The sequence below is a fragment of the Microcaecilia unicolor genome, chromosome 11 (assembly GCF_901765095.1).
Source record: "Microcaecilia unicolor chromosome 11, aMicUni1.1, whole genome shotgun sequence".
Lineage (NCBI taxonomy): Eukaryota > Metazoa > Chordata > Amphibia > Gymnophiona > Siphonopidae > Microcaecilia > Microcaecilia unicolor.
Genome location: NC_044041.1, coordinates 90,659,900 through 90,791,757, shown reverse-complemented (window position 1 = coordinate 90,791,757; position 131,858 = coordinate 90,659,900). Strand labels below are relative to the sequence as shown.

Here is a 131,858-nt window from a genome sequence, read left to right as displayed (position 1 = left end):
CTGTACATGAGGAATTATGATATTGCATAAATATGTGTTCCTAGTCATGCATCCAAAGGTTATGTAATCCGTTCAAGAAAGCCAGTTAACCGTTTAACTTATTAGTGGAATATAACCACAAAGGCAGGGTATGGTCGCATTTTCAATATGGTAATACTAGAGCCCTGCTGAGGAACAGGTTATTTTGTCTTCACTGGACCAAACTTGTTTTCATTGTGCCATCACCATCCAGTTGGATAGGCAGAACCTTAAAAGGTGGAGGATAAAGAATTTTTTTAAACATTTATATCCCGCATTATCCCAAGCAAACTTGGGTTCAATCTGGCTTACATTTGAAAATACAGTGATAAAGAATAATAGAGTTCAGTAACATCATGGGAGCAAGTAGATGGATATGTCTGAAACATTTAACAAAATTGCGATTAGCATATATACCCAACTAGGTATTTAAATGTCTGTCCTTTAATCATGCCGCATGTCCAGAAATCATAGCCGTAAGTATAGACAGTTATTCAAACATTATCACATGCACACACGAGAACAAGCATCTATACACACATTACAAAAATAAACAACAACTTCAGAGCATCCAAAGCTTAATTTGTATTTCCTCATTTCCATCTTCCGAAATTCTAGACAGCAGATGTACAGATCAGTAGGTCCCAAAGCAGTCCAAAACAAGTAAAGTCAGAAACAACACAGTTTATACCTAATTGTTCAATCACCCTTAGGTTTCACCTTTAGGTTTAAAAAGCAATACCATGTGCATCATGTAAGGTCTGGATAATGAAGTAAAACCGTCAAAGTTTTAAGCAAATACCCCAAATATATAATAACTAGCCGTTGAGCCCGTAAAAACGGGCTAGTATAGGACGGGGGGGAGTTGAAAGGCCCCTTCTCGCCGCTGCAAGGCCCCCCCCCCCCCGCCGAGCTCGCCACTGGCCCTCCGAGGTCACCGCTACGCCCCCCTCCGGAGTTGCCGCCATCCCTCCACCCGGGCCGGGCCCTCGCCTCGCTATTGAAACAGCGCGGGAACGCAGCACAGCTCAGATGAGCTGCCGTCTTTCTCTGCCTGTGTCCCGCCCTCGTGGGTGAGGGCGGGACACAGGCAGCGAAGGAAGGCCGACGGCAGCTCAGCTGAGCTCTGTGCTGCGTTGACGCTGTTTCTATAGCGGAGCGAGGGCCCGGGTGGAGGGTGGGTGGTGGCGGCGGTGACTCCGGGTGGGGGGAGTGGTGGCGGCGACCTTGGGGGGGGGGAAGCGGGTAGCGACCGGTTTCGTCCCTCCCCTTGCGCAGTAGAGACCCTCTCTGTCCCGCCCCCGTCATCACGTATTGACGCGGGGGTGGGACAGAGAGGGTCTTTACTGCGCATTTGCGAGTGAGTTCGGTCACTCGCCGTTTATATGTTTGATTGGTAGCAATAATGAAACAGTAATGGAATATTCACATAGCAGGCTGCCAATAGATTTATTTTCCACTGAAAATAATTAACTCTGGTTCAATGTGGCTTACAATATAAACATTAAAAAAAATTAAAATTACATTTAAAGAATACATCATAAAAATAATATATAGGAAGTAATGGGGCAAATTCAGGGGTGTCAGGAAGAATTGAAATATAAGGAACCGAGATCTAACATTGTTGAAGACTGAGCTAAAAAAAAGTAAGTTTTCAATAAATTACAAAATAACCAATAATCCCTAGTATATCTAATTTGTTTAGGAAGAGAATTCCATATTTTGGCACATTGATAAGAAAAGTTAGCATTGTAGATTGTTTTGTAAGATACAAATTCTGCAGCTGGGGAAATATAAAATGAGATATTCTCTGGATGACCTGGAAGCATTGCATGAGATAAATCAATGAGTTCATTCATATAGGACGGTGACAAACCAAATAAAATTTGATGGACCAATGCATGTAGCTTGAATGAAATTCTGCTCTTTATAGATAACCAGTGTAGATTATGAAGGAGTGGGGTAGCTTTTAGCAAAGCGCAGTGATTTACAAATTAGCCTTGAAAATTATCCAGAAAATGTGTATGACCTCTGAAGAGGTCTCCAAGTTTAGCACTTTTTTCCAGTTTGGAAACAAAAAATACAACCCCCTCCTTCCCATGCATTCACTTTGTACATTTGTATTTGGGGCCCTTTTACTTAGCTGCGTTTGGCGCTAACATATACCTAACGCAGCTTAAAATGGCATACGGCGGGAAGTGCTCAGGTCTCCTGTGGTAACCCCAAAATGTGTGTGCCATAAAAAATATTTTTTGAGGGGGTGGATCAGGGCGGGGAGTGGGTGTTCCTGCGCTAAACAGCGTATCTACATTAGTGTGCGCTAACGTGAGCCCTTACCACCTACAAAATGGGTGGTGCTACTCACGCAGTAATTTTTTTTAATAGCCTTGACTAATGCCAACATTAGTGCATGGCCATTAGTACAAAAAGCAGAAAATCAGCCATTTTACAGCTTCAGTAAAAGTTGCCTTAGTGCGTGGGAATAACGTGCGTAAAGATGTGCTAAGGCCACATTTTACACAGCTTAGTAAAAGGACCTCTTTGTACACGATGAGGCTCATTTTCAAAGCACAGAGAAAAATGTCCAAAAAGTGGCATAAACTAGCAGATGGTTGTTTTTCTCGCAAAAATGTCCAAATCGTTATTTCCGAAATCCATTTTATAGACATTTTTTTATGCTGTTCATCTGCAGTGCATCCAAATCACAAGGTGTCAAGGGCATGTTAAGGTTGGGATTTGGGTGTTCCTAACACTTGGATGTTTTTCTGCCATAATGGAATGAAACAAAAAAATCGAGGGCTATAAGTTGGACATTTTGGTCTACACCTGTTTTATTAATAAATAACCAAGGTATACACAAGCTTCCAATTTTTATAGGAAAATCCAATTCTGCAGCTCACCGGCTGCAGGTATACTTCTTCTTATGCACCAGATGTAACTCAAACTCTCAAGCGTCACCCAGCCATTTACTCGTGGAGAAAAAAGGCCTCAGTAGTACCACCCAGCCACCCAATATATTCAGCTATAAGGCGTGGGTCCGGTATACCATCATCTTGCCTGAAAAAAACTCCACAGTTTATTTATGCTTGAGCGTTTGCTGAAAAGTCCAAGTAACAAACCGTGCACAGGAAAGGACACAGAATGCAGACAAATCTTACTGTGCACTGCAAATAAAAGACCCGTGCACCAGAAATGGCAAAAATCCTAATTGTGCACTACGCCTCGATAGTATATTCTGGTGGGGCAGCCCCCCAGCACTTATCTGGAGTGTCTCCAATTCCTCCAGCGCTGTGCTGCTCCTGTTCACCGCCGCATCAGATCCACATAATAAATAAGCCATAAAAAGTGCCCTGAATGACCAGATGATCACTGCAGGAATAAAGGAATGACACCCCCTTACTCCTTCAGTGGTCACTGACCCCCCTCCCACCCCGCAAAGATGTAAATGAAACAGTACATACCAGCCTCTATGATAGCTTCAGATGTTATAGCCAGTCCTATTAGAGCAGCAAGCAGGTCCCTGGAGTAGCCTAGTGGTCGGTGCAGTGCACTGTGGAGAAGGGGACCCAGGCCCTAATTGTTACAATTGTGATGGAAAGTGTCAGCCCCCCCAACCCCCCAAAAAACCTACTGTACCCACATTTAGGTGACACCTGCAACCATAAAGCTATTGTAGTGATGTATAGTTGGGTAGAGTAAGCTTTTGGTGGGTTTTGGAGGGCTCACCATACAATATAAGGGGGTAAGGGTGAGATGTGTACCTAAGACCTTTTATATGAAGTCCACTGCAGTGCCCCCTAGTGTGCCCCACTGCTCTGCTGGGATGTTTGTGTGGCCAGTCTAGTAAGAATGCTGGCTCCTCCCACATCCTAATGGCTTGATTTTGTGCATTTTTCACTTGGACTTTTTTTTTTTTTTTTTTTCCAAAAATGGGCCAAAAAGATAGGTACACTAAACACAAAACATCTAGAAAAACGTCTAGGAAATGGACATGTTTGAAACAAAAAGACGTTTTTTCAGGTTTGAAAATGGCCACGTTAGCCATTTGATTTTTGGACATTTTCAGCAAAATGTCCAAAACTGGATTTAGATATCACAGCAAAAATGCCCCTCCACTTAACTTTGTAAGTCTATGTGCTTTGAAAATGAGCACCATTATCTGTCGAACCACTAAACCTCCAGCAACCAAATTTTCAGGAAAGCATTCTGTATGAAAGCTAGAAACCAAAATAAAATTTCTCAATAAAACTTATAGCCCAAAGGTTGTTTTCCCTTGATGGCTGTATGTGCTGCAAATTCTGCTGCTGTGGCTACTGCAGAAAGAAATGAAACACCTCAATTCCCTATTCCTCCCTACATTCCTCCCCGTGACCTCCACTCGCTGGACAAATCTCTCTTGTTATCCCCCTTCTCCTCCACTGCTAACTCCAGGCTTCGTTCCTTTTCTCTCGCGGCACCTTATGCCTGGGATAAACTTCCTGAGCCTGTACGTCTAACTCCATCTCTACCTGTTTTCAAATCTATACTGAAAACCCACCTTTTCACTGCTGCTTTTGGCTCCTAGCCACTACTCATTTGCCTCCCCACTTGTTCCTTCTCACCCAGTACTTCCCTCGCCCTTAATTGTCTTGTCTGTCTGTATTATTTTAGATTGTAAGCTCTATTGAGCAGGGACTGTCTCTCTGTGTCAGGTGTTCAGTGCTGCGTGCGTCTGGTAGCACTATACAAATGCTAATAATAATAATAATTTTGTTGTGCTCATCAAAAATCTAAATTAAAATATACCTTCTTATTGGGGAATCAGAGCCAGGGGGCCTAGGTTTGCCAAATCTACAGTACAACCATGCCTGCCTACTGCGACACGTTAAAGACAGGCTGTGTGACACAGAACATTATACCCTGCTGACACTGGAGAGTGCTTCACTTTTGCAGGCCCCGATTTAGAAATGGCCACCTCATTTAGGGGCCCTTTTACTAAGTCACGTAAGCATCTACGCACGCCGAAATGGAGTTACCGCCCGGCTACCACGTGGCTCTTGCAGTAATTTCATTTTTGGCGCATCTGAAAAATATTTTTTCTTTTTGGGCGCGCATAATGGACGCATGCCAAGTAGCATTTGACGCACATGGGTCATTACTGCCCTGATTCTTTACTGCTAGGTCAATGGCTGGAGGTAAGGTCTCAGACCCAAAATGGACGCGTGGCAATTTAGATTTTGCAAATGTACAACCAGTGAATCCAAAACAAAGGGGGTCCTCGCACAAATGGTGTTTCCCAAACAAGGTCTTTATTAGAATAAATAAAACGACACGAATCGTATTTCGGCCACAAGGGCCTGCATCAGGGGTCTATAGATCTTTGGTGCAAACCAATGGTAAAACAAATAACTCACGGTCAATTTGTCAAACAGGTGTCACATCGAATGTGCCGCTGCAACAATCTCTCTGTCGAGAGTGTGTGACGTTCACAAAGAGAACCTTGTTTGGGAAACACCATTTGTGCGAGGACCCCCTTTGTTTTGGATCCACTGGTTGTACATTTGACTTTCGGTTTCTCCTGTGGAGAGATCACCCTCTGTTGGTGTTGGCTCCAATTTAGATTTTGCCACACGTTCATTTTCAGCAAAAAAAAGCCCTTTTTTACAGGCGCAATAAAAAATGGATCAGCGTGCGCCCAAACACCGCACCTACACTACCACAAGCCATTTTTCAGTGCGCCTTTGTAAAAGGACCCCTTAACTCCTAGTATACTGTTATGCCCCTTGCAGGAGGTATGGATACACTTAGTTTCCTGATTGGGAGACTCTCCCTCCATTATAGAATTACTCCCCATTAGAGGGAATGTGGAGTTTATACAGGGTCTAGACAAGCTATGCATTTATAGCTTGGGAAACTGCATATATTACCTTACTGGAACATGTTATTTTAGGAGATAACTCCATTATTTCCCTAGATGCTCTTCAACTGCACAAGGGGGAACAGATTTGCATATTGTCTATTGAAGCATTATATCCACTGCCTAGACTGGCCATCTTTGAACCTCCATGTTGGCAAGAAACTATGGGGTCCTTTTACTGAGGTACGCTGAAAAAATGGCCTGCGGTAGTGTGCATGCATGTTTTGGGCACATGCAGAATTATTTTTCAGCACACCTACAAAAAATGCTTTTTTTGCCAAAAACGGATATGCGGTAAAATCAAAATTGCCACACGTCCATTTTGGGTCTGAGACCTTACTGCCAGCTATTGACCTAGTGGTAAAGAATTCAGGTGGTAATGACCTACGCGTGCCAAATGCCACTTGGCGTGTGTCTGTTATGTGCGCCCAAAAATAAAAAATATTTTTCAGATGCACGTAACGGACAAGCGCTAAGTGGCATTTGGCACACGAAGGTCATTACTGCCCAGTTACCACATGAGTCTTTACTGCTAGGTCAATGGCTGGTGGTAAGGTCTCAGACCCAAAATGGATGCACAGCAATTTTCATTTTGCCGCACGTCCATTTTTGGCAAAAAATTTAAAAAGGCCTTTTTTACAGACGCGCTAAAAAATGGATTGTCGCTGTATATCACAGAGGCCATGAAAAGGCGCAAACCCTCCATATTTCTAGCTTTTTATTTCAGTATAGCCATCTTGCATTTCTTTTTTGAGCTGGGGACAGACTTAAAGGTTGCAAGACAGCTATAAATGTGTTTTTTTTTTTCTGAAAACTACCCTTCTAAGTCTATGGTTTGACATTTGGCCTATGCTAACTTGTGATAAGTTGTTTGGCAGCAACCAAGAGCCAGAGACTCCTATGACTAAGGACACCTGCAGTATCCTGAAAAACAATCAAAAGGAGAAGTGGGTGTGGGTAAAACTGTAGCTCCAGCAAGAGGGTGTGGACATTATAATGGTGACTCTAACCGTTATCTAATTAAATCTTATGCTTATATGACAGGCCTTAAAACTGTCTATGCAATTAGGGAATAAATTATAGAAGTTGGAAGATGGTAGAAAGTGCTGGAACAGGATTCACCTGGATGGACCATACTGGTCTTTCTCTGCCGTCATCTACTATGTTACTATGTAAAAGGAAATAGAATATTCTGGAAAGATTCACATTCATTAGGTAAGAAGGGTAATTATAATTGCGATAATGAAGAAAGGAAGAAAAAAAAGTATGTAAGAAGAAACAGAACTGAGGATGGTGAGCCTCAATGTGCCTACACTAGCAGGTGGACATATTGACAGCTCCCAGGGAAAACGCTGTTTATTATTTGCTACATATTATGCTCTATTGGGATTTTATTTGTTGATATTTTAATAATTACTGATTGGCTTCTTTGTCTATTTGAATAAACATTTTTTATGTCTAATACTTATTTAGTAGCCAGAGTTTTTCTTGCCTGGGGTCCTGTCTGGGGGGAAGATTTCTCTAGGGTCCACCCCCCCCCCCCCCCCCCCAGGAGACCTCCAGAAAGTTACTCCTGTCTCAGAGGCAAAGTCAGTAGTACATCGCGTGCCCAAAACCCACGCCTACACTACCACAAGCCATTTTTCAGGCGTGCCTTTGTAAGAGGACCCCTTAATGAACCACCTTCTTTTTGGAAGTGGAGAAATAAGATTCATCAGCTGCTTACTTGGCAGGTCTATGAAGCACATAGTTATTTTACACGAAAACAGCGTTTTCTGAAGATATGGGACAGTTGCATTCAGCATATGACATCACAAGGAAGAAGTCTTCTCTTAAACTCAATATAATGATAAACAGACACAGAGATATCTTTCTTTCATATATTTATTGGGAATTTTGTCTTTTTATGCTTTAATCCTTTTCAAGACATCGCTGGCAGTCATAAGAAACCAGGCTGCAGTGATTTTACTGTTTGGGGTTGGGGTTGGGAGGGGTGGAAGGGAGGGGAGGGGAGGGGAGAGGAGGGGAGAGGAGAGGAGGGTTTAAAAGAAAAAGGTATGACATGTTTGGCTTGTACTCGTTCAAGGCTTGTGGTGAACTAAGTCTCCCCCCCCCCCCTTTTTTTTGTTATTTGCTATATATTGAGCTGTTATATTTATCTGTACTGGATTCATGTTTGCCTGTTGTCTTACTAATAAAATTGTTTAAAAGTAAAACTTGTAGCCCAAAATTGAAAAAAAAAAAAAAAAGATTCCCAATAAACTTGTAAGTGCAGTAAAAAATGGGGAGGGGGGATGAAACTTTTAAATGAGATTTAGTCCTACTGACAATTTAGGGTTTTTCTCAGTCCAAACTTGGAATAAAATAAGGGCCCTGTTTATTAAACAGCGTTATAGGTGTGTTAATGTATTTAACGCGCGTTAACCATGTACGTGCCTACAAAATCCCTATAGGCGCCTACATGGTTAGCGCACGGCTAAGTGTAGGTACGCTAAAAACACTAACAGACCTTAGTAAACAGGACCCTTAAACTTTTAGGACCTTTAAATGAGACTCCGCTCTACTGACAATTGCCCATTGTAGTCTACACAGACAGATTATCAAGTCTGTCAGAGACGAGATGTTGTGTTTGATGGACCCTTGATCTGTCCCAGCATGTCATATCTGTAAACATGTAATTTGATCTGCATTAAAGTGAGTATCTTAAACCAAATTTGGCATTGGACAGGCAGTCAACGAAGAAGCAAAAAAGAGGAATAATATGATCAAACTTTTTGGCATTGCATAAAAGCCTAGCTGCAGTGTTCTGTAATGTCTGCAAATGTTTAATGGGAACATGGTAGACCAGCGTACCCAGAATTACAATAATCCAGATGTGTGATCAAAAAGGCATGGCAAGCAGGGGCGTAGCCAGACACCCAATTTTGGGTGGGCCTGGGCCTAAGATGGGTGGGCAGAAGAACCTCGCCCCATCCCACAGGTGATTTGGTCTCTCCTTCTCTCACCTGCATGCCATATGGTCTCTCAAACATCCCCCCTCTCCCGTATACCTTTTAAATAGCAGATTTTCACCAGCAGCGAGCAGCAACTAATACACACTGCTCATATTAGCCCCACACCCTTCCCTCTGATGCAACTTCCTGTTTCCGCCTAGGCAGAAATACCAGAGGGAAGGCTGTGGGGCCGGTGCAAGCAGTATGTATGTCACTGCTCACTGCAGGCGAAGATCTGCTACTTACAAGGTATGCAGGAGGGACACTTGTTGGGAGTTTTCGACTGGTGGGGCTTGGGGATCCCTGCCAGCCACATCATATGTATGCTGCTACTGGGTGGGCCTGAACCCAAAGTGGGTGGGCCTGGGCCCACCCAAGCCCACCCTTGGCTACGCCACTGATGGCAAGTGGTATAAAGTGCAGGAAAGTCTAGAAATGTACGTAAAAAAAAATGAAGAGCCTGTAAAGTGACAAAACCTGATTTTAAGACTTCAGAAATTGTTTCTTAAATGAAAGATGTTTATCAAACCAGATGCTGAGGTATTTAAACTCTGTGACCAGAGAGATGTGGATGCCATACAGAACTGGGGTAATATCAGGCTGAGACAGGGTACCGGTGATCCAACAACTGATTATTTTATCTAGATTTAGAACCAACTTATGAGCTGCAAGCCAGGTTGCAAGTGAAAACAAGCATACTTGAAGGGGGGGGGGGGGGGGGCGGGGAAGGTCCACATTGGAAGAGGAAGTTAGGAACAAAAGGGGAATATCATTTGACATAAATATGCTTTGATGTTGAAAGTCTGAAATCTTCCAGATGACTTAGATAGATATTGAAAAACAAAGTGGAAAGAATTGAACCTTGGGGTACACCACATGAGAGGGGACAACTTTCAGAAATACTGAAACCACTGTGAACATGATAGGAATGATAACACAATAAAGAAGTAAACCAACTTAATATAGCCCCTGAAATTCCAATATCTTTAAGACATGAAAGAAAGAAGCAAAGAATGATCTACTAAGTCAAAAGCAGCTAATATGTTTAGGAAAAGAACAAGTTTAATATTTCCCTTGTACAAGACAGCGTGAAGGTGTCATGGAACGCCTATCACCCACCTGGGATTATCCCATAGCCATTTACGGGGTCTGCCCTCAGCACTGCTCAGGTCCACCTACACCTGGGCATTTGCTCTAGACTAGCACCCTTCTCCCACCAACTGGGTCCAAACCGCCTCTGGGCAAGTCTCCGACACCCAAGTTAGCCCTGGTGATTTCCAGGTTACTGGGGCCACACTTCCACAGTTCCTAGAAAGCACTCACAGACCCAACACACAAACCACCAGGATTCTTAGTCAGTCCAGACAAGCAGAGTCAATAAACTAAAAAAGGTTTATTGTCATAAAAATGCTGAACAGTGAACCATAAGAATGGAACAAAAACAGCATACAATAACAGGCCACTGAATATGGATCAATATTAAAACTATTAAACATTTAGTCACTACCTGGATAGTACAGGAAATACAGCTGCTCACAGGTTGCAGAATATAATGCTTAAGGGGTCTCAGTGAAGACATCTTTCTCTCTCCTCTCCATGGCTGAGACTAGAGAAAAATCCAATATTTCCAGACTGAATTTGAGTTCCTGGGCCAATCAGAGCCCAGAACAACATTTTTTAAAAGTAGCTGGCCACATCACTGCAGGTTACTTCTTCTATGTGTTAAACTAAAGAAGGGACAGTCATTTCTCTATAACAGCTTTAAACCATTGGAGAATACCCGGCAGATCGGACCTGGTTAAACTTCAACCTCCTTACTGTCGAAACAGTTATCCAGGTGATTAGTAGGTTTTCCAACACTCAGTGCAAACTAGATACCTGTCCCAGCTACCTAATGAAATCCGCCCCTGACCGCTTCATAGCAGACCTCACATCCCACCTAAAATTACATGCTTCAGCAAGGCCTCTTCCCTAAGGAAAATGGCAATATCCTACTCACCCCAATACCAAAAGACACCAAGAAAAAAACAAACGAACTCACTAACTACCGTCCAGTAGCATCTATCCCATTGGTGGTCAAACTGATGGAAAGCATGGTAACCAAACAACTTACAGATTACATAAACAAATTCTCAATATTACACGAATCACAGTCAGGCTTTCGCCCCCTCCACAGCACGGAAACAGTATTACTCACTCTTCTAGCCAAATTCAAGCAGGAAATAGCAACAGGCAAAAACATCCTTCTCCTCCAATTTGACATGTCTAGTGCATTCGACATGGTAAACCATAATATATTAATAAGATTACTAGATAAGTTCGGGATTGGTGGAAACATACTTAACTGGATCAACGGCTTCCTAACCACAAGAACATATCAAGTAAAATCAAATTCAAACATATCATCACCGTGGAAAGCAGACTGCGGAGTACCGCAAGGATCACTGCTATCACCGATCCTATTCAACTTAATGATGAACCCACTTGCCAAGTCCTTATCCAACCATGGCCTTAACCCTTTCATATATGCAGACAATGTCACAATATACATTCCTTACAAAACCAAACTGACAGAAATCACCAATGAAATCAAGCTCGGCCTGAACATCTTGGATTCATGGGCAAATGCATTTCAACTAAAACTCAATAAAGAAAAAAACTAATTGTCTCATCCTCTCATCCCAACACAGCGCGAACATCCCCACAAGTATCAACACCCCAGATCACACCCTTCCTATCTCAGACAGCTTGAAAATCCTCGGCGTTACAATGGACCGTAACTTAACACTAGAAAGCCAAGCGGTATCCACAACAAAGAAAATGTTCCACTCAATGTGGAAACACAAACGCGTGAAGCAATTCTTCCCGAGGGAAACATTTCGCAACCTGATACAATCAATGGTACTAAGCCACTTAGATTACTGCAATGGAATTTATGCGGAATGTAAAGAACAAACTTTAAAGAAACTTCAGACCGCTCAAAACACAGCAGCTAGGCTTATATTTGGTAAAACGCGATTTGAAAGTGCAAAACCCCTCCACGAAAAACTACACTGGCTCCCAATCAAAGAACGCATCGCCTTCAAAATCTGCACCCTGGTTCACAAAATCATCTACAGAGAAGCCCCGAGTTACATGACAGACTTGATCGACTTACCAATTAGAAATACATCTGAATCAACACGATCTTATCTAAATCTGCACTACCCAAGCTGCAAAGGACTTAAATACAAAACAACTCACGCATCTAGTTTTTCCTACATAAGCACACAACTTTGGAATGCATTACCAAAAGCCTTGAAAACGACGTACGACCACCTAAACTTCCGGAAATCACTAAAAACCAACCTGTTTAAAAAGGCATACCCTACCGATCCAACTTAAATGCCTAATCTCTGCAACACAACCAAACTAAAGCACGTAATGGACATAACACAACTCTTCCGTTCTCCGATTCCCTAATGTGGCTGTGCCACATGAACTTGATCTTACCACAACATCACCCTGTATTTGTTCACACCAGAGCCTGCAAAAGCCTCTCCGGTACTATGTAAGCCACATTGGGCCTACAAATAGGTGGGAAAATGTGGGATACAAATGTAACAAATAAATAAAATAAACATAAAACATGCACCACCTGCTGGCCAAACTAGAGAAATACACTTCATAAATTAAATCACCTTACTTTGTAACTCTTCTTACTCTCTTACCTTTCTATATGTTCCATCTTTGCTTATACCCTACACTGTCAATTAAAATGTTCTATTATGTATTGTGTTGACATTGTAAGAAGTATACTATGCCATACTTTGTATTGTTATTTGAATATGTTTACTGCTGTAATTGTCTATTGCTCATTTTTTATTTATTCTTACTGTACAGCGCCTTGAGTGAATTCCTTCAAAAAGGCGGTAAATAAATCATAATAAATAAATAAATAAATAAAATTTTCTTATAATTCATATGCTGGAAAACTCACTATTTTACCACAGAAGGTCACTTGCAGGCTTATTTTCGAAAAAGAGAAGGACGCCCATCTTTTAACACAAATCGGAAGATGGGCGTCCTTTTCACAGGGTCACCCAAATCGGCATAATTGAAAGCCAATTTTGGGCGTTCTCAACTGCTTTCCGTCGCGGGGATGACCAAAGTTCACGGGGGCATGTTGGAAGCATAGCGAAGGCGGGACTGGGGGCCTGAGGCATGCCTAACACATGGGCGACCTCGACTGATAATGGAAAAAAGAAGGGCGTCCCTGACGAGCACTTGGGCAACTTTACTTGGTCCATTTTTTATTGCAACCTAGCCTCAAAAAAGTGCCCGAACTGACCAGATGACCACCGGAGGGAATCAGGGATGACCGCCTCTTACTCCCCCAGTGGTCACTAACCCCCTCCCACCCTAAAGAAAGCTTTTTAAATATTTTTTGCCAGCCTCTATGCCAGCTCCATGACAGCAGTATGCAGGTCCCTGGAGCAGTTTTAGTGGGTACTGCAGTGCACTTCAGGCAGGCGTACCCAGGCCCATCCCCCCTACCTGTAACACTTGTGGTGGTAAATGTGAGCCCTCCAAAACCCACCACAAACCCACTGTACCCACATCTAGTTGCCTCCCTTCATCCCTAAGGGCTATGGTAGTGGTGTACAGTTGTGGGGAGTGGGTTTTGGGGGGCTCAGCACACAAGGTAAGGAAGCTATGCACCTGGGAGCTTTTTCTAAAGTCCACTGCAGTGCCCCCTAGGGTGCCCAGGTGGTGTCCTGGCATGTGAGGAGGGCCAGTGCACTACGAATGCTGGCTCCTCCCACGACCAAATGGCTTGGCTTTGGTCGTTTCTGAGATGGGCGTCCTCAGTTTCCATTATCACCGAAAACCAGGGATGACCATCTCTAAGGACGACCATCTCTAAGGTCGACATAAATGTTGAGATTTGGGCGTCCCCGACCGTATTATCGAAATGAAAGATGGACATCCATCTTGTTTTTCGATAACCCCTTCGTGGGACATCCTGCGAGGACGTCCTCAGGAAAACTTGGGCGCCCCGTTCGATTATGCCTCTCTTGGGAATGATATTATAACTGTCTCAGTGCTATGATGGGTTCCTATTTCTCCTATTGTACCAAACTCATATGACATAAGGACACAAATCCCCATTTATGTCACTTATTTTTCAGTCATAAACTTAAGCTCCACCTTCTTTTCCATCCCCCTTTATGAAGAGAGCTAGCCCTACTGTGCATTCACGTTTGACAATCAACAGTATACACAGTGGACGCTTTCCCGGGGTACACTGAAAACCTGCTTATTTTTCACAGGCCTTGCACTCTGTTTTACAGAATATTCAGCTTTAATCCTTCACACTGGTCCAATATGCTGATGATTTGTTATTATGTTCAACCACATACTAAAGATATTTTACTGTTGAGGTGCAGTGAGTGAGAGACTTTTTGGCACTTCTAAGTCAAGTCCATATGGCTCCTGGAGCTGCATCAGACACTGCAGATGCACCAGCACAGAGAAGGTCCTCTACCTGCCTTTACATTGAGTGTCGATAGCTCTTGTCCAGGCCGAGCATGCTTGGACCCGACCTGAAGGGCACAGAATGATTCAACATTGTCCTCAGCACCGAGGGATCCTGATTTTGAGCATCGAGCAGAGGCAAAAAAGCATGAACATAAGACCTCCTTGAAACAAGGTGCCAGGAGCTCTGAAAAACGTTGGTGCCAAGAGGACAGCTCCCCCCTCCATGGAGTCAGTGATGATGCAACAGCATGCTCAGAGCTGGTGGTGGGAGGCAGGACTGGTAGTTGGGAGGCGAGGATAGTGCTGGGCAGACTTATGCAGTCTGTGCCAGAGCTGGTGGTGGGAGGCGGGGTTGGGGGGTTGGGAGGCGGGGATAGGGCTGGCCAGACTTATACGGTCTGTGCCCTGAAGAGGACAGTACAAATAAAAATGTAGCACATATGAATTTATCTTCTTGGGCAGACTGGATGGACCGTGCAGGTCTTTTTCTGCCGTCATTACTATGTTACTATGTTACTGTTGTTGAAATCTCTTGCAGGCCACAGCCTTAAGGTTAACAAAGAAAAATTGCAATTTGTATCTTCCCAGATTACCTTTTTGGGTGTATGTCTGTCCTGCTCAAGGTCGACCTATTACTTCTGAATGAATGCATTCTATTGTACAACTTCCTTTCTCCTCTACCTCAGAGGCTCTACACAAGTTTTTGGGTCTTACTTTTCTGCAGGCAATGGATCCCTTCTTTCACTGAGCTAGCTGCACCCTTGTATGCTTCAGGGCCGCCCAGCGACTGAACCGGAACCGGGGCAGGGCCGTTGCCTAAATTCAGTGGTGTGCTGGAGCAGGCTCTCACAGGCTCGCAAGAGCCGGTTGTTAAGTTTTTAAGAATTTTGGGAGCCGGTTGTTAAAGTAGGGCCCTCCATGGCTACTTTAACAACTGGCTCCCAAAATGTGGGCTTGGGCCCCCTGCTGAATTCTCTTTTACTTTGCTGGTGGGGATGCTGAGCCCTGCCAGCCAAGTAAATAGACTGCTGCTGCTCCTAGCTCCTTTCCAGCTCTGAGCAGAAGGCTGGGACTTCTCCAGCATGTGTGAGAAGTTTCAGCATGCTGCTCTGAGCAAGACGTTGGAGTGGTGGCAGTCCATTTATTGGTTGCCAGCAAAGATATGCCTAGTGTGCCCACACGAAGGGAGGGAGGCGAGAGAGAGGCAAGTGTTGCTCCCCCCCTCCACCCGGCCACCCTTGGCCCAACTGCAGAGCTGGCTACGTCCGGAGAAAGAGCCTGTTGTTAAAAATTTACCAGCACACCCCTGCCTAAATTTCTTGACTGGCGGGGATCCCAAGGCCCCACCAGCAGAAGACATCTTCCTCCAGCGCTGACTGCCTGCTCCTGCGGCTGCTTTTCCTCTCAGGGCATGCTTGGTTTCAAAACCGAGCATGCACGCCTGAGAGGAAAAGCAGCCGCTCAGCAATGGGCAGAAGAGCAGCGCTGGAGGAAGCTTCAGGTCCTCCTCAGCCTCCAAGGGGGGGGCCCAGTGCCAGTTTTCTCTCTCCTACTCCTGTTGCCCCCGCTGTCCCCCCTCTCAGCGGCCCTGGTATGCTCTCTTGCAAGCTGATGGTCCTGAGGTATTGATAATTCCTTTGGAGCGTGAATATCTTGCCTTCATCTCTTTGAAGGAAGCTCTTAATTCTGCACCATGTTTGTCTTTAACTGATTATTCCCTCCCTTTCCACTTCTATGTTGCAGATATAAAGGGCCCCTAGCTGTCTCCTAGCTCAACCATTTCCTACTGAGCTGAAACCCTTGTGCTATTTTTCCCAGTGTTTGGTTCCTGTGTTCAGAGATCTTTCTCTTTGCCTTCAAGCTATAGTTTATGTTGCTTTTGCTATCATGGTTACAGGCTTTATTGTTCGTCATTCTTTGTTTGTTTACACTTATTCTGTTTTGCAGCTCCTTTGCCTTATGCAACTCAACCTTTAACTTCTACACATCTTCTTTCTCTCCAGACTACTATCTATCGGCACTACGTCACTTTATACCATTCTAACAGTATTACTTCAGCTCATATTCTTCCTACTTTGCTTTCTGCACTGACCTCCTCACATGAATATGATGACTGTTCCACACATTTACAGACTGAGTCTTAGACCTGATTTGTCTCCAGATTGATTACTCTTTGTGGATGGGTCCTTATATCGAACACCAAATGGAACTTTGCTATGTGGCTATGCTGGTTGTACACTTGACTCTGTGCCTGAGGTAGGCTCTTTGCCTTTTGCCAGTGCTCAGTTGGCTGAAGTATTTGCATTTACCCATGCCCTGGAACTTTCCCAATACATGGCAGTGAACATCTATACTGACAGTGCCTATGCTCTGGGGGTTCTCTGTGATTTTGGCAAAATTTGGGCCTAGTGAGGATTTTTGACTTCTTTCAATAAACCAGTTAAGCACTTGGCATATATTGTTTGCTGCAGGCTACTTTATTACCTGCGGCTGTTGCTGTCCTCGAGGTGAAGGGACATTGCTCCTTGAACTCTATCGAAGCCCAAGGAAATGCCTATGTGAACACCATGGCTAAGGAGGCCACCCTGGGCCCACACATGGCCCCTGCCTTGTTATTATCAACTGCACCTGCCCAGTCTCCGCAGTCCCTCATTCTTCAGAACCTGACTTTTATTTACTACTACTTACTACTACTACTACTTATCATTTCTAAAGTGCTACTAGACGTACGCAGTGCTGTACACTTGAACATGAAGAGACAGTCCCTGCTCGACAGAGCTTACAATCTAATTAGGACAGACAGAACAAACAAGAGATAAGGGAATATTAAAGTGAGGATGATAAAATAAGGGTTCTGAACAAAGTGAATAAGGGTTAGGAGTTAAAAGCAGCAACAAAAAGGTGGGCTTTTAGCTTAGATTTGAAGACGGCCAGAGATGGAGCTTGACGTACCGGCTCAGGTTTCTTGCAGGACTAGCTGCCCTGGGGTGCCGTCTGGTCTTCTGAGGGACTATGGAAAGTTGATGACAGCTACATTTGTCCTTCATCTCTACTTTACCCTATTGCTCTGTATTTGCACTAATTGACTCATGCCTCTGCAGCCACCATGTGTACTGTGTTTAATTCATTATGGTTTCATCCTGATTTTGAGAATTTGAGCAGAATGCTCAAAATGCTCAAACTGTTGCCCTCACTTGTCATCATTGTTGGACTCCCTGCCGTCAAGGCCAGCCCCTGCGGCCTTCCCCACATGCTCTGCCACATCCAAAAGTCCTTTTCGTTACTTACAGCGTGTTTATACTAAACTTCCAATTGCTAAAAGGGGGATGCAGTACTTATGGATTGTCACTTGTCCATTCTCTGGATGGGTGGAGGCATATCTGTCTGTTTCAATTACTTCTGTTGCTACTATCAAAATTCTGGTACCCAAATTTATTCCAGCATGGGGCATGCCACTGGTCCTTTCCTCAGACCAAGGACCAGCCTTTGTTTTACTTGTTTGGGAGAGCCTGAAATTGGCCTTAGGGCTTAAACGGCAGTTGCACACTCCGTATCACCGTCAAAGCTCTGTCCAAGTGGAGAGGATGAAGCAAACGCTTAAGAGCACATTGAGAGTCCTAACATTTGACTGGATCTCAGATTGGCTAACTGCATTGCCCTTTGCCCTTAAATACATTTGAAACTCAGCCCAAAGAACTAGGGAAGGTCTTACCTCATATGAAATTATTACTGGATGTCCCATGACAGGGCCCTTACATCATATGGTACCACTAGACCCTCAATTATTGTGCAGCAACTTTTTTAACTTACTATAAACATTTCACTCAGTATTGTCTTCTGCTCCTTTATTCCAGGTTCCTGAAAACATTATACAGACAGACACCTGCAACCAGGAGATTGGGTTTTTGTCAAGAACAATTGGCCTGTTACAGCGCTCTCCACAAAGTTCACAGGTCCTTACCAAGCACTGCTCATAGGATATTCTACATGAAAGTTTCAAGGCTTATCATTGTAGATTCATCTTACTCATTGTCAGAAAGCACTAACTCCATCGTCTACATTGGAGCAAGCACCTGTTGGCTAACTCTATTGAGTCACGAATAAGTGTTAAGGTTTAGGGTTAAGTACTATGCCCTCCTGTGGGAAGACAGAAGTGACTTCTTATACTATGATTACATCTGATCTTCTTAATGGACATTTTGGATTCTTGTTTACTTTTTGTGCAATCCTTGTAGTTATTGTGATTCTAGTTCTAGTTCTTGGACATTGACGCTCTTAACCACTTTAAATAATTCTGACCCTATGCCCATTTACTGACTGGCATATCCTTTTAGTGATAACCATTTGCTGAACTACATGTGTCCGTGGTACATAACTACTATAGTGGGTATATTAATTATAATACCGTGGTATTGGTGGTGTGCACATGATTTGTTGGAGGATATCCTCCAAGTAGAATGTTTGTTGTTTATGATACAGCAACTTAGGGGTTATAGGCTCAGATATGCCCTGCACTATGGGACTGGTACTCCAAATGATGGGACAGTACTGTTGTTTTCACTATCCATTCTTATACCCATTTCCAGTCCTACTGAAAACTCCTGGGCTTTATAGCTCAGGCTTCCTTGAATAACTCTGCTTCAACGTTAGCTTCAGAACTTTTAGTACAAGAGTGCTGGGCAGACTTCTACAGTCTGTGCCTTGAGAAGGGCAAGGACAAATCAAACTCAGGTATATATATAAAGTATCGCATACAATATAAAATGTTTGTCTTATTGGGCAGACTGGATGGACCGTACAGGTCTTTATCTGCTATCATTTACTATGTTACTATATTTGTGGTCTAAAGTCATCCATATTTCATTATAAAAAGCACCGAAGAGTGTCTCTGTGCTGTATGCTGACCTAATACTGGCCTATCTTGGATGTAACACAAATGTTTTATGTTTGTAAGAAGAAAGCTGACCAAAATACTAATTTCTCTAAAAGCTTGGAGAATATAGGTAATTTACGGTATCTACAGTATAATGCTGGCGCTGGGCTTCTAGGTGAGGGTGGGCTCTTCACTGCCTAGGGGAAAAAAGGTATATTTAATCATTACATATACCTTTTTTTTCCCTAGGCAGTGAAAAACCCACCCTCACCCAGAACCCACTAACAATAAATCTTAATGTTGGGTTTCTGGATGGGGGTGGGCTCAGTCCCCAGTTTAAAATTAAAAAAAAAAAATTCTATATTTGTTCATGTTGGTGGGTTTTAGGGTGGGGATGGTCTCTGTAGTGCTCAGGTTAAAATAATTTTTCAAAAATATTTAATGTAGGTGGGATGCTGGTGTGCTTCAGAGTGGGTGGAGGGGAATACTGGGAAGGGCAGAGGAGATGCCAGACTGTGGGGGGGGGGGGGGGGATGGGTAGGGAGTAGGACAGGGCTGATGCCTAGCTACAGAATGGATGGTGGGAAAGGGAAGGCTACGGGGATGGAAGGTGAGGAAGGGCTGATGCTGGGCTATGGGGGTGGATGTGGGGGGGGGGGGGGGGAGGGAAGGGCTGATGCCGAGCTATAGGACAACTTCTTTTTGGTCTTTTATTCTGTAATTGATGAGGGTTGATTTTTCTTTTGCATGTGACCAAGCAAGTGAGAGATTCTGCTGGCATGTGGTTTATGTGGGGATCTATGAGTCTGACCTGTTTGGCTTTTCCAATCGGATGCACATTGTTGTTGTGTATATTCACTGATGCAGTTTTAAGGTACTGTTATTGATATTCGTGTTCAGAATTGGTGTTAAGGTTTGCGATACAGGCTGTAAGAAACTTCTTTGCAGGATTTAGTGGTACTTCACAAAGTACCTGGCGATGATGTGATTTTGTGTTATTGTGCTACCAGAATTTGAATACATTTTTCCTATGAAACGCTGTAAGAAGAAACATTCTACCTATGTTCTGTTTACTACAGATTCCACAGTAGGTGGAAAAATATCTTGATGATGACAATAGGATTTTTCTTATTTAATCAGTGAGAAATCTTATTTCATCAGTGAGAATTCTGCAGCTGTGCTTCATGCAGTTTTTGACATGTTGAAGAACAGACAAAGATTAACATATTTGAAAAATGTAAGGTATTTACCTGTTTTGCTTAATCAGTCATTTAAATCTATATAATAATTGGTCACTCTGCTTCCCTGGCTGGCTGGGTTTGTAACAGCATGTTGACGTCAGTTCGCCTCCAGCATTCCCTTCCCTCTCGGTGTCCTGCCCTCGCGGAAAGATGAAATGACGTCAGAGGAGGGCGGGACACTGAGAGGAAAGGCAAGGGAAGGCTGGAGGCGACGTGAGTTGAGCCTGCCGCCACTGCGACCCGAGGTAAGATGAACGGCTAAAGGCAAGGACAGAGTCACTGGCCATGGAGGGGAGGGGAGGGGAGAATCACTGGACATGGATGGGATGGGAGGGCAGAGGAAAATCGCTAGATATGGATGGAATGGGAGGGCAGGGCAGAGGAGAATCGCTGGACATGGATGGGAGGGCCGGGCAGAGGAGAATCGCTGGACATGGATGGGATGGGAGGGCAGGGCAGAGGAGAATCGCTGGACATCGATGGGATGGGAGGTGAGGGGAGAATCGCAAGACATGGAAGGGAGGCCAGAATCGCGGGACACGGATGGGAGGGGAGAATTGCGGGACATGGACTGGATGGGAGGGCAGGGTAGAGGAAAATCACTGGACATGGATGAGAGGGAAGGGAAGAATCGCTGGACATGGAGGGGAGGGCAGGGGAGAGAGGAGAAATCGCTTAGTCGTACGAGAGCCTTCCTAGGGCCCGTTTCATTTTTCACAAAACGGGCTTTGTTGCTTGTTTGTTATAAAGCCATTGCTGTAATTATGTTGTAAGATCCTGTCACATGTGTTGAGATGTTTGCCATTATAGTAGACTTTCATCTGGTCAAGTTTAAGATATGGGATAATGTAAACTATATTTATCATTTTTTTCCTTTTACGTATGTATATAGTTTATGTTGATGCAGAGCAATCCATCATCAAGTGCATTCTATGGCATTATTTTGTAGTATAAACTAAAGATATCAATAGGGAACTGGTTCAATCCAATAACTTTTCATGTATAAATACAGAAAGTTATAAAAATGTAAGCAAAAGTCATTCAAAAAAAGGAGGAAAAACGCCTCAAGAGAAAGCTTCTCCCACAGCTGTAAATGGGACAAAAGCTACTATTTCAACATCATAGGCGCAAAAAAACCTCCTATTTTTTTGTTATTTTTTGAGAATATATTTCTTTTACTAAACAGAAAAGCGCTCTGCCAAATGGACTAAAAAGTTTTACTTAGCTTGGGCAGGCTCAAAGCTCTCTCCTCTCTGACTGTAATCAAACTGTGGTCAACGGGTCCCGTTTCACATTACGCTGCTTCAGGACCACAGCTATTCAACTGTATTTGTATTTATTTTGTAGTATCCCAAGAAACACTACTCATACCTATATACATAGTGCTAGTGCCCACCCATATTAGCTCTGGGCCCAGCCAAAAATTCAGGTCTGGCTATGTCACTGGAAGAGAGGGGTGCGAAAAATGAAGAAAGCTGAAGGCCAGTGGACAGGCCTCAGTCATGGCTACTGTATTGCCTGGACAAAGCCGAGTCTCCGTGACACATAGAATCACAAGTTTATGATAGGCTATTAGACTAGATAGATATCAGGGGGTCTTTATGTCTTAACAAATGGGCGTTTAATAAGCCAATGGTTGAAGAAATATAAAGTAGAGGATCCAAAACCAACATATGGAGACAAGCTGACAAGAGCATGAATTAAATTTAGACACAGTTGGAGTGCGGAGAGGGCAACAACTCCATCAATATCAATGTGTTACTGCATGAAGAAAAAAAAAGAAACAGAACAATAAATATTGTGAGAAAGAGTAAAACGAATTTGAATATAGGGTGAATCCCAGAGGCACCCCCAAGGAGTGCTCAAGGACTCTTCCTGTGTGTGTGTGTGTGTGTGTGTGTTGCAGGGGGGGGGGGGGGGGGTGGATGGGGGTAAGAAGGTAAAATGTTGGGACCATTTGTGGGTGTAGGCAGGACAAGAGAAGGTAAAATGCTGGACCATGTATTAGGGGGGAGTTAGAAGGTAAACTTCTGGACCATGTGTGGAAGTACTCATTGACAATTTTAGCCCTATTTACATGTGCTGTGAGACCCAAAAAAAAGTTGGCATAAACCTATGACTTTGGTCTGGAGGGACTCTAAGTAATAAAGATAGACATTACCTTGTGTTTTTTTTTTTTTTAATAGTAGAGATTACAACTATGGCACTGTCCCCTAGTAATATATGTCTGATATAGGCAGTTCTTTTTTCTAGCAAAAAAGGTGCTGGTACTCAAATGCCTGGCCACCCTTCCGGGGTGGAGTAATCACTGAGGGACCCACCCCACAATAGCCAGGCCCCCTGCAACCAGTCACAGAACCTATGACAAGGCAGAATTGGTGTGTAGAGACTAAGCTCTTTCATTAAAACTTGGAGACCATGGGTCAATTTTAGCAGACAATGGAAAAGGTGCCGATACTCAGTACCCCCTAAAAAAAAAAAGCACTGGATATAGGTGATTAGAAAACCCACGATCCTTATTGACCAGGACTCCAAAATCACTTTAGGGTCCATAGCTACAAGGTGTGCCCCTGCCCCTGTACTCCGGTCTTGGAAAACCGCGAAGAAAGAAAGCGAACAATCATCATCACTCACACCCACCGCCCCGAGTCACGTGAACCTGGCAGCTGAGCTGACGCGTTTCTTTCTGCATTTGGGGGGAGCGGCCTGGCATTTTGCGTGCCCTGGTGACGTTAGGTCGCTCTCTGCGCAGTTGCTGGGGGGAGGGGCGGGGACTGAACGCGCGCTCTCGCTCGCTCCTCCCGAGTCTCCCGGCTCGAGGAGGTTCGGCGGCAGACGGCGGTAGTGGCGGCTGGTTCTGGGGGCTTTTGTCGCGTGCCCCGCCCCCCAGGGACACTGCGCGGTAGAAGGCGGCGGCGGGGCCGGCAACGCGAGCGATGGAGCCGGAGAAGAAGGCGGTGGTAGTGACGGGTAAGGGAAAGGGTGAGGAGAGCGGCGGGGGTGACGATTCCCTCTGCTTCTCACACAACTTTCCGCCGGCAGTGGGGGAAGGGAGGTGGCTGAAGGGGGAGTATTTGTTAGACTCGGGACATTTTCAAATGAAAGAGAGGATAGGGAGTAGTTTGAGGACATGGTTGGGGAGGGGGGGTGGTAGGAGCATCTGGAGAAGAGGATAACGGGTACTTTCAGAACACTAACGAGAATGGAAGAAGAGGGAGGGAGGGGAGGTGGCGTATTTGAAGAGGGAGGGAGGGACAATTGTTGAAGATAGAGGTTCGGGGTATTTGAGGAACGGAGGGAGGGGCATTTGTTGAAGGATGAGGGAAGATTGGGGCACTTAGAAGACGGGAGGGAAGAAAAGTAGGTATGGGGGAGAATGAGCATATTTTGAGGAGGGAGGAAATGTAGGAGCATTTGTTGAAGGTAGAGGAGGACGGGGATATTTTGGAGGAGGGGAAATCAGAGGGTGAGTGGAGGAAAAAGAGACGGTTACTGGCCTTTGTTGAGGGTGGAGGTGAGGAGGCCCTTGTGGAGAAGGGTGGGTTGAGAAGTAACATGTAGCTCCCATGGAAACGCACTGTTAACCCTATAGCCAGCGAAAGCCTGCATAAACTTTTCGGGAGAGGCAAAGGAGTGCAGGATTGGCCGCCTCCCACACAGGAGGGACATCTGGTAGCTTCTCACAGGGCAAGAGCAGAATCAGTGTAGGGTAAGGATGAATCTGTTTGTACAGAGAAAACTGATCCGACAAAGTATGGCCTTACCCTTCTCAAAATCTAAACTTAGCCTCCGTTTATTACACAGACGACCTCGATTGTGGAGTAAGCAGAAACACATTCCTTTATTTGGAGATTTAAAAAAATAAAAATAAAACACAACTTTTGCTGCTCACGTTGACTGCCTCTAAGCAGTTCAAATATAAGCCATACCCCGCATAGTGTGATCTACTCTCTAAATTATTTTTTGTGTTTGGAAAAAAATCAGAAACATGGCCTGCAGTGCACATCGTATGTCCGAGGAAGGCAGGGATCATCGAGATAAGTGAACAAAATCTTGACATTTTAAGTGTGTTCTTTTGTCTTTGTAGGATGTGCAAATCCTGCTTGCAGATGCTTGTTTACAGAAATTAGGCAGAAGCAGAGAAAAGAGGGGGTGGAGAGGTCTGCAGTTGAGCATTTTCATGTGCTTGTGGAAGAATGTGTGACAGTGGTGCCCCACAGAAAAAACACAGCTTAACAGGATTCAGGAAGCACTGGCCACAGTTTAACAAAGCTTCTTAAGCTTGTGAGGTTGGAGAAGCGGTGAACAAATAAAAAGCATCTGCCTTTTTACCTCAGGATACAGCTCAAAGAAACTGGAAAATCTGAGCTTCTAGGAAGTGAAAGTGTTTTGCCTTTATAAAGACCATGGGAGCATGTCCAGAAGGCCTCTTAAAAATAAATACAAAAGAACAGACAATGAGTTTAGTTGTTGGGGAAGATATGCTATTGAGCACCAATGAGAAGTTTAGAGACCGTTTGTCTGCCTTATTTTAGGGATGGACATGGAATTAAAGGCAAATGTTGAAGCTTACATTTCTAGGTTCAAAGGTTATTTGGGTGGTGAGGCTGGAATGCAGTTTGAACAGCAGACAGAGACTTTGGCTTTGGATTCATTAGGATTTAAAATCTGTTGTCTGAATCTACCTTGAGAGTACAGTAGATCTTGTATTTTATTTCTTCTTCCCCTAAAAAAGCTTAATATTATTGCTGTTCTATAAATACAAATAATCAAATCATGTGTAAATCTATGCTTGAGGCACCTTTGTATTTTATAAAATGCAAGGGTACAACTCGTCGCCATTCTAACCATACTACTCCCCTGGGAGTTACATGTGATCTGCTTAAAAGTGCACATAGTTTTTTGACAGCATACTTTTCTCTTGTGTACTTATGCAGAATTTATAAAGGTCCTTCTCCATGTGTAAAGTAAGCTTTAGAAAATTGCCCCTTAAAGCGTTCAATATGGACACTAGATACACCATTGCACTGAAGCAGGGTAAAGTCTCTCTCTAATCTTGCTTGCATTATTACTGATTATCTAAAGTTCAAAATGCATGTTTAACTTCAACAGGTTACCTGAGGATGCCTTATTTGATAGCAGCTGTCTTCATTAATAAATATGTTGGGGGGGGGGGGGTGAGTTGAATTTTTATAGCTTTTGGGGGTATTTCTTATAGAAGTGGTAGTGTTTAGAGGAGATCAAATGTTATTAATTAGTGTGGTTGGTAGGTGTCATGAAATAAAGCTTAGACACAATTTTCTGGTAGGTCTGTTGTTCAAGGTAGACTTGGCAAGGAGTGATTAGCAGGAAGGGATCTCTCTATTGGGATCTGCTGGGTATCTGCTAATGACCAGATTGGGCCTGTTATGGCATGTGTATATTTATGAGTTTGGTAACTAGTTTTGAAGTGCTGCAAAAACACCTGTGGCATTTTAAGTCTGTTCATATATAATATTGCCTCAGTAGGGTAAATATTTACATTTTACCATGGCACCCTATTATGTACAGGTGGTGATGGGCTTATGAGAAACTGGGAAAATCTTGTGCTAGTTTTTTCTTGTTGTGCGCTGTCCTTTTTACAGATACAGAATATAACTGTATCAAACAATACTAGAACTTGGGACCATTCCATAAATCATTCCATAAAACTAGCAGGTAATGGGTTTAAAACAAAAAGATTTTCGTCAGTCAAAAAAAAATGTGTGGACAGATTTGTAGAGGTAACCAGGATGATTCTGTGGAGGTCAAAGTGGGATAGGGCTTCTCTCTCATCTGTGCAGTCTGTGCTGGCTGCCAATAGGGTTCTATTCAGGATGTTTTGTAAATTGCAGAAGGGCTGTCAGGATGGGGTTGCCTTTTTGTGGATGATAAAATCTGCCACCCTAGAGTAGTGCTTGTCAACCCAATCCTTGAGGCACACCCAGCCGGTCAGATTTTCAGTGCATGCAATTAATATTGCATGCACTGCCTCCTTGAAATGCATATTCATAAGAATTGCTGTACTGGATCAGACTGAAGAGCCATCTAGTCTAGTATTCTGCTTCTAACAGTGGCCAAGCCAGGTCAGAGGTGTCATTCTACTCAACCTCAGGAATAAGCTTTCCTCATGTTAACCTTACCATTCACTGAGCAGCAGATTTCAATGTATTGTTCATGACACCCAGATCTTTTTCTTGGGTGGTTTCTTAATGTGGAACTTGATATCATTTAGCCATTTTTTGGGTTGTTCTTCCCAAGTGCATCACTTTGCACTTGTCCACATTAAATTTAATCTGTCATTTGGATGCCCAGTCTTTTCATCTCCTAAAGTCCTCCTTCAATTTCTGACAGATCACATGCGATTTAACAACTTCGAATAGTGTACCTGTATATAATATGTAAACCTCTTTGATTGTAACCACAGACAGGTGATTATCAAGTCCCATACCCTTTCCCCCACTCATCATTCCCATTTCCAGAGCACATACAAATATTAAGCACTGGTTCTAGTACAGATCCATAGGGCACTCTTCTGTTCACTTTCTTCTTTTGAGAGAATTGGCCATTTAACACTACTGTTTCTTATCTTTTAAGCCAGTTCTCAATCCACCACAGAACATTGCCTCCTATCATATGTTTTTTTTAAAATTTTCTTAGGAATCTGTTATGGGGGACTTTGTCAAAAGCTTTCTGAAAATCTAGGTACACTACATCAACTGGTTCACCTTTATCCACGTGTTTATTCGCACCTTGAAAGAAATGTAGCAAGTTGGTGAGGCTAAGTTTCCCCTGGTTGAATCCATGTTGACTCTGTCCCTTTAAGCGGTGTTCATCTATGTGTTCAGTAATTTTATTCTTTATAATAGTTTCTACAATTTTTCCAGCACTAAATACTGACCTTGAACAGGTTTTCTCAACTCATTCCTTAGGACACACCCAGCCAGTCATATTTTCAGGATTTCCACAATGATTAGGTATGAGATACACATGCTCTGCCTCTGTTATATATAAACCTATTCACTGTGGAGATCCTAAGAACTTACTGGTTGGGTGTCTGTCAAGGGCTGGGTTTAGAACCACTATCCTAGAGGGTATGGAAAACATGAGGGATCTAGTAAAGATTAAAGAATGGTCTAGAACAGTGCTCTGGGACCTCCTGGGCAATCAATTTTTCAGGTATCTACAGTGAAATATGCTTTAGAGATATTTGTATACAGTGGAGACAGTGCAAGTTAATCTCTCATGCATATTCACTGTGGATAGCTGAAAAACTGCTCAGATGGTCCCTGGGGCCCAAGTTGAAAACAACTGATTTCAAATTTGACAGTTAAGATCTAAGGTTGAAAAAAAAATGCAGGATCACACTTTGGCTGCAGTGCAGTATAGAGGGTAAAGTACTGTGCATGAAAGAATAATGGGGTCTGGAGGTGATAGATTCTGATGATCTTAAAGTAGCCAGACAAGTAGAAATGACCTTGACAAAGGATAATTGTGTGCTAGGGAGAGGATTGGTCAGCAGGAAAAAGGTGTTAATGCTTCTGTATGTCTCTGAGACCTCATTTGGAGTACTGTGAGCAAATCTGGAAATCACACCTTCAAAAAGATATAAGTAGGGTTCAGTTAGTCCAGAGGGTGACCACAAAAATGGTCTGTGCTGTCTTTTTGTCATAAAACATATAGAGACATGCTTACAGATCTAAATATGTATACTCTGGAGGAAAGGCAGAATAAGGGAGACATATTTACATATCTCCAAGACATACCTGTACAGGAGGCAGGCCTGTTGAACAAGTGGTCCTAGGATTTATTTATTTATTTATTTATTGCATTTGTATCCCACATTTTCCCACCTATTTGCAGGCTCAATGTGGCTTACAGAGTTTGGTTATGACATAGTTATTCCATAATAACAGATACAATTATTACTGTTCAGAGATTAGGTAAGGGAGAGAGAAGGTATTAGGCGGATAGAGGTGGACTGTAATAAACTGTGTGGATTGGTGAGGTAGTTTGTAAGGCTATGTGTTTTCTTTGTAGGCCTTGTGGACGAGATGTGTCTTCAGGGATTTGCGGAAGTTATTTATTTCGTCGATAGCTTTCAGGTCTGTAGGTAGTGCATTCCACACTACGTGCTTAGGAGAAGGTGGTGGTGTGTATCAGCTTGTATTTAGGTCCTTTACAGCTGGGGAAGTGCAGATTGAGAAATTGCTGGATGATCTTTTGGCATTTCTGGGAGGCAAGTCCACAAGGCTTAGCATGTAGATTGGGGTGTCTGCTTGAATGATTTTGTGTACAATCGTGCAGATCTTGAACGCAACACGTTCCTTGAGTGGGAGCCAGTGAAGTTTCTCTCTTAGTGGTTTTGCACTTTCATATTTCGTTTTTCCAAATATGAGTCTGGCGGCGGTATTCTGGGCTGTTTGGAGTTTTTTGATAGTCTGTTCTTTGCAGCCAGCGTACAGTGCATTACAGTAGTCTAGATGACTTATTACCATTGACTGTACCAGGGTACGGAAAATATATCTCGGGAAGAAAGGTTTTACTCTTTTGAGTTTCCACATGGAGTAGAACATCTTTTTCGTTGTGTTCTTCACGTGAGTATCAAGTGTAAGGTTTCGGTCGATGGTAACTCCAAGAATTTTTAGATTTTGTGCGATGGGGAGAGAACAGTATGGTGTGGTTATTGTGGAGGAGTAGTTTTTGTTGTGAGGTGAGTACAAGACATTGTGTTTTCTCTGCGTTTAGTTTCAGCTGGAATGCATCTGCCCAGGAGTGCATGATTTGTAGGCTTTGGTTGATTTCATTGGTAATTTCGTTTAGATCATGTTTGAGTGGGATGTAAATCGTGACGTCGTCTGCATATATGTAGGGATTAAGGTTTTGATTGGCTAGAAGTTTGGCTAAATGTATCATCATTAGATTGAAGAGAGATGGTGATAGGGGGGATCCTTGGGGAACTCCACATTCAGGTGTCTATGGGGGTGATATGTCTGCATTCTTTACTTGATATGATCTTGTGGTCAGGAATCCTTTGAACCATGTGGGAGGGAGTAAGAGTACTCTAAGGAAATATATTTAAGGAACGGATCTTGGATGCATGGAGCCACCCCCCACTGGAGATGGTGGTGATAAGCTCAGGTTGTGAATTTAAGAGCATGAGAGAGGCACAGAGGATCTTTGCCCATCCACAGGTCTTCTCTCTGCCTGAATTGGACAGGCTGTAAGATCTTTTCTTTTCTGTTGTATTCTGTTAATGATTTAGATGCTAACAGTTTGAATGAAAAACGTGTGAAGAATAAAACTCTGTTGCACTTGGGTCAAGCATTGGATTTGTACTTGTTGGCAGCAAAAGCATTTTGGTGGTAAGAGTCTTACAAGGACCTCCTCTGGAGTACCATTCCGTGGGGGGGGGGGGGGGATTCATGAAGCAGCATTAGAGCCTTCGTGCCGGCGTTAAATGCTAATAAGCCCATTTTATACCAGTGGGCTTCTTGGCATTTAGCACATGCTAAGGCCCTAACGCTGCTTGATGAATACCCCCCCCCCCCCCCGTCTTGAAACAGTCATCATCTGGCCTTAAATTGGCAAGAATATTATGAATTTTGACATGTTAAAAAAACATGACTGTTTTGCTGCCAGTTATTCTCAGTAGGAAGGGATGATATTGATCAGACAGTGATTGACTATTTACTGTTGCCTATTGCTCTAGAAGATCGTTGGAAAGGGATAGGGTGGTTTTTATATTTCAGTTTAATATTTTACAGGTTTTGGTTATTTTAAATTGTTTGAAATCCACTTTCTATATAATCTATTGATTTGAAAAGGTGGAGGAGTGGCCTAGTGATTAGGGTGGTGGACTTTGGTCCTGGGGAACTGAGGAACTTAGTTCAATTCCCACTTCAGGCACAGGCAGCCCCATGTAAGCCGCATTGAGCCTGCCATGAGTGGGAAAGCGTGGGGTACAAATGTAACAAAAAAATAAAAAAATTAAACCTACATTTTATAAAAAAAAATTTCTAGCCTTAACCATCTACTATTTAGATTTTTTTGCGTGGGAAAGAAGGCCAAATTAAGATTTCAGATTTTGCTTTGAGGTTGGGGTCAAGGAGGTTTTAGTTTGCCTAACATGAAATTGTATAATCAGTTGTGCTTGTTGCATCATGTTGGTGATTGGATGTTGCACCATCACTTTTACACCCCTTTGAAGATAGAACAGCAGGCATTTTATACTCCTTACAACTTTTTCTCCCTGCTTCATAGTCACTAATCTAATCTTCCTTGGCACCTTAGACAACATGTTCTGCTTCATGTGCTCCTTACACACTTAGGGAGCAACACATATCTTACAGATCAACTTCCTATTCAAGGCAATATGGCTTTTGAACCTGGGATGGATAACAGCACATTTGTCCATAGGCACGTAAGGGTATAGTTTTGTTGGAACATCTAGGTCAGGACGGACATCTACTTTCCTTTGAGGTCCTACAACAACGTATAGCTGTTGCTTGGGGAAAGAGGTTTGCATACTGCCAGGTGAAACACTGTGTTTCCTCCTTGGATAGTGTGAAATTGAGCCTACGTATGGAGATCTTAATTCAAAATTTCTTCCAGGATATTTCTGAATCTGTTAGGAATACATAAAGCCCTGCTTAAATGGGAGCCTGGGAAGGACCTTGAAGCAATTTGACAGAGGTGGGCAGGCACTTGCAAATCTCTTTGGCAAACTGGGAGCTTTTGACTAATAGTAAGTGTATACCCTCCCTTACCCCATGTGTGAGACTTTGGGAATGATATTTTTGAGTTTTGCACAGAACCTACTTTACCCAGCAGCAACTCAGTCATTTAGATGGCAATTCTTCCTCCCTTTGTCTTAAATATGAGCGGGATATTGGGATATTGAGTCCTTTTTTTTTTTTCCACTCTTTTGGTCTTGCCCAGTGATATAAGATTTTTGGGCCAGATTAACTCACTACGTGGGCAGGTTGTTGGGTGGTAGGGTGCTTGGAGCAGTGAAACAACTTTTACTAGATAAACCAGGGGTATTCTGGGGGTGTTTTGTAAAATGTGATTGGTGGGCCGTAAGTGTATTCTTCAGTATTGGACACTGTCAGATCCCCTGGCATATTGGCAATGTAAGAATTGGCTGCATCTGTTGGCCATCTGGGAGGCCAGAGATGCTAGGGGCTCACTTAAATGCAACCCCCCCCCCCCCCCCCCCACACACACACACACACACTTCTTGCTAGTATGGGATTCTTACTTACGAACCCATGGCTCACAGGGTTGCAGTTTGCTCCTTAATACCCTATAGTATTATTTTACTACAACTTGACAGCAGTTTACCATGATGTTTGTCTAGTTCTCCATCCACCCCATCGTCTTGCTTTTGGGAGAGGGAGGGGGTGATACAGTTTGGGGTTTTCCCATGTATCAGTTGGTTGAGGCTCAGAGGACCATAAGAACGCAGGTCCTCTGGCTATAATTGATGTTTTTTTTTTTTTTTTAGTTTGGGGGAAAGGGGTAGTTTAGAGGGTTTTTTTTTTTGATGGGTTGGTTTGTGTAGGGTAATTTTGGTTAGTTGTGCAGGGGGAGGATTTGGGGTTCTCATACCTCGCACTAACATTGTTTTTTGTCTCATCTACAATGTAAACCGCACTGAACCCTGGAAAAAGGGATATTAGCCTGTGTGGATGTTGCACAAGTGTAATTATTGCAAGTTTGCTTTCCAGATCTGACCCTGACCCCTGGGCTGAGTGGGAATCTTAGCATGCAACTGTGACATCTACAGATGAGACCCACAGTTTGTATGTACCAGGTTCCATAGGGGAGACCCACAGTTTGTATGTACCAGGTTCCATAGGGAAGCCCCAGTTGTGTAGGAAAGAAGGGAGAGGCTGGTTTTGGAGAACACTCAGAAAAATTGGTGGGTTAAGGCTTCTGTAGGCAGATCTAAATGAACTAGAATCCAACTACTGCTACATCTTCTCCTATGATCACAATATTGTATTTTCACAGAGTGATATCAAATAGGTATTTCAAATTAGCAGCTATGACCAATTTATCTAGCCTTTAAGATGCAGAAAATGTACAGATTTGTACTCGCAGAACTCAGCAATTTTTTCAGTCCTGTTTGACCTCGAGCCAATTTCCTCCATACTATATTTCTCAGCCATAGGCATCATGTGGGTATGATGGATGCTACAAATCATAGACATGTTTCTTAAAATTTACTGTACCAAGACAATCAAGGGTCTAGGCAGTGCACAATAAAATTCTAAATACATAAAATCAAATGAAGGAATGCTGTAGAATAGCAGACCAGCATTCATTCAGAGAACATAGAAGTACATCAAATCACTGAAAGGTCCAGGACATACTCCAGGCTGTTTTAAGCCCTAGCTGAGCTTGTTGATAACATCTCATGGAATGAACTTGTTACAGTTTTCAGATCTTAAAATACAGATATAGTGTGAGGGTATGGGTCAAAAACAAGTTGCAGCTAGAGAGTTATTAGAGGTTCAGGGCAGCATACCATGGGGCAGTACACACATTTTTAAATAAACGGTGCATCTGTCTTCAGAAATGGATGACATAACTTCCTCATTTAAAAGAATGTTCTCTTTACAGTCTGGCCCATGGCCTGTGTGACATTTTGGGTGCTTCTGCCAGAGATTCTGTTGCCAAAGCAAGAGATCTGATACATGCAGAATTTGCATCAGTGAAAATGTGTTCTCGGTCAATTAGAAGCCCTACCCCTGCTCCAGAAGAATGCAGAGTCATGCTGGAGGATAGCTTCCATACCATTACCCTTATGTGTCTTACTTTTTGAGGAGACCAGTACTTTGATTTATATGTTTTTCTTTTCATTACTGTTTTCAACAACCTTGTTGAAAATTAAATCATCAAATTGAGACCTGATGTACAAACCAAGTCCCATAGCTGCTACAATTCTAACAAAGCATATCAATGATACTGTCAGAACATTGCAGACGTCAACGGTCATTGAGAGTTCAATTAGAAGTACAACCACTGTGGCTTGGAGAAACATTGGTAGAACCTCATGTTAGTTGGCCTTCAATATACCCAATCCTCAAACCCTTTTTAGAAGGCAACTTTCTAAAGCCATATCTGTGAGGCAGAAGTGTTTGAACCATGATAATGGGCTAGTTTGAAAATTGCCCACCATTTTTGTAAGTGGGATTAGGTTGGGAGAACAGTGCATTTTGTTTTGCATTAAAAACAATACAATGTTCAATAAAGACTTCTTCAAATAAAAAGAAAATGGGTAAATCACTGTAGGAGGTTTTTCCCCATGACAGTGATTAAAGCCAAATTCTGTGGCTGATCTTTGTTGGTACCAAACCTACATGTATTAAATCATAGTGTTTGCTCCAGTAAATACACCCTAATTCACAAGCTAGGTACATCGCAGCTGAAAAATGGTTTGTCTTGTTTAGACAAATTAACACATTTGTACAGAAAATTAAGGTGTTTTTTGACATGCTTAAATGTTTTACTAGTCTGGATGGGTCTGTTTTTTTACTGGCTGTCATCTTTTATGTTATATGAAGATGTGGAAGTAATTCTTGAAAGCTGCATACTAATATATTTAAAATAGAAAAGATTTTGTCCCCTCTTGCTCCCTCTCCTTCCAAAAACATAAACATTTCTTCTATTGGCAATGATATTATAATTGTACACTCTTAATTTCTGTCATTTCAGGGTTCGGGCCATTTGGAGAGCATGCGGTCAATGCCAGCTGGGTTGCAGTTCAGGTAATAAGTTATGCTAGCTTGTGTAAATTTAAACTTATGTAAAATGATAGTTCTATGCAGTTCATGCCACAGACAAGCACACTGAGAAGAGCTCAGCAGATAAGGGGGTAAACCCATTCTACTTTTTGCCTATGCCAACATGAAGCAGTTTCAGAAAAATAAAACTTAAATATCTGAATTTCAGATTTGCCTATTGGTGTTTACTCTGTAGAAGGGACTGCAAGGAGACAACCTTGCATATATTCTCATCTGTATTAGGGGGGGAAGGAGCATGGTATATTTTGATTGTGTTGGGTACATATAAATTGGGGTTTTTTTTTTTGCACACTGGTATTGATACATATTCAGACATTTATATTTCAAGAACATGCAGTAACTATTTTTAGTATTGACTTTCATATTTATGGTGTAGGTATTTTTTGCACACTGGTATTGATACATATTCAGACATTTATATTACATGCAGTAACTATTTTTAGTATTGACTTTCATATTTATGGTGAAGGTATTTTTTGTTGCAATTGCCATTCATAGCCATATTCTGGTTCAGAGGTGCAGAAAGAGAAAAGAGCTCAGCATGGTTTGGAACACGTGTGATTTGGTGGCTTTGTGCAAGGTTTAGAAGGAGCAAACTTCATGGGGATAACCAGATAACAAAGACTGCTCAAGTGTTGTGATCTGCATGTTAATGCAAAGACAGAACAGAAATCAATCAAACAATCTTGATGAATGCTTTTTACTTCTAGGCTGAACTAGCCAGGCTATATCAGAGCTTTTAATTGCTGCAGACTGAAATCCTGTATTTCCTTTATCGTTTCTCCCTGATATGTATAACTTTAACTGAAGCTCTAGATGATTTTCATATGCAGTAAAATTCAGGTAAATCTTTACAGGTGGTCTAAAAGAGATGTGAAGTAAAAATGGCATGGCAGCCCTAGTTTTGGTAGTTCAAGCCAGCGGTAACTAATGTCAAAATCCTTTTTTTGATATTAAGCAGAAATGTCTACAGAAACTAATTTAAAGGTATCTGATTCAGATATTAATCAGGCTGGCAAACTCAAGTTGTTAAGGTGACAGAATGCATTTTTTTTTTAAATTCATGAATACAGCTATTGGCAAAGTCCAGGTCTTGAGTTTTTATCCCCAAAAAGTTGGTTGTGTATTTGATTGAAACGGATTTTCGTTGTGGGTTTGAGTGCTATGAAGTCTGTTTAGGTCCTGATTTTAAACTACTGGGGAACCAATGCAGAAAAGTGTGCTAGACTTCAGCCAGTCATGCACAGACTAGCATGCGTACCAGCGCACAGTCCATTTAAATTCATGATAAATAAGGCTGTTGGCTGCTCTGCACACTTCCCTGCATTTGCATTTAAGACCAAAAGGGATAGGGGCTTTAACACTAGGTCTGAGATGGTGTTAAGTTAGCTCAGAACATCTGCGGTAGTGTTAGGATTTCTTGTCTGTTTTCTTCTCTATTCTGTGAGCTTAAAGATCTGCAACTGTTTTGTAGCATGTGGGAGCTGTGCTGGTACAAAGAGCATAACTGCTGGACTGTTGGGAGACCAGTGTTTGCGCACAAAAAATTGTATCAGCTCCCTGAGTTGCATGCGCTTACATTTATTTATATATTTTGCTCACTACTTTTTCAGTAGTAGCTCAAGGTGAGTTACAGTCAGGTACACTGGATATTTCTCTGTCCCAGGAGGGCTTACAATCTAATTTTGTACCTGAGGCAATGGAGGGTTAAGTGGCTTGCCCAAGATCACAAGGAGCAGCAGTGGGATTTGAACCGGCCACCTCTGGATTACAAGACTGGTGCTCTAACCACTTGGCTACTCCTCCACTCACATCTACATATGTGCTGGATTCTCTGTGTAAATATTGGTATTGTAAAATTTTTATCACAGAAATAGCATTCAGGCACGTGCAACTCCAGGTGTGTGCACAGTATAGCTGCCATTAGCACAGACCTGTTTCCACATGTGCCCAGTTTGCTCTTCCATGTTTATGTGTAACTTTTACAGAGTGCCAGTTTGCATATTCAAAATTTTGGCATTACACCTCTAAATTGTCTCTACATTGGCCCCTGGGTTATCTGCCCCCTGAGTCCCTATTTACTTTGCCTTGTTGTGGTGGTCTGATATAGGCAGTGGTTCATGTTTGCCCTGCAAAGACCCAGTTTATCTTAGACCCAGGTGTGCCCTGTAGACTATGAAGCTAATTGGCTGCTGTTACTCTCCCCTTAATGTGTGTCTGACTAAGCTGGAGCATAAGGAGGCATTGGGGATTGGGTTGGATGGGGGGTGGGGGGGTCAAAGTGTATTTTGACATTTACGGGTTACAATTGCTGTCAGGGTGTCTAGACAGATCTGATAAGGATATTAGAGGCGAACAAAGAGGTTCATTGTTCAAAGGTCAGGGAATGGGGCAGACATGTTCTTTTTCTGTATTTGCCGGATATACAAAGCAGCAGACAATAAGTTGTCTACGAGACCTGAGGATTTCTTTTCAGTGCTGAAAAGAAGGGCATGCATGCTGCGATTACAGCTAAAGACAACATTTTACTGAGCTTGTTAAAAAAGAACGCTCCCATAAAACGACAGAATGCAGTAGAATGAGCTGGCAGAATGTGAGAAATAGTCAAAAATTCAGACATTTTTTTAAAATCATGTTTTTAATTTATTTTGTAAAGTGCTTCAGAATGAGAACTCTTTATGTGGGTAACTTATTTTTTTCCAGTTATATTGCATTATTTGCATACAGGAAGTTACCATCATTTCCCGTAGTCCTTATGGGCAGTCAGAGCCGGAGCTGGAAGCCATCCATCTTGCCTGAGGCTGTTTTGTGTCCTGAGCCGTTTGTACTGAACTTTTGGGTGTCCACTCCAGGTCATGCTTGGATATTATCCAGCCATCTTTTGTGTGTGTGTGTGTACATGCAGGGGAAATATATATTTATAATTTAAAAAATTTAACTTTTGGGTTGGACTACTGTAATACTTTTTCTCAGAAGACAAGCAGGTCATTCCTTGTCATCAAGCAGATGAAGCCATTACGTATGGGTTGTGTCCATCAACCAGCAGGGGGAGATAGCACTCAACTTTTCTCAGTGCCTCATGGCTAGCTAGCTCCACTGCATCTTCAGTATTCTCCATCTCCTCAAGCAGGGTGGCTGCATCTTCTTCGAGCTCCATCAAAAATCTGCCTGGGGGTGGCTCCTGGCTTGCCAGTTGTTAGCCGGGGTGTTAGAGGCTATAGCAGCTTCACTTTGAAGGCACATAGGTCAGCCCTTTCCCTGCCTTACCCATGCCCCCGTGGATGTGGACATATTAGCTTGCTTTTCCCTGTCCTTTCCCACTCAGTGGATGCAGGCACATTGGTTCGCCTTTCCCACTTATCTGAGCCTCCGGAGTGTTTTTATTTACCTCTTTTTGCCTCTGCTTTCCTCACAGGGTTTAAAAAAAAAAAAAGTTGCGTCGCGCTTTAGCGCAGCGATCTTGGAAAAGAGGTTCTTTTCTTGAGATTCTTCTGCAGGACCGGAGCTGTGATACTCGGTCTAGTGAGGTAAGAGTGTTTCCATATCATCATGCTGATCAATCCATAGACTGGTGGGTTGTGTCCATCTACCAGCAGGTGAAGATAGAGAGCAATCCTTTTGCCTCCCTATATGTGGTCATGTGCTGCCGGAAACTCCTCTGTATGTTCTCTATCTCAGCAGGTGGTGGTCACACACAGCAGCAGCTCTGGCTAGGCCTCCAAGCCTAATTTTTAGGTTTTGTTGAGTGCCTGGGGTTGAGGGCTCTTCTTGAGCAAGTGCAAACCTGGTGGCGCCAGGTCCCTCCTTTTCTCCCCCCTCCCGCTGGCTCCGTTAAAAAAAAAAAAAAAAATTTTGGACGTCCTTAAAGGCGTTTATTTCGACGTTTATTTAAACGTTTATTGCAGCTACTCACTGGGACACCAGGTCGTTACAGCTCGGAGCGAGAAGCAGGTAATTTTTACCTTTTTTATAGCGGGCAGGGGGTTCCCCGATTGATCTCCACGTGGCCTATGGTGTCGGAGGGCGAGGGCGCGAAGAATCGCTCCCCGGACCGCGTGTGCGCTCCTAACGGGGATGCGGGGGTATTAAAGTGTGATTCGCCCTTGTTGGGTGTCAGTTCGGAGGCCGGTCAGTGTCCCGGGTCTTCCTCCGGTGCGGCGGTTTTTCCCGCCATAAACGCCCATCCCCCGCTGCTCGCTTCCGCCATCTTGGCCGGCCACTCTGCTCGGACGGCTTCTTCTTGGGCCGCCCTTGAGCTGGGAGACGTTCATGCCATGGCCGCCTTTGATTTGGGCAACGGCAAAAAAGCGGCTAAAGTTAAGCGCCGTTCTTCCCGCGCGGCTCCTTCGCGGAGTGTTGCGCCGGACGCCATCTTGGATGCGCAGCATGTTTCTCCCCCGCTCTTGCGAGCGCCGGTTGAGGGTGCGTCTAGGGCTGTGGCCCAGGCTGCTGAAGTGCACAGTCTGGGGGGTTTCTCCCCCGAGTTTATTTTGCTGCTGCATCAGGCCTTCATTATGCAAAACGCTGCCCCTTCTCCCTTGTCCGATAAAGGGGTTGAGGCCCCCGGAAGTAAATGCCCTCGGGTGGATTCCCAGGCCTTAGAGGACTCTGTTTCCTCTGATGTAGATGAGGGCAGCGTATCTGAGTTCTCCCAACGGTCCTTTGGGGATTCCTTGGAGGAGACGGATTCCCGCTCGGATGGAGCGGATGACCCCTCTGCAGCGCGGATCTTTCGCTCAGAGGATTTGCCCAACCTGTTAGTGCAGGCCATGAGCATTTTGAAGATTTCCTCTCCGGAGGATGTCTCTCCCTCAGCCCCTGTTGGCTCTGCCATTATGCTGGGGACGAAGCGCCCGCCTAGAACCTTCCACGTGCATAATGCCATGCACACCTTAATTTCGGCTCAATGGGATGTCCCGGAAGCGAGCCTCAAAGTGGCTAGGGCTATGTCCCGCCTCTATCCTTTGCCTGAAAGTGAACGGGAGGCCTTTCTTTGGCCTACCGTGGATTCTTTAATCACTGCGGTGACTAAGAAAACGGCGTTGCCGGTGGAAGGTGGCACCTTCCTTTAGTGACGCCCAAGACAGAAGATTGGAAGCGGCTTTAAGGTCGTCCTTCGAGGCGGCTGCCTTAAGTTTGCAGGCCTCAGTTTGCGGCTCCTATGTGGCCAGGGCGTGCCTGACGATGGTGCAGCGGGCTTTCCCCTCGGATCCTTCCTTGAGGGCTGACTGGCCGGCCCTGGAATCGGGCTTGGCTTATTTGGCAGACTTACTGTATGATGTCTTGAGAGCCTCGGCTAAAGGCATGGCTCAGACAGTCTCTGCGCGGCGCTGGCTTTGGCTGAAACATTGGTCTGCGGACCACGCCTCTAAGTCCCGCCTGGCTAAGTTGCCTTTTAAAGGCAAGCTGCTCTTTGGGGTCGAGCTGGACAAAATCGTGACCGATCTCGGCACGTCTAAGGGCAAGAGGTTACCAGAGGTCAGGGCTCGGGCCAGTGCTCGCCCCGGTATCTCCAGAGGACGGTTTCAGGAAGCCCGTCGGTACCGCCCGGGCAAGTCGGGCTCCTCTGCCCCCTCTTCCTTCAAAAGGAACTTCTCCCCCAAGCAGCATTCCTTTCGCAGAGACCGCCGTCCCGGAGGTACGCCCTCCGGTCTTCCCCCAGGGTCTCGTACCCAATGACGGGGTCCTGGTCCATGGCCCTGTGCAGATTGGAGGACGCCTGTCCTCGTTTCTGGGCGAGTGGACCAGAGTAACTTCAGACGCTTGGGTGCTGGAAGTCATCAGAGACGGCTACAAGTTAGAGTTCTGCCGACCCTTAAGAGACGGGTTTGTACTCTCTCCCTGCAAGTCTCCGGTCAAAGCTGTGGCAGTGCAGCAGACCTTGGACAACCTGATACGCCTGGGTGCGGTCGTTCCGGTGCCAGAAAATCAGATTGGCAAGGGACGTTACTCCATTTACTTTGTGGTACCAAAGAAAGGAGGTTCTGTCCGGCCTATCCTCGACCTCAAAGGGGTCAATCGGGCCTTGAAAGTGCGGCACTTTCGCATGGAGACTCTCCGCTCTGTTATAGCGGCAGTGAAGGCAGGAGAGTTCTTGGCTTCCTTGGACATCAAGGAAGCGTACCTGCATATTCCCATCTGGCCTCCTCATCAACGCTTTCTGCGTTTTGCAGTCCTGGGCTGACACTTCCAGTTCAGAGCCCTCCCTTTCGGGTTGGCTACTGCTCCGCGGACCTTCTCCAAAGTAATGGTGGTCATCGCGGCCTTCCTGCGAAAGGAAGGAGTACAAGTCCATCCTTATCTGGACGACTGGTTGATCCGAGCCCCCTCTTATGCAGAGTGCGGCAAAGCTGTGGACCGGGTGGTTGCTCTTTTGAGCTCCCTGGGGTGGATCATCAACTGGGAGAAGAGCCAGCTGCGCCCAACTCAGTCCCTGGAATATCTGGGAGTTCGATTCGACACCCAAGTGGGCAGAGTGTTCCTGCCAGACAATCGGATTGTCAAACTTCAGGCTCAGGTGGACCAGTTCCTAGTAGCCTCTCCTCTTCGGGCTTGGGACTATGTGCAGCTGTTGGGCTCTATGACTGCCACGATGGAAGTAGTGCCCTGGGCCAGGGCTCATATGAGACCACTACAACTCTCTCTGCTGCAGCGCTGGACTCCGATGTCGGAGGATTATGCTGTGCGCCTTCCCTTGGACCCAGCAGTGCGCAAGGCGCTGAGCTGGTGGACGCAGACAGACAAGTTGTCTGCAGGAATGCCTCTGGTGACCCCGTAGTGGATTGTCGTCACGACGGACGCCTCTTTGTCAGGCTGGGGAGCCCACTGCTTGGGAAGGACAGCGCAGGGGCTCTGGTCTCCTGCAGAGGCAAAGTGGTCTATCAACCTCCTGGAACTCAGAGCCATTTGGTTGGCGCTTTTGGAGTTCATCCCGGTACTGGCGTTGAAGCCAGTACGGGTCCTGTCGGACAATGCCACGGCTGTGGCCTATGTCAACCGCCAGGGAGGTACCAAGAGCGCCCCTCTAGCCAAGGAGGCCATGAATCTATGCCAGTGGGCGGAAGCGAACCTGGAACAGCTGTCAGCGGCCCACATTGCCGGAGTCATGAATGTCAAGGCGGACTTTCTCAGTCGCCATACCTTGGATCCCGGAGAGTGGCAGCTATCTGCTCAGGCGTTCTTGGACATCACGAAGTGCTGGGGCCAGCCGAGCCTAGATCTGATGGCGTCATCGGCCATTTGCCAAGTGCCGCGCTTTTTCAACAGAGGACGGGACCCTCGATCCCTGGGAGTAGATGCTCTTCTCCAACAGTGGCCGACACAAGAGCTTCTCTATGTGTTCCCGCCCTGGCCCATGTTGGGCAGGGTGCTAGACCGGGTGGCAAAGCATCAGGGTCCCGTGGTGATGGAGGATCCCTCCCCCTTTGGTCTTACGGCCTGGCTATTGAGCGGCAGCGTCTGAGAAAGAAGGGCTTCTCAGACAAGGTCATCGCCACTATGCTAAGAGCGAGGAAGCTCTACTTCTACTGCTTACGCCAGGGTTTGGCGTACCTTTGCAGCGTGGTGTGAAGCGGGCGCACTTTCTCCCTTCACTGCTCCAATTTCTTCAGTGTTGGCGTTCCTGCAAGAAGGTCTGGAGAAAGGCCTGTCGTTCAGTTCCCTTAAAGTCCAGGTAGCGGCTCTGGCTTGCTTCAGGGGCCGCCTGAAGGGTGCTTCCCTGGCTTCGCAGCCAGATGTGGTGCGCTTTCTCAAGGGAGTTAATCACCTGCGCCCTCCTCTGCACTCAGTGGTGCCTGCATGGAATCTCAACCTGGTGCTAAGAGCCTTGCAGAAGCCGCCTTTTGAACCCTTGTCAAGGGCATCTCTGAAAGACCTGACGTTGAAAGCAGTCTTTTTGGTGGCTATCACTTCAGCCAGAAGAGTTTCCGAGCTCCAGGCACTCTCATGTCGAGAGGCCTTTCTGCAGTTCACTGAGGCAGGAGTGTCTATTCGCACAGTGCCTTCCTTCCTGCCCAAGGTTGTTTCTCGCTTCCATGTGAATCAGCAACTCTGTCTCCCTTCCTTTCGTAGGGAGGACTACCCAGAGGAATACTCTGCTCTCAAATATCTGGATGTGAGACGAGCCATCATCAGATACTTGGAAGTGACCAATGATTTCCGGAAGTCGGATCATCTGTTTGTCCTGTTTGCAGGTCCTCGTAAGGGTCTGCAGGCTGCTAAGCCTACAGTGGCAAGATGGGTCAAGGAAGCCATTGCAGCGGCTTATGTGGCCGCGGGGAAGGTGCCGCCTATCCAGCTGAAGGCTCACTCCACTAGAGCTCAGGCGGCCTCGATGGCAGAGGCCGGGTCCGTCTCCTTGGAAGAGATTTGCAAGGCGGCAACTTGGGCATCGGCCCATACCTTCTCCAGGCATTACCGCTTGACTGTGGCTGCTCGGGCGGAGGCCCGGTTTGGAGCTTCAGTTTTGCGGTCAGGGATTTCTATGTCCCGCCCTGGGTGAGTACTGCTTCGGTACATCCCACCAGTCTATGGATTGATCAGTATGATGATATGGAAGGTAAAATTATGTATCATACCTGATAATTTTCTTTCCATTAATCATAGCTGATCAATCCATAGCCCCTCCCAGATATCTGTACTGTTTATATTCTGGTTGCATTTCAGGTTCAAGTTTAGTCTTCAGTTCCTGTTCAGGAGGACTTCGTGTTCAAGTTTTTCAATGGATTCTTCAAGAGTTGAGACGAATTTGTGTTACAGTGAGCTGCTGCATTCCTCTCCCCTCCGTTTTACGGGGCTGGATTGAGACTTAAATTCTGCCGGCGCTCCCTCCCGCTTCGTGCGGCTGTAGGGCAGCTTTGTACCCCTCCCGCTTCGGCGGTGTTAGGGTCAGTCAGCTCCTCCCGCGGTTGCGGTTGCAGGATAAGCCAGATCCCCCCGCATCGGCGGGTGTGGTGTCCCTCCCCCGCTCCGCGGGGATGAGCTGGACAGATTCCCCTCCCCCATTTGTGTAGGGATGAGCTGGGTTAATTCCCCTCCCCCGTTTCGGCGGTGGTGAGCTGGGCAGAGTGTCCCTTTGTGGGTGTAATTCTCTAAGTGCTGAGTCCTGCGGATGGAGCTTGGATATCGACATACTGAGGAGTTTCCGGCAGCACATGACCACATATAGGGAGGCAAAAGGATTGCTCTCTATCTCCACCTGCTGGTAGATGGACACAACCCACCAGTCTATGGATTGATCAGCTATGATTAATGGAAAGAAAATTATCAGGTATGATACATAATTTTACCTTTCTGATTCCTCCGGGGTAGGCCCGCGATCGGGGCGTTTTTGGTGCGAACCGCCATTTTTGAATTTTACCGCCGTTTTCGGCGATGGCTGCGGAGACTGTAAAGCGCTGTTCTAAATGTGGCAAGCGCAAATCAGCAGCGGGGCTCTGTAATTCGTGCTGTACAGACGGTAGAGCCGGCCCGAGTATGGCGAGCGGCGATCTTTTGCGCTCTGAGCTGGCAGCGGACGCCATTTTGTATTTTCCACATGGCGCGGCCTCCGTTGCGACGGAGAGCCCTGAATCCGGGGGGGGGGGGGTGTCCTCTGAGTGAGGCTAATAATAGAGCTGATAGCCCTGGGCAGGATCTGGGCGGTCAGGGAGCAGTTTCCTCCCCTGATTTTGTTTTAATGCTGCATAGGGCATACATGCTTAAAAGAGCTCTTCCACAGAGATCTTCGGACCCTCTGCCTGCCCCCCCCCCCCCCCCCCCCCCCGGGTGGATCCTGGCCTTTTGGAGTTGGCTTTGCCTGTTTCTTATCCTCCTGAGACACGCAGAAGGGCTAATTCCCCTTTTGAGTGTGGCGCACCCCCCCCCCCCCCCCCCCCCCGTGGTCGGGCTATGAGGATTCTGAGGGGTCTGGCAGAACTTCTTGGGCTGAGGAGCCAGTCAGGTGCAGAATTGCCACAGGAGCTTGATGATTTGGCGCGAGGAGCTGCCAGCGCTTATTTCAGATACCTTACAAGCCCTCTCGATTGAAGATCCTGGGAGTGGCACAGCCTCCTCTGTTAATCCAAGGATGGCTAGTACCAGAAAGCCTGCTCGAGCCTTTCCTTTGCATGACTCCATCCAAGAGCTTATTTCGGCTCAATTGGCTGACCCCGAGGGACCTTTGAAGGTTGCCAGGGCTATGGGGCAATTATACCCTCTGAGTGAGGAACATTTGGCTTGCTTTGCAAAGCCTAAAGTGGATGCCCTGGTCACGGCTGTGACAAAGAGAACTACCCTCCCTGTTGAAGGAGGTGTTGCCCTGAAGGATATTCAAGACCGCAGGCTTGATTCAGCTCTGAAGCGGTCCTTTGATTTGGCAGGTCTCACTGTTCGGGCGTCTGCATGCAGTTGTTATGCTGCTAGAGCCTGCCTGGCTTGGTTACAGCAGGCAGTGGAACAGCCCGGTGATGGAGCGGAGACCTTATCTGAAGTGGCTCCGCGGATGGAGTCAGCCTTGTCCTTTTTGCCTGACGCCCTTTATGATATGGTCAGAGCTTCGGCTAAGCAAATGGTTGTAGCAGTGGCGGCTCGCCGCACTCTTTGACTACAACATTGGGCGGTGGACATGGCCTCTAAGCAAAGGTTGGTGAAGTTGCCCTTTCAAGGCCTTCTCCTGTTTGGTGAGGAGCTGGAAAACATTGTTAAAGGCCTGGGGGATTCCAAACCTCAGCGCTTTCCTGAAGATAGGCCGAAGCCTTCCTCTAAGGGTCAGGCGGTCCGCTCCTCTTACAGACCTCGCTTCCGTGAAGCTAGAAGGTACCACCCGGGGTGTGCTGCTGGGTTCACTTCGCGTGCCCGCTTTCAGCAGAGAAACTTCTTTCACTCGGACAAACGTTCCGCAGCTGCCGGTTCAAGGCCTGGAGTTCAGGGGCGACCCTCTCAATGAAGGTGCGCCGGCCCCCTCCTCGTTTCCTGTCATCAGAGGAAGACTTTCCCTCTTTTTCGAGGAGTGGGCCAAAATCTCCGCATATCAGTGGGTCTTGGACCTGATCAGAGATGGATACCGAGTAGAATTCAATGCCCCGGTGAGAGATGTGTTGGTGGAGTCCCGATGCGGTTCTGCCGCCAAATGGGCGACAGTAGAGGGGAGACTGCACAGTCTGTGCCAGATAGGGGCTGTGACCCCGGTGCCTCCCGCCGAACAAGGTCTAGGCCGCTACTCCATTTACTTTGTGGTGCCACGAAAAGGCGGGTCTTTTCGCCCAATCCTGGACTTAAAAGAGCTAAACAAGTTCTTAAGAGTGCGGCATTTTCACATGGAAACCCTGCGCTCCGTCATTGCGGCGGTACAGCCAGGAGAGTTTCACACGTCTCTAGACCTGAAAGAAGCTTACTTGCACATACCAATTTGGCCCCCGCACCAGAAGTTTCTGCGGTTTGCGGTGTTGGGAAAACATTTCCAGTTTCGGGCCTTGCCTTTTGACCTCGCCACAGCTCCCTGAACCTTCTCCAAGGTAATGGTGGTAGTAGCTGCCTTTCTCAGGCGAGAGGGTATCCGGGTTCACCCGTACCTAGACGGCTGGCTCATCAGAGTAGACTCAGAAAAAGAGAGTCATCTAGCTACAACCATAGTGGTTTCAGTCCTTCAATCTCTGGGCTGGGTCGTCAATATGGCCAAAAGTTACCTGACCCCCTCACAATCTCTAGAATATTTGGGGGCCAGGTTCGACACAGCCTCGGGCTATGTGTTTCTTCCCGAACAAAGGCGGTGCAAGCTTCAGAATCAGGTCCGTCTGCTCCTGAGGATGCCTCGCCCGCGAGCTTGGGACATTGCCCAGCTATTGGGATCGATGACTGCCACCTTGGAAGTGGTGCCATGGGCGAGAGCGCACCTGAGACCTCTACAGTATTCTCTACTTAACGATGGTCTCCAGTATCTCAGGATTATCAATGCAGACTTTCTTGGCTCCCTGCGGCCCGCCTCAGTATGGAGTGGTGGCTCTCGGACAGCATGTTGCGGCGGGGAATTCCGCTGGCGCTCCCCGATTGGTGCCTAGTGGTGACAGATGCCAACGTGAAGGGCTGGGGCGCACATTGCTAGGGGAAGCATGCCCAGGGTCTGTGGACGCCCGTCGAGTCGGAGTGGTCTATCAACCGCCTGGAGTTGAAAGCGATGTTTCTGGCTCTTCTGGCCTTTCAAGTGACCCTGGAAGGATTGGCTGTCCGAGTGATGTCGGACAACATGATAGTAGTGGCCTACATAAATCGACAAGGCGGCACTCAGTGCAGAGCTTTAGCCGCGCAGGCCAAACAAATTTGCCACTGGGCTGAGCTGCATCTACAGTCCCTGTCAGCAGCTCACATTGCAGGTCAGAGCAACGTGCAAGCCGACTATTTAAGCAGGCATCAGATCGATCCAGCGGAGTGGGAACTAGCAGACGATGTATTCCTGCAGATATGTGCCAAACGGGGCAAGCCAGTGATGGATGTTATGGCGACCAGTTTCAATGCCAAAGTCCCGTGCTTCTTCAGCAGATGGAGGGATCCTCGCTCTGCCGGGTTGGATGCCTTGGCTCAACCCTGGCCCCTGGGCTTGCTGTATGTCTTCCCTCCGTGGCCCTTGATAGGGCGAGTGCTCCTGTGGATTCGGCTGCATCCAGGAGAAGTGGTGTTCATCGCCCCGGATTGGCCCAGGAGGCCTTGGTATGCGGACCTCCGACAGATGCTGTTGGAGGCTCCCTTTCCGTTACCTCTGGGTCCGGTGGCCATGAAGGATGCCTGCCGCTTTGGTCTTATGGCATGGCGATTGAGAGGGCGCAATTGAGAGATAAAGGCTACTCAAATAAGGTAATTTCCACTCTCCTGCAGGCGCGTAAGCGCTCCACTTCCGTGGCTTATGCCAGGATTTGGCGCCAGTTTGAAGTCTGGTGTGTTTCAAGAGTGCTTTCTCCGTTGCGGGCTCCTGTCTCGCCGATTCTGGACTTTTTGCAGGATGGTGTACACAAAGGCTTGGCCTATAATTCCCTGCGGGTGCATGTGGCAGCATTGGCCTCCCTGCGTGGCAAGGTTGAAGGCGTGTCCTTAGCTGCTCATCCAGATGTGGCACGGATTCTTAGAGGGGTGCTTCGGCTCCATCCTCCCGTGAGGGCACCTTGTCCAGCTTGGAACCTGGGGTTAGTATTGAAGGCTCTTCAGGGGGCTCCCTTTGAACTGCTTCGGCGTGCTTCAGAGAAAGATTTGACACTGACGGCCGTCTTTTTAGTGGCCATTACCTCGGCGAGATGGGTGTCAGAGCTCCAGGCGCTGTCCTGTAGAGACCCTTTTCTGCAATTCTCAGAGTCAGGGGTCACGGTTCGGACCGTGCCTTCCTTCATGCCTAAGGTGGTTTCAGCTATTGGTTTCAGCGTTTCACCTAAACCAGCCTGTTTTTCTTCTCTCCTTTGTTGAGGAGGAGTTTCTAGATTCATTTGGGCAGTTGCATCTTTTGGATGTGCGCAGGACTCTGTTGCAGTATCTGCGAATTACAAATTCTTTCAGGACCTCTGATCATCTTTTTGTGCTGTTTGCAGGTCCTCGCAGAGGGTCTTCAGCGTCTAAAGCCACTATTGCCCGTTGGCTCAAAGAAGCTGTCTGGCCGGGCTCCGCCTGAAGCCTTTAAGGCACATTCCACAAGAGCGATTTCCTCTTCCTGGGCGGAAACTGGAGCACTATCTCTTCATGAGATTTGCAGTGCTGCAACATTGGCTTCTAAGCTCTCTTTCGCCCGACATTACAGGCTGGATGTGGCTGCCAGGAGGGATGCGCGTTTTGGAGCACAAGTGCTAGCGCGTGGTGTGGCTTGTTCTCACCCTATTTAGGGATTGCTTTGTTACATCCCATACGTAATGACTTCATCTGCTTGATGACAAGGAAGGGAAAATTAGGTTCTTACCATGATAATTTTCTTTCCTTTAGTCATAGCAGATGAAGCCATGAGCCCTCCCTGTATGATTGTCTGTATTGCAGTGATTCTGATTTTGGGTGCTGTTTTTGTTTCCTGAAGTTATATTCCTTCCTTGGGGAGTCGGAAAACAGTCTTCAGGATTCTTGTTACAGTTATAGGAGGATGAGTTCATTCCCTCCAGTTCATGTTTTGGGAGGATGAGTTTATTCCCTCCAGGAGGATGCAAGTATTCCCTCCATTTATACAAAGTGGAGGACGAGTTTATTCCCTCCAGGAGGATGAGTTCATTCCCTCCTTTTTTGAGTTCATGCCCTTATTAAGGGGCCATCGTTCGCTGTGAGGAAAGTTCATGTTATTCCCATTGCGGTTTGCCATACTGCTTTGGAAGCTTCAAATACTGAAGAGGCAGTGGAGCTAGCTGGCCATGAGGCACTGAGAAAAGTTGAGTGCTCTCTATCTCCCCCTGCTGGTTGATGGACACAACCCATACGTAATGGCTTCATCTGCTATGACTAAAGGAAAGAAAATTATCATGGTAAGAACCTAATTTTCCCTTAATTCTCACAATTGGGTAATGCGATCCCGTGTTGCCTGGTCCGGAGCTTTTAACAAACTTAACAGTGCTTGGAGCGCGAGACGCTGAGGGGGCGCAGTTACCACAGTTTTTTTTCTACCACAGTGAGGAGAAGACTGTGTCTGTGGTTTTTTTCCTCACTTCCGGTCTGGAAGAGCTTTTTTTTTTTTTGGGGGGGGGGGGGGGTGCCTTTCAGCTTATTTTTCGCTGTGCCTTTTTAGGCCTTTGTCCCCATCTTTCCATATATTTTTAGTTTTTGCCAGTTTGTAAGTGTCCTTTATTTTCCATGGCTTATGCTGCATTTACACCTAGTCTCCTGCTGGGGTTTTCCCCGTGACTTTTTTTTCTTGTGCCTTGCCCCCCTTTTTCAAACACCATTGTGTCTCTTGATTTGGCGTCAGAAATTTTTCCATTCATGACCACTTATGCTCCCAGTGCTTTAAGTGCTCTTCCTGGTGTGATCGGACGATCTCTGACACAGACGCCCATTTTTGGTGTCTTCAGTGTGTTGGGTCCAACCATAGCCCTGTTAACTGTGTCCTTTGTCACCATATGACGAAAAGGACTCTGGTGTCCAGAGAGGCTCAATGCAAGAAGATTTTTGGAGCCAAGTCCAGGTCCTCGATGTCGAAGATGGCATCGGGAGTATCGGTCTGCATGGCTGCTTCCGAGACCATGGGTCTCCACTAACACTGGCTGCTGGACAGGCCCCTGGGACTGGCCATCATTGGACCTGACCCTGAGGCAACGTGAGGATTCAATGTCATCCGCGTCGGTGCTGAGGAGTCTCAACACCGAGCTTCGGGTGAAGGCCATAGGTCGTGTTCAACACATGGTGCTGGAAGCTCCAGAGCATCGAAGGATTGGATCATTGTCCTTCTATTCAGGAGGTGCCAGTGTGCCTGACTCCCATCTTGGTCACATCAGTTCTGCAGCCTATCTCGGAGCTGACATCCCAGCCTTTCCTGGTGTCGTCCCTTGATGAGTGGGAGGGGCAAGGAATAACAGTTTGATAACACAAATCAAATCCAGCTAGAAATTCACTTTTCTCCTTTCCCAAGATTTATAGCAGTTTCATCAAGGTAAATGAACCAATTGTAAGATTAAAGTTGAGTCACTCACTGGGGGTCCCGACATGGCCTATGTTTCACATTAAGCTTTTTCAGGGGAACCCACTTCTAAGGACAGCTCTCTTCATATGATTTGTGTCTCTACAATAAAAGTCTTTAATGTACTTTTCAAATCTTTCTAATTTTTTTTTACTACTAGTGCAAAAAGACAAGACTCTAAACATATCTGTTTTTCAAGCATCTAATGGTTGAAGGATGATATTTTTAAAAAACTCCAGATTTGAACTGAACAGGTTCCACAGTATCCATAGCTATTGGATGATCATGGAGTGGAGGAGTAGCCTAGTGGTTAGTGCAGTGGACTTTGATCCTGGGGAACTGAGTTCTATTCCCACTGCAGCTCCTTGTGACTCTGGGCAAGTCACTTAACCCTCCATTTCCCCTGGTACAAAATAAGTACCTGAATATATGTAAACCACTTTGAATGTAGTTGCAAAAAACCTCAGAAAGGCGGTATATCAAGTCCCATTTCCCTTTCCCATCATGTCTTCGATCACACGTTACACTTTCAATAACAAATGTGATCATAACTCCTGTCACTCAACTTCACAATTCAGACCCATGGGAGCTATAATTTGCCATTTGGTAAATCCAACGCTGTTCCTTCAGCCACAAATAATATAGTATCCCCTCCCTGCATCAAAAAAGGGGATTTCAACATTAGAAATTTTAAATCAGCCAATGAGTGCTTTTGAGTTACCCTGTGCTATGCTAGATTTGCATCCTCAACAGAGCATTGGATCTGACTAAGATGTTAGAAGTGGACATATGAAATGCTGGATTTGTATGCACAATATATAAATGCTTACGGGCAGAGAAGTATATATATATATATATATATATATATACACTAGTAAAAAAGGCCCGTTTCAGACACAAATGAAACGGGCGCTAGCAAGGTTTTCCTCGGAGTGTGTTTGTTTGAGAGAGTATGTGTGATTGTCAGTGTGAGAGGGAGAGTGAATGTGTGTGTGTGAGGTGTGTGAGAGAGTGAGACTGGGTGCAAGTGTGTCTGTAAGAGAGTGTGTGTGTGAGTGAGTGTGTCCCAGGGCCCCCCCTTCTCTCTCCCTACCTCCCTGTTCCAGGGTCCCCCCCCCCCCTCTGTTTGAGTGCCATGGTCATCCCCTCCCTCTGACTTTCAGGGTCTCCGTCTGAGTTTCAGGGTCTCCCCCCTCCGTCTGAGTTTCAGGGTCTCCCCCCTCCCTCCAGGGGATTGGGGGACGGGAGAGCCCTTGAGACAGCTGAGTGGGGGTAGTGGGGCGCTTGCCGCTTGCGCAGTACTCATCTGACTCGGAAAGTGGCGGGAGGCACTGACAGATTGTGCTCCGTCCGGCACCGCAGTTGGAACTCAACGGGAAGGAGAGGTGTGCGTCTTATGTCGAGTCCTGCAGTTGAGAGAGTAGTGCACCGCGCTGGCAGTCCTGCAGTGCTTCTCAGGGGCCCAGGCTGCAGCTGGTATCGCGCTGCCTAGAGGGAGACTGCGCCGAGCCGGGAACCCTGGGCTGCACCCTGTGATATGGAAGCACGGGGCAGTAGCAGCGGCGACGGCCATTGGCGCGTGAAGGGCTCGAGGCGGCACAGGAGAGAGCGGCTCGTGAGCTGTGGAGTCTTCCTCTGCTCCCTCCTGCTCAGTGTTTGCTGCACCGCCGGCATCCTGCAGCAGCCCGGTGAGCTCTGCGCGCGCTGGAACTTATTGTGCTTGTGCTCGTTAGGGTTTGGAGGCAGCGCTGCTGTTCAGGTGGCCGGCGGGAGGTCAAGCAAGCATAGCTCTTTTAATCTGCTTTTCTGGGGGGGGGGGGGGGGGGGTTGGTTATTTGTCCTTTCTTTTTCTTAGCTTTTATTTTCCATGAACGTTCGATGAAGCTGCCTGGGCCCGCACTGCTGCTGCTTGGGCTCTCTGGGTGACGTCATCTGAGGCTTCAGTCTCAGGCACAGCCAATCAGAATGGAGGCCCAGGCAGCTTCATGGAACGTTCATGGTGCAAATTATCTATCTATCTATCTATCTATCTATCTATCTATCTATCTATCTATCTATCTATCTATCTAATATCTACTATAATAAAACTCACCCTCAACGTTCTGAAGACAACGTTCTGAAGTCACTCAGTCACTCACTGAAGGGTTCATGGATTCATGGTGGTGAAGCCATAACACTGACCATGTCTCTCTGCCCCGCCCTCGCATGACGGACCAATCAGAAAAAACACCCTCAACATTCTGAAACACAAAGGACCATCACAACACCGTTCCCAGGCAACACTAGGCAACATAAGACGGACCAATCAGAGGAAACTACGTGACAATAAGGGAGGAGCATTCCCCAGCATAATGGCTCATTATCTGTGCAGCACGGAGAGCACAGAACCACCGCTGGAACGAGAGAAGAATATTCCTGCTGTGAGTATGTGCAAAAATAGACCGGGGGGGAGAAATTTTTAAATGCCTATTGCCAGTACTGAAGAGTGCCAGGAGGGCCTATAGCACAGACTATATTTGGGATCGCTTGACATGGAGTCAGAGGAGCCGGAAAACAACGTGCCCGTCACCATCTGGGACGTGGGCGAACAGGACAAGCTGCGGCCCAGCTGGAAGGATTACCCGCGACCCAGCCAGCAGCAAACAGCGACCAAGGAAGGGGGAGGAGTACTCCTTCCCTGCCTAGGAATCGCTGGAGACTGGCTGCCAAACTAACGAAACAACCGTACACCGACGCACCACCTCCATCATTCGAAAGGCATCCACTCTTTCTTCAACAGAAATGCAAACTAATAATACAAAACAAACGAAGAATACATGATTTCTCAGGCGGCTGCAGGAAACTCCACACCCCCTTCCTCTTCCCCTTTTGCCGAAGCGGCCAAGGACGTGCCCAACCATCCCCAGCCTCAGGCAAGCTGTCTCCCACCTCGGGGATTCCCCGAGCACCCGGAAAAAGACGGCGCTAATTCCTGCAGCGCATAAACGTTCCAGCGTTCCCCTGCAGCCGCCTGAAATGGACCAAGCATACCGGATCACCCCCGACGGCCCGAGACCGTGCTCTTCTCCCTTCCACCAACTTAAAACAACCATCCCCGTCCTCAGGCAAGCCGTCACCCACCTCCTGGATGCCCAGAAACCCCAGCCCAATAGAAAAAGATGGCGCTGCTTCCAACAGCACATTTCTCTTCCAGCATTCCCCTACAGCAGCCCTGAAATGGCCAAAAAATACCGACAGACAAAGAACGTGCTCCTCTACCTTCCGCCCATCTAAAACAACACTGCTGCCTCAGCACAACACAAAAAAAAAAACATGGAGAAAAAAAAAACACTCAACAAAGGCACAACCACATTTACATTTCACCAACAGAAAGACCCCCCTCCACAAACCTCCTTGACAGACAAAACCACACACACACAATACAACAGAAACACACCCTCAAAGCCACACACCAATCCAACCCACTTTGCCAGCACAGCACAGCACATCCCCCAACCCCCAAGCAAAAAACAAAACAAAAAAAGACGCGCACACACCGCACCCTCACACACACACACACACACACAATAACTCTGTGACACATACACATACACACACACACACAAAAACCCACATGCTAGCGCCCGTTTCATTGGTTTCAGAAACGGGCCTTTTTTACTAGTATATATATAAAACGCACCTCCAACGTTCTAATGAAGCCTCACTTTCCCAGCGTTCTAAAAGTGAAGTAGCTGAGATCGCTTTTCCTCCATGAGTGTCTGCCCCGCCCACGCGTCAAACATGATGTCGTCGAGGGCGGGTCATAATGACAACTACACTGTAAGCAAGGAAGCCCATTGACTAATCTCTGTTTCCACTCCCCAACGCAGCCGTCATTCCCATACACTCAAAACCAAGCACACCTAGGAGCTGCTAATCCACATTGTCGGGTTTTTTTCTTTCTTCCATTTGAAACACGTCTAAAACTGTTTCTACTGGATAAACTGCGCCTTAACAGGTAAAGGACAAAAGGTTTTTGTTTTTGGATTCTTACTGCACACCTTTTTAATTTATTTGAAAGCTTCCCATCTGTACATATGAATATCATGAAATCTAAATTAAATATCACTAAAACGGCTTTAAAAATTATTCTATGTGGTAGAAACAGCAATTTTAAACTCTGTATTTTCAGATCATTTGTCAACAATACAGAGTTTATCCAGGTAAGTGCCCGTGGCTGCGTCAGCCCCGCCGTTGCCTGTCAATGTGTGCCACTGAAAGAGTACGAGGGAGCTCCAGTTGCCTCTGGGTCAGGACAGGACTTAGCTGGTGGACGCCAGAAGCAGTGTCTCCTTAGGTTGACAGCAAATAGCAACCCCCCCCCCCCAAGCACCTCAGAGGAAGGGAGTGGACAGGACCGTGGAACTGGGAGGGAGGGGGAGAGACCCTTGAACTGGTAGGGGGACCCTGGTACTGGGAGGGTGGAGACTCTGAAACTCTGAGGGAGGGTGGGGGGGACCCTGAAACTGGAAGGGACCCTGGAACTCGGAGGGGGTGATGACCCTGGAACTCGGAGGGACAGAGGGGAGAGATGGAGGGGGGGACCCTTGGAACTGGGAGGGAGGGGGCCCCTGGCACACACTCTCTCACGGACACACTCGCACCCAGTCTCACACACACACACTCTCTCACGGACACACTCGCACCCAGTCTCACTCTCTCTCTCTGTCACACACACACAGTCAATCTCACACACACTCTCTCAAACATACACACTCCGAGGAAAACCTTGCTAGTGCCCGTTTCATTTCTGTCAGAAACGGGCCCTTTTCACTAGTCTCTCTATATAAAACGCACCTCCAACGTTCTAATGAAGCCTCTCTTAGCAAAGTGAAGGGGGTGAGATCGCATTGTGTCTGCCCCGCCCACGCGTCAAACGTGATGACGTCGAGGGCGGAGCAATGACACTCAACCAATCGCATCGTTCGGCAGCGAAGCGTCAGGGAAGGAGGCGGCGCTCCCGACGTCTAGCCTTCCCTTCCATGTGTTCCGCCTTCTTCTGACGTCAAGGATGACGTCAAAAGAAGGCGGAACACAGCGAAGGGAAACCTACACGTCGGGAGCACCGCCTCCTTCCCTGACGCTTCGCTGCCGGAACCGCCACGGAGGTAAATTTAAAAACAAGAAAAAAACAAAAACATGCATGTTGGAGGGAGAGAAGAGGGTGGCCAGTAAAGTACAACAATGGGAGCGGGAGGGCAGGGAAGAAACGACAGCATGGATGCGAAGGGGGGGGGGGGGGAGAAGAGGGCGGGCCAGGCTGGCACATGGGAGAGAGAGGAGCATGGATGCGAGGGGGGAGTCATGGAAGGGAGAGAGGGGACTTGCTGGAAAAGGATGAATGGAGGCGGCAGGGGACAGAGGAGCATGGATGGCCATGGATTGGGAGGGCAGGGCTCAGGGAGAGAGGGCAATTGCTGGAAAGGGATGAATGGAGGGGACAGAGGACCATGGATGGGCATGGATTGGGAGGGCAGGACTCAGGGAGAGAGGGGAATTGCTGGATAGGGATGAATGGAGGGGACAGATGGGCATGGATGGATATGGATTGCAGGGCAGGCCTCAGGGAGAGAGGGGTATTGCTGGATAGGGAAGAATGGAGGGGCCAGGTGACAGAGGAGCATGGATTGGACTCACACTTTCACTCTGACTCTCAAACAGTCACTCTCACATACACTCTCCCAAACATACACACTCCGAGGAAAACCTTGCTAGCGCCCGTTTCATTTGTGTCAGAAACGGGCCTTTTTTACTAGTATTATATATTTCCCCTCTTACTGGTATATTAGTGGCAGTCTTGGATGTTTTGCCATATTTGTTTCAATTGCATGATCAGACTGAACACCTACTGTGCTGATGGTGCCCCACTTCCTCTACACAATCATTAACCTCATAGGGTTGAAAATAAGATGAAACCAAATAATCCTTAAATTTTTGCAGTTAGAATGCAGAACAGGGAGGATTTTGAAAAATATAAACCTATAAGTTGTCAATAGCATTTTACAGTTTGCTTAATAAATTAGTACGGAAGAACATATACATCCTACAGTCTTGTTCCTATTTTGGAAATTGTAATAAGGTTCTGGCATAAAGAGCTCTCTTAATATGTCTTTTTTTTTTTTTTTTTTTTTTTACTACATTAGATTCATATCTTCTGGCCAAGAATCTGTGCTTCATGTCTTTTTGCCTATCGTGGTCAAGCTCACACAAGCACTACTGTGTTTTGATAACTCCTTTGCATTTCCTTGCTACAGTCATTATATTTGATTGTCACAGTTCCCAGGTATACAAATTTGGTCTACAAATTTCAATACCTCACCTATGAACATTGTGTCCTGTCTTCATTATCCATCACTAACACTTTCATTTTATCCCTGTTGTTGTGGAGTCCAAAGTCTTTGCCAGTCTGACAATTTTTCTGTCAGTTGCATTTTCAGGTGTCCCTCCACTTCTGCCAACAGATCTATATCATCTGACATGCAACAAAAATGAACGCTGGAATCTGAGTAGAGACACGAGAATAGATGGTTTTTACTTGTGTATATATAAGCGTATACCCCCCTTTTTTAGTTTTACCCCTGACGCAGCCTGAGGACGAAACGTGGCCACGTCGGGTATTTGCTTTTTGACCTTTGAGTCTTCCATTAAACTTCATTTTCATCATTCTGCTTTTTTGTAGTTCATATTTCTCCGAGGACAAGCAGGCTGCTTGTTCTCACTGATGGGTGACGTCCACGGCAGCCCCTCCAATCGGAACACTTTACTAGCAAAGGCCTTTGCTAGTCCTTGCGCGCCGATGCGCACCGCGCATGCGCGGCCGTCTTCCCACCCGAACCGGCTCGTGTTTGTCAGTCTTCTTTTGTCCGCGCTCGGGACGGTCGTGTTTGCGCCGTTTCGCGCCCCTCAAGTTGACCCTCGCGCGTCTTTGAGTTTTTGCTTAAAAAAAAAAAAAAGAACTTGGAAGAAGACCTTTACGGTCTTTTCCCCTTTTCCCGTGTTTCCAGTTTTTGCCCCGCTAAGTTTCCTTTCGTTTACGGGGTAGGCCCTTTTGAGGCCTCGGTTCGAGTTTTTTCCCTCCCTATTTTTGGTGCCTTTACCGCCATTACGAGTTTTGATTTCGCCGGCGTGAATTTTCCGCCCATGTCATTGAAGTCTTCCAGCGGCTTCAAGAAGTGCACCCAGTGCGCCCGGGTAATCTCGCTCACTGATAGGCACGCGTCGTGTCGTCAGTGTCTGGGGGCTGGGCACCACCCGCAGGCCTGTAGTCTTTGCACCCTTTTACAGAAAAGGACTCGGGTAGCGAGATTAGCCCAGTGGAACGTGTTGTTCTCGGGCTCTTCGTCGACAACAGCATCGGGTGCATCGATGTCGACAGCTTCAAGACCTTCGACCTCTGCATCGACTGCATCGAGGCATCGACCCTCTGCATCGTCGGTACCGAGACATCGAAAGGCTGCGTTGGTGGTACCGGGACCTCCACTAGTGCTGATGTCGTCGGACGGTGGTGCTTCGACTGGAGTGCAGGTGAGGGCTGTCCATTCCCCTGCTGGTGGCGGTGAGCCTTCGGGTGGGTCTCCCCCTACCCTGAGGGCTCCTGCGGTACAGCCTCCCCCCCCCCCCCCCCCCCCCCCCGAGACCGACCTTCTTCGGCCTCGGCCCCGAGGAAGCGACGGTTGGATTCTACGTCCTCCTCGTCGGTACCGGGAAGTTCCGGTGACATGCTTCGTTTGAAAAAGTCAAAGAAGCATCGACACAGGTCTCCTTCCCGCATCGGTACCGAGAGCTCTGGGTCGCCGAGGGCATCAGCACCGAGAGGGACCGCTCACCCTCTGTTCAGGAGGTGTCGATGCGCTCCACTTTGGACAGCCCGGAACAGACTCTGACTTCGACGCCTGCATCGGCTTCCATGTCTTTCTCCATAGCCGCTCTGCACGAGAGTCTCCGGGCCGTTCTCCCAGAGATCCTGGGAGAGCTGTTGCGCCCTTCCCCTCTGGTACCGTCGAGTGAGGCGCCGGCTGGCCCCTTGCCCGGGGTGAGGTCGCCTCCCAGGAAGGCTCCCCGACTACGTCGGCGGAGGGAGCTTCGCCGGTGTGGGCGAGTGAGTCTACTTCTCGTCGCTCTCACCGTGGCCGTGTTTCCAAGGAGTCGAGTCGGGCACGGCTTCAGACGCAGGTTCATGAACTTGTGTCTGATACCGATGGTGAGGCTTCGTGGGAAGAGGACATCAGATATTTCTCTGACGAGGAGTCTGATGGCCTTCCTTCCGATCCCACTCCCTCCCCTGAAAGGCAGCTTTCTCCTCCTGAGAGTCTGTCTTTTGCGGCCTTTGTCCGGGAGATGTCTACGGCCATCCCCTTCCCGGTGGTTGTGGAGGACGAGCCCAGGGCTGAAATGTTTGAGCTGGACTATCCTTCTCCGCCTAAGGAAGCGTCCACAGTACCCATGCATCATGTCCTAAAAAAGACATTGCTGGCGAACTGGACCAAGCCTCTAACTAATCCCCACATTCCCAAGAAGATTGAGTCCCAGTACTGGATCCATGGAGACCCAGAGCTGATGCGCACTCAGTTGCCTCACGACTCTGGTGTGGTGGATCTGGCCCTAAAGAAGGCTAAGAGTTCTAGGGAGCATGCTTCGGCGCCCCCGGGCAAGGACTCTAGAACCTTAGACTCCTTTGGGAGGAAGGCCTACCATTCTTCTATGCTTGTGGCCAAAATCCAGTCTTACCAGCTCTACACGAGCATACATATGCGGAACAATGTGCGGCAGTTGGCGGGCTTGGTGGACAAGCTCCCTCCTGAGCAAGCCAAGCCATTTCAGGAGGTGGTCAGGCAGCTGAAGGCGTGCAGAAAATTCCTGACCAGAGGGGTATATGATACCTTTGATGTCGCGTCCAGGGCCGCTGCTCAAGGTGTGGTGATGCGCAGACTCTCATGGCTGCGTGCCTCCGACCTGGAGAATAGGATCCAGCAGCGGATTGCGGACTCCCCTTGCCGAGCGGACAATATTTTTGGAGAAAAGTCGAACAGGTGGTAGAGCAGCTCCACCAGCTGGATACCGCTTTCGACAAGTTCTCCCGCCGGCAGCCTTCAGCATCTACCTCCTCAGGTAGACGTTTTTATGGGGGAAGGAAGACTGTTCCCTACTCTTCTGGTAAGCGTAGGTACAATCCTCCTTCTCGACAGCCTGCGGCCCAGGCTAAGCCCCAGCGCGCTCGCTCTCGTCAGCAGCGTGCGCCTCAGCAAGGCCCCTCGGCTCCCCAGCAAAAGCAAGGGGCGAGCTTTTGACTGGCTCCAACAGAGCATAGCCGACATCAACGTGTCAGTGCCGGGCGATCTGCCGGTCTGGGGGAGGTTGAAAGTTTTTCACCAAAGGTGGCCTCTCATAACCTCCGACCGTTGGGTTCTTCAAATAGTCCAGCAAGGATACACCCTCAATTTGGCCTCCAAACCTCCAAATTGCCCACCGGGAGCTCAATCCTACAGCTTCCAGCACAAGCAGGTACTTGCAGAGGAACTCTCCGCCCTTCTCAGCGCCAATGCGGTCGAGCCCGTGCCATCCGGGCAGGAAGGGCTTGGATTCTATTCCAGGTACTTCCTTGTGGAAAAGAAAACAGGGGGGATGCATCCCATCCTAGACCTAAGGGCCCTGAACAAATATCTGGTCAAGGAAAAGTTCAGGATGCTTTCCCTGGGCACCCTTCTTCCCATGATTCAGGAAAACGACTGGCTATGCTCTCTGGACTTGAAGGACGCCTACACGCACATCCCGATACTGCCAGCTCACAGACAGTATCTGCGATTTCAGCTGGGCACACGTCACTTCCAGTACTGTGTGCTACCCTTTGGGCTCGCCTCTGCGCCCAGAGTGTTCACGAAGTGCTTGGCTGTAGTAGCAGCGGCGCTTCGCAGGCTGGAAGTGCACGTGTTCCCCTATCTCGACGATTGGCTGGTGAAGAACACATCCGAGGCAGGAGCTCTACAGTCCATGCAGCTGACCATTCGCCTCCTGGAGCTACTGGGGTTTGTGATAAATTATCCAAAGTCCCATCTTCTCCCAGTACAGAGACTCTAATTCATAGGAGCTTTGCTGGATTCTCGGACGGCTCGTGCCTGTCTCCCAGAGACGAGAGCCAACAACTTGTTGTCCCTCGTCTCGCGGGTGTGAGCGTCCCAGCAGATCACAGCTCGGCAGATGTTGAGATTGTTGGGCCACATGGCCTCCACAGTTCATGTGACTCCCATGGCCTGCCTTCACGTGCGATCTGCTCAATGGACCCTAGCTTCCCAGTGGTTTCAGGCTGCTGGGGATCTGGAAGACGTGATCCATCTGTCCACGAGTTTTCTCAAATCCCTGTATTGGTGGACGATTTGGTCCAATTTGACTCTGGGATGCCCCTTCCAAATTCCTCAGCCACAAAAAGTGCTGACTACAGATGCGTCTCTTCTGGGGTGGGGAGCTCATGTCGATGGGCTTCACACCCAGGGAAGCTGGTCCCTCCAGGAACACGATCTGCAGATCAATCTCCTGGAGTTACGAGCGGTCTGGAACGCTCTGAAGGCTTTCAGAGATCGGCTGTCCCACCAAATTATCCAAATTCAGACAGACAACCAGGTTGCCATGTATTACATCAACAAGCAGGGGGGCACCGGATCTCTTCCCCTGTGTCAGGAAGCCGTCAGCATGTGGCTCTGGGCTCGCTGTCACGGCATGGTGCTCCAAGCCACATATCTGGCAGGCGTAGTCTGGCCGACAGGTTGAGCAGGATTATGCAACCTCACGAATGGTCGCTCAACTCCCGAGTAGTGCGCCAGATCTTCCAGGTGTGGGGCACCCCCTTGGTAGATCTCTTTGCATCTCGAGCCAACCACAAGGTCCCTCAGTTCTGTTCCAGACTTCAGGCCCCCGGCAGACTGGCATCGGATGCCTTCCTCCTGGACTGGGGGGAAGGTCTGCTGTATGCTTATCCTCCCATACCTCTGGTGGGGAAGACTTTGTTGAAACTCAAGCAAGACCGAGGCACCATGATTCTGATTGCTCCGTTTTGGCCGCGTCAGATCTGGTTCCCTCTTCTTCTGGAGTTATCCTCCGAAGAACCGTGGAGATTGGAGTGTTTTCCGACCCTCATCACGCAGGACGAAGGGGTGCTTCTGCATCCCAACCTCCGGTCTCTGGCTCTCACGGCCTGGATGTTGAGAGCGTAGACTTTGCCTCTTTGGGTCTGTCAGAGGGTGTCTCCCGCATTTTGCTTGCTTCCAGGAAAGATTCCACTAAGAGGAGTTACTTCTTTCTATGGAGGAGGTTTGCCGTCTGGTGTGACAGCAAGGCCCTAGATCCTCGCTCTTGTCCTACACAGACCCTGCTTGAATACCTTCTGCACTTGTCTGAGTCTGGTCTCAAGACCAACTCTGTAAGGTTTCACCTTAGTGCAATCAGTGCATACCATTACCGTGTGGAAGGTAAGCCGATCTCAGATCAGCCTTTAGTTGTTCGCTTCATGAGAGGTTTGCTTTTGTCAAAGCCCCCTGTCAAACCTCCTACAGTGTCATGGGATCTCAATGTCGTTCTCACCCAGCTGATGAAACCTCCTTTTGAGCCACTGAACTCCTGCCATCTGAAGTACTTGACCTGGAAGGTCATTTTCTTGGTGGCAGTTACTTCAGCTCGTAGAGTCTGTGAGCTTCAGGCCCTGGTAGCCCAGGCCCCTTACACCAAATTTCATCATAACAGAGTAGTCCTCCACACTCACCCTAAGTTCTTGCCAAAGGTTGTGTCGGAGTTCCATCTGAACCAGTCAATTGTCTTGCCAACATTCTTTCCCCGTCCTCATTCCTGCCCTGCTGAACGTCAGCTGCACACATTGGACTGCAAGAGAGCATTGGCCTTCTATCTGGAGCGGACACAGCCCAACAGACAGTCCGCCCAATTGTTTGTTTCTTTTGATCCCAATAGGAGGGGAGTGGCTGTGGGGAAACGCACCATATCCAATTGGCTAGCAGATTGCATTTCCTTCACTTACGCCCAGGCTGGGCTGGCTCTTGAGGGTCATGTCACGGCTCATAATGTTAGAGCCATGGCAGCGTCAGTGGCCCACTTGAAGTCAGCCACTATTGAAGAGATCCGCAAAGCTGCGACGTGGTCATCTGTCCACACATTCACATCTCATTACTGTCTGCAGCAGGATACCCGACGCGACAGTCGGTTCGGGCAGTCAGTGCTTCAGAATCTATTCGGGGTTTAGAATCCAACTCCACCCCCCTAGGCCCATGTTTTATTCTGTTCCAGGCTACACTCTCTGTTAGTTGGATAAGTTGTTAGGTCAATCTCAGTTATGTCCTCGCCGTTGCGAGGCCCAATTGACCATGTTTGTTGTTTTGAGTGAGCCTGGGGGCTAGGGATACCCCATCAGTGAGAACAAGCAGCCTGCTTGTCCTCTGAGAAAGCGAATGCTACATACCTCTAGAAGGTATTCTCCGAGGACAGCAGGCTGATTGTTCTCACAAACCCGCCCGCCTCCCCTTTGGAGTTGTGTCTTCCCTTGTCTTTGTCTTGCTACATATGGGACTGACGAACATGAGCCGGTTCGGGCGGGAAGCCGGCCGCGCATGCGCGGTGCGCATGGGCGCGCTAGGACTAGTAAAGGCCTTTGCTAGTGAAGTTTCTGATTGTAGGGGCTGCCATGGACGTCACCCATCAGTGAGAACAATCAGCCTGCTGTCCTCTGAGAATACCTTCTACAGGTATGTAGCATTTGCTGTCTGGTACCTTGGAAGTAGACCCAACTTGTATTCCCACCTCTACATGGGTTCTCGCTGGCAGCATGCTGCACCCCTTCTCTGTTGCCAAGAAAAGCCTATTCTGGGGGCAAAAGTATCTTGTAATAGTGACAGAGCATTAAAGGAGTCATTTATTAAGAGTTAGCATGCCATTTATCAGAGTGTATGTTAAGTATTAAATGTTCCCCCCCCCCCCCCCCCAAAAAAAAAAAAAAGAAAAGCATGATGTTTATGCAAAGCAGAGTGGTGCTGGCTGTTTAGGAAGCTACTAACCTGGAATTCAAAGACTGGTTGTCTACACTATAACATTACATTTTTCATCTTAGATAAGCTTACAAAACATCATGTGATGTAGAAGGTCTATAAAGGGGGGGGGGGGGGAGAAAGGGGAAATGGGACTTGATATACCGCCTTTCTGAGGTTTTTGCAACTATATTCAAAGCGGTTTACATATAGTCAGGTACTTATTTTGTACCAGGGTAAATCATTTTAGTTCTAAAATAGCTTGTCAACCAAATTCATCTCGTCTCATAATACAGACTGAGATAAACAATTGTGGTTCTGATTACATGATTGATTTTGTGTTAGAGGTTGTGCAGCTGCTTCTGACTAGAAAATGACTTGGGAGCAGGTAATCGCAGTAATCCGCAGGAATGGGGAAAATTTTCAGTTTTAGCGAGGGTTCAAAAAGAAGTTATTTCCCCACCCCGCAGGACCAGTAATTACCCCTGCACCCGGGGTACAACAGATGCCTACCCATGGGCGTGGTTTGGGGGGCATTGCCCCCCCCCCCCCCCCCCAAATGCAGGGCTGGCAGAACGCTACAGGCAGCTTTTCCTGCCCTCGGCTCCCGGACAGGCTTCCTCTTCGTTCCTTCCCCCTCCCCCGAGTACGTTTAAACCTTTTATTTTCCTCGCAGCGACGGCATTGAAGCACACAACACAGCAGGCTCGCCTCCAGCCTTTCCCTTCCCTCACTCAGTGTCCCGCCTTCTTACGATAATGTGTTTCCTGTTTCCGCGAGGGTGGGACACTGTGAGGGAAGGGAAAGGCTGGAGGCGAGCCCGCTGTGTTGTTTGCTTCACTGCCGTCGCTGTGAGGAAAATAAAAGGTTTACACACGCAGGGGAGGGGGCAGGAAGGAATGGAGAGGAAGGCTGTCCGGGAGCTGAGGGGAGGGCAGGGAGAATCGCTGGACATGGCTGGGAGGGGAAGAGATCGCTGGACATGGAGAGGAGGGGGAGGGCAGGGGAGAGGAGAATTGCTGGACATTGGGTGGAGGGGAGGGCAGGGGAGAGAGGACAATTGCTGGACATGAATAGATGAATGGAGGGGGCAGGGGAGAGAGCAAATTTGCTGGATATGGATAGATGGAGGAGAGGGCAGGGGAGAATGGAGAGTTGCTGGACATGGATGGAGGGGGGAGGGCAGGGGAGAGAGGAGAATTGCTGGATCCTGATGGATGGAGGGGGCAGGGGAGAGATGCTGGACATGGATGGATAGAGGGGGCAAGGGAGAGAGGAAAATTGCTGGATATGGATGGAGGAGAGGGCAGGGGAGCATGGAGAGTTGCTGGACATGGATGGATGAATGGAGGGGGCAGAGGAGAGAGCAAGTTTGCTGGAGATGGATGGAGGAGAGGGCAGGGGAGAATGGAGAGTTGCTGGACATGGATGGATGAATGGAGGGGGCAGAGGAGAGAGCAAGTTTGCTGGAGATGGATGGAGGAGAGGGCAGGGGAGAATGGAGAGTTGCTGGACATGGATGGATGGAGGGGAGGGAAGTCAAGAAGGAGATGCACATGGATGGAGGGAAGACAAGAGAGGAGATATGCTGGACATGGATGGAGTGGAGGGCAGGGAAGAGAGGAGAAATGTTGGACAAGGATGGAGGGAAGGAAAGCAACACCAGACTTTGTGGAGGGGGAGAGGGAGGGAAAGTGACTCCAGACCTTGGAGGGAAGGAAGGAGGGAGGGAGAGTGACACGACCTTGCAAGGGGGAAGAGGAAGGAAGGGCATGGGGTATAGGCCTTGGAAGCAAAGGAATGAAAGAGAGAAACGGATGGAGCTGGGGACTGATAGGGTAGATGAGATCCAGTGGAGGGTAGGTGAGGGCTAATAGGATGGGAATGAATGAGGGCTAAGGAAGTGGGTGAAAAACGATAGGGGTTTAGGAGACTGGATATTAAGTGAGAGACAGAGGGAGCAATGGTAAAAGCTAGTAGGTAGATGAGAAGTGAAACAGAGACTAAGGTGAGAGAAAGGGGGCTAAACACAAATAAGGTGGGGGCATGAAATGAAAGGTCACTGCCAGACAGATGTAGAGAAGGAAAGGACAAAGCCAAGAGGAGAGAGAAGAAATGGAAACGCCAACGTGGAAAAGAATTTAGAGAAGACGGACATGTGGAAAGTGGAAAAGAGACTGGGACCAGCCCAATTAGAACAATAAAGTGCTCGGACAACAAAGGTAGAAAAGAAATATTTTTATTTAATACTTTTTTAAGGACTGAGATGTGCCTGCTTTGTGAAATGTATATCTTTTGTATTTTGCAGAGTGCAGGAGAAAATACATTTCTGTTTCTCTTTTACCAGTGTTTACCTGGCTTTCTTGAGGGAGATCTCTATTTCAGTTTTTCTGTGGTTCCCGGTTTTGTATAGTGAGAACAGAATTAAATGTGCTTGGAGTTGTCGAATGATTAGAAAAATTAGTGTTCATTATTGCTTGTTATGTGAATGAATATTCTATCACTGTTTCATTATTGCTTGCCAGACCAGTCCAGTATTACATTTTAAGGGCATTTGTTTTAATTCGTGTATGCAATCCTTACATGCACATGATTTTGCTTTTTAAACCAAGGTAAATCTTAAGTGTGGTTAAACAGCGAGGCTTCTGTGGCTAGGGACAGAGTTTGGGGGGATGGGGCGGGGTCGGGGATAGAGTTTGCAGGGACAGGTTGGAGACAAACTTTGTCCCCGCATCATTCTCTACTGACCAAATAGTTATGTCCTTAATAAAGCAATGACCCTAATTCACAAAACATAGTACTCGGTGAACTAATGCACTGTTTGTTGCAAGATATGTTGAATTCCTTTCCTAGCCAGCTCTTAACATGCCTGGCTTTCAGTGCTTCATCTCTCACCCGCATTATCTTCCTAGTGTAAGCAAATTCCTGCAGGGGGACCACCAAGGCTGATGTTGCATCCAGTTCTCATACAGAAATGCTCACAAGGCTACTATTCAGCTGGTATCCCCAGAGGAGCACCCAAGTAACAGCATTGTAATGGTGTTCCTGATCCTTACCTTTATGAGTATTTTCAGTGGGATGGATAAAAACATTCTCCTTGTCCAAACCAAAAACAAAACTCTTCAGACGTATAGTAGTAGTATCTGTATTGTACATTTTGGTGTGGGATCATATTTAATCTTAATGCATTTATCCCTTCCAGACCATGTAGGTCTCTCAACCCACTCTGGGCTGCATAACTTAGAAACCTGTTTAACTCCTCTAGACTGAAGAAAAAAATCCATTTCCTTGTTACTTTCTTTTCTTACTTAATCAAAACTTTTTCCCCTCATTTTTGGTTGCTTATAGGAATTAGAGAAGATGGGCTTGGGAGAAGGTGTGGATCTGCATGTTTATGAAGTTCCTGTTGAATATCAGACAGTACAGAGATTAATTCCAGCACTATGGAAGAAACATTGTCCAGAAGTGAGTAAAAAAAAAAAAAAATCCTGTGTAAGTCTATTTTGTCCATTGTATAAATAGAAAACGCACACACTTGTGCTTACACAACCATTAACCTGGCAAGTGAATACTTTGTATTAAGAGACTTCCCTTTGGTGTCTATTATTCCCTCATAAACTGATATAAATGCATTAATCTGCTTGTAGATGCAGTTCATCTTCTAAGGTTGCATTCAGTGGGTCAAGTAACATTTAGAATGTTCAGGAGCTTTTTTTTTGTTTCTTTTTTCACCTTTGCAGTTTCTTCCTGCGCCTTTATATTTCCAGTTTGGTAGGAAGCAGGACTGTGATACGGTGCCACAAGCCTTCATTCACAGTTGTCTGGGGATTGCCTTATCACCCCAGTATATCTAGTTTGGTCATTGCAGGGATCCAGAAGGCATAGACTACAATCTAGCTACTAAGTGTCACCCTTAAGCAATAGTAGCAGCTCCATTCAATCTGGGAAGCAAAAGCCTGATTCAGGGATTGAATTGAACAGCTTACATATGGCAGTGTATATTCACATCCCAATATTCCACTTTTGATGTGTCCTCAAAATAAGTTTCTACTTGTTGGTAAAATATATATTAATATGCTTGTGATTGTCATTGGGGTCCATTCTGAGTTATTCAAATGTATGTACTTTGACCATGATTCCTCTGACTTGGAGTTTGACCTAAGAACCTGAGCCACTGGGCTGGCCCAAGAACCATTTTATATAGGTGGGTAGATGGGCTGCATCATTCAGGGAGCCACTTTTACAATTCATTACTGATTTTTAACTTTATTTTCACATGTCAACTTTATTTGATATAGTACTATGCTAATAACATATCTAAGCAATTTACAGTGAAAATTCAGGAAGAGGTAAAGATGGAAAATGCAAAAGGAGGCTTAGGTAACACCTATAGCAAAATAATAAAATCAAGTAAAAGTTTCTTTATTGCTTGATATACTGTACCGCTATCTTCAAAGTGGTTTACAAAAATCATAAATAGAGTTTACAGAAAATGAACTACAATATAGGAAAGATAAAATCATAAAAATAATCGGGTAATAGAAGTGGTAATAATAAAAAACGATAAGGGTAATGGTTATTAAGTATAGTTGTCCTGTAAGGGTTTTTGTTGTGGCTTATATCTCTGAAATTTTAAAACAAAAATATTGTGTGTTCTAGATAGGCAGATAGTGAATCTAGCCATAAGTATTGGAGATCTGTGTTGAGTGCATGTGTATCAAATGATTTTAGGTAAATTAACTTCTCATCAGTACCTGGGCACCTAGAATACCCATCACGGTGTTGCTTCAGACTGAATTGCTTCAGGTATTCAGTATCTGTCTCCCAGATGTTTAACTCAGCTGTTTTTCCTGCTCCTTCATAATTGTGGTTTCTCTTTTTCTTCCTTTTTCTAGTTGGTGGTTCATGTAGGAGTGTCAGGCATGGCCACAACTGTGACTCTGGAAAAATGTGGACATAACGTAGGATACAGAGGCTTGGACAACTGCCTCTTTTGCCCGGGGTCTCACTGTTGTGTGGATGGTGGCCCTGAATGCATAGATTCAATGATTGACATGGATACTGTCTGTGAGAGAGTTACAGCGTCTGGGCTGGATGTTGCAGTTACCATATCCAAGGATGCTGGAAGGTATCAGTGGAGGGGAGAGGGTAATACTGCTGTTTGTGGACTGTCCTAGATTTTCTGCCTGTCTTTGCTTCTCACTCTGTGATTAATACTTAGTAAATTTGGTTTTTTTTTCTTCTTTCCCATTTACTTCATGTATTGGGTTGGTATACTCCTAAGAGCAAAGCGTGTGGCCTCTTTCAGAGCTGCTTTAAGAATTATTTGTTAACTAGGCACATGCTAATCTTGTAAATCTAGTGTCTGCCGCCTTCAATGTGCAGTGAGGGAGTAGCAGGATCCCATGTAAGAAATCAAATACAGGCCATTTTAATATTTGTCAAAGAAAAGGCTGAACATTGGTAAGATTGGGTTATTTCCTGTTAGGTATAACAAAAAGGAAACTTCTTTTCTTTTAAGTGCAAGGGGAAGTTGAGGGGAGCTCCACTCAATGCAGTCTTCCCAGGGTACACAGCAAACCACCGTGGCCACCTTTGGACAAATCTGTGGTTTGAAACATGTCACAAGCCAATTGGCCTGGTTGCCACTCCAGGGCCACGGGTAGCAGCAGCTGTAGTTATATTGCTGGTGTGGTGCCAGCTGGAACATCTGTGGGAGGGCTGCTTCATGTGCCTATGTGGTTCAACCACCTGCAATCTTGATTGTGCACCTGGAAGAGGTCTCTGATGTCTGAGGCAGAGCAGCACTGGCCTGATATAGTAGAGACTTGGAGTGTTGGCTTGACATGGAAAATGCAGGTCGCTTAGCTGGAGAACCTATGCTAGGAATATTAAGTTTACAGCTTTGGCAAACATCAAGAAATCACATTGGAGATTATATGGACCATGTTAAAACTCCATACATAAGGTGTGTTCAGGCCCTTCTTTAAAGAACTCTGCCAAGATTGAAGTTCTGAAGGTACCATTAACTAATCAGGCTTCCAAAATTAGTATCTATTTCTGAAATTAAGGCGGCATGATATGTCCTATGAGAACTGCAGCATAATAGGAAAATTGAAAACTAACTTGATTTTAAGTTCAAAGATCTTGAATTTTGTACAGGTAGATTTTTGAAAGACGTGATGAAATCCTGAGACAGGCATTCCCTCACTGCAGAAGGTCTATCTTCTTTACCATTTAGGAAAACCTTTCTGTAATAAAGATCTCCTCTAATAAATGAACTTTACATCTGTTTTGGAGAATTCTGAGGATGAGATGTGAACAGAGTGATTGTGTTGATATCCCTTTGTTTTTCATCAAGATAATGAAGCTGTTTTTAGAACGTACTTCAGAACTTCCGGAACTTTTTCTTTTACAGATCAACAAACTCTACACTTTTGAATGTGAAAGAAGTGGAATTCTTTTTAGGTATATTTGTAAATTTGACTTCAGAAGAAGGAATGGTTCTGCCATGGTTTCAGTGATCTGTTGATGCTTATACAGCCTGTTTTCATTGGGATTTGCATTCTTGGTAAGCTTTTTGTAACAAATAGTTCCTAGCCAATTTATGGCTTTATTTGGAGGAAGATGATAATTTGGATGGTTTCTAAGCCATAGGCTGGTTTCTGGGCAGGACACGGTACTGAGGTTTTAAGCTGACTAGGTTGAAGGACTGCATAGTACTTGTTAGATGTGATTTGGCCTTTGATCTGGTATGTCATGTTATTTGCCATACTATAGAAAATGGACTAGTTTTTTAGTAGCTCTGCTACTTTTTAAAGCAGAGATTGGAGAGAATAAGTTTTAATGGAACAGTATTGGAGACTGGATGGACCGTGCAGGTCTTTTTCTGCCGTCATCTACTATGTTACTAGATATGTGTGCCTTGTGGTGGTTCGTCATTGCTGTTTTTCATATTTTTATGAAACCTTTGGAGTTGATGCACTCTGTGGGTTTGCATAGATATTGAGAGAGATGACAACCATGTATATAAAATATGCAGGTGATACTCGGCTTATCTTTCTGTTGAGATGAAGAGTCAAATGCCTCTGAGATGAAGTCAAATGCCTTGAAGATGCTTAATCAGGGACCATCTAAAATTTTTCGGTAGTGCTCTGAAAAATAAGTTGGTTTTAAATATGAAAAAAAGATGACTCTATTCCTTATGATGGAGCAAGACTTTCGGCTAAGAAGTTTTTTTTCCCCACTCTTCTCAGGTGTTTCCAAATCTAACCCACACTGATGAAACTGTATGAATTTGCACCAATGTGTCAGCTACATAAGAAACAGTTGGTGAAACCAATACAGGTGAAGGACTTGAGAATCTGTTTGGATCCCAGTGCTTTGTAATAGCAGCTTTTTGGAAACTTTGCTTTGAGATGATCACTACCCGGAGTTGTACAGGCCTTGATATTGTCCTTGAGTACTGCAGTGATCTGTTTATGGGCCTCCACAGAGGCTTACATATAGGGTTTAGCTAGCTAGTCCAGAATGCAGTGTGGGGTTGGGACAGTTAAGATTTGAGTTGCCAACCCCACTGCGGCAACAATTACTTTGTTTCCTATGGCACAGCATGCACAATTTAAAATACTGATAATGGTTTTTAAAATCCCTTGGTGTAATTGCTTTGTTTGAAGCAGAAAGTGGTCCATTATGAGCCAGGACAGATCCTCCAGTCTAGTCAAGTAGAGGGATCTCAAAGTAGCAAAACATTGTGACCAGGCAGCGACCATAGCCAGAAAGATGCTAGGCTGCATAGAAAGACACAACCAGCAGAAGAAAGGAGGCATTAATGCCCCTGTATTGGTCATTGGCGAGGCCCAACTTGAAGTATTGTCAGTTTTGAAGGCCATATCTTGCTTAGGGGCATAAGACTTGAAACTGTGCAGAGAAAAGCGACAAAAATGGTATGAAGTCTATGTCAAAATATTGTGAGAAGAGTTCATGACCAGAATATGTATACCCTAGAAGAAAAGAGGAATAGGTGAGATATGGTGCAGATGTTTAAATACTCAAAAGGTATTAATAGATAGAAGCTGGCAAGATGGCGACAGTGTAGGACCCACCCATGAGAGCTCTGGGCCTCAAGAATAGTGAAATCAAACACAGCGAAGCGACGCTCTGAGAGCCCTAGGATACTCAAGACAAACAGGCAGCGTATCGTATTGGCGTTCATTGAAACCCGTGCGAAACCGGTGAGCTACAGCTCGGCCACTCTTGACCTAGGAGAATCGATCTTAGCCTCCTCTCATGAGGGACGTGGGACAACACGAGGCCCATGGAATAATCGGTGCATGCCTAGCTTTACTCACCTACCCATCAACCACCCAGAACCGAAGCAGACGGCCGACCCTTCTCGCACTGACTACCACACAGGACGCGCCAGATCCTTCCACTACCCGTCTGCCCATCATCCACTCGGGATCGAAACAGATGGCCGACTCTCCTTGCATAGATCGCGCTCCCGGATCCTCCCACCACCCGTCTGCTTGCCAACCACTCAGGACCGAAGCAAACAGCTGATCCTCCTCGCACAGACTACCACACAGGACGCATCGCTGGTGATTGTGCTCCCGGAGTCCTCCCATCACCCACCTGTGCCGAACCCAGAGCGAAACGGTTTAAGGATCATCATCTTCCAGGTTGCTGTCACAGGACTATAGGGCTATGGTGGCTGAACACGCAGAGTGGCAGCATTCGGGGCGATATTGACAGCGAGAGGTGTGGGAGCTATGCGAATGCATCGCCGCAGCGGCACACAGTGAAGTTGGCTGGTTCTGTTGCCTTTTGTCTGACACCTACCTCCAACTGCTAACCCAGCTCCATAGACCGTTGAGTCTCGACGCTCTGTGTAACACTATATTGTGTTGAGCACCAGCACTTAAAATTCTAAGGGAGAATTACCTCCAGACCTATTCACCCAACAAGCCTGGCCTTAGCCATACAAAACGTGAACGGTGTACCGCATGTGTCCCAAGGGAAGACCATTGTGGGATCCAACACACATTTACTGCAATGAGCAAGGCTGTCACCTGTTCCCGATTCCTCCCTTCATTTACTGGAAGTCGGAATAGCCTCCTCCTGTGCTACCTGCAGCACTCCCACCGGTCAGCATCTTTTGGTGTTGCTTTGAGTGGACCAGCTTTCCGTACACTCACTGGGGTGACAAGGTGAGGAGACAATCGGGGAGTCGTTACAAGAGGTACAAAACAGTGAGGGCAGTGGCAGAGACACCATCCCTCGACGGACACTAAAAAATCTTCTCTACCTGATTATCCTGAGCCGCTGAAATTGGACAGCCTCCTCCAGACCCAAGCTGCTCCACTCCCCATCGGACCTCTCTATTGAATACGTCCCACTAATAATCCAACTATACTCTTACTAAAATGAATACCGTCAAATCACTCCTAATCACCTACTCCTTATCACTAATTCACCTAATACTTACCTCCCCTCCCACAGAAAATAACATAATACCCATATTTCTCTAAATCAAAAACTGTCCAGATTCTCCACACCTCACCAAACTATTAACAACCAAAATATAAGAACAACACTGGGTCATTCCATGTCAAGTGGTCTGGTGGTCCCTGCGCGACCATCATGGAGTTCAATGAAATTTTCTGTGAACATTCATACATGTCCCGGAGTGGAGGAGTGGCCTAGTGGTTAGGGTGCTGGACTTTGGTCCTGGGGAACTGAGGAACTGAGTTCGATTCCCGGCACAGGTAGCTCCTTGTGACTCTGGGCAAGTCACTTAACCCTCCATTGCCTGCCATGAGTGGGAAAGCGCGGGGTACAAATGTAACACAAACAAACATTGGTAAAGTGTTACGTTCGCCGATGCAATACTTGCTGAGATATAGTAATCTGTTTGACCCCATACTGCAGCCTTCTATGGTATGACTCAGAGATTTTGGTAACTTTGAGACACTGTATCTCCGGCAATATTTTGTTGAGAGAAACAAAACTTGGCCATCTTGTACAACTTTTTGCGCTCTATTAAACAAAATAATGAAAATATCTTCATGAGCGATTTCCATGAAGAAAACTTGGCGCAAACTTGGTCCAAAAAGTTTGCGGCTCGAAAACAATTGTAAAGTTTGGCTTTTTATATCTCTGGAATTAAAGGTGTGATAAACGTGAAACTTTGCACACAACTTATCAACATAAGGTTTTCAAATATAAAATTTCATTCTAATATTTTCCATTAGTTCACAAATTGAGTGTAAAGTTGATGATTTTTGGAAAAACGCCAAAAATAGGGTATTTTTAGCCCACTTTTACAAAAAAAGACCTTCTGGAAACTTTTTAATCATTTTCATTAGAGCATGTTTCAAACCACTTAAAAAAAGTAGGGTTGGTTTTTCATCACTGGCATATAAGGCCCTAGAAATAGGGACAATGAGGATGTTGCTATCGCAACTTCATATACTTCAACATGCATTTTTCTATATTGTGTCGTTTTCTTTCCATTTCTGCTGAAGTTTAAAGTGTATAATTCATTTTTTGTATGCTATGACTCTGTTAGTCTACTAGCGGTGCTTCTACACTAATGACATTGGTTAAATATTCTGTACGTACCTTATTGATGCCGCGCATTAGCATGTTTCGGCTATAGGATTCTGTACTGTGCAGGTGTAGTTGTTTTCTGTCATAACATAAGAATCTTTACAACTTCTCTTTTTCAGATTCGCATTAATTTAATACACTTCATATTAATTATTACGATTTTGCTTAATATGCGAAAAATGAATGTCAGAGTCAACTGACAATCCCACTTTGCCCATTTGCGTTGTTGGAAAAAAATTGTCGTCAACTTGCCACCATGGTCCATTTTATTCTAAAGAAATTGGGCTGCATTATGTGCACAGCTTGTCCGCCAATGAAAAAATGCTCAATACTCAGCGATCGGAGGTTGAGTTCACAGACGACGACTAAATCTGCCTGCATCACAAAGCGATGTATTTGGAAAAGTACAAAATGAAGCAAAACTCGTGCTGCAACCCATTCAACAAACAAAATCACATAGTTAAACATGGACTGTTGAAAGTCGATCTAGCCATGTCCGATGATTTGAAAAAATTGAAAACAAATGTGAAGCCGGGCAAAAAAATGTGTTCCAAGTGTAAAGCCAAATATGTTTCTATGGTCGAAAGCAAGGCAGAGTCATCGTCATCAGAAAATTACGATATGGACATTTCAGACACTCTCGATCAAAGTTTGACTGATTTGGGGACTTCTCCATTAAAAATTCGGAGGTTGGCCAGTAGGGATAAAACTGGATATGTGAAACAAAAAATTGAACGCGTGCAGAAAGTGGTGGTAGAAAAAATAATGGTAGCCGCTGCAGTATCAACCGAAGATATTGGACAAACTAGCAAGTCGGCTGCTAAGGAATGCCTGTCATGCCAAGATTACACTGACCTAATTGAAGATGTGAAAACGAAAATTAAAATATCCAATAGATCCATGAAAATTCAATTATTGACTTTGGCCCCAAAGAGTTGGTCAATACCAGTGACAGCAAAAACGTTTAGCGTTTCAGAACGTAAGGTTAAAACAGCGCGAATATTAAAGCAAGAGAGAGGCATTTGTGCACTACCGGATGCAAAAGTTGGCAAACTGCTACCAAAGGCAATCGCCGACAAAGTTTGAGATTTCTACAAGGATGATGAATTTAGCAGGATGTGCCCTGGTAAAAAAGATTTTGTTTCTGTTCGGCTTGATGGCATCAAGGTTCAAAAACAAAAGCGGTTGCTACTGTGCAATCTGAAAGAACTGTATGTAGCATATCGAAACAAATATGGTGCTGAAATTGTTTTTTCCAAATTCTTTGAGCTCAGACCAAAGTGGTGTGTTACTGTCGGTGCCTCAGGCACACATTCCGTCTGTGTCTGCACCATCCATCAGAATGTTACGCTTATGCTACAAGGTGCCAACATTAAAGAAGACTACAAGATCCTCATGGGAAAGGCAGTTTGCGATCTGGACGCCAAAGATTGTATGTTGCAGCAATGCCAAAACTGTCCTGGTGAAGAGGCACTGATAGCATATTTGGAAGAAATATTTGAGGACTGGGACTCAGAAGAATTAATGGAATTCAAACAGTGGGTTCATACTGACCGTGAAACGCTCGAAACACATGTTCTCACTGTTGACAACTTTATTGAAAAACTCGCTAGCAAAATTAGGAAACTGACTGGCCACCACTTCATTTCAAAACATCAAAGTGAATATTTGAACTCATTAAAAGCTGGCCTAAAAGAAACCGAACTTATCGTACTGATGGATTTTGCGCAGAATTACTCGTTTGTTGTCCAAGACGCTGCTGAAGGCTTTCACTGGGAGAATTCACAATGCACAGTGCATCCATTTGTCACTTATTATAGCAATAAAGATGGCATGCTGCAAATTGTCAACTGCTGCATAATTTCTGATCATATGCAACATGATACGGTTTCCGTGCACATGTTCATTCGGAAGTTGATTGAGTTTTTGACGAGTAAAACCAAGATTACAAGAATATACTACTTTAGTGACGGTTCAGCAGCACAATACAAAAATTACAAAAATTTCGTCAATCTGTGCAATCACAAGAATGATTTTGAAATTGAGGCCGAATGGAAGTTTTTTGGCACGAGTCATGGCAAGTCACCATGTGATGGAGTTGGTGGCATGACTTTTTTTTTTTTAATTATTTATTTATTCATTTACATATATCATTAAACAAGAATAAATACTTGTCAAGAAATAACTATGCTGTACATTCTCAAACAAGAAAAAATAAATTATTTTAACACAACTACATACAGCAAGTTAATTAAAGTCCACATTACAGAGATTCAAAGTTTACGATAGGAAATAAAGGAAACATAATTTAAGGAAAATCACATTAGATCGGTTACTCATTAAAGATACCCTTTTTTGTTTTTAAACCTAGAACTATGATCTAATTATTCCCTTGTCCTTTTGCAACCAGGAAAGATGATAGCTGAGAAGGGTCATAGAATACATACTTATTAGACTCATACTTTATTAGGCATTTGCAGGGGTACTTTAAAAAGAATGTTGCCCCTATCTGAAGTACAGCAGGTCTCATAAGTAAAAATCTCTGACGGCGTTTTTGAGTTTCCTTAGTAACATCCGGGAAGAGTTGGACCTTCAAACCAAGAAAGGTTTTATCTTTATTTTGGAAGAAAAGCCTCATCAGCCAGTTTTTATCCGGTGATAAGGCTACAGTGGCAATTAAAGTAGAGGGGCTTACTAATTCAGTATCTGAGGATTCTAAAATCCTCGAGATATCTAGGACATTTGTCTGAGATACTTGGTTTTTTTGGGGTAAATAATATATTTGTGTAAATGGAGGAACCATTTCTCAGAAACACCTAGTATCTCTGTAATATACTTCCTAAGCATTTCTCTTGGTAAGACCCCCATTCTTTTAGGGAAATTCAAAAAGCGGATATTATTATTTCTCCGAGGACAAGCAGGCTGCTTGTTCTCACTGATGGGGCGACGTCCACGGCAGCCCCTCCAATCGGAAACTTCTCTAGCAAAGTCCTTTGCTAGTCCTCGCGCGCCCCGCGCATGCGCGGCCGTCTTCCCGCCCGAAACCGGCTCGAGCCGGCCAGTCTTCTTTTGTCCGCACTCGGTACGGTCGTGTTTCGCCGTGTCGAGCCCCGGAAAGTCGACCTCGCGCGTCCAAATTTATTTTTGACGTGTTTTTTCTTCGGAAAAAGTCTTTAAAGTGTCGGGAAGTGCTTCGGAAACCCCCCCCCCCCCCCCCCCGGGTTTCGGACCAACCCCTTCCCGTACTTCCAGCTTTTTGCCCCGATAAGTTTTCTTTCGTCGTCGGGGTAGGCCTCTTTCGGCCTCGGTCGAGATTTTCTCCCTTCTAAATTTTTTGGTGCTCTTTTTCCGTCATTTCGGATTTTGATTTCGCCGGCGTGATTTTTCCGCCCATGACATCGAAGCCTTCCAGCGGCTTCAAGAAGTGCACCCAGTGCGCCCGGGTAATCTCGCTCACTGATAGACACTCGTCGTGTCTTCAGTGTCTGGGGGCCGAGCACCGCCCTCAGAACTGTAGTCTGTGTTCCCTGCTTCAAAGGCGGACTCAGGTAGCGAGATTAGCCCAGTAGAACGTGTTGTTCTCGGGCTCTTTGTCGGCATCGGCACCGGGATCTTCGAGTGCATCGACGTCGTCAGCGTCCAGACCATCTTCCTCGGCCGCCACTGTATCGAGTGCATCGAGCCTCTGCATCGGCGCCAAGGTATCGGGCGACTGCATCGACGTCGGTGGTACCGGGACCTCGTCTGCTGATGTCGTCGGATGGTGGTGCATCGTCAGGAGTGCAGGTGAGGGCTGTCCATTCCCCTGCTGGTGGCGGTGAGCCTTCGGGTGGGTCTCCTCCTACCCTGAGGGCTCCTGCGGTACAGCCCCCCCGAGACCGACCTCCTTCGGCCTCGGCCCCGAGGAAGCGACGGCTGGATTCTACGTCCTCCTTGTCGGTGCCGGGGAGCTCCGGTGACATGCTTCGGAAGAAGTCGAAGAAGCATCGACACCGGTCGCCTCCCTGCGTCGGCACTGAGAGCTCTGGGTCGCCGAGGGAGTCGGCACCCAGCAGGCATCGGCACCGAGAGGACCGCTCACCCTCTGTTCAGGAGGTGTCGATGCGCTCCACTCTGGACAGCCCGGAACAGCCTCCTCGCCCGGAACAGGTTCTGACGTCGACGCCTGCATCGACCTCTTTGCCTTTCTCTGCAGCCGCTCTGAACGAGAGCCTCCGGGCCGTTCTCCCAGAGATTCTGGGAGAGCTGTTGCGCCCTTCCCCTCCGGTACCGGCGGTGCTTGCGCCTCCGGTGCCGTCGAGCGTGGCGCCGGCTGGCCCATCGCCCGGGGTGAGGTCCCCGACGTCGGTACCGCGTTCGGTGCCGACTGCGGCCACCTCCCAGGAGGGCTCCCCGACTACGTCGGCGGAGGGAGCTTCGCCGATGCGGGCGAGGGAGTCTACCTCTCGACGCCCCCATCGTGGACGTGGCTCCACGGAGTCGAGCCGGGCGAGGTTGCAGACACAGGTTCGTGAACTTGTGTCTGACACCGAGGGTGAGGCCTCGTGGGAGGAAGAGGAAGACCCCAGATATTTCTCGGACGAGGAGTCTGAGGGTCTTCCTTCTGATCCTACTCCCTCTCCTGAAAGGCAGCTTTCTCCTCCTGAGAGTCTGTCTTTCGCTTCCTTTGTCCGGGAGATGTCTACGGCCATTCCCTTCCCGGTGGTTGTGGAGGACGAGCCCAGGGCTGAAATGTTTGAGCTCCTGGACTATCCTTCTCCACCTAAGGAAGCGTCCACTGTTCCCTTGCACCATGTCCTAAAAAAGACATTGCTTGCGAACTGGACCAAGCCACTAAGTAATCCCCACATTCCCAAGAAGATCGAGTCCCAGTACCGGATCCATGGGGACCCAGAGCTGATGCGCACCCAGTTGCCTCATGACTCTGGAGTTGTGGATTTGGCCCTAAAGAAGGCTAAGAGTTCTAGGGAGCATGCTTCGGCGCCCCCGGGCAAAGACCCTAGAACCTTAGACTCCTTTGGGAAGAAGGCCTACCATTCTTCTATGCTCGTGGCCAAAATTCAGTCGTACCAGCTCTACACGAGCATACATATGCGGAACAATGTACGGCAGTTGGCGGGCTTGGTTGATGCTCTTCCCCCTGAGCAGGCCAAGCCTTTTCAGGAGGTGGTCAGGCAGCTGAAGGCGTGCAGAAAATTCCTGGCCAGAGGGGTGTATGACACCTTTGATGTTGCGTCCAGGGCCGCTGCTCAAGGTGTGGTGATGCGCAGGCTCTCATGGCTGCGTGCCGCCGACCTGGAGAATAGACTCCAGCAGCGGATTGCGGACTCGCCTTGCCGTGCGGATAACATTTTTGGAGAGAAGGTCGAACAGGTGGTAGAGCATCTCCACCAGCGGGACACCGCATTCGACAAGTTCTCTCGCCGGCAGCCTTCAGCATCTACCTCTACAGGTAGAAGATTTTTTGGGGGAAGGAAGACTGTTCTCTATGCTTCTGGTAAGCGTAGGTACAATCCTCCTTCTCGACAGCCTGCGGCCCAGGCTAAGCCCCAGCGCGCTCGCTCTCGTCAGCAGCGTGCGCCTCAGCAAGGCCCCGCGGCTCCCCAGCAAAAGCAAGGGGCGAGCTTTTGACTGGCTCCAGCAGAGCATAGCCGACATCCAAGTGTCAGTGCCGGGCGACCTGCCAGTCGGGGGGAGGTTGAAAGCTTTTCACCAAAGGTGGCCTCTCATAACCTCCGACCAGTGGGTTCTTCAAATAGTCCGGCAAGGATACACCCTCAATTTGGCCTCAAAACCTCCAAATTGTCCACCGGGAGCTCAGTCTTACAGCTTCCAGCACAGGCAGGTACTTGCAGAGGAACTCTCCGCCCTTCTCAGCGCCAATGCGGTCGAGCCCGTGCCATCCGGGCAAGAAGGGCTGGGATTCTATTCCAGGTACTTCCTTGTGGAAAAGAAAACAGGGGGGATGCGTCCCATCCTAGACCTAAGGGCCCTGAACAAATATCTCGTAAAAGAAAAGTTCAGGATGCTTTCCCTGGGCACCCTTCTCCCCATGATTCAGCAAAACGATTGGCTATGCTCTCTGGACTTGAAGGATGCCTACACACACATCCCGATACTGCCAGCTCACAGACAGTATCTGCGATTTCAGTTGGGCACACGCCACTTCCAGTACTGTGTGCTACCCTTTGGGCTCGCCTCTGCGCCCAGGGTGTTCACAAAGTGCCTAGCTGTGGTAGCAGCGGCACTTCGCAGGCTGGGGGTGCACGTGTTCCCATATCTCGACGATTGGCTGGTGAAGAACACATCCGAGGCAGCAGATGACTATTCGCCTCCTGGAGCTACTGGGGTTTGTGATAAATTACCCAAAGTCCCATCTTCTCCCAGTGCAGAAATTCGAATTCATAGGAGCTCTGCTGGATTCTCGGACGGCTCGCGCCTATCTCCCAGAGACGAGGGCCAGCAACTTGTTGTCCCTCGTCTCGCGGGTGCGAGCGTCCCAGCAGATCACAGCTCGGCAGATGTTGAGATTGCTGGGCCACATGGCCTCCACAGTTCAAGTGACTCCCATGGCCCGTCTTCACATGAGATCTGCTCAATGGACCCTAGCCTCCCAGTGGTATCAGGCTGCTGGGGGTCTAGAAGACGTGATCCACCTGTCCACGAGTTTTCTCGAATCCCTGTATTGGTGGACAATCTGGTCCAATTTGACTCTGGGACGTCCTTTCCAAATTCCTCAGCCACAAAAAGTGCTGACAACGGATGCCTCTCTCCTGGGATGGGGAGCTCATGTCGATGGGCTTCACACCCAAGGAAGCTGGTCCCTCCAGGAACGCGGTCTACAGATCAATCTCCTGGAGTTGCGAGCGATCTGGAACGCTCTGAAGGCTTTCAGAGATCGGCTGTCCCATCAAATTATCCAAATTCAGACAGACAACCAGGTTGCCATGTACTATGTCAACAAGCAGGGGGGCACCGGATCTCTTCCCCTGTGTCAGGAAGCTGTCAGCATGTGGCTCTGGGCTCGCTGTCTCGGCATGGTGCTCCAAGCCACATATCTGGCAGGCGTAAACAACAGTCTGGCCGACAGACTGAGCCGGATTATGCAACCTCACGAGTGGTCGCTCAACTCCAGAGTGGTGCGCCAGATCTTCCAAGCGTGGGGCACCCCCTTGGTGGATCTCTTTGCATCTCGAGTGAACCACAAAGTCCCTCAGTTCTGTTTCAGGCCCCCGGCAGACTGGCATCGGATGCCTTCCTCCTGGATTGGGGGGAGGGCCTGCTGTATGCTTATCCTCCCATTCCTCTGGTGGGGAAGACTTTGTTGAAACTCAAGCAAGACCGAGGCACCATGATTCTGATTGCTCCTTTTTGGCCGCGTCAGATCTGGTTCCCTCTTCTTCTGGAGTTATCCTCAGAAGAACCGTGGAGATTGGAGTGTTTTCCGACCCTCATCACGCAGGACGAAGGGGCTCTTCTGTATCCCAGCCTCCGGTCCCTGGCTCTCACGGCCTGGATGTTGAGAGCGTAGACTTTGCCTCTTTGGGTCTGTCAGAGGGTGTCTCCCGCGTCTTGCTTGCTTCCAGGAAAGATTCCACTAAGAGGAGTTACTTCTTTCTATGGAGGAGGTTTGCCGTCTGGTGTGACAGCAAGGCCCTAGCTCCTCGCTCTTGTCCTACACAGACCCTGCTTGAATACCTTCTGCACTTGTCTGAGTCTGGTCTCAAGACCAACTCTGTAAGAGTTCACCTTAGTGCAATCAGTGCATACCATTACCAGTGTGGAAGGTAAGCCGATCTCAGGATCAGCCTTTAGTTGTTCGCTTCATGAGAGGTTTGCTTTTGTCAAAGCCCCCTGTCAAGCCTCCTACAGTGTCATGGGATCTCAATGTCATTCTCACCCAGCTGATGAAACCTCCTTTTGAGCCACTGAACTCCTGCCATCTGAAGTACTTGACCTGGAAGGTCATTTTCTTGGTGGCAGTTACTTCAGCTCGTAGAGTCTGTGAGCTTCAGGCCCTGGTAGCCCAGGCCCCTTACACCAAATTTCATCATAACAGAGTAGTCCTCCGCACTCACCCTAAGTTCTTGCCAAAGGTCGTGTCGGAGTTCCATCTGAACCAGTCAATTGTCTTGCCAACATTCTTTCCCCGTCCTCATTCCTGCCCTGCTGAACGTCAGCTGCACACATTGGACTGCAAGAGAGCATTGGCCTTCTATCTGGAGCGGACACAGCCCCACAGACAGTCCGCCCAATTGTTTGTTTCTTTTGATCCCAATAGGAGGGGAGTGGCTGTAGGGAAACGCACCATATCCAATTGGCTAGCAGATTGCATTTCCTTCACTTACGCCCAGGCGGGGCTGGCTCTTGAGAGTCATGTCACGGCTCATAATGTTAGAGCCATGGCTGCGTCGGTAGCCCACTTGAAGTCAGCCTCTATTGAAGAAATTTGCAAAGCTGCGACGTGGTCATCTGTCCACACATTCACATCTCATTACTGCCTGCAGCAGGATACCCGACGCGACAGTCGGTTCGGGCAGTCAGTTCTTCAGAACCTGTTTGGGCTTTAGGATCCAACTCCACCCCCCGAGGGCCCTGTTTGTTCTGTTCCAGGCTGCACTCTCAGTTAGTTGGTAAATTTTTTAGGTCAATCTCAGTTATGTCCTCGCCGTTGCGAGGCCCAATTGACCATGGTTGTTGTTTTGAGTGAGCCTGGGGGCTAGGGATACCCCATCAGTGAGAACAAGCAGCCTGCTTGTCCTCGGAGAAAGCGAATGCTACATACCTGTAGAAGGTATTCTCCGAGGACAGCAGGCTGATTGTTCTCACAAACCCGCCCGCCTCCCCTTTGGAGTTGTGTCTTCCCTTGAAGTGTATTGTCTTGCTACATACTGGACTGGCCGGCTCGAGCCGGTTTCGGGCGGGAAGACGGCCGCGCATGCGCGAGGACTAGCAAAGGACTTTGCTAGAGAAGTTTCCGATTGGAGGGGCTGCCGTGGACGTCGCCCCATCAGTGAGAACAATCAGCCTGCTGTCCTCGGAGAATACCTTCTACAGGTATGTAGCATTCGCTTTCTAGTTACATTCTCCAGAAATTCAGTTTGTCTCCTTAAAGTACACAAATCTTTTATCATAGTCTCTTGATGTAACTGTACAATTTTCAAATCTTTCTCCATTTCTGTTTGTCGGGTAACCATAGTCTCTACCCTAGTTTCAGCTACTTGAACCCTTTGGTCAAGATTAACAATGTCCTGTGAAACTTGTTTTATTTGTGGGCTTAAGGGTGGCATGACTAAATATTTGGCTGCTTGAGCCAGCCTCCAGCGACCATTAACTGACCAAATACTGACGCCAATAGATCTGTTTAACTTTTGTGACTAAAACATTCATGGAATTAAATATATGTTCCGACTGAAGAAATCCAAGAAAACAGGATGCTTCAAGAAGAAAGATGGAAAGCTAGCTGCACAATAGCTGGCACAAGAGATCATCACCAGTTTGTGCCAGTTGATTCGAATTCGATTTCTGTCAGCAAAGTTTCAAATGACACGATTAACTTTGTGGCCAAAATTTCCGATATCGTCGATCCTAATTTAAAATTGGCCAAACTACTGCCTGGTTGTTATGTTGCCTGCATTTATGACATTAAGTGGTGGATAGGCAACATTGTAGAAATTTCCATCGAACAAAATGATGCATTAACATTTATGCATCCACCAGGCGCGGCTCATTCATTTTATTGGCCTGAAAGAAAAGATGTTTGTTGGGTTCCAGCACAACATCTTATTTGTGTGCTTCCAGCGCCATCAGTTACGTTGTCAGGCCGCCAGTATCAATTCCCAGAAGTGACACTAAAGAAAGTGGCTCGTAAATTCAATAATAAATAAGGAATCGTTGGAATTTGGCAGTTCATACAAACATTACTCACTTCGGCTTGGGAACCATTTAAGTTACCCACTTTAGGCTTAGGAACCTAGGATAAGCTGCCCAATTGGCTTGGGAACCGGACAGATACCCACACAAGGCTTTGGAACCTTGATGAAGAAACCAAACTAGAGACTTGGATCCTCATCCAAGAAACCCACCCGTGGCTGGTATTGCACAGCTATCGGGCGTGACCCCTATGGCGATGGGGTTACTGGTTCAAGTTCCTGAACTGGTATTGACAATGTCACCATGGACCAACGCAATTTAGGTACTAATAATGTCTGTATAAAACAAAAATAATAGAATGCATGTGATGTTCTGATAGCAGCGTCCTCAACTTTGTCCCTGTTTCTAAGACCTTATATGCCAGCGATGAAAAACCAACCCTACTTTTTTAAGGGGTTTGAAACATGCTCTTTCTAATGAAAATGATTAAAAAGAGTTTCCATAAGGTTTTTTTGTAAAAGTGCAAAAATCATCAACTTTACACAATTTGTGAACTAATGGAAAATATTAGGAGAATGAAATTTTTTATTCAAAAACCTTATAAGTCGTGTGCAAAGTTTCACGTTTATCACACCTTTAATTCCAGAGATATAAAAAGCCAAAATTTACAATTTTTTCGAGCCACAAATTTTTTAGACCAAGTTTGCTCCAAGTTTTCTTCATGGAAATTGCTTGTGAAGATTTTTTTGTTTGTTTGTTTAATAGAGTGCAAAAAGTTGTACAAGATGGCCAAGTTTTGTTTCTCGCAACTAAATATTGCCGGAGATACAGTGTCTCAAAGTTGCCGAAATCTCGGAGTCATACCATAGAAGGCTGCAGTGTGGGGTCAAACAGATTACTATATCTCAGCAAGTATTGCATCGGCAAACGTAAAACTTTACCAATGTTCATTGGGGACATGTATGAATGTTCACAGAAAATTTCATCGAAATGTGTGATGGTCGCACAGGGCACTTCTCTGAAATCAGACCACTTGACATGGAATGACCCCACTAATACATGAACAACATCAGAACGGAAAGAAAGGCTATAATAAACACATCAAGACTCGACAACTAACAAAAGTCCGTACAACAAACAATGAAACCGTATACTAAATAATTCAAGTGGGTTACATCAATGGCAGATCTGTTGTTAGCAGAACTACCACAATAACTGACTGGATCACGTCAGAAAACCTTGATTTAATCTTCATAAATGAAACTTGGATCCGTGATCAAAAGGACCCCATAATCCTTGATATTTGTCCCCCAGGATACAAAATCACTCACTGGACTAGAAAGGAAAAGAGAGGCGGAGGGATAGCATTAATTCACTGATCCCACTTTACCACAGTTACCACTGCTGAGTCCATGACAACCCAACTTGAAATTGCCTCAATTAGGATCCACAACAAATCCTTGCTTGACCACCAGGTAACTGGAATGAAAGCCAGTCAAACTTAATGGACTTCATCTCAAACACTTGTGCTACCAACTCTAATATACTAGTTTTAGGAGACATCAACCGCCACCTTGAAGACCCAAATTCCACCAACGCACACAAATGCAAGGAATTCCTCCACTCATGGGATCTTAAATGGCCACACATGAAAGCAACCCACTTTAAAGGTCACACACGACCTTATCTCACATAAATTGTCTGCTGACCAGAACCTGATTATATTAGATATCAAATGGACAGAAACTCCTTGGTCTGACCACTACAAACTAAACCTATCCCTACTATGGCGTAAAAAGGGGTTTATATCGTACTCAAGAACAAACAACCTTTCTGAGAAGTTCCGAGAGAAGAGAACATTTCTCTGGTAAGTGAACGCTATTGTGCTTTGGGAACTTAAAGATTGGGGTTTAAAGGAGGAATTGTAGGTTAGTATTAGGCAAAATAAAAATATAAAAAGCAAATTTTATCAACTAATTTCCATAGTCTTTTCCACTTAGTTTTAAAAACTTTGTACCACAGCATTAACAGAATCTAGCAGGCACTGCAGGATCCAGTTTAGTCTTTCCGCCCACCCCTAGGACAACTCTTCATTTATAGTCAGTTTTTGTAATAAGCAAGGAGTGCTCTTACAGAGTTTTAAATACATTTCATTACCATCTAAGAAGGAAACACTAAATAAATCATACTATATAATCTAAAAGACACTTTTATATTAGGCTAATATCCTTAATACTGTAGCAAGTTTTAAATTATTGAAAAACTCAAAAGCACTAAGATGGAGTCAGCAGTCCAGCAGCAAGAGGGGTGCTATCCAGTCTTTTGCATCGAGTGTCACATTTATGATTATCTCCCAGTTGATGAGATGTCATATGTGTGTGCCCGATGCAAAGAGCTCCTAGCTCTCAGAGAACATGTCCGTTCTCTTGAGGCTAGAGTAGCAGACTTGGTGCAGCTGAGGGAGACAGAGAGGTACATAGAGGAGACCTACAAGGATGTTGTAGAGAAGTCCCACCTCCAGTCTGGTAGCCTTTGTGCTACCTTGGAGAAGGGAGGTCTCCTAGAAGGAGAGCATCACCCTGGTGAAGTAGGAAGTACTCCTGTAGCCAGGACCTGCCCACCAGAGGACTATCCTCTCGCACCGAGGATATGTCTCCAAGTGCTGCCCGGGAGGGAAAGGTTAGGACAGCTGTTGTAGTTGATGATTCGATCATTAGGCATATAGATAGCTGGGTGGCTGGGGGATGTGAGGATCGCCTGGTGACTTGCCTGCCTGGTGCGAAGTTGGCGGACCTCACGCGTCACCTAGATAGGATTTTAGATAGTGCTGGGGAGGAGTCAGCAGTCTTGGTTCATGTGGGTACCAATGACATAGGAAAATGTGGGAGAGAGGTTCTGGAAGCCAAATTTAGGCTCTTAGGTAGAAAGCTCAAATCCAGATCCTCTAGGGTAGCATTTTCTGAAATGTTACCCCTTCCACACGCAGGGCCCAAGAGACAGGCAGAGCTCCGGAGTCTCAATGCGTGGATGAGACGATTGTGCAGGGAGGAGGGTTTTAGATTTGTTAGGAACTGGGCAACATTCTGGGGAAGGGGGAGCCTATTCTGAAAGGGTGGGCTCCACCTTAACCAGGGTGAGACCAGGCTGCTGGCATCGGCATTTAAAATGGAGATAGAGCAGCTTTTAAACTAGAAATGGGGGTAAGGCCGACAGTCGCTCAAAAGCGCATGGTTCGGGATAAGGTATCTTTCAAAGATATCACCAAAGCAGGGAAGATAGGGTAATCCTGATAGTGAGGTTGCAAAAGAGACCGTAGTAGATCAGGTATCCTTAAATAAAAATCAGACAAAAGATTGCAAATTAATACTGGCAAGTACTGAGCATGATGTAAATAGGAACAACAAACATAGTTTGAAATGTCTATATGCGAAAGCCAGGAGCCTAAGAAATAAGATGGGAGAGTTAGAATATATTGCACTTAATGAAAAATTAGATATAATAGGCATCTCTGAGACCTAGTGGAAGGAGGATAACCTGTGGGACACTGTCATACCAGGGTACAATTTATATCATAGTGATAGGGTGGATCGAATTGGTGGAGGGGTATCATTGTATATTAACGAGAGCCTTGAATCAAATAGATTGAAAATTCTGCAGGAAACAAAACACGTCTTGGAATCACTGTGGATTGAAATTCCATGTGTAAAGGGGAAAAGAATAGTGATAGGAGTGTACTACCGTCCGCCTGGCCAGACGGATGCAGAAATGTTAAAGGGAAATTAGGGACGCAAACAAATTGGGCAACACAATAATAATGGGTGATTTCAATTCCATATCATCATGCTGATCAATCCATAGACTGGTGGGTTGTGTCCATCTACCAGCAGGTGGAGGTAGAGAGCAAACTTTTGCCTCCCTATATGTGGTCATGTGCTGCCGGAAACTCCTCAGTATGTTCTCTATCTCAGCAGGTGGTGGTCACACACAGCAGCAGCTCTGGCTAGGCCTCCAAGCCTAATTTTAAGGTTTTGTTGAGTGCCTGGGGTTGAGGGCTCTTCTTGAGCAAGTGCAAACCTGGTGGCGCCAGGTCCCTCCTTTTCTCCCCCCTCCCGCTGGCTCCGTTAAAAAAAAAAAAAAATTTTTGAACGTCCTTAAAGGCATTTATTTCGACGTTTATTTAAACGTTTATTGCAGCCACTCACTGGGACACCAGGTCGTTACAGCTCGGAGCGGAAAGCAGGTAATTTTTACCTTTTTATAGCGGGCAGGGGGTTCCCCGATTGATCTCCACGTGGCATATGGCATCGGAGGGCGAGGGCGCAAAGAGTCGCTCCCCGGATCGCTTGGGCGCTTCTAGAGGGGATGCGGGGGTCTTAAAGTCTGATTCGCCCTTGTTGGGTGACAGTTTCGTGACCGATGAGTGTCCCGGTCCTTCCTCCGGTGTGGCGGTTTTTCCCGCCATAAACGCCCATCCCCCGCTGCTCGCCTCCGCCATCTTGGCCGGCCACGCGGCTCGGAAGGCTTCTTCTTGGGCCGCCCTTGAGGTAGGAGACATTAATGCCATGAACGCCCTTAATTTGGGCGACGGCAGAAAAGCGGCTAAAGTTAAGCGCCGTTCTTCCCGCGCGGCTCCTTCGCGGAGTGTCGCGCCGGACGCCATCTTGGATGCGCAGCATGTCTCTCCCCTGCTCTTGCGAGCGCCGGTTGAGGGTGCGTCCTGGGCTGTAGCCCAGGCTGCGGAAGTGCACAGTCTGGGGGGTTTCTCCCCCGAGTTTGTTTTGCTGCTGCATCAGGCCTTCCTTATGCAAAATGCTGCCCCTGCTCCCTCGTCTGGTAAAGAGGTTGAGGCCCCCGGAGGTAAACGCCCTCTGGTTGATTCCCAGGCCTTGGAGGACTTTGTCTCCCCCGATGTAGATGAGGGCAGCGTATCTGAGTTCTCCCAACGGTCCTTTGCGGATTCCTTGGAGGAGACGGATCCTCGCTCGGATGGAGCGGATGACCCCTCTGCAGCGCGGCTCTTTAGCTCAGAAGATTTGCCCAACCTGTTAGTGCAGGCCATGGGCATTTTGAAGATTTCCTCTCCGGAGGACGTCTCTCCCTCAGCCCCTGTTGGCTCTGCCATTATGCTGGGGACAAAGCGCCTGCCTAGAACCTTCCACGTGCATGATGCCTTGCACACCTTAATTTCGGCTCAATGGGATGTCCCGGAAGCGAGCCTTAAAGTGGCTAGGGCTATGTCCCGCCTCTATCCTTTGCCTGAAAGTGAACGGGAGGCCTATCTGTGGCCTACCGTGGATTCTTTAATCACTGCGGTGACTAAGAAAACGGCGTTGCCGGTGGAAGGTGGCACAGCCCTAAAGGACGCCCAAGACAGAAGATTGGAGGCGGCCTTAAGGTCGTCCTTTGAGGCGGCTGCTTTAAGTTTGCAGGCCTCAGTTTGCGGCTCCTATGTGGCCAGGGCGTGCCTGACTATGGTGCAGCGGGCTTCCCCCTCGGATCATTCCTTGAGGGCTGATTGGCCGGCCCTGGAATCGGGCTTAGCCTATTTGGCAGACTTGCTGTATGATGTCTTGAGGGCCTCAGCTAAAGGCATGGCTCAGACAATCTCTGCGCGGCGGTGGCTTTGGCTGAAGCATTGGTCTGCTGACCACGCCTCTAAATCCCGCCTGGCCAGATTGCCTTTTAAAGGCAAGCTGCTCTTTGGGGTCGAGCTGGACAAAATCGTGACCGATCTCGGCACGTCTAAGGGCAAGAAGTTACCAGAGGTCAGGGCTCGGGCTAGTACTCGCCCCGGTACCTCCAGAGGACGGTTTCAGGAAGCCCGTCGGTACCGCCCGGGCAGGTCGGGCTCCTCTGCCCCCTCTTCCTTCAAAAGGAACTTCTCCCCCAAGCAGCATTCCTTTCGCAGAGACCGCCGTCCCGGAGGTGCTCCCTCCGGTCCTCCCCCAGGGTCTCGTACCCAATGACGGGGCCTTGGTCCACGCCCCAGTGCAGATTGGAGGACGGCTGTCCTCGTTTCTGGGCGAGTGGACCACAATAACTTCAGACGCTTGGGTGCTGGAAGTCATCAGAGACGGCTACAAGCTAGAGTTCTGCCGACCCTTAAGAGACGGGTTTGTACTCTCTCCCTGCAAGTCCTCCGGTCAAAGCTGTGGCAGTGCAGCAGACCTTGGACAATCTGATCCGCCTGGGTGCGGTCGTTCCGGTGCCAGAAAATCAGCTTGGCAAGGGGCATTACTCCATTTACTTTGTGGTACCAAAGAAAGGAGGTTCTGTACGGCCTATCCTCGACCTCAAAGGGGTCAATCGGGCCTTGAAAGTTCGGCACTTTCGCATGGAGACTCTCCGCTCTGTTATAGCGGCAGTGAAGGCAGGGGAGTACCTGGCATCCTTGGACATCAAGGAAGCGTACTTGCATATTCCCATCTGGCCTCCTCATCAACGCTTTCTGCGTTTTGCAGTCCTGGGCCGACACTTCCAGTTCAGAGCCCTCCCGTTCGGGTTGGCTACTGCTCCGCGGACCTTCTCCAAAGTAATGGTGGTCATCGCGGCCTTCCTGAGGAAGGAAGGAGTACAAGTCCATCCTTATCTGGACGACTGGTTGATCCGAGCCCCCTCTTATGCAGAGTGCGGCAAAGCTGTGAACCGGGTGGTTGCTCTTTTGAGCTCCCTGGGGTGGATCATCAACTGGGAGAAAAGCCAGCTGCGCCCAACTCAGTCCCTGGAGTATCTGGGAGTTCGATTCGACACCCAAGTGGGCAGAGTGTTCCTGCCAGACAATCGGATTGTCAAGCTTCAGGCTCAGGTGGACCAGTTCCTACTAGCCTCTCCTCTTCGGGCTTGGGACTATGTGCAGCTGTTGGGCTCTATGACGGCCACGATGGAAGTAGTGCTTTTGGCCAGGGCTCATATGAGACCACTACAATACTCTCTGCTGCAGCGCTGGACTCCGATGTCGGAGGATTATGCTGTGCGCCTTCCCTTGGACCCAGCAGTGCGCAAGGCGCTGAGCTGGTGGACGCAGACAGACAAGTTGTCTGCAGGAATGCCTCTGGTGACCCCGGAGTGGATTGTTGTCACGACGGACGCCTCTTTGTCGGGCTGGGGAGCCCACTGCTTGGGAAGGACAGCGCAGGGGCTCTGGTCTCCTGCAGAGGCAAAGTGGTCTATCGACCTCCTGGAACTCAGAGCCATTCGGTTGGCGCTTTTGGAGTTCATCCCGGTACTGGCGTTGAAGCCAGTACGGGTCCTGTCGGACAATGCCACGGCTGTGGCCTATGTCAACCGCCAGGGAGGTACCAAGAACGCCCCTCTAGCCAAGGAGGCCATGAATCTATGCCAGTGGGCGGAAGCGAACCTGGAACAGCTGTCAGCGGCCCACATTGCCGGAGTCATGAATGTCAAGGCGGACTTTCTCAGTCGCCATACCTTGGAGCCCGGAGAGTGGCAGCTATCTGCCCAGGCGTTCTTGGACATCACGAAGCGCTGGGGCCAGCCGAGCCTAGATCTGATGGCGTCATCGGCCAATTGCCAAGTGCCGCGCTTTTTCAGCAGAGGACGGGACCCTCGATCCCTGGGAGTAGATGCTCTTCTCCAACAGTGGCCGACACAAGAGCTTCTCTATGTGTTCCCGCCCTGGCCCATGTTGAGCAGGGTGCTAGACCGGGTGGCAAAGCATCCAGGCCGGATAATCCTGGTGGGTCCGAATTGGCCCAGACGTCCCTGGTATGCGGACTTGATCAGGCTCTCAGTCGACGATCCTCTGCGGCTGCCAGTGGAGCATGGCCTGTTACATCAGGGTCCCGTGGTGATGGAGGATCCCTCCCCCTTTGGTCTTACGGCCTGGCTATTGAGCGGCAGCGTCTGAGAAAGAAGGGCTTCTCAGACAAGGTCATCGCCACTATGCTGAGAGCGAGGAAGCGCTCTACTTCTACGGCTTACGCCAGGGTTTGGCGTACCTTTGCAGCGTGGTGTGAAGCGGGCGCACTTTCTCCCTTCACTGCTCCAATTTCTTCAGTGTTGGCATTCCTGCAAGAAGGTCTGGAGAAAGGCCTGTCGTTCAGTTCCCTTAAAGTCCAGGTAGCGGCTCTGGCTTGCTTCAGGGGCCGCCTGAAGGGTGCTTCCCTGGCTTCGCAGCCAGATGTGGTGCGCTTTCTCAAGGGAGTTAATCACCTGCACTCTCCTCGGCACTCTGTGGTGCCTGCGTGGAATCTCAACCTGGTACTAAGAGCTTTGCAGAAGCCGCCTTTTGAACCCTTGTCGAGGGCATCTCTGAAAGACCTGACGTTGAAAGCAGTCTTTTTGGTGGCTATCACTTCAGCCAGAAGAGTTTCCGAGCTCCAGGCACTCTCATGTCGAGAACCTTTTCTGCAGTTCACTGAGGCAGGAGTGACTATTCGCACAGTGCCTTCCTTCCTGCCCAAGATTGTTTCTCGCTTCCATGTGAATCAGCAGCTCTGTCTCCCTTCCTTTCGTAGGGAGGACTACCCAGAGGAGTTCTCTGCTCTCAAATATCTGGATGTGAGACGAGTTATCATCAGATACTTGGAAGTGACCAATGATTTCCGGAAATCGGATCATCTGTTTGTCCTGTTTGCAGGTCCTCGTAAGGGTCTGCAGGCTTCTAAGCCTACAGTGGCAAGATGGGTCAAGGAAGCCATTGCAGCGGCTTATGTGGCCGCGGGGAAGGTGCCGCCTATCCAGCTGAAGGCTCACTCCACTAGAGCTCAGGCGGCCTCGATGGCAGAGGCCGGGTCCGTCTCCTTGGCAGAGATATGCAAGGCGGCAACTTGGGCATCGGCCCATACATTCTCCAAGCATTACCGCTTGACTGTGGCTGCTCGGGTGGAGGCCCGGTTTGGAGCTTCAGTGTTGAGGTCAGGGATTTCAATGTCCCGCCCTGGGTGAGTACTGCTTCGGTACATCCCACCAGTCTATGGATTGATCAGCATGATGATATGGAAGGTAAAATTATGTATCATACCTGATAATTTTCTTTCCATTAATCATAGCTGATCAATCCATAGCCCCTCCCAGATATCTGTACTGTTTATATTCTGGTTGAATTTTAGGTTCAAGTTTAGTCTTCAGTTACTTCAGGAGGACTTCGTGTTCAAGTTTTTTCACTTGGATTCTTCAAGAGTTGAGACGAGTTTGTTTTACAGTGAGCTGCTGCATTCCTCTCCCCTCCGTTTTACGGGGCTGGATTGAGACTTAAATTCTGCCGGCACTCCCTCCCGCTTCGTGCGGTGTTAGGGCAGCTTTGTACCCCTCCCGCTTCGGCGGTGTTAGGGTCAGTCAGCTCCTCCCGCGGTTGCGGTTGCAGGATAAGCCAGATCCCCCCGCATCGGCGGGGTGGTGTCCCTCTCCCGCTCCGCGGGGATGAGCTGGACGGATTCCCCTCCCCCACTTATGTGGGGATGAGCTGGGTTAATTCCCCTCCCCCGTTTCGGCAGTGGTGAGCTGGGCAGAGTGTCCCTTTGTGGGTGTAATTCTCTAAGTGCTGAGTCCTGCGGATGGAGCTTTGATATCGACATACTGAGGAGTTTCCGGCAGCACATGACCACATATAGGGAGGCAAAAGTTTGCTCTCTATCTCCACCTGCTGGTAGATGGACACAACCCACCAGTCTATGGATTGATCAGCTATGATTAATGGAAAGAAAATTATCAGGTATGATACATAATTTTACCTTACCCCGATATTGACTGGGTAAATGTAACATCGGGACACACTAGGGAGGTAAAATTCCTTGATGAAATCAAGGACAGCTTTATGGAGCAGCTGGTACAGGAGCCGACGAGAGAAGGAAAAATTCTAGACCTAGTCCTTAGTGGAGTGAATGATCTGGTGCGGGAGGTAATGGTGCTGAGGCCGCTTGATAACAGTGATCATAATATGATCAGATTTGATATTAGTTTTGAAGTAAGTATACATAGGAAATCAAATACGTTAGCGTTTAACTTTAAAAACGGAGACTATGATAAAATGAGAAGAACGGTGAAAAAAAAAAACTTAGAGGAGTGGTTGTGAGGGTCAAAAATTTACATCAGGCATGGATGTTGTTCAAAAACACTATCCTGGAAGCCCAGGCCAAATATATTCCGCGTATTAAAAAAGGAAGGATGGAAGACCAAACGACAGCCGGCGTGGTTAAAAAGTGAGGTGAAGGAAGATATTAGAGCTAAAAGAAAATCCTTCAGAAAATGGAAGAAGGAACTGACTGAAAATAATAAAAAAACAGCATAAGGAATGTCAAGTCAAATGCAAAGCGCTGATAAGGAAGGCTAAGAGGGGCTTCGAAAAAAAGATTGCGTTGGAGGCAAAAACACATAGTAACATTTTTTTTAGGTATGTTAAAAGCAGGAAGCCGGCAAAAGAATCGGTTGGACTGCTAGATGACCAAGGAGTAAAAGGGGCAATCGGAAGACAAAGCCGTAGTGGAGAGATTAAATGAATTCTTTGCTTTGGTCTTCACCGAGGAAGATTTGGGTGGGATACCGGTGCCGGAAATGGTATTTGAAGCTGACGAGTCAGAGAAACTTAATGAATTCTCTATAAACCTGGAGGATGTAATGGGGCAGTTCTACAAACTGAAGAGTAGCAAATCTGGACCGGATATTATTCATCCCAGAGTACTGATAGAACTGAAAAATGAGCTTGCAGAGCTATTGTTAGAAATATGTATTTTATCCTTAAAATCGAGTGTGGTACCGGAAGATTGGAGGGTGGCCAATGTAACGCCGATTTTTAAGAGAGGTTCCAGAGGAGATCCGGGAAATTGTAGACCGGTGAGTCTGACGTCGGTGCTGGGCAAAATGGTGTAGAGACTATTAAGAATAAAATTACAGAGCATATTCAAAAGCATGGATTAATGAGACAAAGTCAACATGGATTTAGTGAAGGGAAATAGTGCCTCACCAATCTATTACATTTCTTTGAAGGGGTGAACAAACATGTGGATAAAGGTGAGCCGGTTGATATTGTGTATCTGGATTTTCAGAAGGCGTTTGACAAAGTACCTCATGAGACTCCAGAGGAAATTGGAGAATCATGTGATAGGAGGTAGTGTTCTATTGTGGATTAAAAACTGGTTAAAAGATAGAAAACAGAGAGTAGGGTTAAATGGTCAGTATTTTCAATGGAGAAAGGTAGTTAGTTGGGTTCCCCAGGGGTCTGTGCTGGGACCGCTGCTTTTTAACATATTTATAAATGACCTAGAGATGGGAGTAACTAGTGAGATGCCCCTGGATATATGTCTGACCTTATAGACCTGCCAACTGGAAACTCAACAAGATCATCATGTACTTAAATCTTCGCCACCCTCGTTGCAAAGGACTCAAGTACAAATCAATTTATGGATCCAGCTTCTCATATATAAGCACACAACTCTGGAATGCACTCCCAAAAGCCATAAAAACTACGTACAACCACCTCAACTTCTGGAAATCACTAAAAACCAACCTGTTCAAAAAGGCATATCCCACTGACCCAACTTAAGTACCTGAACCCAGCAACACAAAGAAACCTAAACTTGTAATGAACACCATGAACTTTATGTAACTTCCCTCTTTATGATTCCCTAATGTGTTTGTACATATCTATTTCATTGACAATAGCATCACTCTGTATTTGCTGCTTCACCGTAGGTGGCTATCGCTTCACGGTACTTTGTAATTCACATGGTGGAAAAATGTGGGGTACAAATGTAACAAATAAATATACAAACAAATTCTTTTCAGAGACAGGAAAGCAGTAGAACTAGAGAACATGAATTCAGGTCACAGGTGGGTCAGTTTTATTCAGATTCATTTATCACCTTTTTAAAGACAGAAGAGTAACATCAGAAAATACTTTATCAAAATAGCCTTCAGGGACAGGTGGTGGAGACAAAAACAGTGACAGGCTTTAAAAATGTGTGAGATAAACCACGTCTTGATAATTTCTTAAGTTATTAGAATAGTAGGAAAAGAGTAGATAAAAGGCTGCTACTCTCCCCATAGCCCACCCACCTATAGAGAGAGGTTTTAGGCTGTGTTTGCTGGGACAATGGGGGAGAAGCTAAAGCTGCAGCTGCTAAAGGTGTGTGGGGTAGTGCACCCACCCACCTACCTACCCCCAGAAGCTGCAGCCTTAGCCTCTATCCATTGACCACTTGTCCCCAACAGTTGCAATTGTTAACCCCTTTCCATTGCTAGTCCAGCTGTTCCCAGCACAGCTAAGGCCACTCTTCATCATTTACACATCAGATCCTGCTTCTAGCAGTAGCCTCTCAGAATCTCTTCCTCGCACCCTCAAGCAGTAGCTCCTCTCAATCCCTCTTCCCCTTCACTCCCCTGTAAAAAAAAATAAACATAAAAAAGTAGTTTTAAAAATTGAAATTGATCCTATCAACATGGCTGATGGAGAATCTTTTCCTTGGTAATGGTGCTTCCTGTGGGCTGATTCTGCAGTTGCTAGCAATGCAGATAGCCTCCTGATTTTAAGAAGGGTCCATGTGGGCTGCATTTCTCTCCCCTTGTCCTCCAGCAAGGTTCCATCCCTGCTGCTTGTACGCACGCACACCCATAGCACGCTATCTGCCTCTTCAAGCCCCCCCCCCCCCCCCCAATGATATACCTCCCATAGCGCTGTCTGAATGATCACCACCCCATATACCCTTCTTTTTATGTATGTATTTATTTTATTTCACTTATATCCATATTATTCCAACAGATCAGGTTCAATGTGGCTAACAACTTATTGTAATTAACAGTACAAAAATTGATGGGGGATAATATACATTAATTACTAATAAAGTAAATGAGTATTATGTAATATGGAAATGAATGCTAAACGCAAAAAGGTAACAATTTATAGTCATCCATGTATAATAATTGGAATGGAACTGAGAAATTGGAATAATTGTGCAATTATGATCATCCGTGAGAAATTGCTTAAACAGGGGCTTTGAAGTATTTCTGGAATATCAAATAACTAGTAAAAAAGCCCCATTTCTGATGCAAATGAAACGGGGGCTAGCAAGGTTTTCTTCAGAGTGTGCATGTGGGAGTGTGTGTCCCTGCCCTCTGCCCTCTCTCCCTCCCCCTCCCCCCTTGGAGTCCAGTCCTTCAGTGTTAGGTTTCCTGCTGTTCTGTGTTACAGAGAGAGTAAGGGCATCTCTCTCCCCTCCCCCTCTGAGTCCTTCACTGTTACAGAGAGAGGGATTTCGTGCTGTGCTGTTTTCCTTCACTCATGGGGAAACCGGATATCTCTGGCGCTTCACACTTCCGGCTGGAGGCTTCAGAACGTTGGTCTTCCCTTTTATATATATAGATTATGTTTCCATCTGATGAATTTTGGTAGGGAATTCCACCATTTGGTACAGAGGTAAAAGAATCCTGACATGTAGATTGACTTGGCATACTCTTCTCCTTGTCCATCCCCATAACTGAATTTCTCCATATGTCTCCAGTTTCTGCTGTCTCGGCTACCTGCACATATTTCCCTAGGTCCTGCACCGCAGCACATTCTCCTCTTGATTCACATCCGCACCCTCCTCTTGCGGCACTGACAATCAGCTCTCACTCCCTTACCCCCACCCCTGCAGCCCTGGCCCAACCAGGATCGGAAGTGGAAGGGAAGAAGAGCAGCTGATCAGGCTGCATTCTCATCTGCTGCTTTGACACTGAATGCAAAATTTGTACCACGTGGTTCAAATTTTATGTTCAGTACTGGGTGGCAACAGAGGCAGCTCTGTCCTGATTCCATTCCCCTTTCCTTACTCTTCTAATTAGTGCCAGGCCAGGGACTGAGATTGGAAGAGGGGGGGTGCATTTATCGGAGGTACAGCTTTGGGAGGAGGGAGTTAAGAGTTTCTTGTTTTCCACAGTCCCGTCTGAGCAGCCCATATGTTCAAGCTTCAAAACCTAGGCACCAGGTCTAGGTTTTCTGATGCCTGGAATTTGTCAAGCCCTGGGATAAACACAAAAAATGGAATTGAAGCAAAACTTAGTGGTGCATTAATGGCAACTCCAGTAGTTAGAAAGTGAGGTCAGTGCCAGAAGACGCAAGGACAGATCAAGTATGCATATTTTACCACATTCATATCTTATGCTACAAGTGTGTATCAGTCACCGACCAGGAAAAGGATCTAGGGGTCATCGTTGATGATACTTTGAAACCCTCTGTTCAGTGTTCTGCAGCAGCAAAGAAAGCAAATAGAATGTTAGGGATTATTAGGAAAGGAATGGAAAATAAAAACAAATATTATAATGCCTTCGTATCGCTCCATGGTATGACCGCACCCTGAATACTGTGTGTAATTCGGGTCGCCACATCTCAAAAAAGATAGTGGAATTAGAAAGGTACAGAGAAGGGTGACGAAAATAAAGGGGATGGGATGACTTCCCCTTGAGGAAAGACTTGAGAGCCACGCGAAAAACACAACCAAGAAGATGTTCCACTCAATGTGGAAACTAAAAAGAGTAAGACCTTTCTTCCCAAGGACCATCTTCCGCAACCTGGTACAATCAATGGTACTCAGTCACCTAGACTACTGCAATGCACTCTACGCTGGCTGCAAAGAGCAAATAATTAAGAAACTTCAGACAGCCCAGAACACTGCAGCTAGACTCATATTCGGTAAAACAAAATATGAAAGTGCTAAACCCCTACGAGAAAAGCTACACTGGCTCCCACTTAAAGAATGCATCACGTTCAAAATATGCACCCTAGTTCACAAAATCATTCACAGAGATGCGCCGGCCTATATGTGAGACCTGATAGACTTACCACCCAGGAATGCTAAAAAATCATCCCGCACATTCCTGAATCTTCACTTCCCCAACTGCAAAGGTCTAAAATACAAATTAACGCATGCGTCGACCTTTTCATATCTAAGCACACAATTCTGGAACGCGCTACCGCGCAACTTAAAAACGATCTATGAACTAACTAACTTCCGCAAACTACTGAAAACCCATCTCTTTAACAAGGTATACCACAAAGATCAGCAAATGTGAACTCCTCCACATATATCCAGAATTGTCTTATAACATCTGCTTGTTACACTACTATGATGGTGTCTTATTATTATCATGTTACCCAAGATCCTTCTGTAATACTACATGTCTATTTTCTTATGTATTTCCACCATTCATGATGTATTGTAAGCCACATTGAGCCTGCAAAGAGGTGGGAAAATGTGGGATACAAATGCAATAAATAAATAAGACTGAAACGGCTTGGGTTCTTCAGCTTGGAGAAAAGACGGCTGAGGGGAAATATGGTAGAGGTATATAAAATAACTAGTAGAAAAGGCCCGTTTCTGACACAAATGAAACGGGCGCAAGGTTTTCCTCGGAGTGTGTATGTTTGGGAGAGTGTATGTGAGAGTGACTGTGTGAGAGTCAGAGTGAAAGTGTGTGTGTGTGAGAGAGAGAGTGAGTCTGGGTGTGAGAGTTTGTGAGAGAGTGTGTGTGTGAGAATGAGAGTGTGTGCAAGTGTGTATGTGAGAGACAGTGTGAGAGAGAGTGTGTGTGTGTGCGAGAGAGAGAGTGTGTGTGAGACACAGATTCTCTGTGAGTGAGTGTATGAGACCAAGCGAGTGTGTGAGTGACTGTGTGGCACATAGAGAGTGAATGTGATACAGTGTGAGACAGTGTGTGTGAGAGTGAGAGTCAGAAAGACATTGTATATGAGAGAGAGAGTGTGAGCCCTGCCCTCCCAATCCATGCCCATCTGTCCCCTGCCCCCTCCATTCATCCTTTTCCAGCAATTCCCCTCTCTCCCTGAGCCCTGCCCTCCCAATCCATGCCCATCCATGCTCCTCTGTCCCCTGCCCCTTCCATTCATCCCTTTCCAGCAATTCCCCTCTCTCCCTGAGCCCTGCCCTCCCAATCCATGCCCATCCATGCTCCTCTGTCCCCTGCCCCTCCATTCATCCTTTTCCAGCAATTCCCCTCTCTCCCTTCCATGACCCCCCCTTGCATCCATGCTCCTCTCTCTCCCCTGTCCCAGCCTGGCCCGCCCTCTTCTTCCCCCCCCCCCCCCCCTTCGCATCCATGCTGTCGTTTCTCCCCTGCCCTTCCAGCTCCCATTGTTCAACTTTACTGCCCACCCTCTTCTCTCCCCCCAACATCCCTTTTTTTTTTTTTTCTTTTTAAATTTACCTCCGTGGCAGTTCCGGCAGCGCAGCGTCAGGGAAGGAGGCGGCGCTCCCGACGTCTAGCCTTCCCTTCGCTGTGTTCCGCCTTCTTCTGACGTCATCCTTGACGTCAGAAGAAGGCGGAACACAGCGAAGGGAAGGCTAGAGACGTCGGGAGTGCCGCCTCCTTCCCTGACGCTGCGCTGCCGGAACCGCCACCACGGAGGTAAATCTAATATAATAAAACGCACCGTGCATGGGTGCAATCCGTTTTTTTTTTTCCCGCCCTCGACGTCATGACGTTTGACGCGAGGGCGGGGCAGAGACGGCTGGCTGGCTTCACACCATGAATCCATGAACCCTACAGGGAGTGTTTGAGTGACTTCAGAACGTTGTCTTCAGAACGTTCACGGTGCGTTTTATTATATTAGATGAGTGGAGTGGAACGGGTAGACATGAATCGCTTGTTTACTCTTTCCAAAAATACTAGGACTAGGGGGGCATTCAGTGGAGCTACAAAGTAGTACATTTAAAATGAATCAGAAAATATTTCTTCACTCAACATGTAATTAAACTCTTGAATTCATTGCCAGAGAATACGGTAAAAGAAATTAGCTTAGCGGGGTTTAAATAAGATTTGGATAGCTTCCTAAAAGAAAAGTCCATAAGCAATTATTAAAATGGACTTGGGGAAAATCCATTGCTTATTTCTGGGATAAACAGCATAAAATGTATTGTACTGTTCTGGGATCTTGCCAGGTACTTGTGACCTGGATTGGCCATTGTTGGAAACAGGATACTGGGCTTGATGGACCTTTGGTCTGTCCCTGTATGACAACACTTATGTACTTATATAAGGTTGATTAGCAAGAAAAATGTCTGCAACATTGTTGGATTGTTGGGTTAATTGAGTATTGACAATTAATGTAACTATGCTGCAACCAAAATGATAAAATCACTTTCAAGGTATAACTGCCACTGTTATTGGCATTGTGGCAGATTGACTGCTCTGTGATTCCAGTATTTGATCAGGAAGGAGTGTAACCTGCCTGTTGGACAGACCAGATGGACTGTATGGTATCTTTATGTATTATATCACTAGAGAACTTTATCTTGCTGCTGAACGATATGTACAGTGTAAAACACGTGCAGCATGTAGTGCTTCCCAAACTTATGTAGTATGACCCATTTTTACACTTTTAAAATCCTTATGATCCCAGATGGTGAAAACAATAGAAGACCTCCATTTCCTGTCTTGCATTCCCCCCCCCCCCCCCCCCCCCAACACCTATCCAAAGCACAGCGAGAGTAGCTGCAGCAGTCAGTACAGGGCCCTCTGTCAGTGTGCATTCAGACCCCAGTAATTTGCATGGGTTTCCAGCCTACCCAGGAGAGGGCAGGTATCAGCTGACTGTCACTACTGGGCATAAGTAATGGAGATCCAGAGGGAAGGGAAGCAGTCGTTTCTGTGACCCCCATATGCTGCTGATGGGGGCCCCCTTTTGGGAATTCCAATTCTTTTTTTTTTTTTATGAAAATTTATACATTTATAATCAAGCAAATGCTTGTTTGAAAAGCAATACATTTCAATCAGTTTAAAGAAAATACATACCAAAGAAATAATTTGAAATTTCTTGCTCAAGTCCACATATTGGAACAAGACTTTAAGAAATGGAATTATTTATAAACATAAATTTCAAAGGTAGAGCACTAGATGATAACAGCCATCATTTCACAGTGTTAATTACATATTAAAGGGATAAGATGTTCTAGATACCCCTATTTTGCCTTGAGGTAAGGAAAGCGAATGATACATACCTGTAGCAGGTGTTCTCCGAGGACAGCAGGCTGATTGTTCTCACGACTGGGTTGACGTCCACGGCAGCTCCCACCAACCAGAACAAAAACTTTGAGGGCGGTCCCGCACGCAGGGCACGCCCACCGCGCATGCGTGGCCTTCTTCCTGCCCGTGCGCGACCGTTCCCGCTCAGTTGAATGACAAGCAAAGGAATGAGGAAAAAAACGCAACTCCAAAGGGGAGGAGGGAGGGTAGGTGAGAACAATCAGCCTGCTGTACTCGGAGAACACCTGCTTACAAGTATGTTTCCATATCATCAAGCTGATCAATCCATAGACTGGTGGGTTGTGTCCATCTACCAGCAGGTGGAGATAGAGAGCAAACTTTTGCCTCCCTATATGTGGTCATGTGCTGCCGGAAACTCCTCGGTATGTTCTCTATCTCAGCAGGTGGTGGTCACACACAGCAGCAGCTCTGGCTAGGCCTCCAAGCCTAATCCTTAGGTTTTGTTGAGGCCTGGGGTTGAGGGCTCTTTTGAGCAAGTGCAAACCTGGTGGTGCCAGGTCCCTCCTTTTCTCCCCCCTCCCGCTGGCTCCGTTTAAAAAAAAAAAAAAAAAAAAAAAAATTTTAAACGTCTTTAAAGGCGTTTAATTCGACGTTTCTTTAAACGTTCATTGCAGCTACTCACTGGGACACCAGTTCGTTACAGCTCGGAGCGGCAAGCAGGTAATTTTACCTTTTTATAGCGGGCAGGGGGTTCCCCGATTCTTCTCCTCGTGGCATATGGCGTCGGAGGGCGAGGGCGCAAAGGGTCGCTCCCCGGATCGCTGGAGCGCTTCTAGAGGGGATGCGGGGGTTTTACAACCTGATTCGCCCTTGATGGGTGACAGTTTAGTGACCGATGAATGTCCCGGTCGTTCCTCCGGCGTGGCGGTTTTTTCCCGCCATAAACGCCCATCCCCCGCTCCTCGCCTCCGCCATCTTGGCCGGCCACGCGGCTCGGACGGCTTCTTCGTGGGCCGCCCTTGAGGTTGGAGACATGCCATGAACGCCCTTAATTTGGGCGACGGCACAAGCGGCTAAAGTTAAGCGCCGTTCTTCCCGCGCGGCTCCTTCGCGGAGTTTCGCGCCGGACGCCATTTTGGATGCGCAGCATGTCTCTCCCCCGCTATTGCGAGCGCCGGTTGAGAGTGTGTCTAGGGCTGTTGCCCAGGCTGCGGAAGTGCACAGTCTGGGGGGTTTCTCCCCCGAGTTTGTTTTGCTGCTGCATCAGGCTTTCCTCATGCCAAACGCTGCCCCTGCTCCCTCTTCTGATAAAGAGGTTGAGGTTCCCAGAGGTAAACGCCCTCGGGTTGATTTCCAGGCCTTGGAGGACTTTGTCTCCTCCGATGTAGATGAGGGCAGCGTGTCTGAGGTCTCCCAACGGTCCTTTGCGGATTCCTTGGAGGAGATAGATCCCCGCTCGGATGGAGCGGATGACCCCTCTGCAGCGCGGCTTTTTAGCCCAGAGGATTTGCCCAACCTGTTTTTACAGGCCATGGACACTTTGAAGATTTCCTCTCCGGAGGACGTCTTTCCCTCAGCCCCTGTTGGCTCTGCCATTATGCTGGGGACGAAGCGCCCGCCTAGATCCTTCCACGTGCATGATGCCATGCACACCTTAATTGCGGCTCAATGGGATGTCCCGGAAACGAGCCTTAAAGTGGCTAGGGCTATGTCCCGCCTCTATCCTTTGGCTGTGAGTGAACGTGAGGCCTTTCTGTGGCCTACCGTGGATTATTTAATCACTGCGGTGACTAAGAAAACGGCGTTGCCGGTGGAAGGTGGCACGGCCCTAAAGGACGCCCAAGACAGAAGATTGGAGGCGGCCTTAAGGTCGTCCTTTGAGGCAGCTGCTTTAAGTTTGCAGGCCTCAGTTTGCGGCTCCTATGTGGCCAGGGCGTGCCTGACTATGGTGCAGCGGGCTTCCCCCTCGGATCTTTCCTTGAGGGCTGATTGGCCGGCCCTGGAATCGGGCTTAGCCTATTTGGCAGACTTGCTGTATGATGTCTTGAGAGCCTCAGCTAAAGGCATGGCTCAGACAGTCTCTGCGCGGCGGTGGCTTTGGCTGAAACATTGGTCTGCTGACCACGCCTCTAAATCCCGCCTGGCTAGATTGCCTTTTAAAGGCAAGCTGCTCTTTGGGGTCGAGCTGGACAAAATCGTGACCGATCTCGGCACGTCTAAGGGCAAGAAATTACCAGAGGTCAGGGCTCGGGCTAGTACTCGTCCCGGTACCTCCAGAGGACGGTTGCTGGAAGCCCGTCGGTACCGCCCGGGCAAGTCGGGTTCCTCTGCCCCCTCTTCCTTCAAGAGGAATTTCTCCCCCAAGCAGCATTCCTTTCGCAGAGACCGCCGTCCCGGAGGTGCTCCCTCCGGTCCTCCCCCAGGGTCTCGTACCCAATGACGGGGCCTTGGTCCACGCCCCAGTGCAGATTGGAGGACGGCTGTCCTCGTTTCTGGGCGAGTGGACCACTATAACTTCAGACGCGTGGGTGCTGGAAGTCATCAGAGACGGCTACAAGCTAGAGTTCTGCCAACCCTTAAGAGACGGGTTTGTACTCTCTCCCTGCAAGTCTCCGGTCAAGCTGTGGCAGTGCAGCAGACCTTGGACAACCTGATCCGCCTGGGTGCGGTCGTTCCGGTGCCAAAAAATCAGATTGGCAAGGGACGTTACTCCATTTACTTTGTGGTTCCAAAGAAAGGAGGTTCTGTCCGGCCTATCCTCGACCTCAAAGGGGTCAATCAGGCCTGGAAAGTGAGGCACTTTCGCATGGAGACTCTCCGCTCTGTTATAGCGGCAGTGAAGGCAGGAGAGTTCTTGGCTTCCTTGGACATCAAGGAAGCGTACCTGCATATTCCCATCTGGCCTCCTCTCCAACGCTTTCTGCGTTTTACAGTCCTGAGACGACACTTCCAGTTCAGAGCCCTCCCTTTCGGGTTGGCTACTGCTCCGCGGACCTTTTCCAAGGAGCTAAAGGAAGGAGTACAAGTCCATCCTTATCTGGACGACTGGTTGATCCGAGCCCCCTCTTATGCAGAGTGCGGCAAAGCTATGGACCGGGTAGTTGCTCTTGTGAGCTCCCTGGGATGGATCATCAACTGGAAGAAGAGCCAGCTGCGCCCGACTCAGTCCCTGGAGTATCTGGGAGTTCGATTCGACACCCAAGTGGGCAGAGTGTTCCTGCCAGACAATCGGATTGTCAAGCTTCAGGCTCAGGTGGACTAGTCCCTAGTAGCCTCTCCTATTCGGGCTTGGGACTACGTGCAGCTGTTGGGCTCTATGACGGCCACGATGGAAGTAGTGCCCTGGGCCAGGGCTCATATGAGACCACTACAGCTATCTCTGCTGCTGCGCTGGACTCCGATGTCGGAGGATTATGCTGTGCGCCTTCCCGTGGACCCAGCAGTGCGCAAGGCGCTGAGCTGGTGGACGCAGACAGACAAGTTGTCTGCAGGATTGCCTCTGGTGACCCCGGAGTGGATTGTCGTCACGACAGACGCCTCTTTGATGGGCTGGGGAGCCCACTGCTTGGGAAGGACAGCGCAGGGGCTCTAGTCTCCTGCAGAGGCAAGTGGTCTATCAACCTCCTGGAACTCAGAGCCATTCGGTTGGTGTTATTGGAGTTCATCCCGGTACTGGTGTTGAAGCCTGTACGGGTCCTGTCGGACAATGCCACGACTGTGGCCTATATCAACCGCCAGGGAGGTACCAAGAGCGCCCCTCTAGCCAAGGAGGCTATGAGTCTTTGCCAGTGGGCGGAAGCGAACCTGGAGCAGCTTTCAGCAGCCCACATTGCCGGAGTCATGAATGTCAAGGCGGACTTTCTCAGTCGCCATACCTTGGAGCCCGGAGAGTGGCAACTATCTGCTCAGGCGTTCTTGGACATCACGAAGCGCTGGGGCCAGCCGAGCCTAGATCTGATGGCGTCATCGGCCAATGGCCAAGTGCCGCGCTTTTTCAGCAGAGGACGGGACCCTCGATCCCTGGGAGTAGATGCTCTTCTCCAACAGTGGCCGACACAAGAGCTCCTCTATGTGTTCCCGCCCTGGCCCATGTTGGGCAGGGTGCTAGACCGGGTGGCAAAGCATCCCGGCAGGGTAATCCTGGTGGGTCCGGATTGTCCCAGACGTCCCTGGTATGCGGACTTGATCAGGCTCTCAGTCGACGATCCTCTGCGGCTGTCAGTGGAGCAGGGCCTGGTACATCAGGGTCCCGTGGTGATGGAGGATCCCTCCCCCTTTGGTCTTACGGCCTGGCTATTGAGCGGCAGCGTCTGAGGAAGAAGGGCTTCTCAGACAAAGTCATCGCCACTATGCTGAGAGCGAGGAAGCGCTCTACTTCTACTGCTTACGCCAGGGTTTGGCGTATCTTTGCAGCGTGGTGTGAAGCAGGCTCTCTTTCTCCCTTCACTGCTCCAATTGCTTCAGTGTTGGCGTTCCTGCAAGAAGGTCTGGAGAAAGGCCTGTCGCTCAGTTCCCTTAAAGTCCAGGTAGCGGCTCTGGCTTGCTTCAGGGGCCGCCTGAAGGGTGCTTCCCTGGCTTCACAGCCAGATGTGGTGCGCTTTCTCAAAGGAGTTAATCACCTGCGCCCTCCTCTGCACTCAGTGGTGCCTGCGTGGGATCTCAACCTGGTACTAAGAGAATTGCAGAAGCCGCCTTTTGAACCCTTGTCGAGGGCATCTCTGAAAGACCTGACGTTGAAAGCAGTCTTTTTGGTGGCTATCACTTCAGCCAGAAGAGTTTCCGAGCTCCAGGCGCTCTCATGTCGAGAGCCTTTTCTGCAGTTCACTGAGGCAGGAGTGACTATTCGCACAGTGCCTTCCTTCCTGCCCAAGATTGTTTCTCGCTTCCATGTGAATCAGCAGCTCTGTCTCCCTTCCTTTCGTAGGGAGGACTACCCAGAGGAGTACTCTGCTCTTAAATATCTGGATGAGAGACGAGTCATCTTCAGATACTTGGAAGTGACCATTGATTTCCGGAATCGGACCATCTGTTTGTCCTGTTTGCAGGTCCTCGTAAGGGTCTGCAGGCTGCTAAGCCTACAGTGGCAAGATGGGTCAAGGAAGCCATTGCAGCGGCTTATGTGGCCGCGGGGAAGGTGCCGCCTATCCAGCTGAAGGCTCACTCCACGAGAGCTCAGGCGGCCTCGATGGCAGAGGCCGGATCCGTCTCCTTGGAAGAGATATGCAAGGCGGCAACTTGGGCTTCGGCTCATACATTCCCCAAGCATTACCGTTTGACTGTGGCTGCACGGGCGGAGGCCCGGTTTGGAGCTTCAGTGTTGAGGTCAGGGATTTCAATGTCCCGCCCTGGGTGAGTACTGCTTCGGTACATCCCACCAGTCTATGGATTGATCAGCTTGATGATATGGAAGGTAAAATTATGTATAATCATACCTGATAATTTTCTTTCCATTAATCATAGCTGATCAATCCATAGCCCCTCCCAGATATCTGTTCTGTTTTTATTCTGGTTGCATTTCAGGTTCAAGTTTAGTCTTCAGTTATTTCAGAAAGACTTCGTGTTCAAGTTCTTTCACTTGGATTCTTCAAGAGTTGAGACGAGTTTGTGTTACAGTGAGCTGCTGCATTCCTCTCCCCTCCATTTTACGGGGCTGGATTGAGACATAAATTCTGCCGGCACTCCCTCCCGCTTCGTGCGGCTGTAGGGCAGCTTTGTACCCCTCCCGCTTCGGCGGTGTTAGGGTCAGTCAGCTCCTCCCGCGGTTGCGGTTGCAGGATAAGCCAGATCCCCCCGCATCGGCGGGTGTGGTGTCCCTCCCCCGCTCCGCGGGGATGAGCTGGACGGATTCCCCTCCCCCACTTGTGTGGGGATGAGCTGGGTTAATTCCCCTCCCCCGTTTCGGCGGTGGTGAGCTGGGCAGAGTGTCCCTTCGTGGGTGTAATTCTCTAAGTGCTGAGTCCTGCGGATGGAGCTTTGATATCGACATACTGAGGAGTTTCCGGCAGCACATGACCACATATAGGGAGGCAAAAGTTTGCTCTCTATCTCCACCTGCTGGTAGATGGACACAACCCACCAGTCTATGGATTGATCAGCTATGATTAATGGAAAGAAAATTATCAGGTATGATTATACATAATTTTACCATCATTCGCTTTCTCCGAGGACAAGCAGGGCTGCTTGTTCTTACGACTGGGGTATCCCTAGCTCTCAGGCTCACTCAAAACAAGAACCCAGGTCAATTGAACCTCGCAACGGCGAGGGTATAACAGAAATTGACCTACGAAGAACAACTAACTGAGAGTGCAGCCTGACCAGAATAAATTCGGGTCCTGGAGGGTGGAGTTGGATTTAAACCCCAAACAGATTCTGCAGCACCGACTGCCCGAACCGACTGTCTCGTCGGGTATCCTGCTGTAGGCAGTAATGAGATGTGAATGTGTGGACAGATGACCACGTCGCAGCTTTGCAGATCTCTTCAATAGTGGCTGACTTCAAGTGGGCCACCGACGCTGCCATGGCTCTAACACTATGAGCCGTGACATGACCCTCAAGAGTCAGCCCAGCCTGGGCATAAGTGAAGGAAATGCAATCTGCTAGCCAATTGGAGATGGTGCGTTTCCCGACAGCGACCCCTTTCCTATTGGGGTCGAGAGAAATAAACAATTCGGCGGACTGTCTGTGGGGCTGTGTCCGCTCCAGATAGAAGGCCAACGCTCGCTTGCAGTCCAATGTGTGCAACTGACGTTCAGCAGGGCGGGTATGTGATCTGGGAAAGAATGTTGGCAAGACAATTGACTGGTTAAGATGGAACTCCGACACCACCTTTGGCAGGAACTTAGGGTGAGTGCGGAGTACTACCCTGTTATGATGAAATTTGGTATAAGGAGCATGAGCTACCAGGGCTTTTGAAGCTCACTGACTCTACGAGCTGAAGTAACTGCCACCAAGAAAATGACCTTCCAGGTCAAGTACTTCAGATGGCACGAATTCAGTGGCTCAAAAGGAGGTTTCATCAGCTGGGTGAGGACGATGTTGAGATCCCATGACACTGCAGGAGGCTTGACAGGGGGCTTTGACAAAAGCAAGCCTCTCATGAATCGAACGACTAAAGGCTCTCCAGAGATGGCTTTACCCCCTGCACGATGATGGTAAGCACTAATCGCACTAAGGTGATTCCTTACTGAGTTGGTCTTGAGGCCAGACTCTGATAAGTGCAGAAGGTATTCAAGCAGGTTCTGTGCAGGACAACAACGAGGTTCTAGGGCCTTGCTCTCACACCAAACGACAAACCTCCTCCACTTGAAAAAGTAACTCTTTTTAGTGGAATCCTTTCTAGAGGCAAGCAAGACACTGGAGACACCCTCAGACAGACCCAACGAAGCGAAGTCTACGCCCTCAACATCCAGGCCGTGAGAGCCAGAGACTGAAGGTTGGGATGCAGAAGCGCTCCGTCGTTCTGAGAAATGAGTCGGAAAACACTCCAATCTCCACGGTTCTTTGGAGGACAACTCCAGAAGTAGAGGGAACCAGATCTGACGGGGCCAAAAGGGCGCTATCAGAATCATGGTGCCGTGGTCTTGCTTGAGCTTCAGTAAGGTCTTCCCCACCAAAGGTATGGGAGGATAAGCATACAGGAGGCCGGTCCCCCAATGGAGGAGAAAGGCATCCAACGCTAGTCTGCCGTGTGCCTGTAGTCTGGAACAGAACAGAGGCAGCTTGTGGTTGGTCTGAGAGGCGAAAAGGTCCACCGAGGGGGTGCCCCACTCTCGGAAGATCTTGCATACCACTCTGGAATGGAGCGACCACTCGTGCGGTTGCATGACTCTGCTCAAGTCTGTCGGCCAGACTGTTGTTTACACCTGCCAGGTATGTGGCTTGAAGAAGCATGCCGAACTGGCAGGCCCAACGCCACATCCCGACGGCTTCCTGACACAGGGGGCGAGATCCGGTGCCCCCCTGCTTGTTGATGTAATACATTGCAACCTGATCGTCTGTCCGAATTTGGATAATTTGATAGGACAGCCGATCTCTGAAGGCCTTCAGTGCGTTCCAGACCGCTCGGAGCTCCAGGAGGTTGATCTAAAGATCTTGTTCCTGGAGGGACCACAGTCCCTGGGTGTGGAGTCCATCAACATGAGCTCCCCACCCCAGGCGAGATGCATCCGTCGTCAGCACTTTCGTGGGCTGCGGAATTTGGAATGGACGTCCCAGGGTCAAATTGGTCCGAAGTGTCCACCAGCGCAGCGAATTGCGGCAACTGAGGGACAGGCGGATGGCATCTTCTAGATTCCCGGTGGCCTGGCACCACTGGGAAGCTAGGGTCCATTGAGCGGATCTCATGTGAAGACGAGCCATGGGAGTCACATGAACTGTGGAGGCCATATGACCTTGGAGTCTCAACATCTGCCGAGCTGTGACCTGCTGAGACGCTCTGGTCTGGGAAGCGAGGGACAGGAGGTTGTGGGCCCTCGCTTTGGGAAGAAAGGCCTGAGCCGTCTGAATTCAGCAGGGCTCCTATGAATTCCAGAGATTGGACTGGCTGGAGATGGGACTTTGGGTAATTTATCACAAACCCCAGCAGCTCGAGGAGGTGAATAGTGCACTGCATGGACCAAAGAGCTCCTGTCTCCGAGGTGTTCTTGACCAGCCAATCGTCGAGATATGGGAACATGTGAACTCCCAGCTTGCGTAGATATGCCGCAACCACCACGAGGCACTTCGTGAACACCCGTGGGGCAGAGGCGAGCCCAAAGGGCAGCACACAATACTGAAAGTGTCGTGTCCCCAGGCGGAATCTGAGATACTGTCTGTGAGCTGGCAGTATCGGGATGTGAGTGTATGCGTCCTTTAAATCCAGGGAACATAGCCAATCGTTTTTCTGAATCATTGGTAGAAGGGTGCCCAAGGAAAGCATCCTGAACTTCTCTTTGACCAGGTATTTGTTCAGGCCTCTCAGGTCAAGGATGGGGCGCATCCCCCCTGTTTTCTTTTCCACAAGGAAGTACCTGGAATAGAATCCCTGCCCGGGTGGCACGGGCTCGACCGCATTGGCGCTGAGAAGGGCGGAGAGTTCCTCTGCAAGTACTGCTTGTGATGGGAGCTGAAGGATTGAGCTCCCGGAGGACAATTTGGTGGAGGGGAGGCCAAATTCAGAGAGTATCCGCACCGCACTATTTGGAGAACCCACTGGTCGGAGGTTATTAGAGGCCACCTTTGGTGAAAAAATTTTAACCTCCCCCCGACTGGCAGATTGTCCGGTACGGACACTTTGATGGCGGCTATGTTCCCATGGATCCGGTCAAAAACCTGTCCCCGGTTTTTGCTGTGGAGGCGCAGGGGGCTGCTTAGGCGCACGCTGTTGACGGGAACGAGCGCGCTGGGACTGTCCCTGTGCCTGATGAGGCCTTCGGGCCGGCTGGGTGTACCTACGCTTGTTGTAGGCGTAGGGCGCAGCCTGCCTGGCCCGGGAAAAACATCCACCTGCTGAGGTGGATGCTGAAGGCGCCCGGTGGGAGAGCTTGTCGAGGGCGGTTTCCCGCTGGTGTAGTTGGTCCACCAACTGCTCGACCTTCTCACCAAAAATGTTATCCCCCGGCAAGGGACATCCGCCAGCCGCTGCTGGGTGCGGTTGTCCAGGTCAGAGGCAAGCAGCCATGAGAGTCTGCGCATCACTATACCTTGGGCCGCAGCTCAAGATGCCACATCACAGGTGTCATAGATACCCCTGGACAGGAACTTTCTGCACGCCTTCAGCTGCCTGACCACCTCCTGAAAAGGCCTGGACTGCTCCGGGGGGAGCTTGTCGACCAGGTCCACCAGCTGCTTCACATTATTCCGCATGTGTATGCTCGTGTAGAGCTGGTAGGATTGGATGCGGGTGACGAGCATTGAAGATTGGTAGGCCTTCCTCCCAAACGAGTCCAGAGTGCGAGACTCCCGCCCCGGGGGCGCCGAGGCGGTATCCCTCGAACTCCGTGCCCTCTTGAGAGCAGAGTCCACGACCACCGAGTCATGAGGCAATTGAGGCCGCATTAACTCTGGGTCTGAGTGGATCCTGTATTGGGACTCCGCTTTCTTGGGGATAGTGGGGTTAGATAAAGGTCTCAACCAGTTCCGAAGCAGTGTCTCTTTGAGGACATTGTGCAACGGTACCGTGGAGGACTCTCTAGGTGGTGATGGATAGTCGAGGACCTCGAGCATCTCGGCCCTCGGCTCATCCACAGAAACCACGGGGAAGGGAATGCAGATAGACATATCCCTAACGAAGGAGGCAAAGGAGAGGCTCTCAGGTGGCAAGAGCTTCCTCTCCGGTGAAGGAGTGGGGTCGGAGGGAAGGCCCACAGACTCCTCTGAGGAGAAATATCTGGGGTCCTCCTCCTCCCCCCACGAGGCCTCTTCCTCGGTATCGGACATGAGCTCCTGTAGCTCAGACCTGAACCAGGCCTGGCTCGACTTCGAGGCACCGAGTCCTCGGTGGCGTCGTCGAGCGGTGGACTCCCGCGCCGGCGGGGATGAAGCTCCCTCCATCGACGGGGATTCCACCTGCGTGGCGGTCGAGACCGGTGCCGGCGTCGAAGGCCTCGGCACCGGGCTAGAGCACGCCGGCGCCGGTACAGTCTGGCGCATCAGCCCTTCCAGGATCCCCGGAAGGATAGCTCGGAGGCACTCGTCAAGGCCCGCTGTCGGGAAAGGCGCTGGGGCCAGTGGAGGTGCCGGTGCCGGAATCTGCTCGGGTCCAGGAGACGGCACCGAAGTGCTGGTGCCCTGACGTAGTGATACCTCTACCACCGAGGGGGAACGCTCCTCCCGGCGCTGCTGCTTCCTCTGCGTCGAGTCATCTCTGGAGCCGGTAGCCGGTTCAGTCCCGAGGGCCCTGGGTAGAGGGAGTGACCGGGGCCGAGTGCCCGCGCGGCCGCTCACCCCTGCCATCTCCGGCAGACCGGCGGGCCAACGGGACCTGTGCTCCTGGGGTCGGTGCCGTTGGTGCCGATTTCATGGACATCGGTACCGGTACCAAAGATCCGGCCGTCGACACCGATGCCGTCGACGTCGAGGGGCCCGGCGCAAGTTCCGAAAAGACGGTCCTGAAGAACTTGCCTCGCCACCTGTGTCTGTTTCCGTAAACTAAGACACAAGGTGCACGTCTTGGTATCGTGCTCCGGCCCGAGGCACCAAGTGTGAGTGTCGGTCTGCGAGATATGCCGGCCGCACCGACCACACTTCTTAAATCCACTCGGGACCTTCGAGGACATCGACGGAAAAATCGCGTTGGCGAAGTCAAAGCCGTCTGGTGGCGGTAAAATCACACCTCGAAAAATAAATCGACCCCGCGGCCACAAGGCCGCAACGAGGCGCCCCCGCTAAAAGTACGAGGGGAAAAACCAAAGTTTTCTTTTTTTTTTTTTAAACAGAAGAAAACAATCAAAGAAAATTAAACGAAGAGAAAACGAAGAAAAAACACGGCGCGGTCCGGTTTCCGGGGCTGACAGAGAGAGAGACGAACACGGCTCTCTCCAGCGCAGAAAAGAAAAGACTGAGCGGGGACGGCCGCGCATGCGCGGTGGGCGTGCCCTGCGTGCGGGACCGCCCGCAAAGTTTTTGTTCCGGTTGGTGGGGGCTGCCGTGGACGTCAACCCAGTCGTGAGAACAAGCAGCCTGCTTGTCCTCGGAGAATGCTGTCAACTGAGCCGGGTCAAAAAATACATACTTATTTGCCTGGTATCTCACCACACACTTACAGGGGTATCACAAGTAAAATGTTGCACCCAGCTGAGTTACAGCTGGTTTCATTAAAAGAAAAGACTTCCTGCGCTTTTGCGTGTCTCTGGAGTTGTCGGGAAACATTTGTATTTTCTGACCAAGAAATGTTTTATCTTTATTCTTAAAATACATGGACATTAACCACTGTTTGTCAGGTGCCAATGCCACTGTTACTATTAGTGTTGTTGGAATTACATTTTCATTATCTGTTAATTCAAGTAAATCAGTGACATTCAATGGTTGTTCTTGGCTTTCTATTTTTTGATCACTTCTCTCTTTAACTGGAAGATAGTACACTTGGGTGAAAGGAGGAATCAGTTCCTCCCTTACACCCAAAATTTCCATTATATATTTTTTTAACATTTCCCTAGGAGATATAACAGTTTGGGAAAATTTAGCAAGCGTAAATTGTTGCTTCTAGCATTGTTCTCAAGAGATTGTCTTTCTTCTTAATGAGGTCAAATCTTTAATCATAGCCTCCTGCTGAGTAAACAGTCTTTTCACGTCCAAATCTTTTTGTTCTTCTGTCTGTTCCAGTTTACCTATTTTTAAGTCCATGTTGTTTATTTTTTCCTCTTGTTTTAACATTTCCTGGTTTAGTCTGTTAATCTGTGGACTAATTGATTTCCCTAAATCTGCAATCAGAGTCCACAAAACATCCAGAGTAACTTCTGCTGGCTTATGCATATCAAAAGAAAAAAGTGGTGGTCCTACCGGATTCATGCTAGCAGCATTCCCCACCGAATTTGTTGTTAAAATTGGTGTAACCATCAAGGCTTCTTGCTCTCCAGCCAATCGATGGTCTGCCTCCCGACTGAAACTGGTCTCACCGCTTCTGGGGGACCTGTTCAAGGTCGTCTCTGATGGAGTGCTACAGCTGAGGGGCTGAGGGGGTGGTTCCCTTGTGTCGGGGCTGAGCGTAAGCTCTAGCCCAGGAGACGCTGCCATGCCTCCATTTGCACTAGCATGGGAGGCGGACTTGCCCCTTCGCTTCGGCATCTCGGTAGGAAATCAGAGAGCTGTAGAAATGGTGGTTGTTAGCAGGTATGCTCAGCGGCCATCTTGTTCCCGGGAATTCCAATTCTAAGACCACTTCTATAGTAAATCATGTTGGTGCATTATGTAGTGGGAATGCTTTGTATCAGCAGGGGTAGGAAAGCTTGTGAAGGCTAAGAAAGATGAATGCCTTGCCATGGACCTTGGACTGGGGAGAATATAAGGATTTCTAAGCACAAAGCAAAAACGATGGAGTGACTCAGCAAGAAGAAAGTAAAAGTCCTCAAGTGGGTCAGTCAAAGCCCAGACCTAACTTGTAACAGAAAAATATTTGGAAAGACTTGAAAACTATAGTCCACAGGTGATCCCAGCTAACAAGAAGGCTCTTGAGCTATTCTGCCAAGAATGGACCAAAACTGTACCATCCAGCTGTATTCATGGCTGCTGCTGTTGCAAAGTGGGCTTTCACCATGTATTGTTAAGGGGGTGTGATAGCTTATGGAAGAAAGATATATTTTTTTGTTCTTTTTTTGAATATTTCTTTAATTGTTCATTATTGTTGAAAGTATAAAGTATGTTGTGTAGATAGTGAAACAAAGTTATACATTCATTTTTGACGTGTGTGGGTTATGGTTTGTTTGTTTGTTTTTTAAAGACAGCAGAATGCAAGAAATGTACAATGATTAAAATAAATTTAAACCTTTGTACATAAATGTAAACCTTTCTACAAAGCACTTATCAACATTCCACTAAGCAGCTTCAAGCTCCTCAGATGTTTTCTGCCAGCATTCTTCTGGGAGGCAGGTTCTATAATAACCACATTTTCATTCATGGTCATGATATCATAGTACCTCCCCCTACCAGCAGGAACACTGGTGGAGGACTCCCACAAAGCTTGAAATGCCCTTCCCTGCTAAGTAGCTATATAAACTTTATTTGGTTCCTTGATGTAAAAGTTTGAAGATATTCAGTTTAAAAGTCGTTAGATATTCTTTGGCCTTTCACAGCATAACTGGTTGTGGTTTTTTTTAATTAAAAAAAAAACCCTTGGAGAGGGAGACTAATATTATGCATTTTCTCTTGTACTCTTAGATACCTCTGTGATTTTACCTACTACACTTCACTGTATCAGAGCCGTGGCAGATCTGCTTTTGTTCATGTGCCTCCTCTGGGAAAACCATACACAGCAGAGCAACTGGGCCGGGCCCTGCAGGCGATCATTGAGGAGATGCTTGACATCCTGGAGCAGATGGGTGAGAAAATCAACGGCCGCCATGAACATTGAGGCTGGGACAGGAAAGCATATGCAGCCCAAACAAACACACACACAAAAACAAAAGACCATTCTCCTTGCCACTTTTTGCACTTCTTAAATCTTTTCTGATAAGGAGCAGGAAACTCTGGCAATCCAAACTAAAAATGGGAGCAGAGATCACAACCTGCAAATCAACAGAAAATTTTTTTCCAACATTTGATGACTTATTTTATTTTATTTTTATATATAAACTGATTCCTGGATGGATTAAAAATTCCACCTATTTGAACTTGCTATAGACCGAGAAGCGCCAGAATGGCTCATCTGTAGCACGCAGGGAACTCATTTGTGGAAAGACAGATGTTTTAAAATACTCTGCATTATATCTCTGACCGCTGTGAAGTTTGACGCTTGGGGTGTGAGGTGAGGGCATCTGAATTCAGATAAGAGAAACTGAAGGGATGGTTTCTCATTAGTTCTTAATTTAAAATTCCTAGTAGTAAAAATTGTTTTGTTTTGTTTTTTTTTTTAATGTAAAATTTTAGCATATGAACCAGTTAAAGAAGAGTGTGTTTGTACAGTGTTAGTTTGATTCAGGAAGGCTATGCTCTACTGGATGGTGAGCATGAGTTAATTTGGACTGTGCAAGACAGATTTTTTTTCCCCCCTCAATTTAATACAGTAGGATTCTGCTTGAGTGGTGGTAGCAAAATTTTGTTCTGTTACCCTTTAGACTTACTTTGATTTTGTTATTGATTTTTCACCCCAGGTGATCAGATTAATCCTTAAAAGGGCAAGTGGAACCAAGCTGTTGTATATGTTGGTGGTACCGGAGAGGCAGGGAGATTGGATAGGATTCACCAGTTCTTCAAATGGAAGTTATGCAGAAGATCACTTTATTCAGCTTGTAGCATACCTGAGAGAAATGGGCAGGTTGGGGCTTTGAAATCCTGGGGGCTTCTGTTACTTCTGTTATGGGCATTTCCTCCTTTTCTTCATGGCTTCAGTTCTGGTTTTGTAGACCAGATATGCACCTCAGAACATCATAGACTATAGCTTGGTATGCACAGTCATTAGGCATGGGGTGGTATTCTTTCCACCTCCCTCAATTTTTCTGTGCAAAGCGCAGTGAAGGAAGAACTTATGCAGCCATGAGCTATTTCCACTAATGTGTTCTAGTTCTTCACAATCTCTTGAAATTGAACATCTGTTCACATGGAGGTTGGTTAAAAGGCAAAACATGTTACAGCATTCTTAAGTGCAGTTGAAAGAGGAATACATGAGGATCTCCTGCCATTATGATGATGAAGCAGAGCAGGCAGGCCCTGTAACCTGGCTAAGCAACACCCTGAGCAATTCTGGAGGTGTGGCCACTCAAGTGAAGCAGCCATGTAGGAGCTCCAGAGATCTGCAGTTGCAAGGAATGCTGGTGTCCTACCCCTCCCCAGTAAGGACTTTTTGGCTGTCTGGCTCACCTGTCTCTTTGGAAAGTAGGTATGCTTTTACAACTTACAAACGCAGCATTTGCAACTGTGGAAAATGCACAGGGCAGAGCCAATATATGAATTGGCAAGGCCAAACTCTGAGGTGCTGCCTTAAGCGTATGATCGTTTTATTTAAGCATTCAAGGTGGACTTTGTCTAGACCACTGTTGGGCAGTCCCTCTGCATTAGGGATCTTGAGCTAGACCAGAAGGCCTGCAGTTTTTTTAAATGTTAAGAACAGTAGTAATATTAGTGCACTTGTAATATTAGTGCACTAGTTTTAACTACCGTTTTTAGCATACCTGACCAACATCAAAAGTTGTACTAGGCTTAGTGTACCTTTTATTCTCATTGTGTACACTCTATCTTTTGTGTACTTTTTTTGTTAATTCCCGATGCAGCTGTATACAATTTGCTTACTGTGTTGGGAGTTAACTTTTTTGAAAATGTAAGTAAAGGAAATGTGTGCTAAATTTTAGTGCATATATTTTTACCTCTTTCATTACCTCAAGCTCACAGTGAGCAGTATTTGTGGGGTGGATAAATAGCTTGTAAGTAGGAGATTATAGCTCTTCAGTGGCTGATAAATATAAGAAACAACTATCTCAGGCAGTAAACAAGGTTACAAAAGGACAACTTGTCTTAAATGCTACTCAAAACAAACTTGGAATAGCAGTAAGGGTTATCCAGGAACTCTCTCTCTCTTACCTCTTGCAATGGAGAGACACTATAGCATCCCATTCTTGTCATTGGCTTCTCCTTTACAGTACTCTGCAACTCTTGCAGATATTTTTAAAAAAATAAATAATAAATAATTGCTGCTAGGTTGGTGTTCTAATGCATTTGGTTAGTCTGTGTTGAGACATTCAACTGTTGGAAGTTCTGGGTGCCTTCTGCTGTTAAAGCAAATTTGCCATTTAAAGACCAAACATCTTTCACTGTAGAAGGATTCCTTAGCTGTGTAACAAAAACAGCATTATTTTATCTAATCATGAAAGGTACCAACCACGCATGATCCTGCATCTGTCTCTCATTGTTATAGTGCATGTGGTATGCAGTCCTTTTTGCTTGTTTTCAAGATGGCACTTTTTGGCACGTGATAATATCACAGAAAGCACCGTAGAGGACTTGGGTACAAGATGAGGAAAGCTGTGTTGGATCATCACCTTATATTGCTGCTTAAATGTGAGAGGATGTGGTGGCATATAATTTCCTGTAATTTGGAATAATTGCTAGAGAAAGTAGCAGTGCTTAATATAGTCATGTCATATAGCTCATTATTAACAACTGGGGTATTAATTTTTTTAAAGCATGCGTGTGTTTTGCTGTTGCAGATAAAATGTGGTAACTGCCAAAAAAAAAAATGACTCCCACCAATATGAAGCAGTGCAAATTCATCTAGTTTGGCTGTGTCAGTTTTATCATCCTGAATTTGGAGATTTGGCTCATGAGGCTCAAATACTCATGCAGTAGTTGCCATACAGCAAAGTGGGTGGAGGTGGAGTGTTGTAGGCAACATTGGCCACTTCTTGTGTGTCTCATGTTGCATCTCCACTTCAATGTGGGATGAACAAATGCCTTTGTTGGCATGTGAGTGCATCGTGGGACCAATGAATTATTGCAGAAACAGGTTTGTTAGTCTGTGTGCCTTTGAGCCCGTATTTTACCAACATCCGAAAATGAGCAGTACTTTGCTTTTTGGCAGCAGTATCGTTGGCTTTGCCAAAGGCCCTCTGTGGGTGCCATACCTGCTCATTGAATGAAGTATTTCAACTGCTGACTGAAGCCACCTCACCCTGGTTGCTCTCCCCTCCACCCAAAAACAGTTTTCAGACATGCAGTCCTACCAACCACAGTCTAGCTATAGCTTTCAGTGCAATTCAATATTTCTGTTCTTTTTATGAAATTATTTGAAGCTTTTGTTACACCACCTTTTGCCATTTTGTTATTTCTAAGTATAAACTTTTATGTATTGTATACATTTGAAACATTTGCCTTATGTTAAGAAGTATAGTTAGTAGAAATAGATGAAAGAAGAGCTCTGCAATTATCCTGTTAAACTGGCTCTGAATTTTATAACTAGATAGACTCCTTCCCATGACACCTTGGTTCTTTTTGAGAAGGGTGATAGAGAAAATGTTAGATTGGGAGGAAAGACTTAATATGGCTTGAGAATGCAGTTTGGCTCCTGGAAGGAGCTTTTTTTGTGTGTAAATATTTTTTTCCTCTTTAATCTCATAATATCATTGCAGTTTCTAAATTAGTTAAAACAGAGCGGTTAAAGAGAGAGACCTTTATAAGGCTACCTCATGGCAACCCTGAATACAGGACCCTAGTGATATGAAAGCTTGTATCTTTAAGTATTCAGTAACCTTATATGGGTATTTTCTCTACTTAGGTTTATTTTTAAGTAATTTTAGTTTTGATGTGTGTGTGTGGTTTTTGGTTTTTTTTTTTTTGCTTTGATTGCAAAGCTTCCTTGCTAAGCTACCTCCCCACGTCCCCCTCCCCAAGAAGGCACATGCTGTCACTGAGCTGATAACCACCTCCTAAATATTTTGAAAATCAATTCAGACGGTCAAACTGTCAGATATAAGACAGTTCCTTTATTTTTATTTTTTGTGCATATATGTGTGGTTCTGCAGGTTGTTGACAGATTGCGACAACCTTTTGTGGACTTATCTATGGCATTATCTGAAAACATGAAATGTGATTCACCCTATCTAAGTAATTCATACATAGGGCCAATCAAAGCCTGCCAGGAATCGCAAGTTGAAAATACTATCCCCCACCCCACCCCCAATGCTTGTACATGATGATTGGGAGAGATAAATGATATTTAAATTTAGGCTTTGTTTTCATAAATTTTATTTTGGTTTTGTTTCCTACATTTACTATTCTTTTTTCTTTTCTCATATGCTTGTTTCTGCACAGAGTTTTGTGACACTGTCATGTGGACTATGTCCAATGAGTTGTCCCCATTGCCTACTATTGTAAGAGCAGGGGGAAATGCACAGAGTTGCAGGTTCTTGCTTTCCACAGACTGGAGGACAATGGAGGTGATTGATTATTGGACATTTTGCAGAATAAGTTCACTTTCAAATATTTATGATCTGATTGTGGTGCAGCCTGCTATATGTTCCCCCATTTGTTGCCAGCGTTTTGGTGAAACAAGTGGGTGAACTTTCTGATCCTTTTAAAGAACATTGGTGCCTTCTGCTGGTTGTTTGGGTGGACCTGCTCGTTCGCTTCCATGTTGCTAGTGGTCAGGGTGGATGGGAGCGTGATGCATTACTGTTCCCTTGGAAGTCTTAAGATGGATTACATTTTGGGTGACCACATAAATGTAGCTCCATGTCATGTAGAACAAACTCAACCAGCTCTGCTTTTCTACTGCATACAGGGAGATGTAGTTTTCTCTGAAAAAAAAAATTAAAAATAAGAATTGTGAATTCCAAAACTAGATCTTTGTATGCAGTGGTACAAAATGTATCCTATCCCCCCTCCACCTCCCCACCTTCACACAAAAGTACCTCTTGAATCCCTCTGCTTGCTCTTTCACCCTGTTGTTTTCTGGCCTGTGGAAAAACTATGCCAGTTTATCTCTGGCACTAGAGACCACTGATCCCTTCAATAACCTTAATTTTTTTCATACTTGCTTTATTTTAGAGAATCCAGTTTATATATGGCTAGCAGTACACTTCTCATATTTTCCTATTTGACCATGCCTCCTCTTCCCGCATTATGGAATGAGAGCAGTCACTAGCTAAATGGTAAGATGAGGAGGGAGATATAGCAATTATTGAACTGGGCAGAGAGATACAGAGAAGACCCAGACTATTTTGGTTTTCTCATTAACATTTTATAAGAAGAAAATTCAGAGGTCAGAAATAGTGAAAAGTTTTGGATTTAGCTCATGGGTTTTCAGTAGTAACTTAGTAATTTACATTCAGGTACAGTAGGTAGGTATTAAGCCTCAGAGAGCTTACAATCTAAGGGTCCCTTTTACTAAAGTGCGTTGTGCATGTAAAATGCCATTAAAAACCTGCGACCACCTAATCTTCAGGAAATCATTAAAAACCTACCTGTTCAAAAAGGCATACCCTGCCGACCCAACATAAATGCCTGCACTCTGCAACACAACATAACCAAAGCTTGTAATGGACACTACCTAATCTTTCCTCTCCTTGATCCCCTTTGTAACTGAAACACATGTTCCTTATTCAACTACAATACCACCTGTATTTGTTTCTTTGCCGGACTTGGCGAAAGCCTCTACAGTACTATGTAAGTCACATTGAGCCTGCAAATAGGTGGGAAAATGTGGGATACAAATGTAACAAATAAAATGATCGTGTGGAAATAGGCTACCACAATATTACATTAAGAGGTTTTGTGGTAATTTGCCTGTTTTGCATGTTACTCAGTTTTTCTGTCGGGGGTATGGAATGTGTGGAAGCATTCGCCAGCTAAATAGGAGGTGGTAGGTGCTCCTGTATTAATTGTGGCCAGGTACCGTGCACTCATTGTCACTTCAACACAGGGACCAGCATTGGAAAATGCTGATTCCTTCCCCACTGGGTGCCACATAAACTTTGCAGCTACTGTGTGGTATATTCCTGCGTTAAGCTGCAGTAACTACAAATTTTAATGTGCTTTAGTAAAAGGGCCCCTAATTTGTAATGGAAGGCATTGGATGGTTAAGTGACTTGGACAAGGTCACAAGGAGTGTCCATAGCTCTAGCTTCTTGGTTTTTAGCTCTAAATGCTATATAGCTCCATTACTCGTCTAGTGGCAAGAAACATTTCACAGCTTTTCTTGATAATGGCTCTGTCTGTAGGAGGTACTGCTGCTTTAAGGATGAGAGGGAAGCAGCAAAAAAGGGAGAGTGATGGTGTTCTACTGAGGCTCCTTTGGTTTCCTTCTCTGAAGCTTGACTTGTTCTCCAGAAGGAGTTATTGGCTGTCAGAAGTGAATCATTTGAGGATGGATTTCATACCCAGGTGAGTTGCTTTGGACAGAATAAAATCAGATGTCCATTCAAAAAGATCAGATTTTCTTTACTGAGCCAAATCAGTTTGGGGTTTTTATTATAGATATGTAAATTGACATAGCATATGAATCATAAGGGTATGAGGTCTTAACTCAATGGTCCTAGGTCTAAATTTGAGCACAAGGCAACAACTCTGGAAGTCATTTAATCTGAGGCAGTTCTAATTTTACCACAACTACTAATATAACGTATTAGATGGCATTCTCACATAATTGGAAAGTGAGTTTTCAAAGGTTTTTTTTTTTTTTTCATTAAGAATTTGTCCCTCTGAGTGACAGGTGGGAGGAAACACCTTTAAGTAGTGTTCTGAAAGCATGATATCACTACTGAATTGTAGCTTGGGAAGAATAGTGTATTAAGTTTCCTTCAGCTTCTGTATTAAAAGTGGAAGCGTGGGTTTGCTGTATAGTTTAATATTTTGAGTGTGATATGCTTGCCTGTATTTTGCTTATAAGGGTTTTTTTTGTTTGTTTTGTTTGTGTTTTCTTTCAACTTTGAGCCATGGCGAAAGTTTTAACAACTTAGCTCCATTTGTACTAGGGCCATAGTTTAAACTACATTGGGTTAAGTGATTACTCCAGATGGATATGATTTTATGTAGCATTTTTATTGTTTGACTGATTTGATCACATTTGCCCTAGACTTTCATTTTAATTTCATCTCTATAAAGCATAAGGTGCTTTCTGCTCACCTTGTGGTGAGTCAAGCTGGAGAATCCACATGTTTTGTGGAAAAGCACAAGTAACAAGGCAAAATGGGGTGCAGTTGGATTGTATATGAAGGCTTCTCAGATCTGCCCTGGTATTCTCAAAACCCTACTGGCTGAGAAGATTCTCTACAACAAATATCAGAGAAAACTGTGCATTATAATAACATATACACGTTTTCTCTCATACCACACATGTCAGAGATTGAAACTCTGGCTGTGGGGTCACCCAGCAATGACCAGGAATCTCTGAATTGTCTGCTGTCTCATTACCTCTGACTTAGCAGACTGCAATCTACTTACAGATTTCCCACTGATGATCTATCTCTGCTGCAGTCTCTTCCAAACTTAGAGGCATGGCTTATCTTCCTCTAGTGTTAAGACCACTTAATTTGTCTTTCCAAGTCACTGCACTGGCTCTCTGCATCTCTGTACAGTTCAAGGTTCTATCACTCACAAGTGCCTTCATGCTGCAGCTGCTCATTACATAAAGACTGGGTTTCCCAAACCTGTGCTGGGGGCCCCACAACCAGTTGTGTTTTCAGGATATCTGCAGTCAATAAGCATGAGATGTTTCTGCAAGTATGTGCCAGTTTACTTCATACCTGCTCATTGTAGGTAACCTGAAAACTTGAATCATCTCCAGGACAAGCTTGGGAAGCCCTGAACTATCATCCACTGCCTTCCTCAGACTTTCCATTCACTGAGTAAGCTGCTCTTAGCTGAGGGTCCCCATTCTGCTTTTCCAGTTGCCAGTCTGGTGCTTTTCACATTGCTGTACTATGTCTAGAGTGGCCTTCCTGCTTTGGTGCATTTTGCAACTTTGGTCCCACCTAAAGGCTCATCTTTTTAAGGTTGCCTTTGATTCTTAAAACCTGACTCTTCCAAAGCTTTGCTATCTTGGTTTTAATCATGTTCACTGTAATAAAAAATAAATGAATAAAAATCCTAAAACCTCATATGCTTTGTCTGTGTGTTTTGACTAGGTTGTGAGCTCTCCAAAACAGACTCTTTACATGTTATCTGTATAGTGCTCTATATGTCTAGTAGAACTACAGCAGTAGTAATACGGAGTGATGCCCTAGAACTAAGGGGATTAATCAAAACTGGAACTAAAATTATAGATGAGGCAAGAGAACAAGGGTTAAAACCACAAAATAGTGGGTTGCAAGAACAGAATTTTTAAAAATATTCAAAACTAGGTACTTTCTGATTACTAGGTTAACATGTTCCAAAGGACTGAGTCAGTTGTCAATTGCTTTTATAGAGAAATTAAAACTATTGGGGCTGCCTGCCAAAAGAAAGAAAGATACTACTCCATGCCCTCTTCCCCCCCCCCCCTAAAAAAAATAACCTACTCATATTTGGATTTGGAGATGAGAATTAAGTGATATTTGACTTCATTTTCAAATATAAAGCAAAAACACAATTAGAAATAATAAAATGCTGAGGAAGCTACAAAAAAAAAAAGAATTCAACACAACCAGTTCTCAAAGAGAACCAGGGAATTCAAGAATTCAACAAAACCAGTTCTCAAAGAGAACCAGGGAATTCAAGATGGCCCCCTGAAGCTGCCATGCTAAGCTAATCCTCTGTTCCTTTGCTTCTCAGTTGTTGACTTGTTTTTATTTTCTGTTGAAATTTGTAAGTAGAAAGGGAAGATGAATTCTTAGCCTTTAGTTTCTACAGTGTTACCCTGGGGACTGGAGCCAAAGCAATTTCCCTACTAAGCCTTGAATAACTGAACGTTCCTCTTAATCTACTCCTGGGACAAGCGAAGAGGCATGATGAAGTATGACAGTCTGATGGGAGGGTGCTGCCAGCTGATGTGGCAAAGTGTGTGACTATTGCGGGACTTGGGACCCCAGTGACCTCTCTGATGTTATTGAGTGAGCAGCACCATGAGGGAAATTTTCCTATTGAGTATGGCGTTCTACTTGCTTTCTTTCTAAATGATGTAGACTGTTTTGATTTGCTGTGAAAAGTTGTATATTAAAAGCCTAACAATTTCAGAGGGATGGTTTTTGTGAGATCTTGCTGCAATGCTGAAAGGAACTCTGGTTCTATCTTCTGGGTCATCTAAGATGGTGGTGAGACCCAAGATGGCTACTACCCCTGGACTATCAGCTTAAAGGTGGAACACCCTTCTAAACCATGTGTGATCACCCTGGCCTCCATATGGATGGCCATGATAAAGTATTTTTTTTTAATGAAAATATTTCTAAATATTTTCTGATAAATTGACTATTTCCTCTGAGCTGTAGAATGTCTTCATTATTTTATTTTTTTTTAATGAAAATATTTCTAAATATTTTCTGATAAATTGACTATTTCCTCTGAGCTGTAGAATGTCTTCATTATTTTATTTTTTTTTAAACTCTGAGGTTGTGACACCTTTAGAGACAGTTGAGAAGATTGAAGCTGTGAACTTGGTTAAATTAGTTTATTTAGAATTTGATATACTGCTGTTTGGAAAATGCTGGCACAGTAGTTTACTTAAGTATACCACTACTGTGGTCCAGCTAAAGATAAAGAAATGCAAAATACACTCACTGTACATATAGCATAGAGCGAAGACAAAGCTGCTATCATGTGCCTCCCTGTTCAGTGCCACCAACTTCCATTGCCCCAGTTACAAAATAAATACCTGTCCATGTGTAAACCAGTTTCTCCGAGGACAAACAGGCTGAATAGTATCACTGAGGGGTCGTCGTCCGCGACAGCCCAGGAGACCGGAACTTAACAAAGCTTTAAAAATTCTAGAAGCGACGTGGCGTGTGCGGGGACACTGCGCATGCGCGAGTTACTTGATGCCCGCGCGCTTCCCTCAGTTTCTTTTTCTCCGCGCTTCAGGAGAGTTGTTTTTTGACGGCTCTTCTTCGTCGCCCAGGAGACTGTGAGTTTCACGTTTACGCGTCCCTGTTTTGTAGTTTTTTTGTTTATATTTTTCATTTAAAAAATTTTTTTAGTAGTTTTCCTTTATTTTCATAGTTTTCTTGCCGCTTCAAGTTTCCTTTCTTTTTCGCTTGTGGCCGTCTTCAGGCCGCTCGATCTGTGTGGGTCTTCTGTGCCTTTTTTCCTGGCACAATCGAGCCGTTTAATTTCGCGAACACGATTTTTCCGTCCATGTCATCACGGCTTCCCAGTAGCTTTAAGCGCTGCTCTCGCTGTAATCGGACCATCTCGTGCATTCAATGCCTCGGGCCCTATCATTGTCAATCAGCTTGTAAGTTGTGCAAGTTGATGAAAAAGAGGACCCAGGTATCTCGAGAGGCTCAGCGCGAGCGGCTGTTTCCAGATCGGTCTGGTCCTCCGACGTCGACATCGAGACCGAGGTTGTCGTCGTCGTGGGAAGCGGCACCGAGAGATCAGGTAATGACTGCCGAAAGACCTTTCACAGCTGGGAGCAGTGAGGCATTGAGTGAGTCTCCGCCCGTCTTGAGGCCTCCTGCTATGCAGGCCCCCCGGGACCACCCTTTGTTGGACCCGGCCCCAAGGACGCGTTAGGATTCCACGTCCTTATCGGTACAGAGGAGTGTCTATGACGGACGTCAAGCAAAGGCGAAGAAGCGTTGCTATCAATCTCCTTCCAGACATGGTACCGAGAGCTCCGGGGAGCCGAGGGAGTCGGCACCCGAGAAGCGGCGCCGGGAGGACAGCTCACCCTCCATTCAGGAGGTGCCGATGCGTAGGTCGTCTGGCAGCCCTGTACCGGCTCTCGAACCCCAACGGATTCTGGCACCGACTCCTGCACCAGCTCCACAGCCTTTTCCGATGGAAGCTATCGATGAACGTCTCCAGGCTCTTCTTCCTGATCTTCTGGATGCATGGCTCCGTCGTTCTGCTTCGGTTCCTGAGGTGCTTGCGCCTCCCGTGCCTACTGCTGAGACACTGCCTGGCCCATCCCCTGTGAGGAGGTCCCCGCCGTCCGTACCGCTTGTGTTACCAGAGCAGGCTACCACCCAGATTGACTCTCCCTCGACGTCGGTGGAGGAAGCTTTGCCGGAGTCCAGGTACGGGTCGACTTCTCGACATCCCCCACGAGGACGTCGATCCTCCAAGTCGAGACAGAATCGGGTTCGGGCTGCTTTTCGTGAGCTTCTGTCAGACACTGAGGAGGAACGTTCATGGGGAGAGGAGGAAGATTCCCAGGGGCTTCCTTCTGATCCTACTCCGCCTATTGAAGTCAGACAATCTCCACCTGAGAGTCTTACTTTTTCATCCTTTGTACGGGAAATGTCTAGGGACATTCCATTTCCCATGGAGGCTGTGGATGAGCCCAGGGCTGAGGTGTTCGAGGTCCTGGATTATCCTTCTCCGGCTACAGAGGTTGCAATGGCCCCCCTGCACAATACACTCAGGGAAGTGATGTTGCGGAATTGGTCTTGCCCTCTCTCTAATTCAGTTGTCAACAAGAAGTCCGAGTCCCAGTACAGAGTCCATGGTGAGCCTGTGATGGTGAAGGCCCAACTGCCTCACGATTCCATGGTGGTGGATTCTGCTCTCAGAAGAGCCAAGAGTACTAGAGACTATGCCTCGGCGCCCCCGGGCAGAGAGTCTAGGACCTTGGATTCTTTTGGTAGGCGTACGTATCAGGCTGGAATGCTCGCCGCCAAAATTCAAACATACCAGCTGTACACTAGCATTCACTTACGGAACTCAGTAAAGCAACTGTCCAGTTTAATTGAAGCTCTCCCTCCGGAGCTTGCTGAACCTTTTCACCAGGTGGTCAGGCAGCAGAAGGCGTGTCGTAAATTCCTGGCCAGGGGAGCTTTTGACACTTTTGATGCTGCATCCCGAGTAGCTGCTCAGGGTATTGTGGTGTGCAGACTCTCGTGGCTGCGTGTCTCGGACCTGGATCAGAAGACCCAGCAGCGCATGACGGATGTTCCTTGCCAGGGCGATAATCTTTTTGGAGAGAAGGTTGAGGATATGGTTGATACCCTCAAGAAGCATCATGATGCTATGGATTCTCTGTCCCGCCAGACGCCTTCTGCTACTGCCTCCTCTTCTAGGAGGTTTTTTGGAGGTAGGAGGAGTGCTGCCTATCCCTCTAATAGGCATAGGTACACTCCTGCCCCTTGACAGCCTGTTCAAGCTCGCTCGCAGCAAGCTCGCTCTCGTCAGCGGTGTGCGCCATAGGCCCCTTCGGCTCCCCAGCAAAAGCAAGGGACGGGCTTTTGACTGGCTCCAGAGCAGCATAGCCGACATCAAAGTGTCCATACCGGACGATCTACCTGTTGGGGGGAGGTTAATATTTTTTCACCAAAGGTGGCCTCTTATAACCTTCGACAGGTGGGTTCTTCAAATAGTCCGGTTTGGGTACGCTCTCAATCTGGAATCAAAACCTCCAAATTGCCCACCGGGAGCTCAGTCCTACAGCTTCCAGCACAGGCAGGTACTTGCAGAGGAACTCTCTGCCCTTCTCAGCGCCAATGCGGTCGAGCCCGTACCACCTGGGCAAGAAGGGCTGGGGTTCTATTCCAGGTACTTCCTTGTGGAAAAGAAAACGGGGGATGCGACCCATCCTAGACCTCAGGGCCCTGAACAAATATCTGGTTTGAGAAAAGTTCAGGATGCTTTCCCTAGGCACCCTTCTTCCAATGATTCAGGAAAGCGATTGGCTATGCTCTCTGGACTTAAAGGACGCCTATACTCACATCTCGGTGCTTCCCGCTCACAGGAAGTACCTTCGATTCCGTCTGGGGACTCAGCACTTTCAGTACTGCATACTGCCCTTTGGTCTAGCATCTGCACCCAGGGTCTTTACAAAGTGCTTGGCGGTTGTCGCAGCATCGCTACGCAGACTGGGAGTGCATGTGTTTTCTTATCTCGACGATTGGCTGGTGAAGAACACCTCAGAGGCAAGCGCTCTATGGTCCATGCGCATGACTATTCACTTGCTCGAACTACTGGGGTTTGTAATAAATTATCTCAAGTCCCATCTTGTCCCAGTGCAGAAACTAGAATTCATAGGAGCTCTGTTGGACACACGGATGGCTCGAGCTTATCTTCCCCAGGCAAGGGCAGACAATCTTCTGTCGCTAGTCTCCTCAGCTCGAACATCTCGACAGATCACAGCTCGGCAGATGTTGCGACTTCTCGGCCACATGGCCTCCACAGTTCATGTTATTCCCATGGCACGTCTACACATGAGGTCAGCTCAATGGACCCTAGCTTCCCAGTGGTGTCAGGCTACGAGGGATCTAGAGGATGTCATTCATCTTTCCACCGATTTTTGTAATTCCCTACAATGGTGGACCATTCGCACCAATCTGACCTTGGGACATCCATTCCAAATTCCTCAGCCACAAAAAGTGCTGACGACGGATGCATCCCTCCTGGGGTGGGGAGCTCATATAGACGGGCTGCACACTCAAGGAGCTTGGTTCACCCAGGAATCAGGTTTTCAGATCAACCTTCTGGAGTTACGAGCAATCTGGAATGCTCTAAAGACTTTCAGAGACCGGCTGTCCAATCAGATTATCCAAATTCAGACAGACAATCAGGTTGCAATGTATTACACCAACAAGCAGGGGGGCACGGGATTTCGCCCTCTGTGTCAGGAAGCCGTCAGGATGTGGCTTTGGGCGCATCAGCATGTCATGTTTCTCCAAGCCACATATCTGGCAGGCGTAAACAGTCTGGCAGACAAGTTGAGCAGGATCATGCAACCCCACGAGTGGTCTCTGAACATGGATGTTGTCCGCAAGATCTTCCGAGCATGGGGCACCCCCTCGGTGGATCTTTTCGCCACTCAGACCAATCACAAGGTCCCTCAGTTCTGCTCCAGACTTCAGGCCCACGACAGACTAGCATCGGATGCTTTTCTCCTGCATTGGGGGACAGGACTTCTGTATGCATATCCTTCCATACCCTTAGTAGGAAAAACTCTGCTGAAAGCAGAAGCAAGACGGTGGAACCATGACTCTGATAGCGCCTTTCTGGCCTCGTCAGATCTAGTTTCCTCTTCTTCTGGACTTGTCCTTGTCCTCCGAAGAACCGTGGAGATTGGAGTGTTTTCCGACCCTCATCACTCAGAACGAGGGGTCGCTTCTGCATCCCAACCTCCAGTCTCTGGCGGAATGTAGAAGTTGCCTCTTTAGGCCTTTCAGAGGGTGTCTCCCGAGTTTTGCGTGCTTCCAGGAAAGATTCCACAAAATGGAGTTACTCTTTTAAATGGAGGAGGTTTGCCGTCTGGTGTGACAGCAAGGCCCTAGATCCTTTCTCTTGCCCTACACGGACCCTGTTTGAATACCTTCTGCACTTATCAGAGTCTGGTCTTAAGACCAACTCCGTAAGAGTTCATCTTAGGGCAATCAGTGCTTACCATCTACGTGTGGTAGGTCAGCCTATCTCTGGACAGCCTTTAGTTGTTCGTTTCATGAGAGGTTTGCTTTTGTCAAAGCCCCCTGTCAAACCTCCACCAGTGTCATGGGATCTCAGCGTTGTTCTCACCCAGCTGATGAAAGCTCCTTTTGAGCCACTGAATTCCTGCCACCTGAAGTACTTGACCTGGAAGGTCATTTTCTTGGTGGCTGTTACTTCAGCTCATAGGGTCAGTGAGCTCCAAGCCCTGGTAGTCCATGGTCCTTATTTAAAATTTCATCATAACAGAGTAGTCCTACGCACTCACCCTAAGTTCCTGCCAAAGGTGGTGTCGGCGTTCCATCTGAACCAGTCAATTGTCTTGCCAACATTTTTTCCCCGTCCACATACCCGCCCTGGTGAGGACAAGTTGCACACCTTGGAAAGTAAGAGAGCATTGGCCTTTTACGTGGAGCGGACAAAGCCCTATCAACAGTCCGCCCAGTTGTTTGTTTCTTTTGATCCCAGCAGGATGGGAGTTGCCATTGGGAAACGCACCTTATCCAATTGGCTAGCAGATTACATTTCCTTCACTTATGCCCAAGCTGGGTTGACTTTAGAGGGCCATGTCACGCCTCATAATGTTAGAGCCATGGCTGCGTCAGTGGCTCATTTAAAGTCAACCTCCATTGAAGAAATTTGCAAAGCTGCAACGTAGTCATCTGTCCACATTCACATCTCACTACTGCCTTCAGCAGGATACCTGACGCGACAGTCAGTTTGGACAGTTGGTGTTACAGAATCTGTTTGGGGTTTAGAGTCCACCTCCACCCTCCTAGGCCCATTTTTGTTCTGTTCCAGGCTGCACTCTCAGTTGTGTTTGTTTTCATTTCAATCTCAGTTATGTCCTTGCCGTTGCGAGGCCCAATTGACCAATGTTTGTTGTTTTCAGTGAGCCTGGGTGCTAGGGATACCCCATCAGTGGTACTATTCAGCCTGCTTGTCCTCGGAGAAAATGAAGATACATACCTGTAGCAGGTATTCTCCGAGGACAGCAGGCTGAATAGTATCACAACCCACCCTCCTCCCTGTAGGAGTTATTTTTCTACTTTGCTTTCTATATAACTGAGGGAAGCGTGTGGGCATGGCGGGCGGGAAGTTACTCGCGCATGCGCGGTGTGGTGTCCTCGCGCGCGCCACGTTGCTTCTAGAATTTTTAAAGCTTCATTAAGTTCCGGTCTCCTGGGCCGTCGTGGACGACGACCCATCAGTGATACTATTCAGCCTGCTGGCCTTGGAGAATACCTGCTACAGGTATGTATCTTCATTATATCGAATCCCATTCCCCTTCCCGAAAGGACTGATAATTTTCCTCCCTGTCCTCTTCCCTCAGGCCCATTATTGTGCTTTCTTTTCTCCCTCCACCCCCATAAGCAGCACCACCTTTTTCTCGGGGCTGCTGGAGATCCTCAGCCCTAGCCTCTGTCGGTGGCTCCCTCCAGTTATGTTTCTGGCAGCTCACTCCCCTTCCCCCACCTGGGGTTTGGTATCTGCCGCTCTTGCCAGTCTATCTTGCATACAAGCTACTTCTCTGAAGCGTTCCCTCTGGGCTGTCTTGCCTCCTCTGACTTCACTTCCTGTTTCTGCATGGGCAGGTCAGAGGGACCCCAGCAGTGACAACATTGTACATATGCAGTCTGCTCTGATGCATTTTAACAGAAGACCACCTTAAAGGTAGACTAGATAGGAAAGAAATGCCCTGGCTCGCAGGGAGGACAGGGGTTGGGAATGGGAGAACAGAAGCGATGTTTGGAGGGGACAGGAAACACTGCAACATGATTC

General features: G+C 47.1%; 1 protein-coding gene across 2 annotated transcripts; it reads left to right on the top strand.

Moving 5' to 3' along the window:
• The first annotated feature begins 23,315 nt into the window (after window positions 1–23,315).
• Window positions 23,316–123,667, top strand: PGPEP1 (pyroglutamyl-peptidase I). 2 transcript variants are annotated; one of them, XM_030220164.1, is made up of 5 exons: window positions 23,316–23,511; window positions 34,285–34,337; window positions 66,384–66,500; window positions 67,931–68,163; window positions 115,302–123,667. In XM_030220164.1, exons 1-5 carry the CDS (start codon window positions 23,478–23,480, stop codon window positions 115,492–115,494), a joined length of 630 nt encoding a protein of 209 aa, XP_030076024.1. In that variant the 5' UTR covers window positions 23,316–23,477; the 3' UTR covers window positions 115,495–123,667. The 2 variants fall into 2 exon arrangements, with proteins under 2 accessions (XP_030076024.1, XP_030076025.1); XM_030220165.1 differs by lacking the exon at window positions 23,316–23,511 and adding an exon at window positions 23,883–23,901.
• The last annotated feature ends 8,191 nt before the right edge of the window (window positions 123,668–131,858 follow it).

Excerpts from the sequence above, each read along its gene's own strand:
- PGPEP1 (XM_030220164.1), top strand. The coding sequence starts at position 23,478 with ATGGAGCCGGAGAAGAAGGCGGTGGTAGTGACGG. Across the intron at positions 34,338-66,383 it reads CCAGCTGGGTTGCAGTTCAG|GAATTAGAGAAGATGGGCTT; the intron begins GTAATAAGTTAT and ends GGTTGCTTATAG. Across the intron at positions 66,501-67,930 it reads GGAAGAAACATTGTCCAGAA|TTGGTGGTTCATGTAGGAGT; the intron begins GTGAGTAAAAAA and ends TCCTTTTTCTAG.